The following is a 144,179-nucleotide window of genomic DNA, read 5'->3' as shown; positions in this document are numbered from 1 at the left end:
CTTTGATCGATAAGCCCAATCAAGACAACAATATGTCCTTGAACCAAAACGAATCCTCTCTGATAGATTATCACTCTTGGTGATAAACAAAGCATTGAAAGATATGAGCTAGTTCCATAGGTGGCATCACTCACTCCAAGACAGCTTTTGATTAAAATAAAAATGTATGTAGAAGCAAAGTTGAATGAAGATATACGAAGAGTTTTATTCTATTCGGGACAAATAAACATGAACATGATGCCTCTTCAATAACTTCACAAGGATAGCCAAATTTATGAAACCAGGCAGTAAGATAAAAGGAAAAAAAAATAGCTTTCCTTTAACTGACTCAAGATTTTTACTTTTAGAAGAATAACCACCAAGGGTTGAATTATGTCTAAATAATTAGTTTCTACAGTGTTGCCTTTCTTGATCAACAACAAATATGAACATATGTGTAATTGGTTTAGCTAAGAAAGCTATAAAGGAAACTAAAGTTAAAGAAAGCCTGTTTCTTCTGAACTAATAGCAATCAATCTATACTGAGGCAGCCTTCACAGGCAAAAAGATGAATAGTGATTCAAACAAGTGAATTAAACAAACAAACAAACAAAAAAGTGAGAAGTGGAAGAACAATGGGAAGTAAAGGGAAGGAATCAAGGCTGGACTTTTAACATGGGATTCTAAAGGGTAAAAATTTCTTCTGAGTCATAACTATAGAAAGCTACATTAAAAATGGAATATTTTGCTGCTAGAGAAAATGGAAATACGGAAGCTCCAATTATTGGGTAACACAAGAAAAAATAATTATAATTATTATAAATTTAATCACCTAAATAACTACTACATTGGGTATTCAGTATAACATAAAACTTTGTAAAGACAACTCTCACATGGTATTTTCATAGGCACAATCAATAGAAGAACACCTTTTTTCAGACTTTAGAGTAGTTAAGAGAAATTTGGAATTGACGGAACTTTTACAAATTCACAATTTAATTTCTCAAAGAATACCAGAGTACTTAAAAATGCCAAGTCATTCACATTAAGTTCTCCAAAAGCACATTTAAAAAAAAACAAAACACACACAACAAAACAAAACAAAACAAAAAAACACACTCACATACTGTTTTGGAAAGAGAGAAGCTGCATTTCATTACATTTAGTTAGGAGAGATAAATAAAATTAAAACTGTACATAAACCAAAACTTTTTAGCTACCACACAGAAATTCTAGTGTCAGATTAGATGGTTTGCTAGGCAAAATTGTTGCAATCTGACTTTACTGCAAAGAAGACAAAATAAGATTTATTTTATTTTTTAAATTTCTTTCAAATTTTTCATTGCTAAAAATTATGGAAATGTAGAAGTGTTAAGATGAAAATTAATTTTAAATGTTCCCTCTTGTTTTGTTTGTTTGGGTGTTTGTTTGTTTTTAACATAGTGGCCAGCAGGACAGGAGTAAGGGAGAGTGTGAGTGAGTGAGTAAGGAAGTGAGAGGGGACTGTGTGGACAAGTGTGGTGCATGTATTTGCATGAATAAGGGAGAATTAGATTTCCCAGGAGTCTCAGTGGCTGGCAGACCGGGCTCTCCTGGACAGGGAGTCCCTCCTACTGCAGTGTGCACTTGCAACAGGTGCCTAGTGTTGAGTAAGAGTAGTGAGAGTGGACATCCTTGTTTTATTCTTGATCTTAGAGGAAATCTTACAGATTTTCACTATTGAGTATGGTATTAGCTGAGGTTTTGTCACATGTGGTCTTTATAAAGTTGAGGTACTTTCCTTCCATCCCATTTTATTGAGTGTTTTACTCATAAACAAATCTTATTTTCTATCAAGTGTTTTTTTCTGCATCTATTGATATGATTATATTTACCCTTTATCTTGATGTGGTATATCACAATGATCAAATTGCATATGTTGAGCTATCATGTTATCTCTAAAATGAATCCAAAATGATATCAGTATCTTCTTAATGTATTGTTGTATTTGATTTGTTAGTGTTTTATTTAGGATTTCTGCATTTTATTCCTCAGAGTTATTGGTCTGTAGATTTCTCTCTCTGTCTTTTTCTTCTCTCTCTCTCTCTCTCTCTCTCTCTCTCTCTCTCTCTCTCTCTCTGTGTGTGTGTGTGTGTGTGTGTGTGTGTGTGTGTGTGTGTGTTATTCTTACCAAATTTCAGTATGAGGACAATTGTTGAAAAAGTGCTAAATGCTTAAAGAAAGCATCAAAAATCTATAATTATTAATGTTCATAGGAAATTGTATTCCAGTGCATTTAATCAATTTTAACTGTTTTACTCAAATAATTTTATAATTTCATAATGATTTTTGTTTTGCACAATACAGAATATCATTACTCATTAGTTTTTAAAAAGTTTTTAAGTATTTTAAAATTGACATTTAAACATTGCTTACAATATTTTTCCTTTCATAAAAAGTAGAAATTGTGGGGGGAAATGACAAAAGAACAACAGAAATCATGAAAAGTAGCCTAATATCATCTATCAGAGACAACCACTGCTAAGTGTTAATATATTTGAGAGAGAGAAAGAGAGAGAGAGAGAGAGAGAGAGAGAGAGAGAGAGAGAGAGAGAGAGAGAGAGGGAGAGCAGGAGCAAGAAAGGGGATTTTTAAACTTGGTATTGACTGAAGAAAAAACAATGTATTAGCAGGTAAAAGGTATTGATATTTTGCATACAATATTTGTTGTAACAATTTTCCTAGTCAATCATTTTGCTTCATGATTATGTATTTGTGCTGTAGTCATTTAACTTTTTCTGAATTCACATCAGTTCTTTTTCTTAATAATTTCTCCCATTGCTAAAGTCACTAAAGATTATGGCACCTTCATTGGAGCTGTCCTTTGAAGCAACGATTCTCTAACATTAAGTTTCAGGACCTCTTTATTGTCTTAAGAATAATTGAGAACTCCAGAGATTTTTATTTGTGTCAATTATAGCTTTCAATAGTTTATATGCTAGACATTAAAACCAAGAATTTTTAAAATATGTTTTTATTTATTAATTCAATAAAGTGACCATAAACCCATCTATAATAATAAAAGCGTAATATGGTAATTAGAACCAACAGCTGATGACCTTCCAAACCTCATTCCAAACATCCTTCTGGACAAAGCCATGCTGGTGGGGGCCAAGGAAGAAGCAGTTAAGGATGATCAGGCAGGCAGGCAAGTGAGTAGGGGTAATCAAGCAGGCAGGCAAGCTGTTAGAAACCAGCAGTCCCGGATTGTGATAAGGATGTCTGACTGCCAGTTTAGGCCCAGTCTTGCAGGGATCCCTTCAGGATTGGGCCTAAACTGGCAATCAGACATCCCCCAGGGGACCCAGATTGCAAAAGGGTGCAGAGAGAGTATTATAATAGAACTAGAGGCCTGGTGCACAAAATTAGTGCACTTACGGGGGACATCCCTCAGCCCAGCCTGTACTCTCTCACAGTCTGGAAGCTCTCAGAGGATGTTTGACTGATGGGTTAGGCCCTTTTCCCTGGAAGAGCCGGCCTAAGCCATTAGTTGGGCATGCATGGCACTGCCATAGATGTTGGAGAGGCTCCCGCCACTGCTGCTGACCTTGCCAGCCATGAGCCCGACTTCTGGCTGAGCAGCACTTCCTCTATGGAAGTACACTGACTACTAGGGGGCAGCTCTTGCATTAAGAGCCTGCCCCCTGGTGGTCAATGCATGTCATAGCGACCAGTCATTCTGCCTTTTGGTTGATTTGTATATTAGTCTTTTATTATATAGGACTAGAGGCTCGGTGCACAAAATTTGTGCAAAGGGGTGTGTGTCCCTCAGCCCAGCCTGTACCCTCTCCAATCTGGGACCCCTCAAGGGATGTCCAATTGCCCATTTAGGCCTGATCCTGGTAGGATTGAGATTAAATGGGCAGTCGGACATCCCTCGCACAATCTAGGATTGCTGGCTCCCAATTGCTTGCCTGCCTGCCTTCCTGATTGCCCCTAACCACTCCCCTGCCAGCCTGTTTGCCCTTAAAGCCCTCCCCTGTAGGCCTGGTTCCCCTAACTGCTCTCCCCTGCAAGCCTGGGTCCCCCTCAACTGCTGTTCCCTGCAGGCCTGGTCGCCCTCAACTTCCCTCCTCTGCCAGCCTGGTCACCCCTAAATGCCCTCCCCTACAGACTTGATCACCCACAACTGCCCTCCTTTGCAGGTTTGGTTCTTCCCCTGCTGGCCTGATCACCCACAGCTGCCGTCCCTTGCAGGCCTGGTCCCTCCCAACTGCCCTACCCTGCTGGCCATCTTGTGGCAGCCATCTTGTATCCACATGAAGGCAGCCATCTTTGACCACATGGGGACAGCCATCTTATATGTTGGAGTGATGGTCAATTTGCATATTACTCTTTTATTAGCTAGGAAGAGGGGCTCAGTGCACAAAATTCATGCATGGGGGTGTCTCTCAGCTTGGCCTGCACCCTCTCCAACCTGGGATCCCTCTCACAATTCAGAACCACTGGCTCCTAAGTGCTCCCTATCTGCCTGTCTGATGCCCCTAACTGCTCCCCTGCTGGCCTAATGGCTCTATCTACTCTCCCCTCATGGCCTAAACCACCAACTGCTCATCTGCTCTCCCTTCCTCTCTGCACCTTCAGACTCTGGCACGAGAGTGCTGAGAGCTCACAGTCAAAGCCCCATCCCCATGGTGACACCTCCCTCTGGGATAGGCGGTGTGGGGCCTGTGCATGCCTCTACCAGGGAGGGGGTGGCACCCCTGTCCCACCGCCATGCCTCCACCAGAGACCCACTGCAGCCCATCCTGACGCCCACCGCTGGGTGGGCAGCTAGTCAGGCTTGCACACACCTCCACCTGGGAGGCCACCACCTGTGGCAGCCTCATGTCTGGTGGCACAAATCCTCACCCCCACCCCTGCCCACCAACTCCTGTGTGCATGCACCCTGTTGAACAGTAGTGACTGGGACACTATTAGGGCCAATTAGCATATTACCTCTTTAGATAGATTTTCAAATAATTATGGATTTTTATTTTATTTTATTTTATTTTGATGATTCAACTACACAGATACGCACAAAATACCGGTAGTGGTTTCTTAAAGGTTAGTTGAAATGAGAAATCAGAAGCCATATCAGTAAATTCAGTGCACTTTTGCATCAAAACCCATATTGATCCTTCTGGCACTTATCACAGTCTTTCACTCAGACATGATTTTTTTTTTTAACATTATTCATTCGTTTTTGAAAAACGTGGTTTCCTAAGTTTTACAGATCTTCCAAATGTTGGCACATTGTGTCATAAAATATTTTTAAAATCACATTGATTGCTCTATTGGCCAATTTCATTTAAAAAAACAAACAGATTTTGAGTATCAGATACAAGCTTTTAAACACTAATTTCTACTTACAAGCTCAAATGGTATTATTGGCAACAAATACCAACAGCTGTGTTACTTGAAGTGATTTACTTCATCCATTTTCAATATAGTGCCTGCCAGACACTCCAATCTGAATAACGTAGTTTGTCTATTAGTAATTCCTTTAAGTAACAAATGGTGCGCCTCGGGAATAAAAAAAAAAAAAAAAAAAAAAAGAATAAAAAAAGTGGCTTTTGCAGCTCACAGCTCAATCACACAGTGTTTTTCCTCAAGGTAATCATTTTATTGCAGCATGTAGTATTCTAATTGTGTCCGTTTGTTTTAAAATACCTGTACCTAAGGGTGGAGATTTAATACTATTAATAATTATTACTTTGGCTTCATCAAAGAGATTCTCAAGTGACAATGGCACCTTCTTTTAATTCAGATGGGGGCTCATTCCAGACAGCCACTCTCCGGGCAGATCCCTCTCTATAGGTTGATAGCATCAGCCTTCCAACTGTCTCCTTGCATCCACTCCTTTCTCACAATGGCAGTAGTAATCAGAATGATCCTTTTACAATGGAAATAAAACTTCCAAAGCAGCACCAAAACTGGTTTGGCTCAGTGGGTAGAGCGTTAGCCTGTGGACTGAAGGGTCCCGGGTTCGATTCCAGTCAAAGGCGTGTACCTTGTTGCGGGCACATCCCCAGTAGGCGGTGTGCAAGAGGCAGCTGATCGATGACTCTCTCTCATTGATGTTTCTAACTCTCTATCCCTCTCTCTTCTTCTCTGTAAAAAATCAATAAAATATATATATTTTTTTAAAAAACACACAAAAACTTCCAAAGCATTGACTATATATTAGTTGCATTTCTTATTTGGAAGTAAATCGATGAACACGTCATTACTGACTTCTTATTCAAAATGTATCTTAAATGTGTTTATTTATTTCCTATTATTAATATCTTTTTACAGGATATCTTTGTCAAAAGTAAATAACCAACACTGCTTAATTACTTCGTTACTGAGTTGTGGACTAGATCCCAACCTTTTTTTTTTTTTTTTAATCATAGATTTACTTCCAAATAAGCTTATGCTGCCATTGTATCCTTGGTTAATTTTGTATGTTAAAAAAATTTTATGATATTAACTAGTAGAGTTTTTTTATTTTTTAAATGTGTTTTCTTAGAAAAAAAAAAAGATAGTCTTCTTATATTTCTTTTCAAAGCTGTTCCTGGAAAATTCACTGGTCTAAGAAATCCAAAGGCAAAATAGAAACTTTAAACTGGGAAATGTGGAAAACACTGCCATGTCATCTCTATGGAGGTCACATGTGAATCCCATACATGTTCTGATATGACATGACAGGATGGGCACTTCACTTTTATGCTATTACTCGCCAAAAATTGTATCTTCAGTCTAATCATAAGCAAAACATCGAACAAACCTTGAATGGGTAACATTGTACAGGATAACCAGGCCACTACTTCTCAGGATGGTCCAGATTATGAAAATAAGAAAGACAGAGAAATTGTCATAGACCAACTCAAAATGATGTGGTACCTTGGACTGGGTCAGTGGTTGGCAAACTCATAGTCAACAGAGCGGCTCATGAGCCGCAGTTTGCCAACCACTGGACGAGGTCATCAAACACACATTGAAAAGGAGTGTTAATGGAAAAAGTGATGAAATCCAAATAAATAACCAAATAAATAAGTCTGGAATGTGCTTACTAGTAATGAAGCAGTGTTGGTTATTTACTTTTGGCAAAGATACCATGTAAAAAGATATTGATAATGGGAAAAAACTGAGTGAGGCCTACACTGGAACTCTCACTGCTATATCTAAAACATTTCAATAAATTTAAAATTATTTCAAAATAAGTGCTTTCTTGGGGGGATGGGGGATGAGAGTAAGGTTGATCATTTTATTCTTCTGCTCAAAATTCTCCATTTCGCTACCCCTCTCACTTAAAGGTTAAGCCAAAGTGTTTAACAAACCCTCCATAGTATGGCAACCCACAAACTGTCTATCTTTTTGTACATAATCTCTCCCTAGCTTGCTTTGATTCAGAAATCCAATGCTCTGTGCTGTTTTTCTAACGCATTAAGCTTGTGTCTTAATTAGGACCTTTTCACTTTTTTTTTTTTTTCCATTTGTCAGAAACATCCCTCTCCTGGATAGCAGCATGGTTTATTTCCTGGCTTCCGTCAGGTCTCTGCACAGATTTCACCCTACAACAAATGTCCTCTTTGCCCTTGTGTCCCACTCTGACATTCTTAATTCCATTTATTCTGTCTTAGTTTTTTTTAAACTATATTATTTATTTATTTTTCAGAATAAAAACATTTTATTATTTTTTATAGATTAAAGATAAACTTCTTTTTCTTTTTTTAAATTACTTTATTGATTAAAGTATCACATATTTGTCCTCATTCCCCCAAACCCTTCTCCATGCATGTCCCCACCCCCCTGTTGTCCATGACCACTGGTTAGGCTCATATATATCCACACAAGTCCTTTGCTTGATCTCTCTCCCCTATCCCTACCCTCCCCTAACTTCCCTCTGAGGTCCAACAGTCTGATTCTGCCTTAGTTTTATATACTATAGCGTCAATGACTGATATACTTATCCACTTGTTTATTATTTCCTCCCCCTGGAAGGTAATCTTTTTTATTGATGATTGATTGATTGATTGATTGATTGATTTCTGAGAGGAAGGAGGAGAGAGAGAGATAAAAACATCAATGATGAGAGAGAATCATCAATCAGCTGCCTCCCACATGCCCTTCCCTGGGGATCAGGATCGAGTCCACAACCCAGGCATGCACCCCCAACCAGAATCCAATCAGAGACCCTTCAGTCTGCATGCAGACACTATCCACTGAGCCAAACCAGCCAGGCCCCCTGGAAGATAATCTTTATGAAAGTAGGGACTTGGTTTGTTCACTGCTGTTCCTCAGCATCTAGAACAGAACCTAGCACAGAGTTACTTGTTATTCAAAATAAAGAAACATATTTAAGATACATTTTGAATAACAAGTCAGCAATGACGTGTTCATAGATTTATTCCCAAATAAGAAATGCAAGTAATATATATTTGTTTTGCCAGAAAGCCAGCAACCATTGTTTCCTAGGGAAACCTGCAGCTTATGCTGCCATTGTATCCTTGATTAATTTTGTATGTTAAATTTTTTTATGATATTAACTAGTAGGGTTTTTTATTTTTTAAATGTGTTTTCTTAGCAAAACAAATTAATCTAAAATCTTGTTAGTCTAAAATCTTGGTTGTTTTCAAAGCTGTTCCTGGGAAGTTCATTGGTCTAAGAAATCCAAATATTTGGTTTTAACTTCTACTTAGTACAAGGCTCTAGAAAGGTTGAGGAAAAAATATACTGCTAAATGTCAGTCTGCAACTACATTTCAATAAATATAAACATTAATTTAAATATTGCTGATGTGAAATAGCAAGCTGTATATCTGGTAATCCTGATAGCTTCTCTTAAGAATCAGGTTATAACAAACAAAAGCCTTTCAATGAATCTTCTTCAAGGACATATTATTTTTATCTATCCATTGAACAGGAAATATAATCTAAAAATTTTTCCTAATACAATAATTTAGTTGAAATACATATTTGTTATGTTTATCTAATTTTCCCTATATGAATATGTAGGTCTGCAGTTTTAAATATATATTTCTTATTTTGATTCATATTATCACTAGATAAATGATAATCTAAGTAAGAAGATCACAATATTAGAGAAAAAAAAAGTCCTTCAAGGTCTGATTGCATTGTCCTTTACTAATTGTGTCTAGCAATTTATTCAAATATTGAAAGCTTTTTTTAAAAAAAAAAACTAAGCTTTACAACATTTATAAATAACAATAGAAAATGAAAAGCTATGTTTATTGCATTTTGTATTACCATATTTCTTTTGTTTTTCATGCCTCCAAGCTTTTTTGTTTTCAGTTACAGTTTACATTTAATATTATTCTGCACTAGTTTCAGGTGTAGAATACAGTGACTAGACAATCATATACTTTACAAAGGTTCCCCCTGATTTTTCCAGTAGCCACCTGGGGCCACGCAGATTTACTACAATATTACTGACTACATCTCCTAGGCTTTACTTGACATCCCCATGACTATTTTATAACGACCAGTTTATACTTCTCATTCCCGTCATCTTTTTCGCCCAGTTCCCCAATCCTCCCCTCTGTCTGTTCTCCCTATCTATGAGACTATTTTTGTTTTGTTTGATCTTTTACATTGTTCTTAGATTCACATATAAGTAAAACCATATGGATCTTGTCTTTCTCTGATGTATGTCACTTAGCTTAATATTCTCTAGGCGCATCCAAGCTGTCACAAGTTGTAAGACTGTATTCTTTTCTTTATGGCCTGGTAATAATCTATTGTAAATATATACCACTATTTTCTTTTATTAATCCTCACCCAAGGGTATTTTTAAAATTACTTTTAAGAGAGAGAAGAAGGGAGACAGAGTGTAAAAGAAAAACTTTGATTGGTTGCCTCCCATACGTGACTTGAACAGGGATGGAACACACATTCTAAGTATATTCCCTGAGCAGGAATCCAACCCACAAACTTTTAGTGTGTGGGACAATGTCCCAACCAACTGAGCTACCCAGCCAGAGCAGAACCACCATGTTTTTCTCCACTCATCTACTGATGGGAACCTGGGGGGCTGCTATAGCTTGGCTATGATAAATAATGCTGCAATGATCATAGGGATGCATATATTCTACAAATTAATGTTTGTATTTCTTCAGATGTATACCCATGTGTGGAATGACTGGATCATAGGCAGTTGCATTAAAAAAAATTTTTTTTAGGACCTTCATACTGTTTCCATAGTGGCTACACAAAACTGCATTCCCACCAGCATGATAGCCATACTGACAGATGGGAGGTGGTATCTCACTGTGCTTTTCTCTAATCTTTCTTGTGGAAAGTATTACAGATGTCCCCTTTGTTTGTGTGTTTTGTTTTGCTTTTCCCATTGACCTCCTCCACCACATTGCCACCCCGCCCAGGCCTTCCCCATTCTATTGTCTGTGTCCACGAGTTATGCATGAGTGCCTATCAGTTTCCCGATGTGTCGCTGCCCTCCCACCCCTTCATACACACACACACACACCCACACTCCGCCCCTTCCCTCTGTAATTTGTCAGTCTGTCTCGTGCTTCTACATCTCTGGTTCTATTTTATTTATCAGTTTATTTTGTTCATTAGATTCCACATATAAGTGAGATCATGTGATCCATAGCTTTCTCTGAATGGCTTATTTTGCTCAACATAATACTCTCCGGGTCCATCCATGCTGTTGCAAATGGTAAGAGTTCTTTCTTTTTACACACGCATGGTAGTCCATTGTGTAAATGTACCATGGCTTTTTTATTCACTCATCTACTGATGGGCACTTGGACTGTTTTCAAATCTAAGCTATTGTAAATTGCACTGCTATGAACATAGGGTTGCATATATTCTTTCTGATTGGCGTTTCAGCTTTCTTGGGATATATTCCTAGAATAGGATCACTGGGTCAAATGGGAGTTCCATTTTTAATGTTTTTAGGAAACTCCATATTGTTTTCCACAGTGGCCGCACCAGTCTGCATTCTCTTTTTTCCACATCCTTATCAACACTTGTCTTTTGTTGATTTGCTGATGATAACCATCCTGACAGGTGTGAAGTGATACCTCATTGTTGTTTTAATTTTTTTTTTATGATTAGTGATTTGGAGAATTTTTTCATATGTCTCTTGGCTTTCTGTATGTCCACTTTGGAGAAGTGTCTATTTAGGTCCTGTGCCTATTATTTAATTGGATTGTTTATCTTCTTTTTGTTAAATTGTGTAAGTTCCCTATGCATTTTGGAAATTAACCCCTTGTCAGATATATCATTAGCAAATACATTCTCCCATGCAGTGGGCTCCCTTTTCATTTTGTTGATGGTTTCTTTTGCTGTGCAAGAGCTTTTTATTTTGATGTAGTCCCCTTTCTTTGTTTTCTCCTTATTTCCTTTGCCCTAGGCGATTTATTGGTAAGCATATTGCTACAAAAGATGTCTGAGATTGTGCTGCCTATGGTTTCTTGTAGGATTTTATGGTTTCACTAGAAGCCTAGGGCACAAAATTCATGCATAGGGGTATGAGTGGTGTCCCTCAGCCCAGCCTGCACCCTCTCCAATCTGGGCCCCCTCCAGGGATGTCCTACTGCCCATTTAGGCCCAATCCCACCAGAATGGGCCCCGGGATAAGGCCTAAATGGCCAGTAGGACATACCTCTTATAATCCAGAACTGCTGGCTCCCAACTGCTCACCTGCCTGCCTTCCAGATTGCCCCTAACCGCCGTCTCTACCTGCCAGCCTAATCAAACCCTAACCACTCTGCTGACAGTCTAATTGATTTCTAACTGCTCCCCTGCCAGCCTTTTTGGCCCTAACTGCCATCTCCAGCAGGCCTGGTCACCCCTAACTTCCCTCCCCTGCAGGCCTGGTCACCCCTAACTGCTCTCCACTGCAGGCCTGACTCCCCCCAACTGCCCTTCCCTGCATGCCTGGTCACCCCAAACTTCCCTTCCCTCCTCTGATGGGCTGGTCCCTCCCAACTGCCCTCCCCTGCTGGCCATCTTGTGGTGGCCATCTTATGTCCATATGGGGGCTGCCATCTTTGACCATCTTGAGGCAGTCATCTTGTGACTACATCACAGTGGCCATCTTGTGATGTCATATGGTGCTGCCTACGCTTTTATTATATAGGATATATAAAATCATAATATGCAAATAGACTGAATGGCAGAACAACCCAACAACTGTTCACTATGACATGCACTGACAACCAGGAGGCACACATAGGACATGGCAAACATCAGCTGCAGCAGGATGGTGGAGCAGGTGAGGGGGGTGCAAGACCAAGGCAGGGTGCAGGTCACTGTCATCTGGGTGAGCCTTTGGTGGTTACTGAAAATTCTTTGCTCCTGTGTACTGTGGTTTTGCCTGGTGCCCTCACTTGCTGGTGGTGCTGGACTCACTTGCACCTGCTGCTAGCACCAGAGCCATGGCTTGCACTCTTTGCCAGTACCCAGCACCGGCCCTGACAGATGTAAGCAGCAGCTGCTAGCCCCGGTTGCCCCTCAGAGCTTCTCCACATTTCCCTACTCTTGAGGGGTAGGCAGGGCTAGCAGCTGCCTCTCACACCTGTTGCTGGTGACGGCCCTACTTACACTTTCTGCCAGCTCCAGAGCCACTGCTCACTCCCACTGCCAGTGCTGGAGCTGCCGCTCACACCCGCTGCTGATACCCAACACCAGTCCCAATAGCTTGGCACTCTAAATGAGTGCAAGCAGTAGCTGCTGGCTCTGATCACCCCTGAGGGCTTCTCCACCTCCTCTTGTTCCTGAGGGGTGATTGGAGCAGCAGCTGCCATTGATGGTGCTGGTCCTGCTCATACCCACTGCTGGCATTGGCCCCAATCACTCTGCACCATCAGCAGGTGCAAGCGGGGCCAGTGCCATCAGCACATGGGAACAGTGGTGGCAGGAGTGTGGCTGCTGGCAGACAGGGGACTGAGGGCCATAGAGGAAGGGGTTGGGCAGTGCAAGAAAGATGGGCCAATAGTTGCTCCTGTGCCAACTGCGGCCTCGCAGCCCACAGTTCCTTTCAAGGTGCACAAATTTGTGCACTGGGCCCCTAGTAAATGATAAAAACAGTCTTCAATTAAAAAGCCTTCACTCGATGCTGAGCTTTATTCAAATGTTATTTCTTATTTTTCATTGTTTTATTTGTAATCCACAGGTAGTTATGATTGAGCAAATAATAATAATAATAATAATAATTAATAATGTTTATTTTTATAGAGCCCATACACTTAAAAAAACAAAGCATACTGATTCCCTAACATTCCTGTTTCCACTGATCTCCCTTCCCAGAAAATTGGATCTAGACTCTGGGTAATTATGACTTGGTAGACCTGACAGTACTATTTTATACATGTAATACATGTATCTTTTAAGGTAATCAAATTATTAGGGCATTGAAGAAAGTTCTGAGGTTCAATAAATGCTCTCCTATAGAAGAACTCTATTGATACAATCTAGCTCAAAACTAATTCTTAACTTTATATGTCAATTTATAAACTTGTGAAATAATTACATCATACAATTTTATATGCATTTACACAATTCTCTGTAAATTAAGTTTTTTTAGTGAAATTTTGAATCTTTTGATCACTTTCACCTCTTTTTGCTCAACCTCCTGCCTCAGACCAATCTGTTCTCTGTATTTATGAGTTCAAGTTTGCATACACACACACACACACACACACACACACACACACACACACAGATACACACACAGAGTATATATTCAATATACAAGAATAGCTGGGATAAAACAGTATTTGTCTTTATCTCTCTGGCTTTTATCATTTAGCTTTTCGATCTCAAGTCCTCCCATATTGTCAAAGATAGTAGGATTTCCTTATTTGTAGTGGCGGAATAGCTCTCCTGTGTGTATGTGTGTGTTCATTAATTTATCAATAATCACTTGGGTTGCTTCTATGTCTTGGCTATTATAAAAGTGCTGCAATGACCATTGGGGTGCAGAGACTTTGGTGTTAGTGTTTGTATTCCCATAAGGTAAATATTCAAAAGTGGAATTGCTGGGTCATATGGTGGTTTTATTATTATTTTGAGAAACTTTCATATTGCTTTTCACAGTGGCTACACCTATTTTTATTCCCACCAACAGCGTACAGGACTTTCCTGTTCTCCACTTGTTATTTCCTGGTGTGTGTGTGTGTGTGTGTGTGTGTGTGTGTGTGTGTGTGTGTGTGTGTTATCATTGTCATTCTAACAGGTGTGAGATAATATCTCATTGTTATTATGATTGGCAGTTCCCTGATGATTAGTGATGTTGTCCATCCTTTAAAGTACCTTTTGGACATTTGTATGTCTTCTTTGGAAAAAATATCAATTCAGATCTTCTGCCTATTTTTCAATCAGTTTGTGGTTTTGTATTTGTTTGTTTTGCTCATGCCTTGTATAAATTAGCTTTTATAATGTTGTATTTGCTTCCAGTCAATGTAGCATTTTAAATTTAACATTTTAGGTCTTCCTAAAGTGGCTCTGTGGAATAGACCAGAACATAGAATGGTTATACAATGTGGTATGTGAATCTAGGCCTGTGAGTTCATTTGGTTCCAGCCTTAGATCAAGAGAGCAGGAAGTTCATTTACTGGGATGTAATGCATATTAGATCATCCTCAGTTCTAAAACAAAGGTCTGGGGTATTATTTTCTATCCCCTGTCCAATGTTCCCGCTGTAGTTTGATAACAGAATAAAAAAAGCTTATTTGAACCACTAAGGATTGTAGTTTAAATGATGACCCATGACTTCAGAGCCATGAAGGAGGGAACTCAGATTTGAAGGTAAGCCAGAATCCAACTTTGCTCAGTGAATCAATTTGAAATATCTCCAATCAGGAGCCACTAGATATCGATCTAAGACCTAATTATGAGAAGGTGGCTTTAGGAGGCCAGATGGAACAATTCAACAATTTCTAAACTTTAGAGAGTGAGACCTGAAATTGAGAGAGAAAAACAAATAGACACTCAAGATAGAGATATAGAATAAGAATTAATAACACATGATAAAGACTGCTATTAAGAAAGATAGCCAATAAAATAAAAATTCAGAAAAAGAGTTTCCATCAAAGAAAATAAAAATAATTAAACAAATTGACAATGACTTTAAATGTTTGGTTTGTTGAATACATTACCCTGAGAAAATAGTTAATTATTTGAGAAAAAGGAATTTGTTCTACTTTAACTATAAATGGAGATTGGTTAAATAATGTCCAAACCATGAAATTGTTTAAATGTGTTTGTTAGAAGACAATCCTCCATTACATTGCTCATGTTTCTGCATGTCTTGAAAGAATGTTTGTGTAATGAATATCCTGGGAAGGTGGAGGTACTATCTCCCTCTGGTGCATAGGTCATGTTTCTTTACTCTCCAATATATTAAACAAAAAATATTCCTGAGAGGAAAAACAAACACACGCAACAGGTGTGCTTACTGGCAAATAAAAAATATTTGGGTTCTCTAAGCTTGGGACACTCAACCTTCTGTATATTCAGCCATTGCCTATTCTTTGTGTTACCTGTAAGGACAGGAACACAGGGAGTTTATATAAATGTAATAGTATGGATATTGCTATTGCTATTAGAATTGTTTTGTCTCTAACCTAGGAGTTACATACCACAAAGTCATGGATATTCTATCAGCATATCCATGACTTTGTGGTAGGCCAGCTTTTGACTTGCAAGTAGAATAAAATCTCAATCCCTTCATAGTTATAGACATTGTTAAAAAGTTAAAGTAAGTTTCTATGATATGACATGGGGAGATCTCCAAGACATACTTCTAAGGAAAAATAAGTATATATGAATACACACATATATTTCACACAGATTAAGCCCATATTTGAAAGAAAATTCTGGAAAGGCATACACCAGATAATAAAAATTGAGTATTTATCTGTTGAACTTAGAGGTGGGTGGGACAATGAGTAGGGTACTAAAGAGGAGAGTTCAAGCATGTTCCATTCAGTTTCCTTGGGAGTGAGTGAAAGAAGATACAGAAAAGTGAATTGATCTAATCTCCTTGTCAACTGGAATTACGTGTATAATAATATTGCTAAGAGAAAGAAAACGTAGCCACAGAATTGTCTTGGAAGAATGTTCCTGAGGAAAAGGATTACTACAGTAAATAAATTCATAATGCCTAGAATTATAAGGCATAACTCCTTTGGAGAATGTACCATAAATTATAGAATTCTCTTGAGTATAAATTGATATGTTTTGTAACTTAAATGCTATTGACTAGTCAGGTAATTCTTCAAAACTTTGTTTGGAGGCCTCATATATTATTTGGGGTCAAGATAGCATATCAATGTGGAAGGTTATCCTTAAAATTATGTGTAAAGCTTTGATTGAGATTATCCTTAAAATTATATGTAAAGCTCAATACTGGAAGAGATATCTGATTTGTAGAGTCCATTTTGTTAATCAATACTTTACTTCTTAGTCTACTATTCTCCTCCTGTCTACCTAACCATTGTACTTTGATTATTTTTGCAAAAGTCACCAAAAATCCAATGAATTCTTTCCAGTGTCCTCTCATATAACTTCCTAGTGAAAACTATCACTTGCTTCTTTTCAAAGTTATTCCCTGGATTCAATTCCTTGGAGTTTTTCTACTTTTCTGATAACTCATCATTGCATTACTATTTACTTTATCCTAAATACTTTGCACATATTTTATATTTAATACTCATAACACCCATGTAATCTAAGAGTTGTCTAGTTTATTAACTATTTTACCAAGCAGCAAAATAAGGATTAAAGAATGTGGTAATCTGCTCAAATTCAAAGAGAGCCTAGGTTGAACATAAGTATGGTTTCAATGCTTGGGCACTTCACATTTCTTTTTCCACCTTCTTCTCTCTGACCTTTAAATGTAGTTTTTCTAGTCATTTGGGTTGATTTCTGTGTTCTATGTTCTGTTCCATGGGTCTGGATGTCTGTTCTTGTGCCAGTATGAGGCAGTTTTGAGAACAGTGGCTTTGTAATTCAGCTTGATATCTGGTATTGAGATCCCTCCTACGTTGATCTTCTTTCTTAGGATTGCTGCAGCTATGTGAGGACTTTGTCCACTATGCTCAATTAATATTTGACAAAGAAGACAAGAACATACAATGGAGTCAAGACAGTCTCCTCAATAAATGGTGCTTGGAAAATTGGACAGACCATCCACTTACACCATACACAAAAATAAACTCAAAATGGATAAAGGACTTAAACATAAGATGGTAAAACATAAAAATATTAGAAGAACCCATAGGCAGCAAAATATCAGACATACTAGTATGCCAAAGCAATATCTTCACTGATACAGCTCCTAAGGCAATAGAAACTAAAGAGAAAATAAACAAATGGAACTACCTCAAAATTAAAAGCTTATGTATAGCAAAAGAAACCACACCAAAAAAAAAAAAATAATAAAATAAGAAGAAAGCCCACTCCATGGGAGTACATATTTGACAATGTTATCACCAATAAGGATTTAGTCTCCAACATTTACAGGGAACTCAAACAACTTAACAAAAGGAAGATAAACAACCCAATTAAAAAAAATGGTCAATTGACCTAAATAGATATTTTTTGAAAGAGGACATAAGGAAGGCAAAGAGACATGAAAACATGCTCAAAGTCACTAATCATCTGAGATATGCAAGTCAAAACGATAATTCAGTACCATCTCACTCCTGTCAGAATGGCTATTATCAACAAATGACAAGTGCTGACCAGAATGTGGAGAAAAAGGAACCTTCTTACACTGCTGGTGTGAATGCAGACTGGTGCAGAAACTGTAGAAACCAGTATGAAATTTCCTCAAAAAATCTAGTAATATATCCCAAGAAACTAGAATCACCAATTAGAAAGGATATATGCACTCCTATGTACATAGCAGCAGAATTTACAATAGCTTAGATTTAGAAACAGTCTAAGTGCCCATTAGCAGATAAGTGTATTTAAAAAAAAAAAACAAACCTGTGGTACATCTACACAATGGAAGACTACGCTACTCTAAAAAAGATGCAACAGCATGGGTAGACCTGGAGAGCGTGTGCTAAGCAAAATAAGCCAGTCAAAGAAAGATAAATATCACGATTTCACTCATTTGTGAAATATAATGAAGAGCATAAACTGATTAACAGAAACAGATCCAGAGACAGAGAAGCATTGATTAGACCACCAAACCTGAGAGGGAAGGTAGAGGAGGGTAGAGTTAAGGGGAAGAGATCAACCAAAGGACTTGTATACATGCATATAGGCCTAACCAATGGACACAGATGCCAGGGGGGTGAGGGCATGAGTGGGGGAGTGGGAGAGAGGGACACAATGGAGGGATGACACTTATGCAATACCTTAATCAATAAAGAGAGAGAAAAAATAAATGTATTTTTTTTAAAATGTATTTTTTTTGCACTTCCATTCTTGCTCCATGTTTGTGTTTCTTTAATGTTTCTAGATCAAGAAGCATTTTGAGAGTGTGCTGAAAACTGCACTTATTTCTTAGGTGCATATAGAAATAACACATGTTTCTCACTTTCTATCGATACTCTAAAATCTGGCCATGTGAAGAGGTTTACATATTTACTCTGGTGATGTCACAAGTTAAGTAGCTTTCCCTCAGACCTATTCCAGGTGACTTTTCAGTGAGCACGTCTAATGCCCTGATTTACATCTCTAAGTTCCATCTCTGCTCTCAGCTGTGAGTAGGGTAGATAACTCCAGGCGGGCTCCTACCTATTGCATGCTGACCAAATCCACATCAAGCTACTAGCTTTCTGCACCAGGGTTTTGAGCGAGTGCAGCTTGGAAGTGTAGGGTGTTGACACCTTCAAGGGCAATGTCAGCCAATGGAGTAAGAGTTAATAGATTGCTGGAACCGGTTTGGCTCATTGGACAGAGCGTCGGCCTGTGGACTGAAAGGTCCCGGGTTCAACTCCGGTCTACTGCATGTGCCTTGGTTGCAGGCACATCCCCAGTAGGAGGTGTGCAGGAGGCAGCTGATCGATGATTCTCTCTCATCGATGTTTCTACCTCTCTATCTCTCTCTCTTCCTCTCTGTAAGAAATCAATAAAATATATTTTTTTAAAAAAGAGTTAATAGATTAATGCTCCTGCCCATTCTCCTTCAGGAGCACATTTATGAGAAGTATCCTGTGCCCTTCATCTGCTGGTACTGACATAACTGAGTCCTACTGCCAACAGTAACAATCTCAATAGCACTTTCAAACTTGCTTTTCCTCCTTGCCTACCTGCCTCTCTGTGATCCCTCAGTCCTGCTCTTTGTATCACTCTCTAAATAAATTAAATATAAATTCTTGCTTCAGATTCTACATTCAGGGCAATCCTATTCAAATTAGAATGGTGCTCAAATTTACTTCTGTTAGTACTGACCTCTTTTTTGAAAACCATCCCTCATGTCAATCTGCCTGGATATTTTCATTTCCATGGATATAGGGCCCTCATTCTTAGCACATTCTGTCCATCTAGTGTTCTTTATTTTAGTGACATTATCATAAAGTCGTTCTTCAAAATAAAACCTTTGGTGTAATATTTGACTGTCCTCTTCCTCATTCTCATATCCCATTACTAAGTTCCACCTGTTTGATCATGACTATATCTCCTGAATTGTTCATACCCATAATTTTTAACCCCACTGCCAAAGACTTGTGGTCTTAGCTATTAGACAACCCTTCACATCTCTAAAACAATAGCATTATATCAGGCCTCACTTTCTCCCTACCCTCTCTCATTTCTAATATAAGACTTGTCCAAATGACTTCTCTAAAACATAACTCTAAAATTGCCTTTTCCCCCCCTAAATTATTATGCAGAGAGTAAAATCGAAACTACTTGGCATGGCGCACACACACACACACACACACACACACACACATAAGCCAAAAAACAATTTGGCCACAGTTTATATTCACACGTTCTACCCTGTTTCTACTATGTAAATTGTTTTCCAGATACATTGTATGTTCCTCATAGCTTCATATATTTGTAGATTAAGGTGACCAAACATCCCGCTTTTGGCGGGACAGACCCGAACTGTCCCGCCAAAAGAGGGACGTCTGGTCATCTTATTGTAGATGCTATTCCTTCTGCTTAAATGACCTTTTCTTCTCTTCCTTGTCTTCCAGGGAGACTTGAAATCATCCTTCAGGAACTGGCTTAAGTATTTTCATCACAATTCTTTTTCCTGCTAAGCATCAGTCATTTATAATCCCATATCATTTTCACATTTCTCCAAGTCTTCTCAATGCATTTTCCTAATTTGTTCATATATTTATTTCCCTTTGTCTGCTGCGTGCCCTAGAAATGCAGAAGTCACCTCAAGTTTACTTGGTCACTCCATTTTCTAGAAGAAAGTTGCCACTTAGAAATCTGTTCCAAGCTTCACGAAAAGGTACTGAGAATGTCAAGAGGGAATTTGACCTTGAAGAAAAGCACAGGGCAGAGAATGGTGAACTTAGGAGAGGATACTCATAAAGAGACGATTTGAGAGAAGTGACAAGTGATGAATGAAAATAGAGCTCAATGAAAAGAAAGCCAGAATCATAAGAGGAAAAATGACCTCAGACAGAATTCAAAGAGAAGAAAGAATCAGATGTTGCAGACAGATGTTCAGGCCCAGGGATGTTGCTATAGTTAAAAGAATACACAGCCCACAGGTTAATATTGTAAACATTTTCTAAATACTGTTGCTGTTTATACAAACTTCTGTATTATCGAGATTAATTTGACATTTCAAATTATTCTTTAAAAAGTTATTGTGTATGTAAAGGCAACATGTACACAATAATGTCAAATGATTTAAAGGATAATTTCTCCTTTGAAAATGTTTTGCAACTGGAATTTCCCTTTTGAGAATCTTGATTCCCCAGCTTTGTATCTAGGAAAAACTGTCGAGCATTAGTTTCAGAATAACTCATGTTTGACCTGATATAAGAGGCAGAGATGGAGCTCTCTGAACAGGTGCCAGGCTGCCAAAAAGTCTCTAAAACTTTCACGATTAAAAATCTCCACATGCTTCGCCATACAAGTAACTTCAGAGGAAATAAATTTGATTTATAGTACTAATTCCCTTTTCTAGACCATAGCAGGCAAGTAGGAAATACTTGAAACTTTTTAAAAATTTTAATAAAGAAGATATGTAGGAGAGATAACAGGTCTCTTATGATATTCAAACTTCCTGAATTCATATGAAAAAGGATTTCCCATGGTTCTAATAAAAAGAACCTTTTTCCTATGAGTGCAGTGTTCTTTTTCACTGCCCTTAAGTAATATGTTCGTCTATGTGTCACAATTTGAAGTCCTATGAATCCTTTTTTATATATTTATGCTGCCAATATTTTCTTTTACAGTGTAATTATATTCATCTGTTCTCTATCTAACCATGTCTTCTGTTTATCTGGGCTATTTTGCTATGGGTTTCTCATCTTAGAAGAAGACAACTAGGATTCTCATATCTACATAATAGTCATATTTTGCTTCTTTATTCTGGATGTTCTTCAAGGATATGGAGAGTTAAAACCAACAGGATTTTTCCTTGTTTTTATCAAAATACCATAGAAACTTTATTGTTTGCTGGGATCTTTTTGTATTAGATCTTATCTTTGTGTATGTAGCTTACCTGAATATGATAGACATTTGTGTTTCTAGCTGAATTGGAAGCAACTGGAATATATAAAAGGGAACTTGGAAAATGATATCAACACAGCCTTGAGGTTAAGTAGATACTGCTGATGTGTTGCACATATAAACTTAGAAAGATATTGTATGATTTTTATTATTCTCCCTTGATGAAGTTCAATGTAGGTTATTAATATTTCTCCTGTCAGAACTTTTTAATATAAATACTAGTTTTTTCCTATTGCCTTGTAAGAGTTCCTAGACCATAAACTATCCCTGTGAATCAATTCCACACTTTCTCAAATATGACTTTTCATAAGCCAACTCTTTTGAAAATACAACACTTCATATATTTCTCAGACTACATGTCAAATCAGTATCATGCAAACATAATACTTTCACTACTTTCATGGTGTTGCAAGGAAAAAATTTAATATATCTGTGCTACATCTACATTAATGCAATGGTGCATATTGAAACTGCTTTTATCTGCCACATTTCTCAAATGAAAGCAGCAGCTGAATTTTATGGCAGTTAAACTATGAACCTTGCACACAGTCCTGCCTATGTGAAGGTGGCCCTTTTGGTATTATTATGGCACAAGTCTTTATCCTGCACCTTAGACTTTAAAACTTGCCATGGGTATAGCAAGCCTCTCATGTGGTCATGTGCATTCCATAAAGTCTTTCCAACGTGTGCAGCAAATTTTTGATAGGATTCATAGGTCTTCCAAGAAATTAGAGCACAATTTCCTCTGGCATTTTCAAAGCAGGCTGCAGAGGAGGCTGTGGTCTACCAAAGGCAATGGACATGAACTTGTCAATGGCACGTCTGTGGTCTTGGAACAACCTCCCAATTGTTTGCATCTCCCTCTGTAACCTTGGACTTCACATTCTAGGAAAGTGTAAGTTGTACTAGCTATTTTAGGGTAAACATGACCTCTTTAAGTTACATTTCTGGTAAATATTCAGGGAGGTTTATCATTAAGGAAAAAAAAAAATGGGCTGCAGATAAACAACTTTGCATCCAAGATGTGTGGATGGAAAGGAATTATGTGGCTTAGAAAGAAATTATGTTTTAAATATCCTTATTTTTGTATGTACATTGAGTATGCTAGAATCCTTGCTGTGATGATTATAAACTCCTTGTATCACACACACAGTCAACACCATCTTTTCTTTAGCTGTTCTGATGAACTGAGTGACATTCATATTGGCAAATCCCCCATGGAGTAACCTGAGCTCACATGTGCCTAACCACAACACCAGTAATGACATGATTCTGAGGGGATTTGAAACTGTACCTCAACAAATTTATTTCTGTTTTTCAACATATATTCAAAGCAATATTTTGGCATTGTAATGTGATTTTTGACAGGGCTAAGGTAAATTCATCATGCTAAACTGAAATGTTTCTGGCAGATGTCTGCTCTGTAACAGTCAAATTGTGTATACTGTATTGTATGACAACCACAGTGCTACTTCCAGTTGTAAAACTTATTGCTGTAATACTTTATTAATGTGAACTCGGAATGTAATTATGCAATGTATTATCCTACTGTATTTTTTCATGTGGAAAAACTTTTTGAAGATAACCTGTAAATTCCAAATAATGAGAATTTTTAGTGAATAGAGAAAGAATATAACTTTTTGACCACAAAGCTATGCAGACATTTTGATACCTTTCGAAATCAAATATTTTTAAATTTAAGAAGGCATAAATTTAAAAATTTTTGCTTATTAAATATTAACTTTGCTACCCATGGAAACAGTAATTTGTCCTAGATGGATGCATTTTTAAAAATCCTATAAAATAAAGAGGTAAAATGCCAATTGAACCTCACACCATCACACAAGATGGCCTTCCCCATGTGGTCAAAGATGGCTACCACAAGATGGCCAAGGAATGGTAGTTGTGGGCAATCAGGCCAGCAGTGGAGGACAGTTGTGGGTACCATACCATCCGGGGAGGGCAGTTGGGGGTACCAGCCCTGCAGGAGAGGGCAGTCGGGGGTACCAGCCCTGCAGGAGAGGGCAGTTGGGGGGTACCAGGCTCGCAGGGGAGGGCAGTTGGGGTGATAAAGCCATTAGGAGAGGGCAGTTGGGGGCAATCGGGCCAAAAGGGAGGAGTTAGGCATCCATCAGGCTAGGCTGGCAGGGGAATGGTTAGGGGGTGATCAGGCTGGCAGGCAGGCAAGAGGATGGGAACAAGTGGTCCCAGATTGTGAGGGGGATGTCCAACTGCCCGACATCCCCCAAGGGGTCCCAGATTTGAGAAGGTGCAGGCTGGGCTGAGGGACATTCCCCAGCTCATAAATTTCATGCACCAAGCCTCTAGTTTAGGTGTAATTAACAATATTCTATTATATTAGTTTCAGGTGTATAACATAGTAATTCAACCTTTCTGTGCATCAGAAAATGATAACCATAACGTCTATTTTCTATCTGTCACAAGTTGATACAATATTATTGTCTATATTCCCTGTGCTGTATATTCTATCTCTGTGATTTGTTCATCTTATAATTGGAAGTTTGTGCCTCTGATCCCTTCACATATTTTGCCCATCTTCAAACTCCTTCTTCCCTGGTAACTACCAGTTTTTTCTATTTGTCTATCAGTCTGGTTTGTTTTGTTTGTTCAGGGTTTATAGTCTGATTTTTTACACTCTACACATTAGTGAAATCATATGGTACTTCTCTTGAACTCTCTTCTTTAAATAAGAAATGATCAAAATTTCAACACTGCACATTGAAAAATTTTAAAACAGGTAGGTTTGGGGATATTGTCTGGCTAATTGTATATACCATCTATTGTATATACTTCACTACAATTGTTATATTTTAGGTCAAATAAACTAAAAATGTGTAAAAAAAATGTAATCCAGATGAATGGCAACTTTTTGACTTCATAATATATGAAAAGCTCAGCACATGGCTTCTTTATTCTAGAATATGTTCGTTCACTAAAAATACAATGCCCAAGGAATCAGAATAGACAACATTTTTAAAATCAGGCCAGTTTAAGTTTTCCTATTATGCTTTGAATTTTCATCGCCTTGTCCTCCATACTTTCAACAATTAAGAAATAGTTTCATGAGCAGATAAAAGCTCACAGCTCATATTTTATGATTCAGTTGCCAGATGCAAATCAGAGTTCTGTCTGGGCAGTTGCATTGCACCAGCCTCTACCAGAAGGAACAAAAAGAGCCCGTGTGGCTTCCTTTTGCCCTGGTGGCTCCCCTTCTCCCTTATTATGCGTGCTGTGAACAGATATTTTAAAGACCTCTTTAAATTTTTATTAGTACTTGCAATGTGAATTTAAATATTTATATTTGAACATAAATATTTTTTAAGAAAATAGAATTTCATTCCATAATCCTTTTGGCTTTTAAAATAAAATAAAATAAAATAAAATAAAATAAAATAAAATAATAAAATAAAATAAAATAAAATAAAATAAAATAAAATAATAAAATGGTTAAAGTAGGATTGGGTCATTTTATTAGAACCAAAGAAGCATGATGTGTGATGCACAGAACTTAAGACAAATTAGGCAGCCCTTTGGGACCAGTAAACACCCGCCCAGTCCCTGCCAGACTAACGCTAAACTGGGAACGTGCCCAGCTGAAAATTTGAATCAGGTGGCGCGAAAAGACAAAGGCTGACAAAATACAACTTTGCACTATTTACTCAGTATTTTAATGCTGCTGGAGGCCAACCAAAGGGATTTAGGTCATACATTACCTAAGATTTATGACTGGACTTGACTTGCTTGCTTAGCCAATTAAAGAATAACTCAGTAATCAGCAATTGGTTAGTGATCTATCCATTTTCTTAAAAATGATCAAACCATTGTGAGTATAGTGCACTGGCGATTTCTCTTTTTTAGTTATTATGCTAATTGCTAACTAGTGTATTGTAGTAATACATATCTAATTTTATACATTACGTTTTTCATTATATATATGCATATATGTATATATTCATTCATTTTTATATTCATGAATTAATTCAACAAATATATAAATAAACACCTTTTATATGCCAGATACTCTGGAAATCCTTTGTCTATGTCTCTCCTGTCTTTTCTCAGTTCTTTCCCCCACCCCCTGGCTTACATAGATTAGCATACATCACTAGCATAGCGGAGAGCTAGAAGATTTTGCTCTGCATGTGTCTTACTAGTTTACCCACCTGAACACCATGTACACTGCTACTCCCACTATGTAGGTCCTAAATGGAACTCTGGTGAGGTTTCCTAATGTTGGTAAAACTGTTTACAGGGTCTTTCAGGCTCATTATCTCGCTTAATAAAACCATGGCATTTGTGGCCTGAAACATGAATGTACTTTAAAATTTCCCTAAACTTTACTTTTATTTAACATACATACAGGTTTTTTTTTGTGTGTGTGTGTGCAAACAGTAGGCACATTCAACATGCTCATTCTCCTGGGTCATTTGTCATTCTCCCCCCAGAAACGGGTTAATTTACTTCTCCCTCCTTCATTTGCCCTTATAGTCAGTGCCTTCCTTTAGGTCCTCACAATTTTTTTTAATTTAACTTATCAATTTATATGTTTATTTTCCTCCACTTCTTTTTTGTTGCATTTATTGATGTGACATTGTTCAGTGAATTTATAGAGGTTTCAGTCGTACAATTCTAATACACATCTGCATGTTGGATCGTGTGCTCACCACCCCAGTCATCTCCTTCCATCACCATCTTTTGTATAAATGAATGCACAATCTTTCTACTGCCTGCCCAAGTTTATTCTTAATCCCCACTCGTCTATCATTCACACCACTGCCCCTACCAAGATATAAATCTGATCTCACCACTTCCTTGATGATCATTCTCAGAAGGCTTTGCATTGCTCACACGTTAGAGCTCAGAAGCTGTCAGCACGGCATTTGTGGTGCCGCCTTCTGTTATACTTGGTTCCACTTCTTCCCATTACCCTCTCCTCTCTGTACTTCCCCAGAGTACTGCAACTTCGGAATGTACAAATAAATAGTATTCTTTTCCAAGTCCCAGCTTGAATGTATACTTCTTCTGGGAAACCCTCTTGCCTCAAGTTTACTCTCACTTCTTTGTTCTCATAACAAGTATAACTGTCTCTATTACAACTCTTTAATTCTATCAAATCAGTGTGCATTCTCTCCCCCCCCCCTCTCTCTCTCTCTCTCTCTCTCTTTCTTCTCCTGTAAAATGAGAACTCATCAATGGACACCTTGATATCATTACTCCCAGCATATGGTATGACTCAAAAAGGAAACTAGTAACTGCTCATTGACTAACTGATTGAATATTTGAGGTGTCAATTAAAACAGTGTCAGTTTACTAGCTTAGTGTTCAACTGGATGTCTAAGGTTGATACTGAACTTACTCAAGCCTAGAACTATTTAACTCCAAAGGCATATAGATGTCATAATAAAGTGTTTTATTTCTACCAATTACATTCATAAGGAAGGATTAATATCCAGGCTCAATGTTCTATTAGGGGACTGCTTATGGTGATTATGATGGTTGACTCATTTCAGGTTGTAGAGAGCAAAGAAAACCTCATCATCTCTAGGGATCCCAAAGCTTTGTAAACTCAGTAATAAATTTTATATACTCTCTGTTCTTCCCTCTCCCAGCCCTAGCGTGTTACAGTGTTCAATCTTAGCACAGAAATGTGTGAGCATCAAAACTGTAATTGCTAAGCAAATTTCTGGAATGTCTAGTGTAGTTCTTGTGACACTAGATTTGACTGTGCATGTTATAGAGACAAACATCTAGGAGACCTCCAGGATTTCCACTATTTTAATACATCTTAGAAATACATGGTAAGAAGATTGGATTCAGACAACAAGTACATTTGTGTACACACAAACTCAGTCTTCCTTCCTACCTCGTTGTTAATCAGAGTAATGGCCAGAAACAAAGGGCATAACGGAAGAGCCTTTAATGAAAAGGACTGCTTACAAATGAACAATCAAGCTCAGGCAGCCAAAGGGGATGTGAAGTGGGGAACCAGCCTCAGTGGGAAAGGTCTCTGTGCCTGAAGGGGAAAAGCAGGAGCTGAGGCTGTGGGAGAGGGACCACTGAGCAGGAGCACCTCTTATGCAGGAATGGAGCTGTGAAAAGTCACTGCCTGGAGGGAGTAGGATAGGTCCTAATGTGGTCAGCAAACCTCGGGTCACAAGCCACAGGCAGCTCTTTGGCCCTTGAGTGTGGCTCTTCCACAAAATACCACAGCCTGGGCGAGTCTATTTTGAAGAAGTGGCTTTAGAAGAAGTTTAAGTTTAAAAAATTTGGCTCTCCAAAGAAATTTCAGTCATTGTACTACTGGTATTTGGTTCTGTTGACTAATGAGTTTGCCGACTACATTACTTTTACTTACCCAGTAGAAAGTAATACTTTGACTTTGCTCTATCCTCCCTCCCACCTTCTGATTTCCTGTCAGTACCTGGCATCAGCCAAAGACACCTAGAAAGCAGAATGCACATGAGCCTGGAACAAAGCAGGCAAGACAGAGGGCTGGTCTGTAGGGAGAAGTGGACAAAGATCAGTAAACAGTCTTGACTCCACATCCAGCTTGAAAACAAAACAAAACAACAACAACGACAAACAAACGAGTCATTGATAAGTAAGCATAGGACAGAGAGAAGCTTCGTGTTAATTGGCTTTTGGGTCAATGCTTGCAATAAGATAAGTTGCACAGTCGCTATGATGTAAGTCTCCCTAAGAGCCCACACCAGGATATCCACTCAAGGTAGGACAGATAGGAGGTGAGACTTTAGATCCACATGCCCCCACCTCAGCTTCTAGGTGAGCAGATGTGATTAAATCTATTAATTATATTAACTTATATGTAAGATAACTTAAGAAGTATACTCTTCAAAGGGAAAGATGTGGAATAAAAATCAGGTTTGTTAGGTCTATCAGGAGCTGTATTACTTTAGGAAATGGACTTACACAATCTGCCCCAGTGTTTTCATCTGTAAAATGGAAGCAATATATATATATATATGCTGGGTAAATCACAGGGCTGTGAAGATCAAATAAGAAAATGGATATAGTTTCCTTTTGAAAAGTGAAACAAGCTCTACGAACATCAAGCACTATCACTTTTGGATGCTATCTTACAAAGCTGGTCTCTGAGTGCGTGTTTGCCAATCACCACATCCTCTCCTTGTGGCTATCTTTCCTCTACACATGGAGCACTTCACTTAACTCCAGCTTAAACCTCACACACAAAGAGGAGATAAGCAGTAAGAAAATCCCAATGTGTTACAATCTCGCTGCATATTAAAAAGAAAGAACTAGATTCTACCGAACTCTGTTTGCGTGGTGCATATTCCCCTTTCCATAGGTCCTATTAACTTCAAAGGGAACTCCTTGCATGTAAATGATTATATTTATTGGATGTGCCAACTCCTTTTTATCCTCTGGGCACAATTAGAAATATCATAGAAAATTGAATGTTAGAGACTTGGACCCATATTTGATATTCTACAGGAAATGTCCCATAGTTACAGATGTTGAAAATCCTGCCCAATGGTACGGTTGTGAATTTCTAGTATTTCTTCTTCTATAATCCTTCAAAATATTTTTTTCTTTGCTTTTTGAAGATTTCTTTTTATGTTGAAGGAAAATATCTTTAGGTCCAGGTAAACTAGTGATAAAGCATATATACTCATCATACAACTTGGGATAGTCATAACAATTTAGACTGCATATCTCTCTCTTTTAAGAAATCTTTCCTGCTTCCCTGAGATTATATATTCAGTACTTAGAGCAATCTTGTCCCTACTTTAAGTTAACTCTGAGAAGTGCTTGTAGAGTCTGTTTCTAGGAACTAAATTTCTGGTAGTCCAGTTTAATATCCACTAAGCCACACTGTAATTTCAGTGTTCATTGTACATTCAAGCCATTATCAACATTCTTGGTAGGGTAGCTATAAACTTAGATTTTCTCCAGTTGAAATCACCATAATCCACAGAAACAGATAATAGGTGTATGGAGAATTATACTTTCACACTGATTTGTTGTCTGTTCTCTTTATTTTTAAAAACTTATTTTTCAGTCAGATCGGTGTGGCTCAGCAGTTGAGCATTGACCTATGAACCAAGAGGTCACTGGTTTGATTCCAGTCAGGGCACATGCCCAGGTTGCAGGCTTGATCTTCAATAGGGGAAATGCAGGAGGCAGCTGATGAATGATATTTCTACCTCTCTCTTCCTCTCCCTTTTTCTCTCTCTAAAAATCAATAAAAACATTTTTTTAAATTTATTTTTCAGTTACAGTTGACATATGATATTAATATTAGTTTCATGTATATAGCATAGTGGTTAGACATTTATATATCCTAAAAAGTGATCACCCCAATAAGTCTAGTTACTTGTGCTCTTTAAATTCAGTTGTATCAAGGCTTTTGGTGGAAGTATCTTTAGAAATAATTATGACCATCAGCTTAATTTCATTATCCCATCTTATCAGTGCATATAAAAACCTTGCAAGTGTTATAGACAAGGCTCCTCAACATCTTATCTATCTATCATCTATTTATCTATATATCTATCATCTATCTCTAATACTTCCAAGAGAACAGCTTAGCTCTTTCATTGTTTTTTAAAGGGACAAAAATGAAAAGAGGAAAATGAAAGAAGCCTCTTGAATCAAGTATTTAAAAATATTATGAAAAAAATGTATGCTATTAAATGATGAAAACCTTTACAGGAAAATGTACCTGTGTGTGATGGGTGGTGTGAAAGATAAAAAAAAATTTTTATAATATTTTGATAGTATGACTTACTATCAAAGTAAGATTCATTTCAACTAGCCTCATAGACAAACAAATAAAATTATTTCAAATTAATTTGGATCCACTTTACAATATTTGTGAAAAGTGAGGAAGGAGTCTAATTTTAGTAAATATTTAGAGAGGAAAACAATATAAAGTGTGTGTATGTGTGTGTGTATATATATATATATATGTGTATATATATATATATGAAATTTCTAGTGAAAATGTGTGTAAGTAGGTTTATTTTGAAAGGAAAAGTTTTACTCCCAGTGTCATAACCAATTAAATTCTCCAGGTAATGATCCCATTTGCATAGTGAGCGAAACCCACAAGTGGGAATTTTAATGGGCATACCACTCGAGTACAGTAATTGAGAGTGACACAACTTGAACTAGTTTTGTGCTTACCCCACTGAAAATTCTACTCATATTATTTTTAATGTCAACCTACAAGTCAAATTTCAATATGATGGATTTGTTCTTTTTTTAAGCACTGAGTTTGAATAAAAGAAAAGCTTTAATTCTGTTATGCATTGCATATCTTTGCTTTAACTAATCTGTAGTTCTGATTCTCAGCATTGCTTCACTTTCTTAATTTCATTAATGTCTGAATAATTAGGTTAAAAAGTCCTTAGCAGCCAAATTGTTTTGGGGTGGCAATTGAACGTCCCTTTACCAGAATATGTACTACAGTTAGGTTGGTATATTAGTTTACGGAAGTGTAATTGTGTAAATATGCTCAATTATTCTTTTTGATGATCTAACAAAACCTAATACAACACGTGTTCCTGGGTATTGCCCTCCTCCGCCTCAACAGCAGTCAAACACGGTTCCTGCCGAGCTGATCACAGATGCCTTGTCATCTGAAGTTGTTACTTTTGAAAGGTACTCTCCTTATCTCTCACTCCCTGTTCACATCCTTGAAAGAACTGTGCATTCTGATTGAGGGATCCACATTAAATTATGTAATAAAGGTGATCTCGGGACTCTCAGAGTCAAGACACTCAGCATGCACTGTGCTTTCGAGGTTTTGAGATGACATCTTAAAACTTTTGTTTCACTCTCGTGTGCTTGAGAGCCTACTTATTGGTAGGTGTTTGACACCACTCAACCACATCTGTAATTGGCATAGCAACTGGCAGACAAGGCACTGTACATCTTAACACAGCAACCCACCAGGTTAAGACATGTATCGGTTCAATATAAAACAGCAGGCTGTTTTTAGACATAGTTACTAGTGCACAAGCTTTAATATGGCTTCGCTTCATCCTATAATGAGATCTTTTGGTTCCCTGCTCAACAGGCTTTTATTCCTTCGCAGAAAGCGATGAACCATGTCAAGTGAATCAGCTGCCTTTGTACCCTCTCTTTCTTGGCTTTGCAACGCAATTCCTTTGCTTCCTGTCTCTTTATGCACCAGACAGAACTTAAAGAACCTTTTTCAGTTTCCCAGCTAAACTTAGAATTTGTTTGAATTTGCTTTTCACCATTCTCTTAAAAATTTCACTCTCAACCGAAACTCACACAAAGATCTTCCTGGAGCTGAACACTTGATTACAGAGCTATCCTTTTCCTTTTCCGCATATATCAATACTCGTTAGGAATGGGCCAAAGGATGGTTATCTAAACTTATTTCTTCATGGTCCCCTCACAACTAAATCAAGAGTCCCTTAGTGAGCACCAAGGTAAATAAGGGCTAGAGGGTGTAACAGCCAAACTAACAAGGGGATAGAACTAGTAGCCAGAGTTAGTTGGAAGCTGCTCATGTTGACATCTGACAGCTCGGGCTGCAGCCCCTGGGAATGTCACACTTGTCCCAGTCCAGTCCAGAATGTGCTGGCAGATTTCCACTGGCCTAGAGATCCTGCTCTCCAGGTGGGGCTGTGCTGTGGCTTTCCTTATATTCCTTTCACTTCCTGCCTTCATTAAAATGTGATCATTTACGCTAGGGGTGTCGAACTCAATCAGAGAAGGGGCCAAAATCTAAAATCCAGCCTAAATCGCGGGCCAAATGGTTTACTGAACAGTCATAAACTGTCATTGTGATGGAAACGCAGCGGAGTGCAGTGATGACAGCGTGGTGCGGGCCACATTGCAAGGCCTGGTGGGACGGATTTGGCCCGCGGGCCTTGTGTTTGACACATGTGATTTATGCAATACTGCCATTCCCAGTCCTTTAAAGTAGAGAGAGCAGCCGTTGTGCACTTGGGGATTTGGTAACATGAAGATACATGGTAGATTTAGTCATCGGTGATAGCTTTTGGAGAGAGAAACAAACAAACAAACAAAAAAAAAACCCCTCCATATCAGGGTTGATCAAAATGTTATTCCTCTCCACAACCCCTTCCATTTTAACCAAAACCTCTACAAGTAATCCTAAATAAATGAGTAAATATTAGTAGCGTCACTGTTGAAACTAAGAATTTTCTCATGGGATACGCCCAGCTTCTCCCATGGTGTGAAACCTCCTGAGGGGGACCGGACTCTCCTGAGACGCCTAGAGACAAGCCACTAAACACTTCCTGCTTAACGTGGGCCACGTGAATGGTGAAAAGGACCCTCCTTGTAGAAACTGATGTTTTTATTATTATTATTATTATTATTATGGTATTATGTGTGTATATATCTTACCAATTCCCCCCCACACACTCCCATACATGCCCTCCCTCCCCAGTGTAGTAACTGTTTGATTTAACAATATAAACAGTGTGAGATAAACCTATCAAATATTTCCCGCCTTTGAAAACAAAAACGGTAATGCAAAGGAAGAGAAAAATTGCTATTTTAGTATTTGATAAAATGATATTATGCCTGACAGATTAGGTGTAACAAACCTACAGACCTACAAATCACAAGTAATTGTAAAGGGCATAAAGGCATTGACTAATTTGAAAATTAATATTATTAATAAATAAACTTATTCATCAGGTGGTTGGGTAAATCTAAGCATTTCAACTGAAATTCAAGAGAGTAAGCCACAAATCCTCTGGACTTGAGTCTCACTTGTTATGGCAGTGACTCTGACGTTTACAGAATTAGAATCTAGGGCACTGATAGGTTTGTGTGAATAAAAAATGGGATGTTATTTCCTAAGGTTTCCTTGGTTACTCCTTGGACTGTTTAGAGAAACTTCTTCAAGTAAAGAAAATGAATATAGTTGATATACTGTAAGAACACAAAAATAAAGTATTATATTTCTACATAACAAACCTTCTACATAATTTTAGAGAGGTTAAATACTAACTGTAAAAAAAGAAAAAAGTCCTACTGTTTAAAAATTGTGACAACTGAAAACCCTAAATAATATTTCTGATGACTTACTTTTAGGCAAAACTCATTAAATCTAATACCCAACTTCATAGAACTTTCATGTACATGCAATGTACAAAATTACCATGCCCTAGCTGGTTTGGCTTAGTGGGTAGAGTGTCAGCCTGTGGACTGTATGGTCCTGGGTTCGATTCCAGTCAAGGGAATGTACCTCAGTTGTGGGCTCCTCAGGGTTTATGCAGGAGGCAACCAATTGTTGTGTTTCTCTCACGTCAATATTTCTCTCTCTTCCACTTTCTCTAACAATCAAAGGAAAAATGTCCTTGGGTAAGGATTAAAAAAAACACACACCACCTTAATTTTTATAAGTTGAGAGACAATTCCAAAACAAATATGTAAAAACAAGTTACTTTTTTTAAAAGGTACAAAACTTGCATTTTGACCTATTGTGGAATACTATGTTTTGAAATCAATATGTCAACTGTGATTTTCAGTATAAGCTGAACTGATATTTTTCATAGTTCATTATGGGTGTGATTTACATAAGGAGACTAGAAAACCTTCAAAAAAGGAATGAACGTGATAAAATCCTCAGTTTTTAAAATTACAGTTGAACTTTTTCAAACAGCAATTAATATATCAATTACATACAACAGAACATCTCTACAAAATATTCTAAAGCACAAGAAAGAGGTCCTATTTTTATTTCAAGGTAATGTATTCATGATAATACAGATCAAGTTTAAAAATGAGATTGTTTCCACATTTAAAAAGAAACCGAGTCTATAACTGTAAACTGTATCACTTAGTCACAACGGCCATATAATTCAACAAAAACATGTTACATACAGAAATTCTAAAACACCTTGAAATTATTTTCACAATTGCCTACTTTGATTTGTTCCCCATTTATTTTTTAAAAAGTAATACAAGTGATAGCATTATAATTATTTAACAGGGTAGGAGTTAAGGGAAGACTAGATGATATAGGCATGCCATTGAGACGAGTTCGGCTTTGCTAGGAAGCTGTCTTTTAACACTCTCCAAGTCTGTTCCCGGATGATCAAAGGGGGAAGGGACTGAACAGAGGCAGTTTGGACGCATGCCCAGCAAGGTCTGGGAGGTCTGGGTGCTCAGCTGTCAGTCACACCTGGAAGACAGTCAGTGGCCAGCACAGGCATGACCACAGCAAAAGTGTGAGACCTGAACAGTAACACTCCTAGACAAGGGAGTTTCCTTGTGTGGCCCCCTTGCCTGCTGTCTGTGCCTGGCCCCTGTGCAGAGGGCCCTTTCCCTGCACTCACCCACGTGGTCCACGGCCATGCAGCTCTCCATGGCCTAACGGACTCTAACCAGCCTGATGCTCTGCCGGAACCAGCTGCAACACGGACTTTCTTGGCTCTAATAAGACCCCAGAGGCACCTTTCTCAGGACTGGCAGAAGGGACATAGGGACTTTGGAGCCCAAGGAATGTAACTCCCCGCAAGTAGAGCCTTTTCCCACATCTCTGTCTTCTGTGGGGACTCCTGAAAACGCTCGTTGCAGAGGAACCCCAAGAACTCACTCCTACGAATGACAGGGGAGTCTGGCCCACTAATCTCCCTAGTAACACCAGGTGCTTTATGGAATGACTGCAAAGCACACAACAGAGGAAAAGCGCTAGGGGTACAAATATGAAAAAACCAAAATATTCCATTAGTGTTCTCTGTTACAGAGAAACATTATTTTAAAAGTGCTAATGTTTTTACTGCAAATAGTAGCAGAATATAGTTAAGTATTAGACTAACCACTTGGTTGAGAAATTCTGCAGGATAAAAAGTGAAATATTTTAATAATTTTAGAACATTAGAAGGCTTTAATAGGACAATACACAGATGACACACATCCTAATATGGTATATGCCTAAGGTAACTCTGGGTACATGCAAATATTCAGATTCTGGTTACTATGACGTTCTTATATTTGACGTAACAACTAAAACACAAGGAAGAGAAAGTCAAGGGAGAGACAGATGTTTACTAGAATTCTATTCAAACCAGACTCTTTAAAGTTATGAGTGTATGTGTGTAAACGAGGGAGGTAACTACTTTTTAAGCACTTTAGGTAAAGTTATAAGTAGAATCTAGGTTTCATCTCAAAGAAAAAACCATAGGTAGCATTGCCATGGTTTAGATTTAAAATTTCTCTTAAAAGACTAGGTTTGCTTAAAAGCTTCCTAAAAATATGCACTTGTTTTTACTCTTAATTTGATATTCAACCAGAAAAATTAAAAATAACTATTAATCCAAAGTATATTTTCAAAATTTCTTCAAGAAATGACATTACATCAAACCAAACTACAACTTCAGGAAGATCAAATGCAGGAGACCACGTGATGTGAACACTTCCTCCTCCTTTTATCTGCCCAACACAGTGTCCATCTCAATAGCAATATCCTCAGTCTTGTAATTGACTTATTTCGGTATACAAGGTTTCCTAACCTGCCTTGTTAGTTTAATTTTACATAAAATCGCAATACTGAAATTGGTCAGGTAGTGGATGTTGAGACTCCCACTGCATTGGAAGAGTGGCTGGCTGTTTATAACATACAACACTGCTTAAGAAACAAACCAAAGACAAACCAACCCATGAGCCCCCTTAGAAAACAACACAATTCTCAAGTTAAAAAAAAAAAGGCTTTTGAATAAATTAAAACAAAAATACCGGGAGTTTAATATTAAAAATCTCCTAATTTAAATGCAATTTGTCAAAAAGCATTTCACATTCTTTAGAAAATATGGATTATAAATAAGGCCTTCTGTTTTTACCCAAAACTTTATCATAACTTTTACATTAATGTAAAAAAATGTATATTTTAGTTAAAGTTTATAGTGTTGTGTGTTTTTTTTTAAGTTATAGGTTTTACAACTAAAGAAAATCCATACTTAAGGTTTTTATTCTTTAACTGCTTAAAAATACACAGTGCAGGCTATTCACCTAAACTTTGCCCTAAGTTCAAATAATTCATCCCAGCAGCAGATAATCACTCATTCAAAGAGGCTTCCTCAAATGTCACATTCTCCTTGAACTTTCTGAACATTTCAGCAGATATTAGTTGTTCTTTTCTGTATATTGCGTTCCCATATCCTTTTGAGTTTCTCTCTCTCATAATCCCCATAGTATGCCTTGTGGTTCATTTTTACAGGTCTCTTTCCTCCACTAAACTCTCTTCTCATGGGTAGAAACTGAGTGGCAGCCATCTCTGCATCTCACAGATGACACACAGTAGGCACTCAATGTCTGCTGAGCAAATGCAGAAAGTGGAGAACAGAGCATAAAGATGAACTTGGGGCGCCCAACTACTATATAGATTTGTTTCCCCAAGTTTACTTTAAAGTAAAAATGTCTATTGTTAACCATGAATAGATGCCCCAATAAAATTAGTCTGCTTTGAATATCCATGGAGAAATAACACATTTGGAGCAAAAGCCTTCTGAAAACGAGTAAAAGAAATAGAAATATGTACGAAAAGGAGGAATTATTTAGTTGTTTTTGTTGGTTTTTGGCTTGTTTTGTTTTATTTTTTTGGTCAAAATGTCCCTTAGTCATTGAGTCCTATGAAAGAGTTTAAAAGTAGTTAACATGTCCCATATTAAACCATGTAGATCTGGTGAGAGGGGACAAAAGGCTTTCAGAGGTGACTAACATGAGTCAACAGTGCAAATACCAGGTTGCTTGTTTCATGAAATCCTACCGTGTGCTTTTTTTCCTTCCTTAAAAGGAAACTTTAAAACACTCTCCAGTTTTAGCACGAAGGGAAGAGAAATGTTTACGAAGGAAAACAAATGCCGCAGCACTCCATGCAGATCTCCAAACAGTCCGAGGACTCGCAGCAGGCGTCCATGATGCCGCAGTCCATGTCGCAGGGGCAGCGGCAGTCGTCGCCCGCGTCGTCCCCGCAGCAGCAGCAGCAGGCTTCCGAGGCGCAGGCGCCACAGGAGGCCTGTCCCAGGACGATGTTGCAGAGGGTCAGGAACTCGCAGAACAAGCAGGCCAGGATGCAGTGGACGCAGCAGTCTTCGTTTCCCACGGGGAAGAGGCCGCAGAGTGGGGGGAAAGGAGGGGCACACAATGCGTAAATCCTCAGTAGGCTGAATAGTCACTTGGTCAAAATAAGAAACCCAGAACCCAATGGCAGGCTTTCCTAGAAGTCTTTTGTAGGCCGAAATCTCAAAAATAAACTTAAGTTAAATTCTACATGAAAGATCTTTAGAACTAATACTCCATGTGAGGGGGCGGGGGGGGGGGGGGATTGTAGCTGTCTATACATGCACCAGTGGATGTGGGTGAGATTATTCCTGTCACACACTATGCAACCAACCTTGGTACTAGGCTCCTCTTTCTGTATATCCATCTTCCCTATATCCAACTGCTCTCTGTCACATAGGCCAAAACGATTCCAGGACATTGAAGTCTTATCAGAAAAAAAAAAAAAAAAAAAAAAAAAAAAAAAAAAAAAAAAAAAAAAAAAAAAAAAAATCCTTCAACTGTTCCACTCACCTGCTCCAAAAATTCAGCGAAAAAAGACATATTCAGTATATTACTGAATAACTGAATCAATAGTCAAATTGGAATCTATTGAACTGGGATCAGCATGCTTTACTTGCCAATAAAACTGACTCCATTTCATGGTATCAAATATTTTTAGTTTCACAAGAACTAAAGAAAAACTGAGACTTCTGTTTAGGTGCAACCATTGTTCCTGGAATCCAAGTTCTCCTGCCATTTTTTTTTTTAAATTTCTCTACTGATTAAGGTATGACATATGTGTCCTTATCCCCCAATTAACCCCCCCGATTGCCCTCACCCACCTATTTCTAAGGAAGGATTTGTCCCTTAACAAATGTGGATGAGGACAGTGACACTGCTTTCCCACTCCGGTGTGGCAGCGCACTTTGCATTTCCATTATTTCCTGAGACATCTCTAATAATCCCCCTTTAAAACAATATCTAGCAAACTTCACAAACTGATATAAAAAGGCAAGAAATCAAAGAGATCATAATCTAGAGATTTAGTGCCCCATATTTTAAACTTCTTTCCTTTAAAAGAAGTGATTTTCAAGTTTTTTCATGCCATAGCTTACATAAATTACTAAATTCCTGCTGCACACCAACAAATATATTTTTTTGCTGATCTGATAAAAAAATAAGTATAATTTTGATTCGTTTTTGATTCATTCACATTGGACAGCTATTGTTGTGTTGGTTGTCTTTTTTTTTTTTCTTTTATAATCTAAGGGGGGGGGGGTAATCAGTGCCCCTGCATGTTTTAAAAATTCAACAGTTAAAAATCACTGCTTTAGACTTTTGTCGCAAAAGAGCAGTTGAAGAAATTTTCTATTTCTGGAGGACTTTAACATGCATCACAAAGTTATTTAAGACCAATGTTATAACACCAACTTCTGAAATGCTTGTGAATTTTTACCAGGACTATTTCTGGGGGTGCGTGTTGTTGTTGGTTGGTGTTGTGTTTCGCTTTTTCTGTATTTTACACAATGCAAGCTTGAGGAGGGCACTCTGCTGGCAGTGGCAGCAATGCGGAGCCGCCCCACCCCATCCCAGTCACACCCACTGCGTTTCAGTCTTGGCGTGAACTCTGAGTGCCTCTGAGGAGTGTCAGGAAACTGCGAGATCATCCCATAATATGCTCCCCAACTCCTGGAATATGCCTGATTCCCTATAGTCTCTAACTTCATGGAGTCTCTAACTTTGTAAAAGTGGGGAATGTGCAAACACAAGGCCACGTTCTAAATGCCAGATGGCAGACTAGGGAGGGTCCAAAAAGAATTCAAAAGAGAAACTCCAGAGCTGTTTGCAGAATTTAAGGCTTCAAAGAATGCAGCAATCTTTCCTTTCATTCTTGGGCCCACTCTGCCTTACAATGGTCTGTAGAACAACTGGGAAAAGATCACAGAGCTGTAAGGGTCTGCAGGTTTCTCTCCATCTTCCCTGATGTTTTAGTAGGAGCTGATCATAGAAGGAGAACATGGAAAGCATCCACATTCATAACCTTGGAAAGTACTGGGTTTCTAGAACGTGTCTGTGGTTTATCTCTTTATAAACTTTTATCCTAATATCTCACTTATATATGTCTCTGTACAGTCGAGCTTGTACGGGAATTATATTATTATCATTTGTAAACTATTAAAAATGTCATAAAGAGCTAGCTTTATTATCAGTATTATTATTATGAAAATAGTGTTGAACTGGCAGTAAGCTACACTTCTGATCTTAACTTTCTTTTCCTCTGCTGAATGCTGCATTTCAAGACTGAAAGAGGGAGGCTGCAAAAGCTCACTGACGCTGAAGAACCTGTAAGTGAGTAATTTTAAAACGACACCATAAAATTCCTATGAGGAGCATTTTTGTACAAAAGTATGTGTTTCAGATTTACCCTTGTTGATTAATGTAGCTTTAGTCCACCTATTTTCCAGGTGTATAGCATTCCATTGATTTAATGCACCATGGTTTATTTATCCATCATGCTATTTATGAATATTTGGTCATTTCCAGTGTTTTTGTATTCTAAACATGGCTGTTTTAAACAGTTCTGTGCAAGTCTCTTAGAGCAGGGATGCTAAGTAAGTAGCAGAATAATGGGTAGGTCACAGGATGTGCATATGTTTAATCTTATTAAGTAATTCCAAATTTGTTTCCAAATGACTGCTCCAAAATTTAACCCCACCAATCAAGTATGAAAATGCTCAGGAGTGCATATCCTCACCAATCTTTGACACTGTCATAATTTCACACAGGCCAATTAGTTAAGTGTCCCACTGAGGTTTTACTTACTTACTACTAAGTTTGGACACTTTTTCATGTTTCTGTGCCATTCATGTTTCCTCTCCTTTGAAATGGCTGTTCAGCGTTCATGCTTTCCACTCACTTTTCTATTGATTTGCCTCTTTTTTTTTTCCTTATTGATTTGTAAAGTTTTAAATATTCAAGATATCAGGCCTTTGTCAAATATGATTATCTTTTCTCAGTATGTGGATTTTTCTGTTAGAATGACAAGAGACAGATGAATTAATTTTTAGAGCATGAGAAGTTGAAGTTATCAATAGGAATCTAAATTGTCTTATAATTAGCTGGAGGTATGGGGTTGGATGGCTGAGGAAGTGAAGTGGCAGATGGATAAGTCTGGCAAATCAGCGAGAAGAAGAGGAGACATTCGTAAGATCTGGTAGCCTAAAGAAATAAAAAGTTTTTGTGTCTGATTCTAACCAAGGGAGTCAGGCCAGCCCATATACAGAAAGAAAGAAGACACCAGTAAGGAATCAGGAGGAACAGACTGAGTGTCATTGGTGTGAAATCAAAAGTCTCAGGTGAAGAGTGGTAGAACTGGCATTCCAAACTAAACAACTCATTCATTCATAGGCTATATTCCTTTGAAAATTAAAATACCTTCCAGATTGTAGACAATAATAACAGCTGTCACACAGAAATCAGAAGTCCTAAGCCAAGAATAAGACCTCTCCAAACTCCTACATTTAGCCAACAAGATCTACCAGTTAATTAAGTCTGTTCTTGTCTTTGTATTTTTAGTAAACAAAGAAAAATTTTAAAATGTTCTTAGCTCTAAATAGGTCAAATACACCTTTTCTAGCCTGTCTCCTATAACTCATGATTTCTATAACTAATAGGTATGACTGATGGTTTTACATATATGGGAAGCCTAGCATTAATGAAGAAAAAGTATTTATTGGCTGTTGTCAGAATTAAAATAGGTGTTATCTTGGGACAGTGATGTTTTCATCACTCATTCATTAAAAAAACACAAAACTATTTAAGAAACTTACTTTATACTGAACTCTGTTTTAAGGTCTTTATAGATATTAATTTATTCAATTCTAATAATATTCCTAAGAAGCAGTTATCCCCAGTTTAGCAATACCAAGAAAGATTTATGGGAAATTTAGGAAATTCATCTAAGTCATGGAGGCAATAATTAGCAGCAGCCACTTGGAGGGAGGGATCACTCCTAATACTCACTTAATCTTCCTGGGGGACATCAGTTTTAAATCCAGAACATTCTGTTGATTTGTCTTGCTGATTTGTTTTTGGCCTTGAGTCAAGTCCCTTTCCTTTCTAAAGATGATTCTGAGTTTCAGTTTTAATGAAGAGTTGCTAGTAAATGTTAACCTTCAACAAGTACGTGTAAAGTTGATGAACTGCTGCCAATCACATTGTCAAAACAGACATAAGAAAGAGATGTCACAATCAAAAGAAAGAACTCTAATTAAAATATAAAAATTAAGGCCTATAATTATATGAACAAGAACAATGTTGCAATTACATAGGAACTCTAGTGGCCTAACTAGACTGATAAAATGACAGACGTCTCAAAATAATAAGCTCTTTATGTAAATATTAAAACTTACAAAAAATAGACAGCTTATCTAAACATGCCACCTATATAATTTCCTGGAAAAGCACTTTGGGCTACTCTGAAAAACCAAATCTATTAACAGGCCCCTAAAAAAACCACAAACCAAAATGCATTCTAGAGATTAAAGTGATATGAAACAAGGTGAATTTACAGAGACATCTACCAAAAACTTTTATTTCCTGTACTTTATAAGTAGAAAAACACCTCAATATAACAACAACAACAACAAAATGAATCCCTAATATCAAATCAATAATCTGACTTTTCATTCCTTGCCAGAAACATCTTTCTTTTCACCTGTGTTCTAGAAAGAGTCGTTTATTTGTGACTTGGGGCAATAGAAGTTAAATAAACTAAGAAAAAATAGTTGTTACAGTTTCTACCACCACCATCCTCACCCCCACCCCCAGTAGAATCAAAAATCATAAAAGGCATAAAGATGATGGTTTTGTGTGAAGCAAAGAGAGGATTATAAGAATTATTAAACTAAGCCTTACATAGAGAAACAAACTATAAAACAGATGATTCCTCTGTATCCATGAAGTTCAATGTTTGAAATAATTCTTGGCCCCATTACGAAGCTTTTACTTTTCATGGTTTTATTCAGTCATATTTGCAGTTTTTGCCAAAAGTGTTTAACCTCTGAGAAACCAACTAGATTTCAGGAAAAGGTCCCTGTCCCAAATTGGGCCAACCAGGAACTGCATAACTCAGTGGGTGACTGAGGGGAGAACAAGGCACAAGATGGAAAATTACTGCAAATTTGGAGGGGAGGGGAGGGGAGTTTATACCAGCAGCCAAGAAGCTAAAGGAAAAAAAGCATGAAAGGAAATCTTCAGCACGATGTTTTATTTTTGTTTAAAGTTATGAATCACTGCAGACACAAACCCAAACAAAATCTTTAGGTTTTAGAAAAAGTCATCAGTGTGAAAGCCATGGAGCTGTCTTATCTGGAAATCAGCTGCCAGCTTCCCAATCCCAATGAAGGTCCCCACTGGGACCTAAACAGCATCTCAGGTGACTGCCGGAAATATCTGTGACTAATCCAAGCGGCTTTGTTGTATTTAAAAATGAGAGTGAAGATTCATTTCTTTAAGAGCACGTTAGTTCTATAATGAAACGATCCCAATTATATATGGCCCAAACTACTAGGAAAAAATGAGGAAAGCTGTTTGTTACAGTGAAAGGAACCCCAACCTAGAGCCAACAGAAAACTCTGCAGGGTAAGCTCAGCTCTAGTCTAAACACACCTCTATGTCTTTAGTTTCCTTCTTTCAAAATGTGGTGTGACTTGCTCTTGTATTTCTTTGAACAAAGACGCTACATAATGGAGTACAGGGAAGCCAAAGAGCAGTGAGTTCTGAGAATAACCTACAGCCCCTGATTGAGCAAAAAATAAAAAAATTTTGAAAAAAAATGCAGCTGTGCATGTGTCTTATCTTAACTAATCTCAACTAACATTTCCTAAGGCTTAGAACGCTTGAAAATACACTCTGAATCAGATCCCTGTCACGTAAACTATACATGGAGAAATAGAGGTTCATTCTCCTTTTGAAGAGGCCAACAATATGCCAAAAAACAATACAGATTAGAACATGAAGTCATTAGAAAATGCACAATTAGTAATTTAGGAAATTGCACTGCGAGAAAGCCTGACTCTGGAGCTTCCAAACTACAGACAACCCACGGCTGTTCCCATGCCTTTAGTTGCTAAGGCTCCTGTCTGCCTGGTAAGGGTGCAATGGGACTGACTCATGGTGTGGAGAAGCCCCAATGGGTGAGGCATCCTTCCTCCCAGATATTGCTCCATTGGGACTGTTATTTCTCAACACAAGATAAAAAGCGGGCTAGAAGAAGGTTTTGGTAGTCCTGAACCCCAGCCAGAATGGCTGAGTTCCTGTATGGCCTCTAGGAAAAGCCAGCTATGAGGAAGGGACACAGACATCTCCAGGGAGTTGTGCTTCTGAAGTGCTCGCGGAGGCAGGAGACATTTCCTAAGACAGCGCGGTAGCTCAGCTCCAATAGCTCCCTGTCTCTAGGCCAGAGGACTCGCAGCATCTGGCGCCCGCCCTTGCATGACCTGATGCCTGCATAACTGGAAATGCGCCTCCACACAGAGCCCTCTGGCACACTGCTGTCAGCCAGAAAACCATCACCTGCTGGAGAAAGTGAGTTGGGTCAGGAGGTAAAATAAAGAGGACTATATTTGCACCTCAAAACAAAGATGACCACACTTGGCCCCAGCCGGTTTGGCTCAGTGGATAGAGCATTGGACTGAAGACTGAAGGGCCCAGGGTTTGATTATGGTCAACAGCACGTAGAATAAAAAGATGACCACACTTGTTGAACAACAACAAAAATCTTTACTATTATTTTTCATCTCAACAAACTTAAAATAACCTTAGGGGGAAAACTGCACCATTCTTCAAGACCCCACAAAAAAACTCCGTTGGCTGCCTCTGTGTTGGGCCCTGGGGATGGGTCCAAGCCTGTGAACCCTTAAAGAGACATTCTCAATTCACTGCAGCCTTGAGAATCTCAAGGATCCAAGACCTGATGGTTTTCAAAAGTAGGTGTTTTGGGGGCTCATCTCTTGGGTGCAGATCTTAAAAGTCAAGGTGCCCAATGTGAAGTTTGAACACTTCATTCCTTAGAGAGAAACTCTGGGTTTTGAGTTCCCTCCTGATTGTGGGCCATCACCCCAGGATTTGGATATATGGTAGGATTATGTCTCAGCTTCTCTTACCAGCTATGATGTGTTTGTTTGTTTTTTTCTCACTTGCTTGATGTATAGGATTCAACTGACTAGATTTTTATTTTTCAGAAGAATTTGCCCTACTAGTATATGAATTTGAAGCGGCACAGATGTCTATGGGAGAAGGTGAGTTTAGGTTTTTCCTAAGTCACAATCTTGCACCAGAATTCCTCGTACCGAATGCTTTTGTTACTAGCATTAATCTACTAAAGAGACCCACAGGGTTGGCCAGGTCACCTGTGACACGAGGTCTTCAAGGTAGCCTGGGAGTAAACAAACACACTAGGAGGAAACTGACAGGATTCCCAGGCTGGGGTAAGGCACAACAGTGAGTCCAAAGGGCGGAGGCCAGGCAGTGAGTGTTCTGGGGCCCCATGAAGGAAGAGGCAGCATCCCCAGCAGGAGGAACAGGGCTCTGAAGGCAGGAGAAGCTCCACCTTGACAAGGCTCAGGAGGCCCGCCCTGGCCCTGGCCAAAGAGGCCAGGCATCTAGCGTATACTCTAGGCAAGATGAAGAACAAACCACGTGAAATGTGACAGCAAAATGAGATGCCAAAGCACATGGCAAAGGATGCACAGGAGGTAAATCCTGCTATTTATGGAATTAGTTTATGAATCAATGATTGAATTGTTACTCTTACCACATCCCTCCTTCTCCAGCCATGTTCTCTGTTAACATTATTTGATTTCTTTAAGGCAGCATCATAAGCCTCAGATAAATAGGACAGTGTTACATTGAAATTATAAGGTATAAATACCTCCACCTTACTTTACTGTACGAACAATTTCAGAGCTACAAAAATCTACGAACATGTGTTTGCAAGTACTCTAAAACCGACAAAAGCAGATAAACAGCTTTCTCATGGAATAAACATTTTTCGGCCTAACTGTATTACTTTAAATTGCAGAAAAGAAGATAAAAACTGAGAGATCCAAGATGGCTGCGCCCAGGTAAACACCTAGCCGCAGCCGCACACAACAATTTCAATAAAATACAACTAAAATATAAAATGGACATTACCCAGAACTACAGGAAAGTCGACTGACTGGAAATTCTACAACAAGCAGCAAGGAGAAAAGCAGAAGGAAGTGCGGAGGAGCTGTAAAAGCCTAAGGTATGGAGACACGTGGCGCGCAAGGAGAGGACGGAGCCGGAGAGGAGGGAGGCCGAGGGCCTGGCTGGCGTTCCCTAGCAGGAAGGAGATAAACGCTCCAACTGTGTTGGGCCCAGTTCTGACTGCTCTGAACCCCAGTTCTAGGCCAGACCCTGGGGACCAAGGCTCAAACAGAGGGAGCTGGGCTGTAAGGCGGAACCCAGGGGGAGCGGAGAAAGGAGGTCCCAGAGGCGCACACATTGCGCGCAGAGAAGGGACAATTGGCTGTGCCACGGGATTGCCCTGGCGGGAAGGAGACAGGGGCTCCAGTCTGCTCTGAATGCCACCTCCAACTCCACTTCCAACTGAACTGAACCCCAATACCGGGCTCATTGGGGGAGAGCATAGACTGTTTGGTAGCAGGCGAAAATCAAGGGTACCTTTCTCTCAGAGGCGTTAGCAGCGAGTACTGAAGGACCCTGAAACCCAGGAGCTGCATAGGGTGGGGATGATGTAGGCTCCATCCTGAAACTCCGCCCCATCTGTAGCTGCGAAATGCGACAACGAAATAGATCACAAACGAAAGAAATGGAGGACAAAAAGCGACTAGATATAGAGTTCAAATCTACGCTTATAAGGTTTTTCAAGAATTTCCTAGAAAAGATGGGTAAGACCTATGAGGATATGAAAAGGGATCAACAAGAATTAATAAGGAATCAACAAGAAATGATAAGGGATCAACAAGAAATGATAAGGGATCAACAAGAAATAAAGAATACAGTGTCTGAAATAAAAAATATCATACAGAGTCTTAAAAACAGAATGAAAGATTGCAAGAATCAAGTCAAAGATTTGGAACATAAAGAGCCAGAAGACACTCCTCCACAGAAGCTAGAAGGTAAGAGAATCCAGAAAATTGAAGATAATGTAAGAAACCTCTGGGACAACTTCAAGTGAACCAACATCAGAATTATGGGGGTCCCATAAGATGAGAGAGAGCAAGATATCAAAAACATACTGAAAGAAATAGTGACAGAAAACTTCCCCCACCTGGTGAAAAAATTAGACTTACAAGTCCAGGAAGCGCACAGAACTCCAAACAAAAGGAATCCAAAGAGGACCACACCAAGACAAATCATAATTAAAATTCCAAGAGCAAAAGACAAAGAGAAACTATTAAAAGCAGCAAGAGCAAAGAAGGTAGTTACCTATAAAGGAGCACCTTTTATATACGATTGTCAGCTGATTTCTCAACAGAAACAATGCAGGCCAGACGGGAATGGCAAGAAATATTCAAGGTGATGAATATTAAGGACCTACAGCCAAAGACAATCTATCCAGCAAAGCTATCACTCAGAATCAAAGGTCAGATAAAGAGCTTCACTAATAAAAAAAAAAAAGCTAAAGGAGTTCATCAACACCAAACCAGAATTATATGAATTCCTGAAGGGGGTTCTTTCAAAAGAGAAAGTAAATAAAGATAAAAATTATGAACAACAAATACGTAACTATCAACAAGTGAATCTAAAAACCAAGGAAATAAAAAAAAAAAATCTGATGAACAATATTAACTGGTGAATATAATAGAATCAGAGGTATGGAAGGGGAGTGAACTGACGATTCTTGGGAAAAAGGGGAGAGGGGAATGTGGGAAGAGACTGAACATAAACTGTGCCCCTATGGATGAGGACAATGGGGAGTGGGGAAAGGGCAGAGGGTGGGGTGGGAACCTGGTGGAGGAGAGCAATGGTGGGGGGGGGGGGGAAGGAACATTTGTAATAATATGAACAATAAAAACTTATTAAAAAAAAAAAGAAGAAGAAGATAAAAACCCTCCTACGGAGCTGTTTCCCAACCCTCTGCACTTCATCAGGGCTGATCCCCATTGGGGTTTTCTGAGTCTCAGCTCATCCACTTATGGTGGCAATTCAGACAAACCAATGCTTCCCCCCAAAAAATCCCATAATTGCCTGTGGTATTTGTTGCTGTCTTTATGTTTGGTTTCAGTGAGGCTTCTAACAACAGAAAGACAACATTCTTGGGGGCACAAAAACAAAGATGAATCTTTCATAGCATGCACAAACCTCCTATATAAAAAAAATTTCACCTTGCAAGAATGTTTCAGAACTATTACTACTTTATACCAAAAGCTCCCCTCTATCCTAATTTATTCTATATTAGCTGAGGTTTAAACTAATTATAAAATATTTTCAAAAGTATAATAGTTTAATACTATAATATATAAGTATTAAAATTAGTAAAAACATTTCTCAGTGAAATTAGAATTTCTCTTTCACTTGAATCATTTTTTGGAGTGAGGCAGGTTCATTTGAGAATGAGAATATTTTTGTTTTTGTTAATCCTCACCAGAGGATACCTCCCCCCCCCACTTTTTTTTTTTTTTTTTTTTTTTTTTTTTTTTTTTTTTTAATAGAGAGAGAGTAGAAGGGAGGGGGAGAGACCAAAAGAAAGAAACATCAATATGAGAGACACATCAATTGGTTGCCTCCCACAAGTGCCTGCCAGGAATCATGCCTGCAGCAGAGGTTTGTGCCCTTGACCGAATCAAACTCACAACCCTTCAGTCTGTGGGCCAATGCTCTAACCTTTGAGCAAAACCCACTGAGACAAAATAACTTTTAAAAGCCAAGTAATGAAGTAAACATATGTATTCTGAAAGAAATCAAGTCTAGTACAATGACAATATAATTCAATCTAGAAAAAAAATTATTATTTCAAAAGTCTTTCACCCTAGATAGAGATTTTTAGAGGAATTTCTCTTAAGCTATGTCCTCATACTCTCATACTGTCAAACACACAAACTCAAATAAACCCATCTGAAAACATTATTATTGAAAATGTCATGAGTCAATGCCACTTGGGTTCTCCTAAATTGTAATAAATTGTTCAATGAAATGAGGCAAAATATCTAACTGCAATGAATCAGGATAGAGAGAAAGTATGAAAAAGAGAGAAATGAGAGGAGGGAGAAGTGGGAATTGGGGATGGATAGGGAAGGGGGAGAGAGACAGACAGACGGATAGACATACAGAAGTATACTTGGGAGTAACAAGTAGGCTTGCATGCTAGATCATCAAAGATAAAATCTTCTCCGAAAGCACACAAAATATAGTCCTAGACGTGAAGGGCACCTTTTCGTTCCTTCTCCTTCAGAATCCTTTTTAAAACTCTGTGTTCAAAGTTAATATTTCCCTAATCATCCATTCTTAAACATTTCTGTGCTATTTAGCCAGTTTGAATACATAGCGATGACGGAGGGGACATACAGAAAGGAATTGAAATAATGTTGTAGTAAAACCCTGGAGGCAAAGTAAGAAAATATGAAGGCACTGAAGACAATCATTTAAAAAGTATAAAATATGATATTACCAAAATAGTTTTAGTAAAAGACAAAGGGATGTTAATATAATCCTGTTACGCTTCTTTTGAATTTTCTCTTTCCTACACTGCCCATGGGCTGAACACGTGGCATTTGGAGAGGAAGTACAGTATGGATGACACAACAGTATTGTTTCAGTTCATCAGCTGGTGTCAGCATTTATATTCATCTATCCTCAGAAATGGAACTAACTCTTTCAAAGGTAAAACACTTTAGCTAAAGTGATAAGAATTTAGGTAAAGTAAAATACAAAACATAAAGAAAATGTTCTGATTTATTGTGAGCCTCTGAGATAAAGTTTCAACTGTGACAGGTCACCTCAAATATTTGAAGACAAAAATTATACTCAGTGAACAATACTCTGCTACTATTTCCCCGTGTACCCACTTCATAAACTACAAGACTCATGAGTCATCAGCCAGTTTTTGTCAGAACATTCAAAACATCCTGACTATCCTGTATTTCCTCTCCAAAACTTCCTTCTTTGAGAATTACAGTATTAAGCAATGTCTAATACCATCATTGTAAGTATGAAGTAACTTTTTGAAAACTTTCTAAAATAAAAAGAAACTTTAATATGTTTAACATTATTTCAAATCAATAACTATAACAGGTAGCACTTTATAATCTATCTCTGCCCCTCTGGCCAACTCAAAGACATCCTTCTCCTGCATCATCAATATCTTCCCTCCATGAGCTCATTACCAGCAACACTCAGCCAATAAAACCCTACCCCTAAAAGCATCCCCCTTAGCTCACAGCCCTTTCACCATTCTTCTTCGGGAAAACTTCTTAAACAGAGGAGCCTACACTAGTAATCTTTCACTGTTCTCTTTTCATTCTCTCTGGAACCCACTTCTATCAGGCTTTTGTCCCCATCACAAAAACAAAGTATGAAGATCACCGATGATTTTCATAGGGCAATGCCAGTGGTCACTTCTCATTTATCTTACTGGGCTTCTCATTTGCATCGAACATATGATCATTCCCTCCATCTTGAGACACTTTTTTTTCCCCCTGAGCTGTCCCTCTTTGTTGCTTCCTTCTCTATTGTGGTTTACTCATCCTCATTTTTTTTCCTGGTTCTTCCTTATTTTCTGATCTCTACATATGGGAATAGTTTAAGGCTCAGTTCTTGGAATATTTAACTTTATCTACTTCTGGACAGTTCTTAACTCTGCTTACATATTACAGTGAGTCATGTGGGCAGCTTCTAAAGAAAGCCGATGCCTTGGCACCATGCCATTGCATTCTGGGAACAAAACCCAGAAGTTCTTTTTTTTTAATTTTTAAAAATATATTTCTTTATTGATTTCAGAGAGTAATGGAGAAGGGGAGAGAGAGAGAGAGAGAGAGAGAGAGAGAGAGAGAGAGAGAGAGAGAGAGAGAGAGAGAGAGAGAGAATATGATTGGCTGCCTCCTGCATGCCCTCCCCCCTGCCCCCGCTCCTCCCCCACCCCCGTCCCTCCCTCCCCCCCCCCCCCCCCGCGTCCCTCCTCGCCCCCCCCCCACCAAATCAAGCCTGCAACCCAGGAATGTGCTCTTGGCTGGAATAGGTCTTAGGACCCTTCAGTCTGCAGGCTGACGCTCTATCAACTGAGCCAAGCTGAAGCTGGCCAGGGCTAAAACCCAGAAGTTCTTATTTAAATATGCAGGATGCCAGGGTTGAGAACCCCAGTGCCAGGTGACCCCATCCATTGAACATTATGTGCTCTGATGATGCACAAAACGTGTCCCAGGCTGCAGATTTCTCCTCTAAACCTCAGACTCCTCTATCCAACCACCGATTTCACATCATCCCTTGAGTAGATAATGGGCAACTAAAATCCAACATGTTCCAAACCAAACTCCTGATATTCCTCCCAAACCCTGTTCTTCCCACAGTCTGCCTATCTCTGCTAATGGCAACTCCATACTTTCAGCTGCTCAAGCCAAATAAGTTGGAGTCATCTTTCACCCCTGTGTTTCTCTCACTGCAATCTCATCCTCCCATTGATCTTACTCTGCCTTCAAAGAACATGCATGTGCAACATCTCGCCACTGCCACCTGCTCCAACCCTCTCATCTCCCATCTGCACTCCTGCAGGTGTCATGGAGCAGGGCCTCCCCTTGTGCTCCAGTACAAAAAGCAGTTGATGTTCAACATGGTAAGTCAGATCATGTAGGCTGTCTTCTCAAAATCTGCCTTGGCCTTCCTACTTTGCTCAGATCGAAATCAAAACTTGACTCATTAGCTCCCCTTTTATTTGCTCCCCTTTTCAGTGTTCCGTTCTTAGAGATAGTTAACTTTAGAATAAGATATCAAGGATACCCAACATCTGTGGTTATTTCCAGAAACAACAGAAGAGGAACAGTATTCGGTTGCCATCTTTCTGAAACTCTCTTGTCAGATTCTCAAGGAAACCCATGAACCAAAAATGATAGAATCGCTGCGTAAGACACTATCACAATTAATCAAAAATCCAATTTATTATAGGTGAAGTCTTAACCCTTTCAAGCTTTTCAATGTGGCTTATTCTTCACTTCACAGGCAAACATAAATTTACTTTAAATACATGTTTAAATTAAGCTATTGTTTTCTATTTCTCTAAATTATGCAGTTATTTACGAATTCATCTTTCCTATACTTTTTTTTTCTAACTCTTAAAGTGCTTGTTTATTTGTTTATGTGTTATATCCTTTCTAATACTACACTATGTGCAAAAGCCATTTTTAAATTCAATTAGGGACCCTAATAACCTAAAGCAGGAGAAGCTAACAATTTCCATCGACTTGTGGTCCAAAACAAAGTCAGAAATTTGGAACTCAGAATTATAACTGCTTGCCCTGTCAATGCATTCCATTCAAATGCAATTACTGCTTCTGGAATGAGGTGGGAGTAGGACTTGAGATAGGCTTTTAAATCATTTTAAAGGTTACATTTCCTCAGACAAAGTTATTCCGCAGAAGTTACTCAAAGGCTTCTAAGATTAATCAACCACTCAACCCACACAGAATGGAGTCATCTAGGTTAACCATTCAGTAAAGGCTTCCCTGGTTGCTCAGTTCTCTTGCTTTGATAATAGCTGTGCATTCACATAATTCGGTATATTGAACTCTATATCTAAACTCTAAAGAAATAAAATGCTGGCTTGTCAAGAAAGTATATTATCACCTTCTTAAAAATCTTCAAATGTTCTCTCTTTCCTGAATTCCTTCTTAAACACATTCAAACCTTTTCCATATTAAAACAAAATAATACAAATCAACCTCCCTGACCTATACTTTCAACCTGGACTTTGGCCTTTCTGGAGCTATTTATTGTGTTTCCACACATTCCATAACCCATATTATTCTGGATTCTCCATGAATATAGCTCTTAACTAGGTAGCAGAATGACATCCACACTGCTAAATACAATAGAATTATTACAGTACTCATCCTACTGAAACTGTCAACAATATCTGATGCAGTATCTTGTACAGTCCTTTAAAAAATAAAAATAAAAATATATCTCTATCTCTATCTCTCTCTCTATATATATATATACATATAAATATAAATATATATAAATATATATATTTATTTCTTTATTGGTTTTAGAGAGGAAGGAAGAGAGGGATAGAGATAGAAACATCAATGATGAGAGAGAATCATTGATCCACTGCCTCCTGCACACCTCACACTGGGGATTGAGCCCGAAACCACGACATGTGCCCTTGACAGGAATGGAAACCGGGGCGGTTCTGTCCATAGGCCAACGCTCTATCCACTGAGCCAAACCAACTAGGGCCAGTCCTTCTTAAAATTCTCTTTCCCCGGCATCCATGACATCACTGACCTTTCCAATCTGTTTCTTCTCTCACCTGTTTTCTCTCAGCCTGATAGTCTTCCCTTTGACTCTTTGCCCTTTGACCTCTCCCCTAGACTGTTTTAGCAGTAACATGGCCTCACTCCAACTTACTCTGACATCACCGTGAAGAAAAGTCTACTTAAGCTGATCGCACACACTCCCACCTCACCAGACTGGCTAGCCTCCATTGATCCCTGAGTCATGCCCCTTTAATCCCTCTGCCTTTTCTCTTCCATCTCTGCCTGGGAAAGCGCATTCAGATTACATTTCAACTTGCCCTCTATGAAAACAAATATAAATTAGTATGCTTGCTTCTAACTCCCTTGTTCAAGCTCCAGTGTATATTTTTATTTTCAAATGGTCTTGGATTGTGTATCACACTTGAAATGGAACAGGTCTAAAATGCAACTCATGGTCAGCCTCAAACTATATCCAGCTATTCCCCATAATTCCCTAATTTCTATATTTTCCCAACTATTGGAACTGGAAGATTAATGACAGTCCTGCTTCGGATGCATGTCTGACTGCTGCTCCACTTCTATTCAGAGTTAGCCCTGGGCTCAGACCCTTCACTCAGTCCTGAAACCCTAAAGAAAACCTTCAGAGCCTCCATTACCCATACTTGGCACAGCTCTTTGTATTGAAAACAAACTTTCATTCTACAGAAGCTTGGCTGCCCTACCCACCTCTTACTATTTGACCTAATAAAAACATCATCTCAACCTTTCATCACGGTACAAAGAAGACATTACAATCGTACAGTGTTAACAGGGTCCTACGATTTGTTCCATTCTTTCCATTTAGCCTCTTATTCTGCAGCTGGGTTTCTAAAAAGTCTCCTCACTCGGATGCCCCACACCCCAAAGCTTCCTGGCCAATCTATCTGTGTCTCCATTGTTCTATTTCCTCCCCACCCGTCTCCTGAGTAAATGCTAAGCTAATAGAAATACTTTTGAGTACTGGCCTGAAACAGCTTGTCTATAAAACCAGAAACCAAAGGTGGAGTCCATCATACATAACGGATAGCATCCATCTCTTCTTCAACATGGCCTGCAAAAGTGAGATATGATCAAAGAAGCACTAAGATTTGAGGCAGACTGGGAGGGGTTTCTATATTACAAATGTTAAATTGTATGTATTTCAGAACCTTATAAAATCTTTTCTTTTTGCTCCTTATCAAATGAATAGGTATAACAATAATTTACTATTGGGCATAAATTATAGTTAACCTATTTCCCTAAAGGATGTGCTTTTAAATATTTACTTTCAACCCTAAATTAACACTTACCACTAATAAATACTTTGGATAGAAAATTACTTACTTTTAAGAAGAGAGAAGAGATGATTAAATGCTTCAAATAAATAAATAACCATGATTTGTAATTGCAGGATGATTTATTTATACTTGGACATACTCTACTTTGATCATGCCTGTTCTCCTTACATATACACACACCCTACTCTTTGTACTACTGTTGTTCCATGAAGTGTGTTGGCTGAGCAGAGAAATTTATTAAAATCCTCATTTCCAATACACTGACAAACATTGCATCAGAAAGCAGAATTATAAACATATTCTAATACGGAATAGAAGACACTGTGCCTCAGAAAACACAACAAAATAAAACATCATCCAAGCAAAATAAGCATCTGAGAAATGCAGCAACATATCTTGTCCAAGTCCCAGAAAATTGGTTTCTGGGAGATCAGATTATTACACAATGGTCATATGACAAAGTCCAATTTATCCTTCTACTAAGATACTAATACTTGTACAGTTGTAGGCAAAACTGAGAAATTCATTTATTTGTTTGTTTAAATATATTTTTATTGGAGGGAGAGGGAGAGAACCATCAATTAGCTGGCTGCTTCCTGCATGGCCCCTACCTGGGCTCAAGCCTGCAACCCAGGCATGGGCCTTGACCTGGAATCTAGCCAGCGAGCTCCCAGTGCATGGGATTATACTCAACCAACTGAGTCATAGGGGCCAGGGCAACACTGAGAAGTTTTTATGGGAAAAATGAATAAGATTTTGTAATACTACTAAAACTAAGAATGAATCATTCAATTTAAATTTTACTTTTCTAATTTTTTTAGGATTTGGGAATGCATATTTGAAAAACATACAGGATAATGAGAACACTTAATGGGGTGGTCATCAGGAGTTCTGAGTTCTAATCCTGCCTCATTTGAGTTTCTTTTTCTCCTTCCTGAAGCTCAAATATTAACACTCTCCTCTACCTCCCTCTGAGGATTTCAGCTTTTCTGAGGTTTTAAACATAACGATAAAGAATAACTACAGATGTTCTCCAATTTATATCCCTTTCTTACTTTGGCATTGACTGAACACTCATTATTAACCAGGTACTTGGCTGTGTGCTAGAAATTAAGAGATGAATAAGATGAAATCTTTGCCTTCAATGAGTTTTTAGAGCAGAAAGACCAAAATCATAGGTCAACTTTAGTATTATGCTGTATGTGGCAGGTACTGTAGGGACCCAATAGAGGACAATTAGCCCAAAATTGGGGCATCAGGATATGATGCCTGAGCTGAGGCTACAAAAAATGTGCACAGATCAAGAAGGCAAAGAAAGTTATGAGAACATTCCAGTCTAAAAAGAAGTAAAGGCATTCAGCTGTGTCACTTAACCATGTGTGCAGGGACCTCTACGCCTCGCAGCAAAGGCGCAATTTCAAGTTCAAGGAGTTAGGTCGGAGTGGTAGATGATGCGGAAAGAAAAGGAAGCCATTAGGTCAAAATATATTTTTCCCCCCATTTTATACCAGTGATTCTCAAGGAAGGAGGGGGCGGGATGTATGTGAACGACCTAGTGGGCTTTTCAAACTGTCCTGGGCCATTGTGGCCATCGCTTTGATGGCTGCGCACCCCATCTAGACTGTCTCCCATGGAGTCACGGCCATCCTCCTCCTCACAGAGGGGATGATGCCTGTCCCCATGGTAATGTTGTGAAAAACAGCTACACTGTGAACACAAGGTAAATACACTGAGAAGAAGGGAGAGAGGCGTTTAAAAAGGAGACAGAGAAAGATCACAGAGATTAGAAGCCAAGAGAATAGTTTAAAGAAAGGGAAGGAGAAAGAACCAATAAAATCAAAGGACTGGGCTTAAGTCTCTCCATATGTCCAAAGACTTCCTAAAAGGCTTGTTAGCATCACAAAGTCAACACATCTAAAAACAACTCCTCAGCTTTATCTATGGTAATCATTCTTACATAATTGAACTAAAGAATTTCTGCAGTACGGAGAGAATAGAGAGTAGAATGCTTCCAGGAAATATACAGGATACTAGATGTAAAATGATGGCCTTTGCAGAAGTCATATATATCTAGCTATGTAGCTTCCTAACACAGGGCATCCCAAGCTGCCCGGGGACTGTCTTTTTTACCTCTCCAGCCTCATTTCTCCTAATTTAGCTCCTTAGCAACAACAAATGGTTTATGGTTCTTTGAACAAAATACATTAGGTCATAAGCTCCTTCAGCCTCGAATGTCTCCCTCAAATCCCTAACCTAATCTTATCTTTCAGGTCTCTATGGAGGCACTGCCTTCAGGAAGCCAACATTCCTGACCCTTCCCAGTGTGCTCCTTAATGATGATGATGAAAACAGAAGCTAACATTCCAAATATTTCCTCTGGGCCCAGCTGTGTTCCAACTCTGCTAAATGCAATATCAACTGAACTCCTCGTCACAACAATCCCATGAAGGAGGGACTAATAATATCCCATTTACAGATAAGACACTGACACATAAAGAAGTTAAGAAACCTACCCAAGGACATATACCAGTCAGTAGTAAAACCAATTTTTGCACCAGAGCAAGCTGGGTCCAGAGCCTCTGTGTGATGAGATATTGATATGTATATGATATTCCTGATTCTCTTGTTCAGCATCTGTGTGCAATGAGCTGCTGGGATTGGCTATGCATTTCTTAATAAATATTAAATCTGTCAACATGAAGTGTATGTTACCAAGATTCCTAAAAGCATAAAATCTCTTCTAAAAATATCTTTGTTGAAATTTAATTTTTATAAAACTAGTAGGGACCTGGTGCATGAAATTCGTACACAGAGAGGGGGAGTCCCTCATCCTGCCCTGCACCCTCTCCAATCTGAGATCCCTCTCGCAGTCCAAAACCACTGACTCCAAAGTGCAGACATCTGCTTTGGGAGGTAAGGTGGAGGAAGCTACAAGAGGGCAGCAGGGCTGGAGCAAAGGCAGAAGGTGGCTCTGGCCAGAGTGAAGGCGGAAGGTAGCAGGTCCCAGGTGCTGGAGGGAAGCCAGTGCCAGCATCCAGGGGAAGGAAGGCCTATTCTTGCACAAATCTTCATGCATCAGGCCTCTAGTATACTATAATTATTTCAAAGGTCAAGAATCTTAAAACAGCCAAAATCGGTTTGGCTTAGTGGATAGAGCATCAGCCTGGAGACTGAAAGGTCCCAGGTTCGATTCCAGTCAAGGGCTTGTACCTTGGTTGCAGACATATCCCCAGTAGAGGGTGTGCAGGAGGCAGCTGATCAATGTTTCTCTCTCATCGATGTTTCTAGCCCTCTCTCCCTCTCTCCCTTCCTCTCTGTAAAAAGTCAATAAAATATTGTTTTAAAGGAATCTTAAAACATTTAATCTTAAAACTCTACACCTGGGTGATACAATCAGAAAATTAAGTATTATGAAAATTTTTAATTAAATAGAACAAGTAGAAATCTACTAATTTAAAAACCTTTATTTGTGTATTTTCCCACATGGTACTTTTTTTCTACTGTATATAATGTACTTTTTAAAAGAACATTTTTTTAAATGAACATGTGCACACATTCTCTTTTTCAGTGCTAGTTTCACAGAAGAGTAGGATAAAGTGATTTGGAATAAAAAATGTATCACTAACTCCTGGGAAACTCTTTGAAGCTAATGTAATAGGCATCACTGTAAATTAATAACAACAAAAACTTAGACACAGTCTAGTCTTTCAATATTTTAGAGACTAGTAGGGAAGAAAACAAAACCCAGGCATAGGTGTAAAAATTATTTTAAAATTTTAGTAGGTAGTGCTTCAAGACAAATCTATAGTAATAAGAAGATCCCTATCTCACGCACAGGTGTAATACCAATATCTGATGTGGGTGGTGGAATGGCCAGTAAATGAGCTTTTTTCTGAGGATTTTTATAAGAAAAATATCAGGAGTTAGCAGCATAGGCTGTGGAGCCAGAATTGTCTGGGTTTGCATCTCAATTCTATCATACACTGATTGACTTTGGTGGCTTCACTTAACCACTCTGTGCCTCAGTTTCTTCATTTATAATTTGATAATTACGTATTGTTCACAGAATTACAGTGCTGTTGGGAGGATTAAATGATTTCATGTGAGCAAAGCAGGTAGAAAAATACGTAGAATGAATCTAAGTAACTAACTATCCTAAACCAAGGCAACTTAAAAAGAGAATGTGATGGAGCACATGTCAGTCTATGTGTACTCAAGCCTTAGTATACCTACAGTGAAATACATATTAAAACATGTCACCGGCCCACTATCTTAATCATGGGGCTGATTAAGCAATGGGCACACCATATCTTAGCAGTCTTTTCCAAACTTAATCAGCAAAAAAGTCCTTAGTGTTCTTACTAAAACACTATGAAGTGGTTACATATTTAATTCCATCATTGGAACCACAAAATACCCCTCTACTTGTCAACAGTATTTATGTACAACACAAAATTGTAATCAGGAACACCATTTATTCAGAAAAAGACAAACAGGGTCAAACTGGGCATGGTTAGCTAATTTTGAAGTTCTCAGTGACTATTATCTCACTATTCATTTGGTCATTTTGCTGTAAGAAAAACAGACATAGGTGATGAAGACTAGAGAAAAACGTAAAACAAAAAGAAAAACATAGAACTGAGAAAATGTTAGCTATTAAATCTCCCCACTGTTATTGCATTTTATTGTTGACAGTATTAATGTCTGTGTCCATGGGCTATGCATATATGTTCTTTGTATAATATCTTTGATTAAATAGATAGCACAAGTAGAAATCTACTAATTAAAAACCTTTATTTGTGTATTTTAAGTCTGTTCCATGTACCCACACCTCTGGAGCCCATTCAAGACTTGCTGTCCTGGAATCCAGGTCTTATGTCTGTTCATCAAAACCCTTTCTGGTGGTGCTCTATTCTATTCCACAGGTTTGAGATTTCTTCTCAACCAAAGACGCCAAACATTCTCTACAGCAAGAGACCCGGGTGTAGAGTTCCTGAGGCTGCTTTGCTGAAAGAGCTGAACCACAGAATCTTGGAACTGAAACTTACTTTGAAGATTCCTAGTCCACACCTTTCACACCATTTTCTAGAAAAAGCATCCCCAAGGAAACCCAAGTCCCCTAGGTAACTGGCAGCAGAGCTGAGACTGTTTACTTTGAATGTGCCTTCTACCAGTTTTCTGCTTATTTGTTTAACTACAGTGCACTGCCAAGAAAACAGACTTAACTGTAAAACTGAAAATCAGAAAAAACAACACAATTTCAGGCCACAACCTTAAATAGCAGCAAAGAAAAAAGAAAACATCCAACTCTGAGCAAATATGTATCTGGACAATGGCATTTTCATCTGGATTCAAGCATTCAAAATAAAAGAAACCTACAACTGGCTAAATTCTATAGCTTAACAGAAAAGTCATGGATAGGACACTGTACAATATATTTAGTCATCTTCATTTGTGCTTCATACTTCTCATGACCCCAAGCCCTGCCTGGGACAGAATTTGTGATAATGTCAGGATTACCAGGGACTTCCTCATCCATCTATTTGTACTGAGCCGTAAGTGTGAGTATGTACGTAAGAGGGGGAAACAAAGATGGAAAAAGGAAGAAGGTTTATAGAAGTATATTTCATATATTGATTTTCCTCTTTCTTCATATGCAGCTTATGAAGCTGCATTCTTACATCAGAAATAAATTGACACATGATATTAAAAGTAAGCAAATAATAAAAACTTTTATTAAAATGCCATAACCAATTTCAAGTGGGATTAATATGCAAATATTACTATTCTTTATAATAAGTAAATAGCAAATGGAAAACAAGGGGTTTGGGACATAATAAGCAAATTCAAATGCAAAAAAACAAGTGGGTTTCAATTGCATTCAATTATTTCACCCAATCACCTAAAAATGAAGATCTTCTCAAGAAAATTGCATTGCCTTCCCAACTCCTTGGAGATCCAGTTTAGTTAACAGCCTAACTATGCTTCAGAGATGACCATGTAGCTAACATGTCAAACTAATTTTAAAGTGTCAATCACGTCCCCTTCAATCTAATTAGTTTGGAAAGTAGTGTCACTGACCTGGAACCACGCAGACCCTTTATTATCATATTATTTGATCAACCTAACACTTTACCTCAGTTGAATTTGAGACACCTGTTACCAAAATATAATATCCTTTCTCCCACACATTACTGGTACCTCTCTGTACAATTTTCTATTTACAACTCAATTTATCCCTATAGATAAGCACAGACAATTTCACAGAAACATCTGCAGAATTTCCCTTACTTAAGATTTCCTGGCAATTAAAATAGAAATGTAAAGGGAATAACAAAGAAATAGACATATCGGGTGGAATAGGTGAGATTTTCTGAAGCTCAAGGACTGCTGAAAGTGGGAAAGAGGAAGAATGAAATAACACAGATGTGCTAGGAGAGATCTGGAACCTTCAATGTGGGAGATAACTATTCCTTTTTTAATATAATACAGCAAGCCATTTTTTTTAAATCTGTACGTTATAAACCCAATGTCATCACATGGGTTCATGTTATAATAAAGAAAAGGTTTCTGAGGCTCATAATCTTTAACCTCACTTTAATCTGAGCAAGTGCAGGAAGAGCCCCAGTTGAATGAAGTAATAACCAGGTCCTGAGAGGACCAAGGTCAGACCACAGTGAGCCCAGAACGGGGTGGGTGGCTAGAGGATGCTAGTCATCAAGCAACAGAGATCCCCTGGCTCTCTCCCTGGCAGGAAAATAAAATTACCAAACCATTTCCCAGCTCTGTTTTGCATATTGAAGAACGGATTTGTAAGCAGGTGATCTCTGAACCACAGAATAACATATGAAGCCAGGAACAGAAAAAAGAATCACATATGTTTGTGTGCCACCACAATGTTGTGTTCATATTTGCAACTGTGGTATTAAAAAAACTATAGAATGGTTCCCAACCTTTATTTGGCCATGCCCCACCTAAGAATGTCTAAAATCCTGAGCCCCCCATCCCCCCCACACACACTGTAACATATAATTCTTATTATTCAAAAAGTGAACTCCTATTCATGTGGAGGAAGCCTAAGAGGACATTAACTTGGTCTAAACAAGCTTCCAAAGAACATGCCATCCATGAAAGGGAAAAATAAAAGAACAAAAGGACAGCTGAAGTACAGAGGAAGAAGTTACTAAGAAATTGTTTTTTTAAAAATCACATGAAGTGACATGAAAAAATGGCAAATAAAGTTCCAAAACACATAATAGAGAAATTAAATATATAAATGTCACAATGTGTGTGTGTGTGTGTGTATATATATATATATATTTATATACTGTATTTGAGGCCCCGAAAGCCATAAGAAATGCAAAAAATTCAGTTAACTCATTCTTGAATCGCCCCCCTTAAAAATAAAATTGCCCCCCTGTGGGGCGTGGGCCCACGTTGGGAACCACTGGTCTAGAAGTTACAGTTAAAATAATGACCACCCCTGACAATAAGCAGGATGTCAGCTGCCCAGGCATCCTTTCATAGCCTGTGTTCTCCTTTCGTGATTGAAGCGACATTTTACCAAGATTCCCATTTGTCTTACAGATCAGGGAGATTCTTTTTGAATGTTTGCTTGAAAAAAATAATTTTTAGGGAATATGATTTTACACACGGTCAAGCAAAATATGTATGTATCTCAAACTTACCTTCAGGTGAGGAGCCTGGCTTTTGGGAAAAGACTGCATTTACTTTACTCTTCTTATTGATATCACTATTTACAGACAAGCTGGACTGAATTTTTCTATGCACTTTTTGAGAAACAGGTGCTGAAAGTCTTCGATTATCCACAGACACGTGTTTGGCTCCATGGTGAATTCCATTTCCACTGATCAGACTTCTGTGGCAGTTCTTTGTCTGGTCTATGTCCTCCTCACTGGGTTCTTGTGCTGAAGTTTGAAGCTGAGGCAAGCGCTGAGGTTGGGCTAAGTTAAAAAGCAGGAAAAATTTATCAGGTTAAAAAAGAAATTAATATTTAAAAATAATCCAAATACATTCAGTAACGGACTGCTTTGAATTTTATCCATGATACTAAAAATGAAAGCAAAAAAGAAAGTAAAATACTAATACATATCGATATAATAATGATTGGAAAATATCCTTTCCTTATATTAAAAGGCTAATATGCAAATTGACCAAATACTGGAATGACTGGTCACTATATCACACACTGACCACCCGGGGCAGTAGCTAAATGTAGGAGCTGGCCCCTGTTGGTCAGTGTGCTCCTATAGGGGCAGTGCCACTCAGTCAGAAGCCAGGCTCACAGCTAGTAAGCGCATCCTCTGCAGCAACGCTAAGGATGTCTGACTGATAGCTTAGGCCCACTCCCCACAGGCCTAAACTGTCAGTCAGACATCCTCTGAGGGCTCCTGGACTGCAAGAGGGTGCAGGCCAGACTGAGGGACACCCACCCCAACTGAATGAATTTTGTGCACCAGGCCTCTGGTGTAACATAACTAATAAATACTATGCTTTGTTAAAAAAGAAAGAATTCTTACCATTTGCAACAGCATGGATTGAATTGGAGAGCATTATGCTAAGCAAAATAAGCCAGTCAGAGAAAGGTGAATATCACATGATCTCACTCATTTGTGGAATATAATGAACAACATAAACTTATGAACAAAAATAGATCCAGAGACAGAGAGGCATCGATCAGACCATCAAACCTCAGAGGGAAGATAGGGAAGGGTGGGGGTAAGGAGGAGAGATCAACCAAAGGACTTGTATGCCTGCATATTAACCTAACCAACGGACACAGACAACAGGGGGGTGAGAGCATTACTAAAGGGCTCGGGGGACAACTGGGTGATAAGGACACATAGGTAATACCTTAATCAATAATGAAACAATTATTTCTGATAAAAACATAAAAAATAAAATAAAATAAGTAAAAAAAAATAAATGTAGAGAAAATATATTTACTAAAGAGGAAAATGAGAAAGGGGGTCATCAAAAGTGACTTTATGAAAGGGCATAAAAACAGAAGGGAAAAAGTGTTTTGTTTTTAAGAAAATTGAAGTTAGGAATCTGAAAAAGTAACTTAACACTGATTCAGCAGAAAAAGTGGATTATTTTCTTTGTATCAGGTCTTCTTTCTGGTACGAGAGATATAGAAGTATTATCTCGCTCTCCCTCAGAAACAGTTAACTACTCCATTATCTTTTGAAATAAAAGGAAAAGAACAATAGATTCATGTATGAAAGCTGGACCATATAGAGCACACATGTCAAACACAAGGCCGGTGGGCCAAATCCGGCCCGCCAGGCCTTGCAATGTGGCCCGCACTGCGCTGTCATCACTGCACTCCACTGCGTTCCATCACAATGACGCGCGCGGTGACATAGGAGGCTTGTGATCTCGCCGGCCGCCTCGCAGGCCGCTGTACTTGCTATCTATTACGCATGCGCATAGATAACAAGTCACGCGAGATTCAGGAGGCGTGACCTATAGTCCGGCATCCGATGTGGTTGTGCGGGTGGCAGAGCAGAGGAGAGAGTGAGTGTGCGGGCATAAAAAACACACAGCAGAAGCTGCCAGTTCCTGGCATAAAGTGCAGGCATAAAAATCGCAACAGAATCTGCTATCTGTACCCAGCCAGGCATTTATTGACTGACTTTTTTTTTCTCCACTCCATCTGCCAAATCAAGCTATCCCTGTGCAGTTTTCAACTTTTTCCTTCTAACGCAGATTTCCAATAAACTACATCTTTTACTGCCAAAATTGATCCCAAAATGTCCAGGAAAAGAAAAGTTGACGGTGAAGGCAGACAATTTAATGACAAATGGGAAAATGAATACATGTTTGTGCTTAGAGAGGGCAAACCAGTGTGTATATTGTGTTATGAGACAGTGTCGGTGATGAAAGAGTACAATATACGTCGTCATTTTGACACCAAACATAATGTTAAGTATGGCAAATATACTTTGGAAGAAAAGCATAAAATTGTTAAAGAACTAACAGGCAAACTACAATCACAGCAGCAAATGTTTACAAAGGCTACAGCGAAAAATGATGCTGCAGTGAAAGCAAGCTTTATAGTGGCTGAAGAAATTGCCCGTACTTCAAGGTGTTTTTCAGAGGGTGCCTTTTTGAAGCAATGCATGCTAAAAGTGTGTGAGCAAGTATGCCCAGACCAGATATAGAGTTTTCAAAATGTCAGTTTGTCAAGAAACACCATTGCAGATAGAGTTCAAGAACTCTCAGGTAATCTATCATCACAGCTGGCCAAACAGGCATGCAGTTATCTCGCTTTTTCACTTGCTATCGATGAAAGCACAGACAACACTGATACAGCGCAGCTGTCCATCTTTATACGTGCTACGAAGACCGACCTCTCTGTCACTGAGGAACTTTTGGATGTAGCTGCCATGCATGGGACGACGACTGGTAGAGATATATTTGAGGCTGTGGAGAAATCTATAAATAATTTTAAATTACCCTGGGAAAAGTTGGTGGGGCTAACTACCGATGGCGCACCTTCAATGTGCGGAGAAAAGAAAGGCTTGGTTGGACTAATGAAGGAAAGAATGCAAAAAAGTCACTGCCACACACCCTTGATTACTTATCATTGCATTATCCACCAAGAGGCTATGTGTGGAAAAGTTCTGGGCATGAATGACATAATGACCACAGTCATTAAAACTATTAACTTTATACGGGCACGTGGCCTGAATCATCGCCAGTTCCAGCAGTTTTTACAGGAGGTGGGTGCAGAGCATGGAGACGTGCCATACCACACAGAAGTAAGATGGCTGAGCAAGAGCGCAGTCCTCAAAAGATTTTTTGAGCTCAGAGAACAAACTGCTCTTTTCATGGAAAGTAAAGGAAAGCCCTTGCCTGAACTGTCGGATCCCGCCTGGCTATGTGATTTTGCTATGATGTGTGACATATGCGAGCATCTCGCCCAACTGAATCTGAAGCTGCAGGGACGCAAACAAGTCATCACGAAGATGTCTGACATGATCACAGCATTCCAGCGTAAACTTCAACTATGGAAGTCCCAACTGGAACAGGACAATCTTGCCCACTTTCCCGTTTGTTTGAGTATCTCAACCACTATTTCTGGTACTTTTCCTTGCAGTCGGCTGGCTACCAAAGTTAGCCGTTTACTAAGTGAATTTGAGCGGCGCTTCTCTGACTTTAGAACACAGCACTCAGGCTTTGACATCTTTGCCAATCCTTTTACAGTTGATGTCAACAATGTGCCCCATCACCTTCAGATGGAGATAATCGAGCTTCAGTCTGACAGTGGCCTGAAATCAAGGTTTCAGGATGTTGAAATTGAGGACTTCTACCCTCTACTGCCCCCTGACTCATGCCAGAGCTCCGACTTCATGCTGCCCATATTCTATCCATGTTCGGGAGCACCTATCTTTGTGAACAGATGTTTTCAATAATGAATCTGAACAAAAACAAGCACAGATCACACATTACCGATGACAACCTCCATGCTGTTTTGCGGGTTGCTACAGCCCAAGAAATAAAACCGAACATTGACTCATTGATCCGGGGAAAATGGTGTCAGACATCTAGCCAGAAAACAAAACAATGAGCATTTTAGGTACATTCCAATATTACTGTTTTGCTTGATACCAATATTACTGTTTTGCTTGATAGCATGTGAGTTGGTTAACAGCACTGTTAAGGAAAAGATTGTTCCACTCATTTTAAATTCACATTTCTGGTTAACATTGTCAGTTTATGACTGTTCAGTAAACCATTTGGCCCGCGATTTAGGCTGGATTTTAGATTTTGGCCCCTTCTCTGATTGAGTTCGACACCCCTGAGAGAAATACTGTGGGGTGCAATGTTTGATGCCCACTTTCCAGCAGATCATGTGGCAGCAGTGCAGCAGTGAGGTTTTCCTTAGAGAAGCCCCTCTGAATGTAACCCTGAGCTGGCTAACTCGTGGGAGGATCTCTGTGCTGACAATAGGTTTATTTTTCATTTAAATTAACCAAAATGGATTCTGGGTACTGAAGCCTAGAGCTCTGATCTCCCCAGAAAAAGTTATCTGTTTACACTGGTAAATAATGAAATTATTAAAATCGTCATTTACTAACATTCCTAAGCAATGCTATCAATGAAAGCATTTCTTCAGTTAAAAACAATAGCAATCACAAAAATATTCATTGTCAAAATTTCCTCTTTTATAATTTCCTGGAATTTCAGATTCTAAAACTGCTGTTATAATTAGTCTTTTTAATTTATGATTATAACAGTTAGAAAATATAAATTAAATCTGAATACTAAGAGCTCTTCAACTTAGAAAACATAATGTATGAAAGCCATAACAGTTATACATGGCATTGATCATGTCTAAAAATAAATGATTATCTGTGATCTAGGACTAGCTAAGACTTGGTATATATTTTTGAGTAGGGCTTTAGCACACATTGTTTACTTCTGTCCTTGTTCAATATCAAAATATTCTATTTATGAATGTACAGATTTCAAGAAAAAGACAAACTGATTTTTTTACTTAATAAACATGGTTTCACATCATCTATTAACATGAATACCTGATTTATAAAAAAACTAATATATAAATCCCTCTTACTGTTTTTCAATTGTTTAGTAAAGAACAAAGGAGAATAATCGTCAAAAATTAAATATTTGTGAGTATCACAAATTAATAGTTGTAAAATGTATCAAAATATTTTGTTTTTCTCCTAACTTCTGATGAAAAGAAGAAAAGGTTACTTGTCTACTTAGAAGCTCTATACACCCTTCTTATAACTAAAATGGGCAGTCCAGGCGTCTGCAGAAGGAGAGCTATTTCTTATGGGTGAGTAACCATTTGATCTAGAGATTAATTTGCTGCTCCTGTAACTCCTTGTATCAAGGAGAATGACATCCTAATGACTGCTATTGAGCATCCAGCTAGTTATACATATTTATCTAAAGGGATGCCAGAGAAGACAGTGAAGGAGAGTTCAAACTAATTTGGTGTTCTTTTCAGAGCACTTTCCAGCAATCTTGCCAATAAGTGGAATATACTGGGCCACTGTTTCTCCGAAGAGTAACTCAAGCAATCGAAGAGCTCCGTTAAGTTGAAATGTCATGGGCCAGTGCTGGGGAGACTTCTTATCAATCAAAAATGGACTGTCCATAAACTGCGATAGTCCATAATCTAAGATAAATTCAAACCACTATGTAATAGTTCAATGTTCTCAATAATTAAAAATGAAAGAGAACTATAGCTTGCCACCAAATTCTAAAACTGACAAACTGACAGATCCTGTCTTTTTCTATCAAAACTGACTATATGCAAATGACTGGATATGGCTGGAGTGATATTCAAACACATCCTTAATGATTTACCTACTTTTCAGTTTCCAATATGATACCTATTTCGGTTGGCAGCTAAAGAATAGTACAGTATTTTTTAATTACCCTGTCACCTAATTATTTTTACTATAGTTTGTATTATGATCAAGTAACCAAGTATTATCTCTTTATTTTAATTTTTTCACATTAAAACTTCCTTAGTTTTATGATTTTGTCAGATGCATGCACTATATATATATATATAGATAGATAGATAGATATAGATATAGATATAGATATATAGATATATATCAGATCAAAACTGGATAAGTCCTAGATATTTAGTTATCTCCACAGACATTTATGTTCACTTCCACTGAAAAGTTTCTCATGGATATGATTTGAATCTTACAGTAAAATTCACCTAAAAGTCAGAAACATGATTTTATTCTTGGATAAAGAACAAAAATACCTGATTGGAAAAAAAAAAAAAAAAAAACAAGAAAAAAACACACATAACTACTTGGCTTTAGACAGATTTCTTTTTCTTATTGTGCAAAAGTTGTGTATGGCTTTAAAAAAAAAAAAAAAAGACACAACATGCTAATATGGCAACGACAACACAATGCCTCTTAAAACACCGGTGACGCCTAGGGACCCTAGCTCTCCCTTTAACGATCCACTGCTCTCATTCAGCTGTCTTTCTTTTTTCAAATCTTTACATATGTGACAGCTCTCAAAAGTAGACCGTAGACCATCTGGCATTTTCAGAGGTGTAACTTGTGCAAATTCAGCTCTATTGGGAGTGCGCTGCTATCTTCTGCCTGCGTTATAAAGGGACAATAGGATGTAGAACTTAAGATTTGTTTTGAATTATTCATTTTTAGCCTGTATATTCAAGAAATTTTACAAACTCTGCATTTTGTACTACATAATCGCCTGCGTTCAAGGTACAAAGAAACTTTTTGACACCTTTTTTCTACAGATAGCTGGCATTTTGTTTGATATGTGAACATTCGGGCATCTGTTATATCATTCTAAACAGGCTAGAGGTTTCTACAAAAGATCCCATTTTAAACTTACTCTATATGGGGGAAAGAAAAAAAAAAGGTATTCTTGATATTCAGTAACAAATGCAAAACGCATCAAAATTTAAATACCAGTTATATGAACATTCAGCATCTTCAAACCTTGATAGCATTGGTAACCCGATTATCATATGTATTGTAAAGACTTTTTTTTAAATCATTGCTCATACAATGCAGCATGATTGTAAGTTTAAGATCCATAATGAATAGTTACAAATGTCTTAAGAAACCCTGTGCTTTCTAGGTTCAGATGTTTTCAATCAGGAAGGAAACCAATAGAATTAGATCTACTGATTTTCAATAATAATAATAAATATGGGAGTAATGAGTCAATAGCATGAAATTCTTTTGATAACTTTTTTTTAAATGTGTGATATTGTAGCTTAGTAATAACTATACTTGGAACTGCGCCTACTGGAGAAGCAACAAAAGCAACATTTTTCCCTGGCATATAATCTATTACCATGTGCAAATCATCTGCAGCGGCTGGCCTCTTTACATAAAATTTAATAAAACTACAAAAGAATTATGCCATTTATTTTCAAACGGTCGTTGTACAAAAAAAAAAAATCAAAATTAAAAGCTTAGAGTTTAAAATTGTCAGTAACAATGATCTAAATAGAATATGTGGGAGAGAGGAGTAAAAATGACTTGGTGCAAATTGAAATTATTTTCCCCAAAGATAGTTATAAGCTTTTATGGGGTACCCAGTAACGCTGCTAGTCTGTAATCACTTTGATATTGAGGCAAACACACATATACAAAACACATGCACAACGATAGAGATTTTACTTATATATGCACAATATAAAACAAAACTGTTTTATTATATAATAATAAATTTATTATTAAATATGCATGTATGTACAATATGCACAAATATAATAAAACTATCCTATTGTATTTATGTAAATTCAGGCTGAAATAAATGTGTTAATGGACAACTCTGTCCATCAGCTTGTTGCAAATCTTCCTCAGGGGGCAGACCCCGAGTGGCCCCTGCAGCCTAGCACTTACACGGTCTGGAAGCTCCTGGAATTTTCTCCCTCTGTCTCCTTAGTTCCACTCCAAGGCCCTCCAGAAATTTTGCATTACCTCTTGAACTTCTGAACTCTTTCATCAGATATTGTATCCCATATTTATTTTATTTGCTAATATATATTATATATATATATTAATATATTAAAATAGTTTGGAATTGTGACTTTTGGGGAACATTAACCAATTTGAGAATACCAGTCAAATTCTGTGACTGCATGACTGGGAATCTGCGGGACGGAAGGGATTTTCTTATGATGATATCATACAATATCATACATCTAATAGTATTTCAACAGTAATTCAGTTTTCACTATTGCAGAATAAATCACTGGTGAGAGGGGTTGGAAATACTTTTTCCCAAAACAAGACAATAAAACTTAAGAGCTTGTTTAGAGAATCAATCATTTTTCTGTGTTTGGGGGGAAAAAATAGAAAGTACTGAAGCACGTTTAAGTCAAACCTGGAAAGGGGAGGGATTACTAGCTTTCCCACAAATCCCTTCTCACCATTGTTCTGGGCTTGTGGCTGAACTACTTCCCAGCTTTCCTTGCATTGGGTTCAGTCATGTATCTGTGACAGCTCTCAGTAATGAAAGCAGAGATTATTTCTGCTACTTCTAGTTCTTGGCCTTCCGACTTTCCTATGTTCTGTCTATGCCTTTTTTCTTGCCTTGGCAGCAGCCCAGCTGTGACCACAACTAAGGGCAGTATCTTAACCCAGTGGTCGGCAAACTCATTAGTCAACAGAGCCAAGTATCAACAGGACAACGATTGAAAGTTGAGAGCCGAATTTTTAAAACTTAAACTTCTCTAACACCACTTCTTAAGATAGACTTGCCCTGGCCAAGTGAAGAGTTACACTCAAGGGGCCAAAGAGCCGCATGTGGCTCGCGAGCCACAGTTTGCCGACTACTATCTTAAAAGATGCTGGAAAAAAACAGACAGAAGGCATCTGCCTGTCAGTGGGAAGGAGAGCCTCTCACGGACATAGAATGATCACCTCATACTACTGCATTCATCTCTTTAGCCAGGAGATGAATGCTGGGATTCACAGTGAGAACACATTAACAGCTTTCACCAAGGCCTTCTAACAACCTTGTACGGTCTAGATCACGTGTCAAACACAAGGCCCGCGGGCCAAATCCGTCCCGCCAGGCCTTGCAATGTGGCCCGCACCGCGCTGTCATCACTGCACTCCGCTGCGTTTCCATCACAATGACAGTTTATGACTGTTCAGTAAACCATTTGGCCCGCGATTTAGGCTGGATTTTAGATTTTGGCCCCTTCTCTGATTGAGTTCGACACCCCTAGAGATACATGTACTTAAACTACATCCTCCCAGGTGACCCCAAAAATACCACATTCACTAGAAACACACACACAACATATTAGCAGAATAAAGGCCACCCCCAATCCACAGACTGATAGAAAGCATCCAGCAGCGGCTCAGCTGGGCAATGTAGGAGCCTAAGCATCATGGAGTTTGGAGGAGAGGCACTCGGCCTGCTCTGCTATTTGAAGACAAGTTCCTACCTCCCTCCAAGTTCTCTCCTTACCACAGTGGGAGGAAGCCAGGCAGGTGGCCAACCAGCCCGCTTTGCTTGGGATAACGAGGCGCTGGGCTCAGAACTTTCCGTTTTAAAGCGAGGGCGGTCCCAACCAAAATGCGCGAGTCGGTCACTTCTATCAGCAGCAAATGTGCACAACTGCCTTCCTCACACATACGATGGGACGCGCATAGGCTTTGGAAGGACATTGTGGTCTGAATTCTAGGCCCAGTGGCTCCTGGCTCTTTGAACTTGAGAAACGTACCTTATCTCCCTGGGCATTCGGAGCATCACTGGCAAATAGGGCAAATGATAGGGGACTGGGTTCCTTTAACTTCCCAGTTCCATACCTCTTTTCCCCCCTCTTTCCTACTTTTCTGCCATTTTTTTTTTTTTCTGATTTACTATTTGGCTTTCATTTTTTTATCCTGTGTCATCAGAGGTTTTTTTTTCTTTTCTTTTTTTCTGTACAGCAACCCAAACCTTCTTGTAAATGAACAGGTTTTAAATAAATACACAAACATTATCTTCATTTTTTTTCAGAAAAAAAACATGACTTGATAGGAAATTAAAATCAAAAGTAAAGATTAAGAAATTCAGTCAGACGTTTTAAGATTTGCATGTATTACTGAAAAGTCCCTATACAGTAAACCAATAACAAAAATCTTTATCTTCTCCAATTGCAACTTTATTCTAATGCTTTTTAAATTTATCTTTATTGTTGAAAGTATTACATATGTCCCCTTTTGTTCCCCATCGATCTCCTCTAGCCTGCAGTACCCCCCCAGCCCCGCCCCAGCCTTTACCATGCTATTTTCTGTGTACATGGGTTATGAATACATGCATTTAAGTTCTTTGGTTAATCTCTTCCCACCACCCAACCTCGCCTTTCCTCTTAGATTCATCAGACTGTTACATGTTTCTGTGTCTCTGGATCTATTTTGTTCATCAGTTTATTTTGTTCTTTAGATTCCATATATGAGTGAGATCATGTGATACTTATCTTTCTTTAACTGGCTTATTTCACTTAGCATGATACTCTCCAGGTCCTTCCATGCTGTCTCAAAGGATAAGAGACTCTTCTTTGGTGTAAATGTACCACAGCTTTTTTTATCCACTCATCTACTGATGGGCACTTGGGCTGTTTCCAGATCTTGTCTATTGTAAATTGTGCTGCTGTGAACACAGCAGTGCATACATTCTTTCTGATTGGTGTTTCAGGTTTCTTAGATGTATTCCATGAAGTGGGATCTAATGCTTGTGTGTTTTTTTTATCCTCAAATGAATGACAAGTTTGGCCTTATTTAATGTCAGCTATTGTACATTATAGTTTCTAGTTAATTTATCAGGATTACATGAGCCTATCTGTCATATATTTGAGAATAGAATATTGTCAGTTTACATTAGCAGATTTTATTATGGATTGTGGTCTGAAGTTTTATTTACATATTATATATATTTAGTATATATAATTTATATTTGTTTTATATCATTTGTTCTTTGACTCAACTCAAAGTTGCCCTCTGCTTAGAATTATTTATAACTCTATAATAATTATATCTAAATGAATGTATATAAACTTATATTTTACAGAAAATAAATATCCTAAAGAGTGTTTTTGTATGACAAAAAATATATTAATTCAATAAAAAGAGAGCACAAAGAAATAATCTTCCAGCAACCTGTTGTACATACTGAAAATTTTATAAGTCGATGACTTTACAAGTAATAATATCTTAATGGTCTTTTGAAGAATCACTCCTGATTTTTCTCATAGGTAATAATGGGCATATTCAAAACAAATATCTTTAAGATATAAAAGGCATTTCTTTTGTTTTGAATGAATTAATTAGTGGGCAAGCGGAAATTTGAAAAGTACTTAAACTGCCATCAGTCCATAGGACACAGATCCTAGGTATAATATTAAGACTGGAGCTTCAGGGTAACTGTAGAAAACTACTCACAAGTGAATATATTGGATTTCATGTGGCTATCAGTAAACAACAAACTCCATTCTAACTTGTCAAGGTAAAAGCCAACTGAAAAGAGTAGGCAACTTTTAGTCAAGAAAACTGTTTTTAAATGTAAGCAACAAATCCCTAACCAGCAACAGTCACGTAAGAAAACTGAAGAAGGTACTGCCCTCTGTACTGACACATTTAAAAAACCTTCCTTGCCTGAGAGCAGGCCTTGGTAGCAGAGCAAAGGCTGAATTGCCTTTCTGCGATTCACAGGTATACAGGCATAAACAACAGCTCTAGCCCGTGACATGGAACCTTTACAGTTCATATCATTGTACATGCTAGCTGAGTTTCAGCAGCCACATTTTTTCTTACAGTCTAAATTCAGTGCACTGGTTAGGCAAATGTGAAGTGCTGAAAAATGGAATAGGGAATATTAGGGAGGTGCAAGACCTGTGAAAGCCTTAAGCTCCAGCCTCTCTCAAGTGCCTCACCCGCCCACTGCCCATTGGTGTTCACATAACTCATTCACAAAGGATACAGCCTAGGGAAGGAGCAGCCATCCTTGGGTCAAGCCTTATCACTCACAGAGGTAGATCCAATGACAGGAAGCCATTAAATTGAGACTAAATGAGGCACAGGGAGCTCAGAGCCCTAAAACCAATGTGGTAAGCAATGGACTGCAGTCAAAGATCATTATGTGATGCAACTTTTGGTGGCAGTTACCAGAAATGAAGTCCTCTACCACCATGCCTCCCCAAAACAAACAAACAAAAACAACAAACAAACCAGATATTGCTGCTAATAAAGATGTTAAAGAAATTCTAGTGCTAGAAAAATCCCTAGCTTAGCAAATAAAGGCTTGTGATTGTTCCACCCTAAAGCAATCCCTGAATCCAATCCCTGGACTCCGTATTACCAACAAGAAAAGGACTATGAAGGCCCCTGCAAAAGAGCCTCCTGAAGCCCTTCTCAGAGATGGCCTGGAAGTACATCCATCAAGGGAAGCTTAGCAGGTAATCCTGGGGTAACCCTGGCCAAGTTTAAGGAAGAAACTCAGTAGAGAGATGTTGATGATAGTTCAAGGCTACATCATCTTTTATAGTCCTTACCCAGGGAAAATGGATATTCCTTAGACCAGCACTATACTTGAGAAATTACAGTACAACTACCTACGCTATACTCCCTTCACCATTATCAATCAGATATGTTTAAGCCGTAAGTTACAGGATCATAAAGAGCTACATCCAAAATTGATCAAGATCAAATTTTCCAATCATTTCAGGAGAATATCGCCAAGAGTCTGGAACAATGACTGCCTAACACTAGCTCTAGACGCATCATCTTGATGTGGCTTTCCTTTGTCTCTCATTAGGGAGGGGCAGAGTACACCTGCAGTGTTGGAAAGATAACTGGGTCTCATCAGGTAGGAATATTTTAAAAGTATAATATATGTACAGACCCAAAACATGTCTATGCAAATTCACACACACAGGTCAGTGCTGGTCAACCAAGAACTGGACCATAATAAACACCTATTCTTCATCCATCCAACATCATACCCATTATTCCAGCAGCAGTATACATTTAGTGACAACAACTCTTCACAAAATAAAGCACTTTGAGTTATGTACATTCTGTACAGAGAGCTTAACAACACCGGGGATTTGCTGACTTGCCTTTGTTATAGAGCGAACGCCTTAAGGACACGATTCCGTCTTCTTAGAGTTCCATCAACCTCATCAGGCACACACCTGCTGACAGAGAGCCGTGTGCATGTTCAGCACCCAGTGGACACCCAGTGAAAATTAACTGATGATGATGAATTATACCAGCTTTTAAGCTGTCACTGGATCCCAGTACGTAACAACCTTCCTGAATAAATCAAGCAACAGTTTGGTATTCGATACCATTATAAACTTCATCCTTCGCCTTCATGAGCCTAGGGAATTGCTGTAAAAGCATAATATGTGGATAGTGGCGTCATAGAAAGGATTCAAAAATTCTTTCTGTTATAACAAGGGAATGAGAGATTAAGTTATAGATAGCACAGTATCAATAGGGAAATTCATCAAAAATACCAGTTAAGTGACACTTTTGAAAAACATCAGAAAAAAAGCCAGTACCATGTTATAGATCTAAACGTGTCCCCCCCCACCCCCCCACATCCAAATAAAAGTAAACCCAGCTTACTGTATAAGTAAAACGAGTATCTCCTTGAGGTTAGCGCAGTGGAAAGGCAGAGGAAACCTCAGGAGATATGGAATTAGACAGAGGGAAGTATGAATTGCTACCTTCACACTTAAAAAGTAAATTTATTTCCAGGAGCTTATCCAAGGTAAATCAGAAGAAAAGTAAATTCTGTTCTTATGAATTCCCCAGAGCTTTAGGAGAGCTCACAACCTTCAAAGTTCATTGGTGAGTATTTGTTATTAGAATAGCTTTTCACTCTTCAATAAATTCCTTTAAGATATGGTCTGACACCAAGACACCTTTGTGCTTTAGTCCTAATAGCAATTCTCATTATAGATGAAGTTTTTCTGACATAATTTGAAAATTTATGATTCCAAGCAAAGCTTTCAGAATTGACTCTAAGACAGGGCTGGTCTTAATTATCATGTCCAACCTTGATAGGTGATCCTGACACGTTCCCAGCATAAGGAAGTAATGAATATGCTGCTTATCTGATATGATAACAATATCCAGGAAAACGGTGCAATAAAGTTTTCCAAACCTACAGAGATATATTCTCATATATAAATATTAAATTCCTTTATTATAAATTGCAGCTTAAAGATAATGGAAAGCTTTCAATATGGAAGTGAGTAAGTCACAATTACACTATTTGCTCATTATTCTCATCTTGTCTTTTTCCTGAGATGAAATCTCTCCCTCCTGCCTCATTACAGGGCTGCTTTAAAATCTGAGGAATGTGAGTTTTAGATTGCTTCATCAATGTATCAAGGCCATTTGAACCTCTGTGGGAATAAAATGTTACCCAAACTTCAACACCAGGAAGTGGCTAAACACTAAGGAACAAAATCATTAACCATATTTAAATATTAATACGAGTGAGACTATTTATACAAACATTTCTTCTTCTAATTTCACATTAAAACCCACTAAAACTGTCAAGGTAAGTTTGGCTGCAAACTAAAGTTATTATAAAATACTAGCGGCCTGGTGCATGAGTTTGTGCAAGGGTGGGGTCCAACTGGCCCACCAGATGGGGCCAGGTGGTGAGGGGAGAGGCCACGGGCAGTTGGCTCCACTCTCAATCTGGATGGGCAGAATCTGGGGTGGGGCCTGCTGGGGGAGGGGCTGCAGGCAATTGGCTGGCCAGCCCCACCCCTGATCAGGGTTTTGGGGGCTGATTGGGAGGGAGATGGGCCAGGAGGAGGGACCGACAAAGGCCCGGATCAGGCTGGTTGGCTGCCACAGTGTGTGGCATAGCCACCAGTTGTTCGAGTAGCTGGGCTTTTATAAGATAGACTTATGGAGTATATGCTATAGTGCTGGCCACTATTCCTGGCATAAATGATATTACAGTGAACAAAACTTACAAACACCTTGCCCTCACAGAGCTTACAGGTATTTATTATCCCACATAATAAGAAATCCAAAGACAGGCCATCTCCAGTATGACTAATTTTGCAGGTTCAATGTCTTCACTGACATCTTTGGCAAGTCAACTCTCCCATCTAATTACCCTCTCATAGTTATAAGACTCTCTGATGCTACTCCAGATGTCACATCTAGAGATGATTACAGCCTTGATAAAGGAAGGTATTCTTTCTAACCATGTCTTTAAGAATACAAAAATTCCTTTTCTATAAAGCTTCTAGGAGACATCCCAGTGGTCAGCTCTGGGTCACATGCTGACTTCAAAGCTTCGTCTTCTCTGCCCCCAAAACAAAAATTGTTTCAAGATCTGCCCTCTCCACAGGACTACATGCTCCTCTGAGGCAAGAAGCATGTCATCCACTCATTTGACATCCACTCAATGAACATTGAAGTGTTATAACCAAGTGCCCGGCACTTTTGAGTATCTGCTCCAGCACCTAGAACAGTGGTCACTTACAATAACCAATAAAGGAACAATAAGAGGAAAAATACTATTCAACAGCTCACAATTTCAATCATTTAAATACATCTTAATAAGGACATATCACTTATCTAGGAAAGTAAATAAGGGAAACACACACAATATTCTTTATCCACCCTCTCTGTAATGACTTCTGTTTAACCTAGGTGATTCTAGAACCTCTAGCCAAGTTTCTTCATCCTCCAAACCCCAGAAGCTATGCCACACACATTGTGCAATTAAACAACCAGTTATTATTTGGAATTCAACTGAATTGGAAAAAGGATAATGTCATATTTATTCATCACACAGATCTCATGTTTATTTCATCAACATTTAGAAGAGTATTACTCTCTCTACAATGGTAGACAAAAAGTTTTAAATAACTGGAACTATTAAAAAACCAGCAACCCAAACTCTAAGAGATCTTAGCACTTGAAGAAAAAGAGTGGATACAAACGCTCATTATATATGAAATATGTTGGTATGTGTTACTCATTCTTTTATCAAATATTTATTGAACATCTATGTATTAGACATAGTGTTAAGACTAGTTAAAAAGAAACGTATTAGATATGTAACTAAACAAATGGTAAACAGGGTATACAATTTGAAATAATGGTAATGCTATAAAAGTATTACTATCACAAAGAATAGAAAGGCCAACTCTGTTGGTCTGGATAGCTAGGAATGGCATTTCAACAGAGACCTGAGGGGAAGAGGCCTTCAAAGAGAATGAGTAAGAGGTTTCAGGCCAGGCTAACAACACCAGCCATGCCTTGAAGCAGACCAGGTCAGCATGTTTATTGAAACTGTTGTAAAGACAGTGTGGCTACAGAATACTTCCATGGCCATACATTTACTGACCAATTAAAATGATAAATATTAACAAATATATTGGAGAAGAATGAAATGTGCTTCTGTAAATGACTCTTCCAGATATTCTTCCAGATATAGTGCTTCTTTACTATGTAACTATTACTATAATCAAGTATTTACTTACAAGACCACTCTCAGTATAACTGACCAGAAATCAGCTTAAATAAATACAGTCAATCAAGACACTCCCAATAAGAGTTTCTAGGAAGTTACATAAAAGGGCCACCAATTGCATATAAATGTAAACTATAATCACAATTTGGAATGTTAAGAAACATGCGTAGAAATCTTATCCTTTGATTACTTTCAAAAAGAGAAAACACATCTATTTCTCTGCAATGTACAAATTTATTGATATTGAAATAGGGTAAAAATTGTTCTGAAGCTCCAGAAAATAGCATGAATTATTCGACGTTCTTCAATAGTAAAATGAATGGTTGTGAGGGAATCTTGCTATTCTTCTTATGAATTCACTCCGATTTTAGAAATGACACTATCACTCTGTTTCATATTTATCTTCACATTTTTTTTAATTCCAATTTCCTAAAACAGACGCCTTTCTTCATTTAAAACATAATTCTCTACCAGTAGCCCTCAACTTTGTTCCAACCCCACAGGGTTTATTTGAATAACACACACCCGTTAGTGATAGCTTGTGTGGTTTCAAAATCTATACTCCCTCTCCAGGGATTACCTTATCTCTTGCCTTGTGCACTGCCCTGGAGAACCCTAATTCTAATACTGGAACTACCGATGGATAGAAAGCTGACCAAGAGCAATTTTTATCATAAAGGCAAACTCTTATGGGAGAACAAAATGAGCAATTGGATGGTGAATTGAATAAGCCTGTCTACCTGGGGCTTTAAAAATTCCTATTAATTGCTAGTAACTATTTTCTATTAATCTAGCCTTTCAAATGCCACACAGACCGCATTGTGGGTCACAAACTGCAGGTGACAACTACCTGTTCTCATTGATAATCAAAGACCATTTTCAAAAAGATAGCCCCACTTCTGCCACTAACTCTACATGGGCATCTTTGGACAAACTGTATGCCTGTGGCTGCTTCCATTTGTCAACTAAAAAACACAGAGTTTAAACACACTGGTAACAGTTATTCTCATCACTGTGCATCATAATGTCCACCTACAAACCATTCAGGTTTTCATGTTTGACCTTCTACCAACCTCATGAGGTGGCGAGGGCAGGAGTACCTCCATCTATATTCTGAAGATGCAGAAGTTGAAGCTCTAAGAAAAAAGTGGCCCAATACCCCATGGCAAATAGTTTGAGGCAGGATTAGACTATAAATTATAGCATTTTACATCTCACTATACACACACAGCCTTTTTCTAAACACTGCCGTTGTGTGCTGCCCTTTTACTATGTCTGACCAGGAGCTGACTAACAAGTAAAACAAGCTTCTGGACATTATTTCATTTTCAGTTTTGTTCCATATGCTTTGCTATTATTATTTAGAACATGGTGGTTAAGCTAACTGACTAGGCGCATGTGTTACCTTCTTGTACTAAAAAACAAAACAAAAACAAAACAAAACAAAAAGGCCCCTTCTATGTTTATACCTGTCATCTGTGACACCTCCAGCTCTTCCGGTCTTCATACTGACAGGAGGTGAGATTTTAAGTATTTTTAAAATTTTAGGGCGTACTAGGATGAATTGCATCAGGCCTGACTGAGGGGAAACACTTTCAATTGAAGCAGCCCTTATGAAGACTTACAAAAATTAAGTTACCTGAATAACAATAATTTTCCAAGGGGCTGAGTTTTAACATTTTGCCCCAAAAATACCATAGGGATTCATTGTCGCTAAGACACATATAATAATAAGCCTCTCTTAGAAACAGACTATCCGCAAATATTCCCGCAAATATTCCCGAATTTGTATTACTGTGAACAGCTGTGAAAACAGCACTGTGCCAGCAAATAAAAGGGACAAGAGTAAAACCATCCCAAAACATTCAAGATCGTACGTGCTCCCCAAGAATTGCTATTCTAGGACCATAAACTACCCATCTTTTCAATTCATTGCAATTCAGTGTTTCATGCACTAAAATGTGTCATCATTGCTGACATAGAATAGATGCTAGAATCGCATCTACTCAGCCTGCCAGAGCTGAGGGTTCTGACTCTGTGAGTTTTGTTAGCCCATTTTGTTTTTTAAGGGATACTGGGCTTTTGTGAGTTTTTAGTAAAAAACAAACAAAATTAAATGGGGAAATGAGCACTCCCACACGTTTGTGCTCTTTGCACATTAAATAGGCACTATTCGAACTGTTCCATTTATATATTTTTACTTGAACACTGTAGATGTCATCAGAAAAACAAACTAAATTAAAGACTTCTCACCAGGGAGTGTTATACCAAATGCCTGGTTTAATTTAGGCTTAAGGGGGACAAGGAACTGATCATGTACCCAATGCTTATCCAAATAAACAAACCTGAAAAAGATGCTCAGCCAGGAGGGCTGGCACCCTTGGCTAAGTAATGGGCAGTTTCTCAGGAAGAGAACTTCTGAACATATTTAACATAACAATGACAGACTGCGCCAATTTCAGAGTGCAAAAAATGAGAAGGTACAGTATTTTGTTTATGTGGCTCAAAACCCCAGGAGTAGGTGGCAAGCTGCTTGCATAACATGTTACACGACATATATTGTGTATATTATAGACTATTTCCACAATAGAACTGGAAGCTTTGATGGAACTCCCTCAAGGTGAAACTGATTAGATATTCTACAGTGCAAGAACAATTCAGTTTAGAATATTTATTCCTGATAGCAAAGTAATTCCTTCTAGAGAGGCAGTTTTTTCCATTTTACTTAATAAAATGAATTTATTCCAAACTCTGTTCCTCCCTTCCTCCCTCATAATATATTTATTCCACAACTCTAAGTCTACTTACTCTGTAAGTGCTGATGTTTCTGGAGAAGATCCGTTATTCAGTGTTTTGTAAAAGAATAATTCTTAATAATTAAATGGCCCAAATCCTTTTAAATGCTTCAATATCATGATACTGATTATTATTACACAAGAAATTTATTATTGTTGTTTTATTGGGTGCAAACAATGGCGCCCACAATTATATAGAACTTAATGTTTTCCCAGCAGGCCTATAAATATGTGTTATTCTTCTTCTTTTAGTAGCTACTCCTAAGTGAGCAAACTATAAACTTTTATACAGTAAGAATGGTTTGAAATTGCCTCTAATAAATCTTCTCAGTGTTATGCTATACTTCTATACCATTGAAAGAAATCGCTGATATTGCACAAAGTTTTGAAATACACTGTTCTCCAAAGTATATGCTTCATCAGCAATTTATTTTAACATCCACATCTCCCTCTCAAAGGGAATTCAAACTAATTATGTATTGTCCCAAATGCCTAGATACCACTGATACCATATGAATTCATATATTATTCAAAAAGCCGATCTTTTTTTTTTACTTATTAATATGACTCTTAGGTAAACTGTATCTCTATTACAAGGGACTTTGCTTTACTCCAAGAACAAACTCTAGCTATAATAGTTAAGGAAATATTCTTTCCAATATATCCGCAAACACTTTATTAGAAAGCTACTTATCCCAGAAATTTTTAACTGAAAGAGACAGCTTACTCCAATTCTAGACAGAATGTCAAAAGGAGATGAAAGAAGCAGACATTTGTAATTCTTCAAGCAAAAGGACTTTTATTCTTAAAAAATAGACTCATGTATAACATATTAGTAAACCTTGATTTGGGTTTAATATATCAATGTTCCTAATATAATAATTCCTATAGCTATATCAAGTTTCATTGTGCCACGAATCTCGTGCCATTTAACGAGGCTCCAAGTGCAAATTATAACAGTTATTTTCCCAATATTATGAAACACATTACACTTATACCTTCATACCACAAAAAGAACAGCGAATGCTAAGACTCTGCGTCTTGGAATGAGACCAAGTTTTCATGGAGGCAATGAGTTAATAGTTCTGAAAACTAAAAAGCCCTTTTCTAAGATATCAAGTACATATTAAATATCTTTAGAGCAGGAATTGCCTTGAATTATTCACAACAAAGATGAAATCCTAAAGGAGTACGATATATAATGCAATTTTCCCAATTTTTGTTCTGATCCAACACAAAGGCAGGATTCAGTCACATCATTAATAGTGATAAGAGTGGCAATAATTTGAACAAGGGAAATATACAATAGAATTTGGGGCTTTAAATTAGGTAATACTTTGGGAAAACTGCCAACTCCCCTGGGGTTTTAATGCAACCTCTAGGACACCACAGCCACAAAGTCTCTACTCTTTGCTTGATTTGAGACTCTCTGCTGGGTGACCAGGATATCAGCCTTCCAGCAGCAGAATGGCGACTTGACTTTCTGAGCTCAGTGTCATCTACAGATAATGCCTCTCCATCTGCCTCATAAAGCTGCTGAAAGGCCCAGTTAGATCACCAATTTGAAAATTTTCATTAACTCTAAAAAGCTCTAATTAATAATATTGCCAACATTACTGATAAAAAGCACCCTTTGGTATACATGGACTGGAGACTGAAGAAACAAGCTCCATAAGAGAAACAAAGACAGTCAATCCTCGTTTGAAGGCCATTGACTACAGCTTAAACAATTCACAGCTGTCAGTCTCCTACAGAGAAGCTAAACGTTGTCAAAAGGTACAGACTTTCATTTATTCAACAATTAACATATAAGCGTTAGGAACAAACTCTGTGCACGGCCCTGGGTAGGCTACGCACTGTGCGGGCCACGGAGCAGAATGAGATGCCAATCCTGCCTCTGAGGGACCTCCTGTTCGGTGACAGGAAGAGGCTCATCACTATGCGCGCTGCAATTTGGAAATTAACGAGTCCTTTAGGAGAGAGGAAGATAAGCACTGAGAGTCCAGACGAGGGGAAATCACAGAAGGCCTACCCACATGTCAGGAGGAGTGAGGAGACAGCAACTTGAGTGAAGCTCAGGAGAAGGAAAATGCCGGACTTGTAGTGGGAAGAGCCAAAGATGCATTTTGGCCATGGCAAAAATTGATATGGAAAGTAGTGGAGAAAAAAAAAAAAAAAAAAGAAAGAAAGAAAAAAAGCACAATTTATTATATTCCCACAACCAATCAACCAAAATAGTCTACTGGAAGTGCACTGTGGTCCTGGGATGATGCTAATTGCTGGGGATGCAGCTTAAAGCCGACAGACATTAGTCATGGAATAGCAAAAATACATGTAAGATTGTGACAAAGGCTGGGAAAGAAAGGGTTCCATGGGGAATAAAGAGACTCATTTTAGATTGAGAGGTCTGGGAAGGCCTCTTTTTGGAAGTGACAATTAAGTCTGGAGGGAGAGTTGGTATGCAAAAGCCCGGAAACTGAGAGAACGCTGGGCACTGGAGGCACAAGAAGCAGCCAGCGCAGCTGGAGAAACAGAGAGAGGGAGGAGAGGGGCAAAGAGGGGTGAAGAGTCAAGCAACAAACACAGCCTGTTAAATGCTACAGAAAGAGTGAGGACTAAGGAAGGTCAATTGGGAAAACTGATGCATTGAGTTCAAAGACTATTTTCAGGGCAGAGATGAAGATGGGCTAATGTTATCAGCCAAGTGCCCCAGAACGGGTGTTAATATACCCAGGTACCGAGGAGCTGTTGGTAATATAACTTTAAATGTCTCACAATGAAGGAATTAGAATATAATCTGAGTCTTTATAGAACAATGTCGTAACAGCAAAAGGCAACAATAGACCAAAAAGGGAAATTAACTAGAAATAAAAGTACAGGTGAATGGTAGGGATGACTTGGTTACGATTAGAGATCACACATTTATAGTAGAGCTAATCCTCAGTTATATAACACTAGAGGCCTGGTGCACAAAATTTGTGCAATGGGGGCGGGGGGTTCCTTGGCCTGGCCTGCACCCTCTCGCAGGGGGTGGAGAGATGAGGTGGGGAGGGGAGCAGGCCTAAGCTGTCAGTCAGACATCCTTAGCACTGCTGCTGAGGCAGGAGAGGCTCCCACCACCACCGCTGCACTCACCAGCCGTGAGCCTGCATTCTGGCTGAGCAGCGCTCCGCCTGTGGGAGCACACTGACCACCAGGGGGCAGCTCCTGCATTGAGCATCTGCCTCCTGGTGGTGTGTGTCTAGCAACCGATGGTTCCGCAGTTTGGTCGATTTGCATATTAGCAATTTATTATATAGGATTTTTTCTCTGTGTTCCACAGCCCTTGGAACCTCAAACTGATGGTGGCCTTCATTTCAGCATAAGCTTGGAAATATGGCATAAGGTCACAGAATTTGGAAGATGATGAAAGATCATTTGAGGTTCTCTTAGACGGTCATGAAAAAAACAACAAGGCTGATGAAGTGAAGAAGGAGAAAAATTAATAAGGGTTTGGAAAGAATAGAAGATTAGGCATAATTATGAAAGCACAGCAAAATATTTTAATGGAGCTCAACTGGGTGATAACAAGGCCCAAGGAGTGTCCATATTTATAAGACGGCTAAAGTGAAGTGTAAGGTCTTTAGAATTAAAAAAGGCAATAATCAATGTGATTTCAAATAAATTTTTTATAATATACATTAAACACTGGGAAGTCTTGACTTAGGGGACAATTAAAATACTACTTAGGGATCAAATAATTTATGCTAGAAGGTGGAGGAGGCATGAATAAAGAGTTAAAACAATATCACAATCAACACCACTTCACACTAAACACAGTTGGCTCATTTAAGGTTCTGCCATCTGATTTCCAGTTTCCATGGGAATTAATGTACTACCAGCATTCCTTTGCATAAACTTTTTAGATACTAGATTGGCAACTAGCTCCAATTTAACGTTGAAATAGTCATATGATCTTATAGCTTGAAAATGTATATCCCGCCTTGAATTAGTCCAAGCAAATTTGGACTTTATGGCAAATATCAGTATTGTTTAAACCTCTATAAAATATTTTTATTAAATATATATTTCATTGGAAAATAATATTTGAAATAATTCCTTTTGTTTAAAAATTAAAAGGCAAGTTTATAAATATTTTAAATAAAAAATACTGACTGGCTTTTCTTGTTTCTTTCCAAATGTAAAGGCAGACCAAAAAATCAACCATCTTAAACTAGCAAAAGTAAAAAAAAAGAAGAAAAAAAAAATACTGAAAACTTAAATCTGTAGGAATATGGATTTAATTTTACACTTCTAATAGTAAATATTCATATTCAGATTTATGAGATTTTTGAAAATTTACTGAATATGAGAGAAGTGCAATAAGAAGGACTGAACTCAAAGAAATGGAAGGAAAATTATAATTACACATGATCACACTGTTCCATGGGTGTGTTATTGTCACGGCTGCTGCCTACATTATTAATCACCTTTGTGATTATGACAGCACCTTCGTAGGCTGAAAGAATATGGAGAATATAACCTGCAAAGCTAGGCCTTTACATAGATGATACATTAATATATTTTTCATAAAGACAGGAATGATGGGCAGCATCCATGGATGAGATATGTAGTCTTTTAACAATGACATTGGCATGAATCAATTATATGTTACAATTTGAGATGGAGGGAATCTTTTTTTTCCCCCCTTAAATTTCCCAGTCCAAGTTCTAAAGAACCATGGAAAATGTATTTAATTAAATAATGTTCCACAGCAGCACCAATTCCTCCACCCACTGTCTTCTCTGGTTCACTTGATGTAATTTAACCCTCTCCTATCAGCACTGAGGGTTTTAAAAGAGATTTCTCTGACTTCTGTGTGTCTTGCTGTAGATCCCAGGGATCTGGGAAGAATCCAGCTTCCAGTGGAGCATGGATTTATCACCGAGTCCTGAAGGACTCCTTGAGAGAAACCCTGGACCAGTAGTAGTATTAACTCCCAGCTGCGCTGTAGCAAAGGGATAATGGAGCTTCTGGGCGGGGTGCAGAAGGACTTCCACCAATGTTCCTCATTCTGATGCACCCTCTTACCCTCTTCCCCTGTCCCCCTGAGCCTATGAAGCTAGCACAGTCTTACCCCTTCTGTGGTTGCATAAAAGTAGAGACCCCTACCTTCAAGAACTTGCCACATCGCCAATGCTCCATATAGCTACACGAACTACTCATGCTTCTGACTACAAGTCAACTGATTTGCCCAGCCCAGAAAGAACTCCGTCATTCCTGAACTCCGGGAACTTACTGAAAACAATTATAAAATGTGTGCAAGGTATTCTGAATCCTTCACTCCCTCGCTGTCTCCATGGGCACAAGCCCTGTGCTTGTGCTCAGAAAGGCTTGTGCTCCATTCAATGTTCTGCTTTTGTCATCTTAAATTTTATAATTTTTAACAGGGGCCCTGCATCCTCATGGTGCACTGTTCTCCACCTCCAAAATTATGCAGAACCTGAAGGAAATGAAATCTCCTGGATTGTCTGTGACCTGAAACATTCCCCACAAGTGACTGGGTTCAGAGGAGGCTTTGAGAAGTTGGGCCTCATTCTAGTAATTTTTGCTATCTAGGAGAATTTTCTTTTTAAAATATTATTGCTTTTAATATAATAAAACAATTCATCCAGTGGGCAAAAAATAAACAACAACACAGAAGAAAATATACAGAATAATAATTGAATGTCTTCTTCACCAATAAGTTCCCAATTTTATATAACTCCCTTGAGGTAACTATTGTGAAGAGACATACATCATCCATTAAGAAAAGCACAAAGACACACACACACACCATAGATAAAGCCCCAGATTTACCCATTTTGGTCATGTTGATTAGGCAAAAGATGTAGATTTTTATTTCCACACCTGCTAAATACGGTAATTTTTATGAAGCCTCCAAAACTTCTTCCAAATCTAGCACTCTGGATGGAAGAAAGTTAGTTCAGTCACCCAACTTCATGTCCATACTTGGCTTATTCCTCACCTGGGCTTGTTCCGCCTCAGAAATCTTAAATTCATATTTCTAATTACCACGCTCCATTTTCTCTTATCCCATTCCCTTACTGTAGCTATATCCTTTTTGTCTCTTAAAGTACAGAAATCTTTAGGGACCGTCACCTCCTCTGGTTTTCTTCTTACTTGTTATACCCTTCTGTGTTTACTTCCTTTCCTACCCATCTGACATCTACCACCTCTTGCTGCAAACTCCCTTTGAACAATGTCCTTAAATACTTGGCCCCACTGTCCTTTTATCACAACTACCACTTGTCCAAACAAAATCTTGGCCTCCTATTCAGCAACTGCTATTCCCATAACCCCTATGTCTTACTGAATTGTACCCCTACTTCTTGCAATCCTACCTGCCATTACCTCAGTCCAAGACTTTTTCCTTTCTCAACTGGATTAATAAAAGTCTCCCAGCTGGGCAGTCCTGCTTTCAGTTCTTCCCATTCTTGTTTTCTAACAATTGCACGAGGAATCACCCCAAAGATAGCCAAACTGCAATATTAGTTTGATTAAGTTGCTAATCCCTTCAACATTTTCCATCTTCCTTTAACCCTTTCTTTTCCCCTCATCTCTCTCCATACCTCATCTAACATTTTACATCCCAGCTTACACAAAACTTCTCCAATTCTTCTCAAGCTGGCCAATTTAACCCTTATCTCTAAACTATAGGTGTGCTGTCCTTTTCACTAATGCACTCTGCCCCCGCCACACGCTATGCTTGGATTGGCTAACTCCTTTAGGTATCATCATAGACATCACTTCCTCCAGAAAGCCCTCTCTGACCCCTCCTTCATTCAAGGATATGTGCTTCTCAAATGTGAACATACAGTAGCCTACACTCCCCATCACAGCACTCATTGCCACTTCAAGGTGAACTGTCTGTCTCTTCCACAGACTGAATGCACAGACCGCACCTTAATGTTCATCACTGTGTCCCCATCATAACACTGTGTAAGCACCCTGTAAGTACTCCCTCTTAAGGCAACTGATTTCTTATTCACTTTTCAATGTTATATTTCGACTGCTAATCCTGAAAGTACAATATAACAACATATTCCCCAAAAAATAATTTATGTGCAAATTCACAGGCTGTTGAGATCCAGGAAGTTTGAGGTTTGAGAACTAAAATTATCTAGACCACAGCGTTTATGGTCTTGATCACCGAATGTAACTTATTTCTTCTGTGGTTAGCAGATTCAGAGTGATCTCAAAACTAATTCCCAAGCCTCAGCTGTTCCCTGAGGCTCGAAGAACTCCCAAATGGGAAAGGTATGAATCTGGTTCCTCACAGAGCTTTCATCCACTTGTACTTCAATACCATCTCTTCCCCACCCCCACAACCCCCCCCAAAAAAAAGAAAGATCGAACAATTTTAGGAGTATCAGGAAGATTCTGAAAATCTTTGTCAAAGTGTAGAAAAATACAGATTGGAAATTGAATGAGCCATGGTTCATGATAAAGTGAATGGTAAAGTAATACATTAGAATAGTAACATTAAAAGTAATAATAAGAACAACAGTAACAGCATACATTGTACTTTATAGTATATAAAGCATTTTAAAACCAAATTAGAAAGTCAGAGAAAGATATGAAAAGGAAGAAGGGAGAGAAGTAAGGCGAGTGGGATGATAGGATTGTAGATGGTAAGCAGGGAACGGTGAGATGCGGAAGAAGAGATAAAACTAAAGTACTCTCAAACATTTTTCTTACACATAGGAAAGAAAAACAAAGATTAAGGGTGCAACAAAGGGCCTCGATAAAGTGTCATTCCTTTCCACTTCTGCAGACAATGAATGTATCCAGCGCACTGCTAACAGTTCCCTGAGAACTCTTCAGAATAGCCTGACCAGTGAATAGCAGTCAAACTAAGGGCTCGATTGCTTTCATTTCATTAGGTCATCTATAAATACTGAAATGACATAAATAAACCATATGTGGCTGGGGAGTACGAAGAGGGGTAGAAGAATAAGAAAAAAAAATTCAGTGATTTAGAATCTTTGTCATAGGACCTTGAAGTCTGAAATAATGGAAGCAACATGTAAAACACATCTCTTTCCTCCCCTCATTAATTCAATACTCTTCAGTCATCATTTATTAAGCATAAATCATGTAATATCCGCTGGGCTATTTGTTGTGGACATAATTATCTGTCAAAGGTTTCAGATAAGGCCTGGTCTATGTACCTAGCATGTCTAGATATATAACCCAATGGAATGATGAAGGAATTTATAAATATTTATCTGTATACCCACTCACACACACACACACACACACATCAGAACCTTAAAACTGATATCTGAGTCCAAGGACAATAATAACAAAAATGGATAAATTCATAAGTATTTGTTCACTTAGCTCTGTAATAATAAAGTGCACATATGAATTTTCTTGTATAATCTTCAAAAATCACAATTTGGCATAAAGTAAGATGGTATCCTTCATCTTAAAATGAGGAAATAGAGTTCAAAGACATTAGACAACTTGTCCAATACATATAGTGATAAAGACATCTAGGTTCTGAGTCCTGGCAACTAGTTTCCATTGGTCCCCAGGATCCTGAATTTAAGATGTTAAAAGAAAAAAGATGGTCAAAAAGATTGTCAATAGTTCTGTCCAGCTTCTTGGGTAGAACTCAGATTGGCATGAAAAATGCACTCTGAGAAAGAAGTATGTCAGAAAACTTGAGCTCCATTCTAGAACATAGCCTAATGGTTGTCTTTGACCAATAAGATAAATACAGGAAGCTATCAAAAATGGTTTATGGTTAACCCTGAGTTGGATTTAGGAATAATTGATGGTTAAAGATTGCTCTTACAAGGCCGGTGTGCTCAATGGTTAAACCAGGAGGTCAGGGTTTAATTCCCAGGTTGTGTGTTCAATTAGGGTATGCAGGAGGCAGCCAATCAATGATTCTCTCATTATTGATATTCCTATCTTTCTTTCTCTCTCCTTTCCTCTCTGAAATCAATAAAAATATATGTATTTTAAAGAATCCTTTTTAACAGCAACCATCAAATAATTTAGTCAAAATACTGAAAAACTATTTTTTTTTTTCCTGAGAGACAAAAGAAGAAGGGAAATACATGGAGGTGAAAGTAACATGATGTATTCCCAAGATGGGCTCCTAAAATGAATGAGCATGAAGTATTAGAGAAAGCATCTTAGATAACCTTGGAAATGCACACAAAAACTTCGTATCCCAGTCTTCCTGGTGTTACTTATCTTGTTTAAGGTCTCTTTAACATAAATTTAATTCTAAAAAAAACTGAGTAATACTTAATCTAATGTTCATTCAAACATGAGAGCCACTGAAAAACTTAATCCCAACCTCTTGGTGTTCTTTCCTTACTTTCAAAGTAAGAAATGCCCTAAGGGTAGGGATTGCACGCTTGAGGATTTGCCTTTCTTTCAATATTTTACACAGAGGAGGTACTCCCCAAAGTGATGAAACAGTCTTCACTAAGGAGTGATCAGTGGCAAGCTGGCAAAGGCGAGGAAAAGAAATAATAGTGTTTCTAACAACGGAGCCTGTTGATGTTGAGAGGATGCCCAGAGAAAGGTTTCAAGCAGCAGGATGAGGGAAAAAGCATGATGCATAGAAAGGAGGCAAGTGTGACTTAGAGAAAAAGAGCTTGCATTCTACTACCAATTAAGTGCTTACTATTATAAGAGCTAAAAACTCCTCCAAATGAATAAATGGGTTAAACAGAATGGGGATTACCATTTAAATAGAACATTCTAACTTTGCTTCAGATCTTGGGAATTCTACAAAATCACAAAGGAGAAAATTAGGTGAGCAAAATAGTTTAATTTGAATTTATTCCAGAAGAGAAGCTGAAGAAAATTTCTGCAGTTAAGAAATGACATTTTGAATTAGGAGACATTTATATAAAAGCAATGTCCAAGGATAAACTTAAATAGTAAGAAATTTCAAAAAGACCTAGAAAAATCTGAGCTAGACACCTGAGGCACTTTAGAAAGAGGAACAAAGAAAATGCAAGCTCTCTTTATATATAGGAAATAATTAGAAAAGTAGAAGTTGACCTATATTAAAGGAAAATATTACACACGCTTATGAGTAAAGCCTAGGAAGACACACACACACACACACACACACACACACACACACACTCTTTCCTACCTTAGAAGTCCCCCTAAAATCTTAGATCATAATGCTACTTTTGTTCCTTTACTAGTCTAATTAAAAAACAAATTGTTGCCTATTGCCTGTTATCAGTTTATTCATATTGTGAGTTAAATAAAAAAATTAATATTAATTGAGGGTGCCATTTTTTCTGCAACATTTATTTAACTAAGTCAGAGGCACAGTGATTATTAAAACAAGGCATAGTTCCAAATTATGTACGGTGTTATATATGCTAACATGACAAAAAAAGCCAGTCTTAACTAGTGTTCCCATTGAAAGATGCCCTTATAAACCCCAAAATGCAATCCCCATTCCAGAAGTTAAATTAGACAGGAAAATATTTTTTCTCAGAATATGAATGCTTCGTATACTGCAAAAAGAATGAAAATTCACAATGAAAAATAAATCTTTCTAATTATACTTTCCAATTATAAAGTCTTCCAAAACTTCAATTTAGCTGCTATTTTTTTTACTGATCTAATTTAGGTGTTTTGTGTGTTTGCTTTTTCAACAAACTTGAGTGGTTAGGATTACCTTTTTAATTTAAATTTCATAAGAAAGAGAATCACAATGCACATTCCCTGCCCAGATTGTATGCGTGGCCTATTTATTCGAAATGTTTGATTCCACATGGATTTCCTCTCTTTTATTTATAGCTTCCAGAAAGAATTCTAATAAATTAGCAACTCAAGAGCAACCAATTAGGGCTCCGGGCCCTGAGAGCACAGTACCCCAGGCCTGCCACCTGCGATGTTTTCTAGAAGGACCAGGGAAGGCACACAGGCCTGAACTTCTGTGTGGAGCAGGAACCACATGTGAGCCACAAGTGGGTGGCCCAGCTGAGGTCAGGATTAAAGTTCACAGAATAATTTGGAAATTATTCTCAGCTTGGATCTCCTTTATGAGGCCTGAGAATACACCCTTTAATTAGAATACAATTTCCAAAGCAGCCACTCCCTTGACTTTCCAGAGCTGGGGGTTGGTTATTCTCAGAAAAGTAAAAACAGCCTCATCTCACTGACAGCTAACAGTCCCCTATAAATTATGCCTTAAATGCCCAACAAAGCGGGCAGCGGGCATCCGGGACGAGGAGATGTTAGCTGTCAGCCCTCACGAACCACGCTCCGGAATAGGTGGAGGAAGAGAAGTCACATCAAACAGGGCCCCTCTCCTTCCCTTCTTGCCCAGGCAGCTGAGCTGTCCCTGGAAGCTCGGAAAAAGTGTGGGCTGTGCATCTGACAGTGTTCCCGCACCCCAGCTGGCCTCGTTTTCCTGCGATCCCTCCAGCCAGCCAACCTCCCACTGCCTGCCGCGGGAACACTGCAATCAGTTCCATGACAGCCGGCCGCCTGCCTCTTCCATGGGGCTGGGGCTCCAGGCAGGACTCCTGACCCGGGAGCCAGTCTGATCCTGACTCACCGCAGATGTTGCCCTCCCCCCCACGCAGCTCCCAGCCAGAGCCCTCTTTCCAGGGCCTATTGTCATTACGAAAGATTTAGCGGGCCCGCAGACTGTGCCAGATGTTGAACCAAGAGGAAAACACACATCTCCCTAACTGCAGGGTGAAGAGAGACAAACACTAAATTACACGGTGAGGGCCAAACACTAAACACTGGGAGAGGCTAAAGAAGGAAAGTCGGCAGCTTTGTAAGGCTGCATGTCAAGGAGCGGGAGCAGCTGAAGCTATCACAATATCAGACTTTCAAATGCTCGCCATACTGGAGTCTGGCTTAAAGATGACATCAATGTTCCGTTTGGGCCAATCCAGATAGGCAGATGCCAAATCCTTCCTGTAGACCCAATAAAATCGCCTTTGTCAGGAAAATAACAAAAAGATCGTTTTTTAAATTTGTGAGCAGAATTCAGAGTCCAATGGTCACCCACAAATAAATTTAGAAAGTATTGCCAGCTTATGTTTCAGGAAGGAGCGGCGTTGCTGCCATTGGCCATTAGCCTTTGAATATCCTGTCAGTTTTCCCAGCAGCCCTCTTAGATGGGGTAATACATCTCTCTCTCTCTTTCTTTCTCTCTCTTTCTTTCTCTCTCTCTCTCTCTCTCTCTCTCTCTCTCTCTCTGTCTGCACTCCTTCAATGTATATTAATAGGAAACTACACAACTGTCCCCAAATACTCCAGTGTCCAGGCTTCGTCATTTCAATTAAAAAATTGTTTTTAATCTTTTTCATGAAATTTACAATGTCTTATCACTGTACACTTAATCAATATTGGCAGTAGAGTACTTCTTTTAAATCCATTCCATTTGTGGTATGAATTTCTGTTACGATAAGTTTTATCATATAGCACAAAATTTTTTAACACATTAAATCTGACTCTCCAAAACCTTATGCAATAGTGGTTGTATTTAGGTTTTTGTCTTAAGAGTTCTTATTCACTTTTTTTTTTTTTTATGTGGGTCTTGGGAAGGGAGAGTAGGGAATTAAATCAATTAAATGAAACACACACACTTAAAATTCTGTGACTATGAAATAAAATGAGAAAACAATCATGCTCCCCAAGGTGGAGATAAAATTGTTTCTGAGACCTCTTCTAGCTCTCACTAACTCTCTGGTTGTTAGAAAATCCCAGATAAAATATGACTTTGTCCATATCTTAAAAAAAGATGTTTCATAACAGCAGAGTCAACATTTAAATGGTAGACAATCCATATATATGTTTTGGGAATAAACGCTTACTTGAAATAATGGTTATTTGATTCTTTGGATAAAGCTGTATAAATTTGGCTCATCCCTAATTTTTTGTTGTTGTTGTTTTTAATCTTCACCGGAGGATATTTTTTCTACTGATTTTTGGAAAGAATGGAAGGGAGGGGGAGAAACACACACAGAGAGAGAAAGAGAAACATTGATGTGAGAGTAAGACATATCAACTGGTTACTCCCGCATGCGCCTCAGTCTGCAGCCAACACTCTCTCCATGAGCAAAACCAGCTAGGGCAGGGCACTCCTTATTAATTTCTGAGCCTGATTTCCTTTCCATTCCATTCTCTAAGACAAAAATTTAAAAAAGAAAAAAAGAAATGTCCTAAAGTTAAATTAAAACACATTCACTTTTAGAGTTTTTGTTTGAAATCTTTATATTTCCTTCAATAGTGTTTCTAATATTACTTTATGTTTTCTATTAAGCTGTTTTTTTCCTGTTTCTGCTTTCTTCAGTTAAGGACAGGTAATGGGCATTCTAGAGAGGAAAAGAAATATTCAAAGATTCAAATTCAATGTAATATGCAACACAAGAAAGGGTCTATATAATGATGGTGTTTGAGGTGAAGAATTAAATTAAAAATAATGCTTAATTTCCAGGAAAGAATTCTTTTCCTCCGTCCATGCTGGGAATAGAATAAGACATGGCAATGTGGTTGCAATGAAGGAGAATTCCAAAATATATATTCCTATGCTCTTCCAGGTTAGGCATAGCAGATTTTCATACTTATTCACTAACTACAAGAACGATTCATTATCTGGTCAATTCACCTTGAACCCACCAGTGACCAGAACCTGAGCCCCAGAGGAGAACCCGACAGAAATAAGCATTCTAAATAGCACGCAAAAGATAACGCTATTTCCAGACGATCCCAGAATAAAATGAAAATATGCCAAAGCTTTTGTATACATTCTACACAGCAATCTCTGGGAGAGGAAGAGAATGTTTTTTAAAGGAAAAAAAAAAAAAAAAAAAAAAAGTAGGAGTGATAAACATTTTAATTATTAAAAAAAAAAAAAAAAAAAGTCTGGAATCCTTTGACTTACAAGAACAGGGACTAAAATGGCATCACCAAAGTATTCTTATTGTCCTTTAGCTGTCTTTATCTTTTTGGCATAGGCACTTAGAATTGTCTGACTTTCACTTAGTCACAACTCAAATAGGAATTAAGTACTCTCTAACTCTCTCTAAGAACTGAGTCCAAATTTACAGCTCAATAAATTCTAAAGAAAGGATAAAAACTGAGAGAGTATTATTTATATCTTAATTCATTCATAGGCCTATTATTGTAAAATTCTAGTGAAAACACTTTCAGATAAATTCTGAAAATTCTGATTTATAGATTTCCAGCAAAATAATATGGGACAATTAACTCAGAGCATATCATCACAGTTAGATCCCCAAACCACTGCAATGTGCTCTAACAGTACTTACTTCTGATGAGTTCGTCCTCTGAACAATTTCCCCACATGAACTGGTCTTGCATCTCTCCGTGTGTGAAGCAGTTATTCGTGGCATGAGTTATATCTCTCTCCGTATTTTCTTTTTCACATTTACCTGAATAAATAAAAAAACATATATTTATCATCATTAAATGTTGCACATCTTTCTCTACTTTTTTTTATTTTATAGATTTTTTTTCTAAATGCTTCTGAGTCTGCCAAAATGTAAGAAAATGGGAGCAGTAATTCTACTGCCTGTTGCATACATATTGACTCAATAACATTTTTATTGAGCATCTACTACATGCCTAGCATTAAAGAAACAGAGATGTCTACAGAAAAAATAATCCCGTCAAGATTACTGTAAGCAAATCATCAGAACATGGTAAGTGATCTGCCAGGTCAGAGAAACAAGAAAAGGTTATATCAAGGATGAAAAGGAGTAAGTCCATAGCGTGGGAGCAGTAGGAAAAGCACCAAAGGAGAGGAGAGTCCAATGAGGGGTAGAGATAGCAGCTGAAGAAGTGAGGAGGCACAGAGTGTCTTCATAGAAATCTGGGAAGGAGTCAAGGCCTGAGAGAGGAACGGTGTTTCGGATGAGGAATCTATATATGGATTTATGGGTTCTCAGGGGGGAACGCCAGTAAGTAAAGAAAAGGAGTAGCTCATTGGAAACACAACAATGGTCTTTAAAAGACTTGGAGGAATTCTAAAAGTAAAGATGGGAGAAAAACCAATCCAGGTGAAAAAGAGTGTGGGCAAACTCCAATAGCAGACTTGGGCCAAGGTCCCAACTCTGGACTAAAGTAGTCTAAGAGGGACATCAGGAGATCAGTTCATAAAGGTTTGAACAGAGACATAGAATGGATCTTTTTAGGTGAGAAATCTACTAGCAGATCGAATTTAAAAGCAAGAAAGAGGAGCAAAAGTAGCCACTGAAAAGTTATGGATGGCCTAATCAGAGTCATACTTCAGGAAGATTAGTACATGTGTATACACTAGTGTTCTCAATCCTGACTGCATCCTAACTTGCTCGGGCCGCTTTTTATTTTATTTTATTTTATTTATTTTTTTTAATATATTTTATTGATTTTGTACAGAGAGGAAGGGAGAGAGATAGAGAGCTAGAAACATCGATGAGAGAGAGAGTCGTCGACCAGCTGCCTCTTGCACACCCCCTACTGGGGATATGCCCGCAACCAAGGTACATGCCCTTGACCGGAATCGAACCCGGGACCTTTCAGTCCCCAAGCCGACGCTCTATCCCTTGAGCCAAACCGGTCTCGGCATCGGGCCGCTTTTTAAAAAACAGATTCCCAGGCTCCATCACCAAAGATTCCGTCTCAGTTTAGGGAGGGGTGCTTGGGCTATTCCACTGCACTTACATCCTTGAAAATCACTTATAGGAGTCCCTGGGAGAACAGAGTAAGGAGAAGAAAAGAGACTCGGCAGAGCCAGTAGAAGTTGATGAGAGAATAACCAAATGGATAACAAGATGGGAAAGGGGGGAGGGTGTGAGAAACTAACCAGAGGCTTCACAGATCATTGGGAGAGGGGACTGGGGTGGATTTGCAAGTAAACCTGGAGACCAGGAAAATAATGTATGAATTTAAAAAAATTATATATATATATATATATATATATATATATATATATATATATATATATATATATATATTTGATGTTTAGGCAGTGCGTTGGTCAATGGGGATACAATGAATTAGGATATGCAACCCAGGCCTTCGTGGAGATTACAGTCCAGTGGATGAGTTTAGTGTAAGATAGTTGAACTTGCAAATCACAAATGAAGTTACAGCTAGAAAGAGTCGTTTTCCTAAATTTGATTGCTAAGTCCAACCACATGACTAGGCTCCCCAAAAGAGTGGGACATGTGAAAAGAAGTGTCTCAGTGGGGTCTGCCCGATTAGAAAGGATCAAAGAACAAAGAGAAGCTAGAAGCTTCTGGAAGCAAGGAAAGAGATTCAAACAGAAGTTATTAGTCAACTGTATTAACATCCCCATTAAAAGCGGAAAAAATCCTGCACACACACCATGGGGATTTCACAACAACCGAAACACTCCGATACAAAACACATTTCAGGACGCGGAAACGGAGGAACACCGACTTAGGACTAAATCCAGAGGCTAAGAACTAAGAAAATAAAACAAGGTCTTCAAGGCTTAGTATTTTTAGTAAGCAAAACCACTTTCAGATGGCAGTAAAATATAAATTAGAAGCATGCTAAACCAATATGTTCTAGATTTATGTAACATTTACTCAGCATTATCATGGAGAAAATGTAATCTTCCTGAGATCTGCTATTTTCAATTAAAATCTTTACTTTTTTAAACAACTCCAGATATCTTGGCACTGCAGCAGTCAATTCAGGACCTTTCTGAGATGATCCACAGAAAAGGCTTTTCTATAAACTCACTTGTACACGTGAAATCTCTCATCAGCAGAGGCCAGCGTTCGGTAATCTGCTATCACTGCTATGGAGCTGACTGCCGCCAGGTGTCGTGCTAGTAGGCTTATTCAATTAGTAACTTTAATTGAAGCTGAATGAAATTAATTATATAATTTTGAGTTGTTCAAATATAATTCCATTAAAATTAACTCATGAAACCGGGGCATTATGAAGCATTGCCGCCTAAAAGGCATGAATAGGTATGAGGAAAGCCTCTAGACACACTTGACTTAAATTTGAATCCTGTCCAATATTCGAGTGCGAAACAGAGAACCTCTCAATTCTCCACTGAGTGAATGAAATTGTCACACAGATTTAGCAGTGACCCTCTCCTAAGCGGGAAATCAAGTTCTTCATGCTCTAAATATGTGTTAAGAGATAGTTTATCACATGTGTTATTGGTTTTATTTTTCAGTTTCCTTATTTGTGAAACTCTAGAATTAGGTGATCCCAGAATCCTTCTCAAATTAAAAATTAAAAATAAAAAAATCTAATTACATAAATGGTATGTAATTACTACTAAGTCACAATCATCAGTCTATCCAACTTTGCCTCCTTTAGAAATGAAATGTCTTGCCTCAAAATGTCAGGCGTTCGCTCTAATCCTCAGCACCCAGCCCAAAGCAAGGCTCAGAAAGGATTCTGTGTATGAAATTTAAATTCTCCACTCTACAAACGAAACTTCGGTGAGCACTTGACTATTCTATGACTTTCTAATGCGTGTACATTATTTTATGAACACCTTTTAATATTTAAGAAATACCCATATGGCAGCCTCATAAATGGTGCTCAGTGACATCCGACAATGAAGAAATGTCAGGAGCAAGAAGGAGCTCTAATAGATAAACACTTGTCAGGTGGCACCATGATGTCCAGCCACAAAAACAGCCTCACTACAACTTCCAGTGGGTTAGGCCAGCCACCACGCATCACCATGAAGGAAGAGCAGTTTCTGATGCCAAATGTCTGTGATCCTGCATGTTTGCTGTGAGGCATCTGTATGACAAGCAGAAGCCATGCCATCAGGTTGAATTAGTCCCCTTTCGGATTTGTGGACGTTTAGAGTTGCCATTCAATTACCCCAGGGGCTTGAAAGACAAATCCTACGGGCAAGTGATTTCAAAGATGCAAGAAATCAGTCTATACGTACCTTTCTACAAGATTTCTATGTATCCCTCCAACACTTCCTACACTTCACAATTTTCTCTTAAAAGGAAGACTTCAACATCTCAATTAGGCTATTCTAAGTCAATGGTTCTCTTTGCTTTTTTTTTTTTTTTTTTTCCTTTCTTGTAGCACTCTTTAAACATAAAAATCGCACTGAAGTCTCAATTTGGGTGGTGTGGGGGTACAGTAATGTCATTATCATATATGGCCAGATTAAATGTAGGTTACTTGTTCTAAGTAAGTTCTTCTGCATTAAACAAGTAGAGAAAACTTGGAAGAGCCTATCAAATATTGATATTGATATATATATATACCTAGCTTCTTGTCACAGAATTCCAAGTAATCAGAATATACAATTTTATCTAGTCACTAATTAATAGAGACATAAATCAGTTGTACTAAGAGATGAATATATAACACTAGAGGCCCGGTGCACAAAAATCCGTGCACTGGAGGGGGTCCCTCAGCCAGGCCTGCCCCCTCTCACAGTCTGGGAGCCCTAAGGGGATGTCCTACTGATGGCTAAGGCCCAATCCCCATGAGAAGCGGGCCTATGCCACAGTCTGGCCTTCCTCTGCGGGAGGCGCTGCTGCCTCTGGCCTCGCTCTTTGTCAGCCATGACTGCCGGCCCTCCTCTGCCCTCGCAGACGCTGCGGCTTTGTCCGGAAGGACATCCGGAAGACATCTGGTCTAATTAGCATATTACCTTTTTATGAGTATAGGTGTTTTAGATATACTAAAATGAAAAGCGGAGACCCTTTTAAAATAGGACTAGACCTAAGTGTACTCTTATATCACTGGCATTTGCTTCTGAAAGGCTGGCTCCCAGGCATTCTAGTTTGCCTACTCTAAACACAGAAGTGCAGAAGAATCTTTGGATAAAGAGAAGAGTTGTGTCCCAGCGACAAATCCTCTAGCTGGGAAAACCAAACATACCTATAAAACAATCAAGCAACTACAAAACAAAGGATAACGAAAACTGACCTGGGTCAGAATTCTGGCTCAAAGACTGGCCAGCTGTGTGACTGGGGCTGGGCTTCATTCCCTTAAAGGGGAACTGAGGGCATTGAGCTGGATGCTCACAGAGGCCTTTCTTCGCTCTAAAATCCTGAAAATCTGACTCGGCACAAGATCTAAACAATAGGGCCAAACTCCATATCTACACTAAAGGGCGTGTAGAATGGAGTAGAGGGAATCACTGAAAAGCCTCTGTAAGGCATTGAATTCGAGTTAAAAGTGACAAGCATGAATTAAGCAAAAGAATCAAAGAAAAAGAGTTCTAAATGATGAATTTAAATTCAATATATCCTATTCAGAAATGACTGTCTTACGGGATCAATACTCTTTATTTTTTTGCTATTTTTCTTAAGAAGGGCAAGAATGGTAAGAAGCAATCTCTTTCCAATCTCGCTTATTCTTGCCGAAGGAGCATGAGAAAGATTCAGGTAAGTAGAATTTCCATTTAGTTGAAAAATCTATAATGTATTACCTAGTTGGCAAATGTCTCAAAAAATACCCAAATTTAAAACTTTGAGAATTTCACTTATCTCAGACAGCTGGGGAATAAAATAACGGAAAGGGGATTAAACAAGAGAAAAATCTAACAGCATTAAAAATAAGTAAATTGGATAGTAATATGTATAAAATATTATATGCATCATAGAATAGCCACTCAGCTGCTATGCAATTGTTAAATAAATACAAATAAAAAAATAAAATACTTCCTTTGGTTGAAAGAATACATTAATGAATTTTTGCAATTACAGTATTCACAATTTTTAAAGGACTTTTACATATAATATTTATTTGATCTTCAGAACTATGAATGATATAAGAAAGAAAATGTGAGCTTAATTTTACTGATGAGAATACAAAAGTGGGTCTCAGAGATAGATATTCAGTTGGAAACGGGATGTTAACGTCCAGAATTGGAAAGGATCTTTCAAGTTCAGCTAATTGAATATCGTCCCTAGTATAGAAAGTCCCACTGCAATGCTCAGCCCTTCCCTAAAACTATAAGGAAAGGAAACGCATTCTGTGCTTCAGTCAGTTGGTTCATTAGGAATTTATTCCTCATTTGGAACATGCATCTGTTGTCAGGTAATTTGCAACTAGCTGCAGTTCTGCCCACAATAGGTAGAAACAGTAAACTAAACTTTTCTGTAAGACAACCAATCCAATATATTACCCCAATAGCTAAATGTTTTTAAATTGACAGTGAAGATGAAATTAGCTTGTCCAAGTTACTAGTGAACTTTCAAATATAGTATAAAATTCTGTATAGTCCAAGGTTTTCAAAAAAATAGGACAATATTGTCATTTAAAAGTCCAATTATCTGAATCCTTCCTGATAATAACAAGAGTCTCGTTAGCTTCTCTTGGACAGAAATACTTTCTCTAAGTCGTACTTTGCACTGGAGAAGTGGTTAAGAGCACAGGATCTGGAATTATGGTGTGGCCCACTAGAGATACGGATCCTGGGAGAGTTAATCTTTGTCAGATTCTTCATCTGAACGATGGAAATAACAAGAAGTACCTACATCCTAATGTGGATGTGGAGATAAACGGAACCGTGCCTGGGAAGCAGAGTGTCTGGTATGTAACAAATGCTTGGTTCACACTTGCTATGACTAAGTGTTATTGCAATAAGCACCTTTTTAAATCCTACTATAAATGTATCAGGGAGAGGCAGTTGAGGGCAGTGTCTATTCCATAATCCCTAAGTAAAAAACCATGGAAGAAATCTGTTTCCAAACTGAATACAAGGAAAACTGCTTCCTCCCGGAAGCTGCATATTATTTTTTTTCCTTATGGACAATGAATACCATATTAAAACACTTCATTCTGATTCAAATTTTATTACAAAATTGAATAAGTGGTTTTGACCCTACAGTCTTAAGTTTGTACATTTTGATTGTCCCTCAGTTTCAGTCTCCTAGGCTACCAATTTCATTTTCCTGTTTTTAATTTTTTTTTTTTTCTAGTAAATGTAGTCTTATAAGCCACCTCAAATATTTTACTAAATTAGGCAAAGGAATGTGTAAATGCAAAAACTAGTCATCAAATACATTTTCTATTGTTATCCTTACTTTATATGCTTACTTCATGAAAGACTAATATAAATGACAGCACTTAGCAGATATCCTTATAAAATCTTATAAAACCTCGTAAAGTATAATCAGTTTAAAATACCTTTATTTCTTATAGAAAGGACTATACACAGCTTTCTTTGTGCTTACATTTTGGGCCTTTTGCATGTTAGATCTCACCTACTTCGATTAAATATTTGATGGTAACTTAGCACAGACTAATTTGTTATCTATATAGCATGTATATTCTTGTTATGCAATATATATTCATATCTCTTTCATCTGTATACAAAGTTGTTTGAAGCAATTTCATTTTTACTCTTCCATTCAAATACCATCCTTATTTCAGATGATCTATGTGTATTCTGGTTTATGAAATCTCAAGCAATCTGAGAACACAATATCTGGGAAACGTTTTTTAAAAACGCTGGGCCTGTATTTCCCAGAGGCTCAGAACCACGTGGACACCTACAAATGCTTCCCAAATGTAACCTTTAAAAAACCAAAGATAAGACAGCATTCAGGAAGACCTGAGGCTCTGGAATTTTACTTCTTCACTGATCAAAAAATAAATAAGAAGTTCCTCAAGCCAAATGACCTTTAAGAAAACCCACCTGCTTTGTCTAATGTTCTAAAAAAGATTAAAATCTCATTGTCCAAAAAACATGTTGAGTTAAAACAGTTTTAACAGCTGAACAAGCATATGCATAAAGTTTCATAATTTTATAAATATAAAAAGGTTATTCTCTCACAGACATACGATAAATGGTTTTTAATTAATTAAATGCTTATATTTCAAAATATTGGTAATAACCATTAATGGTTATTACCAATATTTTGAAATATAAGACAGCAGAATCTAAAATGCATTCCTTCAAAGCGCTTTTAAAAGCTGAGAGAGCCCTGGCCAGTGTGGATCAATTGGCGGGAGTAATCCAGGTTCAACCCATCCCATGTCGAGTACGTACTGAAGGCAACCAATCAATGATTCTTTTTCACATCCATGTCTCACTCTTCCTCCCTCCCTCTAAAATCAATAAAAACATATCTAGGTGAGAATTTTAAAAAATAAATGAATAAGTAAAAGATTATGGTGTGTTTAGATCCAAAAGAATTAAAAAAAAATTGGATTCAACCAGTTTACAGCTTGGGAGTAGGTAAAGAGGAGTGGGTCATATATGCAGCAAAGTGAAAAACAATTACAAAATTACATGCATAGGCAATTGAATATAAATATAATAGGTACAAAATGCAGTATTTGTTCAAGTAATATCTCAATGAGCTCTAAATAAATGGGAAGGGGAATTAGGCACTTTCCACTTCAAAAAAGCAGTGGGAAGGCTGAAGGACAGCAGGCTGATATGGGGACCTAGACACATTCTGTCAGTCACCTTAATCCCCTGTACCTTTTACAATACATTTTAATCTAACGTTCCTTCTCTGAAAAGTATTTTTTCAAGGTGACTGACCCTGAGGTATATTAAACCCCCGCCTTCTCAGTGACAGGTTCAGTGTTGCTCTGTCTCCCAAGTATACTCATGCTAAAACCAAACACAGACTCATGGCATATGGAGTTTGAGGGACTCATAAAGTTCTCTGATAACACAAATTCAGATAAAAACATTCAACATCCAACATCCCCAAGAATAAGCCAAGGAGAGTAGTGACAAGTACTTCCAGGAAAAGGAAACCAGCCTCAGCAGGCAGTTGATTCCAGTTTGGGAATACTTAATTTTTTAAAGACTTTCTTCGCAATCATCAAAAATCTACTTCTTCGTAGTTTTCACTGATTCACCATATTTTGCTCTTTGCAATTCAAAGTAAAGTCTAATCTCCCCTCAGTGTGACAGTCTCCCATTAGAAAAGATCTCCTGTTTTTGTCTTGATCTTCTCTTTGTTAAATATCCTCAATTAGATCAATGGTTTCTCAGAGCCTTCGCATTCTATTCCCTCTTAGGGCATGACAGTCTTATCACTCTTGTCTGGAGAGTCTCCTTAATGTCTGCTGAAACCCAGCTGCCATCTCTATGGCAGGTCCCTTACTTGGCAGTCAATGAGCTCTGTTACCAAAAGAAACTGAGAACTCGGCCATCTTCCCCTTTTTAAAATGACAATACACATTCTTCTTTGACAAAATATAAGTGGGGCAATTTTTAAAACTTTTGTTACCTCTCAGTTATGCCAAGTGATTTTACCAAGAACACTTCCTTTCCCTCAGGTTGATGAGAATGAAGGACAAAGGAAATCAAAAGTGAACCAAAGGGGGTTCATCTATAAAGGCATTTCAAAGGTGCCATTGGAATCTTATCACACATAAGGTAACAATTAGAGAATTAGAAGCATATTGAAGTGTATTTCTTAGCCTTTAGAACTATGAACATGAATTAGAAGTCAGAGGATGTGCCTTTACCGGTGGTTTTTCTGAGGTTCAAATTTGGAAGCCCCTCATTCACTCACTAACTCAGCATCTTGCCTTCTTCCGAGCCATCCCTTTGGGACACTGTCTTCTCTGGTTTCGTAATCTGGTTCCGTTACCTCCAAGAGAACAACTTGTAGACCTGTGACCCCAGCCCTGATTCCTGTCCTGACCTAAGATTGAACATTTTAACTCTACATGAATGTATCTTTAGCATATCAAAATAAACATTTCCTAAATTTTATCTCCACTACTCTTAAGTCTCTGCCCGTTTCTCCAGCTGCAGTCCATACCTTGGTTTATCTTGGCCAATGGTAGTCACAGAATCATTCTAAGTCAGTTTTCCCCTTACTTGCCCTGCCCTAACATAATCAAGTGCGACATCCTGCCAGTTACAACTTCGTGATTTTTCTCAAATCTGGACTTCCTTCTCCATACCCACTAACAGGGTTTCAAGCCTGTTCTCCTCCAACCCCAAACACTCTCCTGACACAGAGTACGAGTACATTACCCTTTAGCTCAAGCATTTTGCATTTGTTGAAAAACTGACATAATTTATTTGACATTCCACTAGTACATATGTTAATGTGGCAACTCCTATGCCTTTTTCATACTCTATAATTTCATCTTACAGTTCAGTATGAGATAAATAATACAAACCCTCAGAAAACCCTACTAAAATCTAGCAAGTTTCTTGGGTGCTGGAAGAAATAAGAACAGCGAAGGTCTGTGTTCATGGAGATCCAAAAGGTCAAGGGCTGACATCCCCCCACATGAAAAAACAAAAAGGGCTACTTCTTGGAATAGAAAAAGTGATTAGAGGAAGCTGGTTCCCTGGCACTCAGCCACCTACCTACAGAGGGCCTGTCACCTGCTCACCCAAAAGCTGCCTGCCTTCATCTCAGTGCTCAGCTCTGCATGATCCCAACCAAAAACACTCACACACTGTGTGCGCTCAGCTGGGAACTCTAGAAGCCCAACCCAGACAAAAACCAAGTTCTTTTTTTGCCATCCTGAGCTTCTCTCAGCTCTAAGTGTATGCGCTGCCATGTGTACCAGTCAGCAGGCAACTGGCCATAAGCTAATCTCTCCTACGGTCCTTGTGGTAACAGTGAACTGATACTTAGAGAAGGGACTGCAATTTAACTTGGTACATCCTCTCTCTCATCTAGTTTATAAGTTCCTTGTGGGCAAAACTATGTATTCAACACCTTTAATCTTCAAAAGGTTTTGTATGTTGTAGGCACACACAAAAATAGTTGTTGACAGGGTTTCTCCTTCAAACAAATGTGTTGATAATAAATTGTATGGGCTAGCATGAAACATTATCTCAGACTTCATTTCTGAAACTACTAAAAACCCAGACACAAAAAGAGCACATGCATATGAATCATCTTACTGCAGAACACGTGGGTGTGAATCTGAAAACAGAAGTATACTGCAAGTAGAAACCACAAAGGAAATTAGTGTTAAAATTAACTCTTCATAGTTTCTACTTAGTGAGCCCTAAGTTATTAGAATTATAATATAGAAAATGTGACTCAATTTCAAAACTTAAGACTGAAAAGTTTACCTCAGGGAATGTACGCTGTTAAAAAAATATGTATGGAAAGTTTAAGTAACTTCAGTAAAGTGTTAATGCAAAGGGTTCAGAGAGGGAGCAGAGATAGGGAGCAAAAAGAAGAGGGAGAGGGAGAGGCAGAGGGAGAGGCAGAGGGAGAGGGAGAGGGAGAGGGAGAGGAGGAAGGAGAGGAGGAGGGAGAGGGAGAGGGAGAGAGAGAAGCATCCAAAACACTGGTACATAAGCATCAACTGATCAAGACACAGGACAAGGTGCAGCATCTTTAATTTTGTTAAACAAGTCGCCCAAGTTAAACTGTTGGCATTTACCCTCCACTCAGTGCTGTATCAGCGCTTCTTTCATACAACTGAACATAGACTTTTGGAAATAAAAATATAAAAATCACATCTCATGCCTTTATGAAGTAGAACAATTACAGTCAACTCAAAAAGACAACTTGATTGTTTTTTTTCCCTCTTTTTCTGTTATTGTTGTAGTAATTTTCCATTTGCAAATGGCATAATTTTAGATTGTGTCAATTTATGTTTCCATAATCTTCTCTAATCCTTTATTATTATAAAAATACAATGCCACTGCTCACAGGCTCCAGTGCGGGTCAGGGCACATACCCAGGAGGAGGGTGCGAACCTTAGTCAGGGTACGTGCTGGAGGCAATCAGTTATGTTTCTTGTTCACATAGATTATTTCTCTCTCTCCCCCGCTTTCTTCTCTCTAAAATCAATACAATGTGTTTTTTTTTTAATTAGAAACCTACTCAAACAATTGTACACTGTTATTAAACCTTTCCATGAAACCACTTCAACAAATCCAGGAAATAAGGTTGAAAGGAACAGGCAAGTCCCTTACATACCCCCAAATTCCCCAGCTTCCCCAGGAGCCCTGTGAAGGTCACCCAGTTAATATATATTAAGTCCTTGAATGTGAACTAACCAGACAAGGCCAGCGAGGCATGATTCTTGCTGGCCAGAAGCCTTACCCCCCAGCACTTGTGGTTTCTTTGGCTTCCCAAGCAGCCTGAAACACAAGATCAGGTAAGCACATGCGCATTCTTCCCACACATGAATGACCTTCCTTCCATGTCCATATGACTGCGACCTCCAGTCCTGCATAAACTTCAAAACTCCATTCTATTTTCCTCCATTCCTAAGCTCCTGGGTGCTTCTTGCCGAGAGGCAAGCCACTGTACTGATCGTATCCACTAAAAGGCCATGCCACTCACTCTTAGCTAAGCCCTCGGTGTTACTGAGCAGCCTTCCATTTGCCCCAGACTGAATCCCTCCTGAATTCTTCATTCTTCTAGATCTTTACACATCTCAAGCTTCTTGACTCATCCTAACGCCCTTAAATATTCTTTTTCATATCAAATTTTCTCTAGATTATCACTCAGACTTTTCTCTCATCCCCATTTCAAAGGGGAACGTTGCCAGCTTTCCTAGGAATGATCTGTCTCTTCATCTCATTCCTTCCCAGAATTCTACTCTCACTGAAAAACATCTCCCGCGCCACCGCTCAACTCCGTGCACTTTCCCTGGCTTTCTTTCTATGAATGTGTGATGAGCATGCTCAAAGATCATGCGTCCAAAAAAAAAAGCCCACTATACACTTTGTTTCTTCTTTAAAACACCACAAGTCTCTCGTCCTCAATGACCATTAAACATCCAATGCTTCGCTGAAACCGGTTTGGCTCAGTGGATAGAGCTTTGGGCTGAGGACTGAAAGGTCCCAGGTTCGATTTCGGTCAAGGGCATGTACATTGGTTGCGGGCACATCCCCCGTAAGGGGTGTGCAGGAGGCAGCTGTTCGATGATTCTCTCTCATCGATGTTTCTAGCTATCTATCCCTCTCCCTTCCTCTATGTGAAAAATCAATAAAATAAAAAATTAAATTAAATTAAAAAAAAAACATCCAATGCTTCTGTGGCCAATCCTAATAGACTCTTCTTTTGTATTCTTTGCCTTCTCCTCCCTAAGGTACAGTCATCCCCCCAAATATGGACCTCAGTCCTCTCACTCTTGTGAGAATCCTCCAGCTACCTGCTGATGAACTCTTTTGATCTTGACCCTCACCACTCTCCTAGTTACAAATTCGCCCTTTTCAATGGCCTACTCTTATCATGCCTAGGTTAAGTTCTGTGGAACCAAAATGATCAAAAGAAGACTCAACAGCTACTCCTACATTTCCACTCAAGCTGAAAAGTAAACCTACAGATTACCTTAAACGTCTGCCTTTACACCATCTCCCATATTAAATAATTTGCCTAACCATATCAATTCAGTTCAATATTATTTGGATACTGTAATCAGTTTTAGGAAATTCAAAGATAGATAAGTAAAAATCAATGCCTTCTTGGGTTCTCACAGCTAGGCAGAGCTCCTACTTTTGCTATTGTTCTTAAATCTGGTTTCTCAATTCCAGTCGCACTGGGAGAACTGTTCAGGGTATTGTAACATCCCCCTGAATAATCACTGCCTTCACTCTTTCGTCTCCCTCCAAAATCATCCTTTGAATTGCTACCAGATTATTTTCTTAAAAGCCCCACCTTGGTTCTATCCTTTGCATTTTCAAGAACTTTTAAGGGCCTATCCGACCACTACGCAGGGAAAGAATATACAAACTCCTCAGCAGGGAAATCAGGACTATCCTCAAAATGACTTTAACCTATCTTTACAACTTTGCCCCATTCTCTGTTCCTTCACACAATCCATACAGCTGCTTAGTGAAGTATTTAGCATTCTGTAATAATTCCCTCCAAGACTTGCTTTCAATTACTCCTCTCCACAGAGCTGAGTCCTATGACCATGTTTTTTGGTCAAACTCAAATAAAATAGTTCCTTGAAGTTTTTCCAAATGCCCCAACTAGAGATGCTTTCTCTCCCATGTTCTGCCATCACATTTTCTTTGTGTCTCTATTACAGCACCCATCAGCCCATTTGTATTATATGTACGTGTGAATATATGTGTTTCTCTCATCATCCTGCAAGTCCCAGATTCCATTCGTCAATCTATTTCTCTGGGGGCTTGTCATATATCAGGGTTCATTCATTCTCTCTCTCTCTACCTTTTCCCTCTCTCTCTAGAAAGACAAGAGATGATGATAGATAGATGACAGATAGATTGATAGAAAGATAGATAGATAGATAGATAGATAGATAGATGATAGATAGATAGATAGATAGGTCCTGAACATTTATAGAGCATCTCAGTAGGGTAGAAATCAACAATGTAAAGTGAAACAACAAGGATATGTTAGAGATGCAAATCAATATTAAAATTAAACCTCTATACCAGTGCCCTGAGTTACAAATACACATATACTTTTCCTATTCCCATCCTTCACCCTGACCCCAAAACTGTTCCTTTTCATTGTCTTTTGCTGCCCTGACTCACACTTGTTCTGGATAGCAATCAAGCCCTCCATTTACCCGATCATTTATTCAACAAATATGTATTAGGACCTGTTTTTTTTTTTTTGGTTTTTTTTTAATATATTTTATTGATTTTTTTACAGAAAGGAAGAGAGGGATAAGAGAGTTAGAAGCATTGATGAGAGAGAATCATCAATCAGCTGCCTCCTGCACACCCCCTACAGGGGATGTGCCCGCAACCAATGTACATGCCCTTGGCCAGAATCGAACCTGGGACCTTTCAGTCCACAGGCTGACGCTCTATCCACTGAGCCAAACCGGTTTCGGCAGAATCTGTTTTAAGGTTAGTAGTACTACCTACCTAACTCAAGATTTTCCCCCATCATTTCCTTCCTTAACAAGCAGCCACCAGATCAGCTCCTATCATGCCATCCTCTAGATTCTAGAACGTTTTTCCATGGTTCTCAGCTGTTTAAACTTTTCAAAGGCTTTCTTAAATTTAAAGCATCTTCTTTAATCACTTCCTTCCTCCCTCCCACCTTCCCCTCTTAGTTTTTTTTCCCCCCAGCTACATCCTCTTCTTACCCCTGTGATCCTTTTTCTTAGCAAAAGGAAATATACTTAGCTGATAAGCCTTACAATTCTGTAACTATACTTACAAAAAATAAAATGCACATTAGTTCCTTTAGACATAAAAAGGAATTGGGAGTATAAGTGCTAAGGTGCTTGAAAATGCCCCTAAATTATCTTCCAAATCTAGACAAGTTTCTATAGTTTTCTAACTAAGCCTGTCCTTGCTCAAGCTCCTATATTCAAACGTGTTCCAAAACAGTCTCTATTCAACTTAGCTTTATGTTTGGTTATTCATATTTGGTTGCCAGCATAATGTTCTCTACTGGGATCATCAAAGAGAAGTATACGGTGGCAGGACAAGAATATCTACTAAGTGGTAGAAGAAAATAGTAACAAATTTATTTACCTACTTATTTTTATCTCATCCTTTTTAATTTTTATTTAAGTATTTTTTGCTAATGTTCAAAATATATTAGCATTCAGTACATATAATTTTGAAAATAAACTTTTTAAGGTTGAATTCTCAGAACTATTTTTTAATTAGAATATGTGATGAACATTCTGGAACACAAATAAAAAATATACGTACGTGGAGTGATATAATTTAAAGTCTGGAAGTTGAAATGAGAACTTTTTAAAAGTTTCTTGATATTTTTCTACTATAAGAATACTTTTTAAAATCTATCAATTCCTATAGATAAAAGCCTCTAAAACAATGACTATCAACTAGAAATAAAGAGCACCTGCAACTTGTAAAAACATGCAGATTCTTGAGTATTCCACCAGGAAATTCAGAGCCACCAATGCCAGGGGCCTTGAGGTCAGGATGGTACCTCAACAATCCTTGCATTGTGGGCCAGCTCATTCTTTGTTGCGAGGGGCTGTCCTGTCTGTGCATTGTGAGATGTTCAGCATTAACCCTGTCCTCTCCCCACCAGGTGCCAGGATCACCCACCCCGTTCATTCAGGGTTCTGACCGCAAAATCTGTCTCCAGTCTTTTAACAATTGTCTCCTAGATGGCATAATCTTTCCCAACTGAGAACCACAGATAGAAGTTGTCCAAACATGACACACTTTGAGAAACACCGCCCCTAATCAAAAGGATAAAATAATATGACAAAAAGTAGAAGAATAGAGACATTATAAGCATACATTGGATCCAGTGAAGTAAACAGGCCCCTCATAAAGGATATCTGATTAGCCACTATAAATTCCTGACAAGTCAGCTATGCTTCCAAGTCAAATCTCTTCTCATGTAATTTCAACTTGAAGATTTTCTCCCTAGCTTCTATTTTAAATTATTTTTAATTAACTTCACTGGCATTTTGCATCCTGCTATGAAAAGTCCGCCTAATAATCTCAGAGGACTCTCCCAGGAGAGAAGAGTGCATTAAATCACACATTATCACATTAAAGTATGTCCCAGCACTCCAGCCCAACAGGCTTAAGTCCTGACAGATGCAATGAGGTGGGGGTGGGGCGGGCCGGGATGGGAACAGGCTCAAGTGATTCACAGTTTCCAAACCCCATTATCTTTAATTCATCCGTCTACTGGGAAAACTTGTATTGATTCTCTGCTTCAACCACATTTATCACCGTGACATACAATACACTTTACAATTTGTGCTTCCACCCTGGTTTCTAGTGACTGGGTGTGAGACCTTGGGCAAGTCACTTACATTCTCCAGGCATCTTTTCCAAAAAAAAGGAGCCAGTTAAACTACATTATTTCTAAAGATCCTTCTAGTGCCAAGTTGCAAATTTATGAATGAAGCACTTAATTAAAAGGCTCTTTTCAACTATATGGATCCTAGTAACTATAGCACCAGTAAAACAACTACTTATATGTTCAGAGTTGATAGCAAAACTAATTTAAAATGCTTAATCCAAAACAATAAAAATGTCAATTGGATGAATCATGTGTATAAGATTCATTCTCTCTTAAAACAAAAATAAATTGGGCCCAAATTGTCCTTCACCTATCAAAATACTTACACAGGTATTTTGCATAAGATGGCAAATCAAATTAGTTTTTCAGAAGTTAGTCACAAATAGGGAAGTAGTCTGAAAGTGTACCTTTACTTTTTATTCTCTGTAACAGAGATCACCAATCAGCTGCTTAGAGGCCACTTCCAGCCTGTAGGTGTGGTTGTTTTGCTTGGCTTAGACAATAATTGTATTTAATTAGTTGGCAACTCTTAAAAGGGGAGATATGTTACACAAGAATCCATATTTCTGGTATCTTGTGGAACACTGAAAATTATTTTTTTAATTTATCTTTATTGTTGAAAGTATCACAGATGTCCTCCCCCCCCCCATTGAGTCCTTCTAGCCCTCACCACCCCCTGTCCCAAGTGTCCATGTCCATGAGTTATGCATATATGCAAATTAGTTATCTGGTTGATCTCTTCCCACCCATCTTCCCTCTGAGATTCTACAGTCTGTTCCATGCTTCTGTTTCTGGATCTATTTTGTTCATCAGTTTATTCTGTGCTTTAGATTCCACAGAGGATGAGATCATGTGACACCTGTCTTCCTCTGACTGGCTTATCGTGGGGAAATATTAACCAAATGACAAAGATGAGCGGGAGCTCTCCAGGGGCCCACAGTCCCCACGGCTCCCTAACTCTGGTCCCCATCCTGGTTCCTTCTTACAGACTGGAGTGTAAGAGCTTATGTCCTTGTTCTGTAACCATTTCCAAAATTCACAAAAAATATTTTTAATCTTTTCAAAGCAATAGAATTTTGCTCGCAGAATCACGACAAAAGGGTAGACATTTTAAAGAGACAGAGCTATGCTCGCAATAAGGAAAACCTTCCCAAAGATGCTATTGCTGAAGAAATTACAGATGTCCCCTGTTTTTCCATGTAGAATGCACTACTCTCTAGGTTTCTAACTAACTACCTAAAAGAATGGAGAAAGGAATTCTAGACTTGAGGGGGAGTTCAGACTGGAGAATCCCCTAAAATTAGCTTCAACTTTACTGTTCTCTCTATCTTTGGTCAGTAGTATAGAGTTCATATGCATAGGTCATAATATCATATGTACTCATACCTATATTTAACTTTGCAAAAGACATTGTGTTTTATAAAACATTCAATTTTTCTCACTAATTTTAATATGTTATTTTAAAATTAATTTCAATTAACTAAGCAGCCTTGTCTTACCAGAGAATTATTAAGCTATTTTTCAGAAAAGATAAAAAGTTGAAGGACATAAGGAAAAGAATTTGAGGAAGAGTTGAGTTGCCTGCTAGTAAGCCTTCTTCACCACTGTGCTTCCCAGTTAAATCAACCTGGCCAGCCAGCGAAGCCTGTGTATCTAACAGACTTTTTATCTAACCACTCTCTTCAACATTTTTTTCCCTTTCAATACACCTTCTTAAATCTGCCTGAGACCCAGTATTTTAACAAGATCCTGATCATTTTATTTTTTTTAAATCAACTTTACCTTCACTTACAATTGCATTGATACCTATTTAAAAGGAGGCTGTGATTCGAAGTAAAACTACTTTAAAAAGCAATTTTGTTGCTCAAGGTAAGCCAATTTTCAGGTAAAATCTAACCCAAGAGTTTCCACACTGATACTGTGTGTGTTGCATGAAGCCAAGATCAGTCTTCAGCCTATTCTGCATGCCGGCTTCTTCGAGTCAGATCATGTGACACCTTACAGCAGGATGTCTGAACAGTTAGACACAGTATCACTGTAAGGTCTTTTAGGTGATTTTAAAATGCCTGCCACTCAAGTTGGACATAGTAAACATCAAAAAAGTCCCAAATCAATCGTTTTCCTAGTGTTTGATGCTGATTTTTGACATCAGGAAGCCTTAGTTAACAATGGTGATTAACAGCTGAACTGTGGACATAAAAAGCCCATCAATGAGTTTGACTGCAGGGGACCTGCCTGAGGGCAGGAGAAAGATGGTGTTGGCAAAGCAATGTGTCAAACGGGGGCTGCTTCTGGAAAACTGGCTTTTCATTCTAGTGCTCTCATTTTCTCATACTTTATCTGTTTAGAAAAAAACCAAACACACAGGACTTCCTGTTTAGAATCACAAAAAAAAAATAATAACAATGATAAACATAATTCAATTTAACAGCCTGAATGTCAGCACATTTTGACTCAGCCATGGATGTTTTCTGCTTTTACCTATTGCAGGTTCAGCATTCACTCACTTCTTTTCCAATATTTGCTGCCTTTCAAATAATAGGCCAAAGACCCCACTCCATTCCTGTTGGTGAGGAGGGAGGTATCACATATACTTAAAATCAAGAGTATAAAGTAGGTTTTTGAGCTCTGGAAAGTCATGGAGTTCGTGTCAATATCAAAAGCCTTTAAACAAAAACCAGCCTAAGATGAAAACATCTCAAGAGAAGTAAGCAAGGCCTGCTCTTTCATGGTCGCCTAAGAAAACCTGTTGCTGCCTTCGAGAACAGCAAGACAACCTGGCTTGTTCACCAGCTCCTTGTGGAGGCTTCTCAGAAGCAAGAGCATTTGCTCAGACAGACTGTACATACAGTGTTTATGCTTCGTAAGAACACAGAGGGCCTGTCATTCCTGGAAAGTGTTTCTTTAAAGGACTATTTATTTTAAAGCAAAGTTATTGCAAATGTATGCATGAGCCATTCCAAAGCAGAATCGTGGGTTATACCCCCCAGGTGCAGAGCAGCCCCCCAGAAACAGCAAGATGAGGGAGGAGGACGCATGCTGGGGCAGGGACGCGGGCAGGCCCAGAGCTGCTGCAGACGGGAACCCTGCAGATTCCCAGCCCAGCGGAGAGCTGCTCCAGAGCTCGCACCTTCGAGGCCCCTCCATCCGCGCAGAAGCTCCAGAAAACAGCCATCAGGCTGTCCCATCCCGCCCGCCGCAGCCGCAGGAAGGGGGAGTAGAGGGGCCGGGATCCCGCCTTCTCAGCCTCTCACCCCGCGCGGGGCCGGGGCAGGGACCCGGGGGGACTCGCTCTGCGCCCCGAACACCATGCAGAAGTTCACCACCCCAGCACCCCGTCCACACGTCCACACACCCATGCACACCCCGATCCACACATGGGTGACCGCCCCGGGGAAAGCAGCCGCGGCGAGGAAGCTTGCAGCTCGCAGAGCGTGCACTCACCCTGGGCCGGGGCGCCAGCTTCGGCCCCCGGACGGGGCCCCGGACCCAGGGCTTCGCCGGCGTCGGACATGGGCCGCTCCCCGACGGCCCTAGCTGGCCGCCCCGCCGGCGCCGCGCGCGGGGCCCCGGCTGCAGCTGGAGAGAGAGGAGCGGCTGGAGCTGAGCACACCCCCGGCACGTCCCCTCCCGGCCCTCCACCCCCTCCCGGGCCACCCCCCCCAAACCCCACCCCGGGAAGTCCTGGTTTGAAACCACGGAGAGGCGCCGATCGCCGCCCGCGGACGGCAGCGGAGTCTCGGGAAGTTGCTGGGGAGCCGGGGGAGGGAGGGTGGTCCCCCGGGGAAAGGGGGTGGGTTGGGGAGAAGCTCCAGGGAAAGGACTGAGCCCTCTCCTCCGGGCCCCGGAGACCACCACCTACCTCGGCATCCTCCCACCCACGCCGCGGTCCAAGCCCGTTTCTCCTCCTCTTCCGCCCGGAAAAGTTAGCGCGGCCCCGGCCGATGCGCCCCGCGCCCCGCGCCCCGGGCCCGGGCCGGACGGAGGGGCCGCCCCGCCGCCCGCGCGCCCCCGCCCCGCCGGGCTGCGCCCCCGCAGCGCCCGCTCCCCTCCCGCAGCCGCGGACCGGCCTCCCGCCCGCCCGCCGCCCGCACTTCCTCGTCGGGCGCTCCTGTCATCACATCCGGAGGGACAGGGCGGCCAGGACGCTTGGCCCGCGGCCCCGGCCCGGCCGCTCCGCGCTCCCTGCGCCCCGCTCCGCCTGGGACCGAGGGCAGAGCGGGGGACAGAGCAGGGGACCCCCCGCTGGTTAGGGCCAGGGCGTCATCCAGGGTCCCGGGCTGCCCTAGAGTGGTTCCCCCACCCTTTACCCCCCACACCCCACACAACCATCCGATCCCCAGTCTCCCAAGGACTCTCCCCAGCACAGCCCAGAACAGCTGGAATTTGGGGGGAATGAAACTTCGGTGGAATAAAGTGTGGTTGTGTCACCTTGACCCCTAGCTGTACAATCCGAGTTACAGAGTTTCGGTGTGTAATCTCTGGATCTGTAACTCTGACATTCCCTCTATTCTGTTTTCCAGTTCTTTGTTTATTTGGGTCAAACTGGTTTCTGGATCCGGTATAACCGGTTGCAGTTAGTTGCATGGATGCACTGGAGGCATCCAGGCGGCCAGGCGGAGGATGCCCTGCCCAGGCCAGCCGGACCCAGGCCAGCAGGGCCCATGGCAGGTCCAGTGCCTGCACTGCGCACTCCTGTGCGGCCTTGGGGAGCAAACAGCAGATCAGCGCTCCGCTCAGAAAGGAAACTTTCTTGATTGTAGCTTGATCTGCTGAGACCAGAAAAGAATAAAGTAATTTGCAGATATAAAGTGTTTAAATAATACATTGAGATAACTTCTGCTCTTTATAGAATTGTGTAAAATGTGCAATTCATTTACATAAAGCTAGACCTAAGTCATTTTTTGAATTTCTAGGACAAGAGAGGAATCACTAATATTACCAAAAGTGAAGAAAATGTGCATTGGATGCATCTTTCTAGGTGTTTATTAAGTAGCCCAGCGATATCATTCCTTAAGAAAAGAAAAAAAAGAAAGAAATTGTAATTAATTCTAATTGAATGAGAAGAACCCTCTTTTTTAACTTTGAATGAGTCAGTGCAGCCAAACTTACTTTCAGTTAAGTCTGAAAGACCCTGCCTTTGAAGGTTCTGAGGACAGTAGCTCAGAGGATACTCCTATAAGACTTAGGCATTTTGCCTAATGACCTGTGACAAACAAATGCCTCCTCGTTATCTGTTATTTGGAGATTTCAGAAGCAGTGTGTGTAAAAGTGCCTCCACTCTTCTGAAAACTTGTCTAGGAGCCTGGACTATTTGGAACCTGCTTGATGGGAGCAGAACAATTCCCAGGGTAAGTAAGCACTGCCTTAGATGGCTGGAGAATAAACATGGAGGAAGCAGCACTGTCTGCAGCAGCCTCGCCTGCAGCAGGCAGAGTGGGCTGGAAAGCAGGGTCCCAGGTGTGTGTGTTTATCCCCTCACTAGGATGTAGGATGGAAACAATTATCTTCTTCCTTTTCAAGTTCTTCTGGCTGAGCTAATAACATTAACACGGGACAGGTTGAAACACATTTATTACATATGACATATGGGGATTCCATACAATTATGGGGCCCAAGAACTTGTTGGACAATAGAGGACCATCTGCCCTTTTAGATGTAAGGAGAAGTTTGGGACCTCAAAGGGCAGGAAGGCGATTCATATGAAGATGGGAAAGCAGCAAGTGTTTGCTGAATGACTGTTTGCTGGACCATCTTTAACTCTTTGGACACAGCGGCAACGTCAATCAAAAGGGCCTTGCTCGGTTCCTCCCGATCACACGGAGTTCATGTTAAGCTGCAGTTCACTACGATGATCGTGCCCTTCCAAGAGTAGGCCCTCTACCTGAATTATTTTAGGCACTTAGGGGGAAGATGGAAAGTTCTTTCTGAGTCTTTTGTTTAGTAAAACAACCAACTTAAAATTATCAACATAAATATTTTGGGGTGGCAACTCTGCTTCCCCCAGTGTTGGATATCAATAAGGTACAGCGCTCCTTAAGAAAATCATAGTTAGTAATAACTAATTGTTTATTCAAATTCACACAGCAATTAAGGTGACACATGGTAGGTGATTCAATAAATACCGTGTTTCCCCGAAAATAAGACATCCTCCAAAAATAAGACCTACTTACAGGTTTCCTTCTGAGTGAAATATAAGGCATCCCCCCGAAAATAAGGCCCCTCCTCGGCTCTATCTCAGAATGCTATTGCTAAACATGAGAGATTTGGTCCACTGATTCTGAAAGAAATGGAGTCACAAGAAATTCACTAGGAAGTTCAGGAATTGGATTGTTATGATGATGTTCCAGAAGATGAATACATGATTGTCATTGAATAAATGAGTAAATTCTTGATACTGTAGGATTCACAGTTTGTGTGGTTTGTGTTGACAATTACTGTACTACAGTACCGTATACAGGTAATAAATTTCCTTTATTTCCATTTAACAATAAATGTGTACCGTATTTTTCTTCATGGAAAAATAAGACATCCCCTGAAAATAAGACCTACCGCATCTTTGGGAGCAAAAATTAATATAAGACAGTCTTATTTTCGGGGAAACAGGTTACTCTTTGAATTAAGTGTAAACATCTTAACCTTTAATGGGGAAGAAATAAATTCAAATAAAAGCATTAAGAACAAATGAGGATTGTGTGATAGAATTACCAAGTAGTCAAATGTCGTATCTTGCTCTGTGGTGCAAATTTGGTTAGGTTAACCAACTTCTCTATGCCTTGGTTGCCTAATTATTAAGTGAAAACGATAAAAGCCACTCTTCATCTGATCCCATTAGAACTAAATAAAATTATTATCTTATGTCATCCGGAAGAATATCAGATTTGAGGGAAGGTAATGAAAGATATTGTTATTATTTTACAGCAGAAGTGTTTTGATGGGTAATGTAGAACATGGCATAATGACTATTTCACAAGGACCACATCAAAATACCAGGTAACCATGTACTTTGCACAGATTATCCCCATGAATTATTCCATTGGCCCTATCAGTAACTTGCCAGGATTGTACCTCTAGAATTTAGAGCTCAAGTCTGTCTGCCTGCAAGTCTATCCTACTTCATTAGGTAAACTCAGATCTCCTCTCTGGGAGGACCGAAAAGTCCATATGCTTGGTATCTGATACACCAGGAATTAAGTATGGACGCCTATGCTTAAATTTCTCGTTTACTCCATCCCTTGCTGTATTTGTTTAGTCTTTCTGACTAATCACTTAGCTTGGCTCCCAGTGAGCACCACAATGCCCTCATCCTCCCATTCTTTCATTGGACAAACATGTATGAAAGTTGAGGGCCCTGTCAGGGGTGCTAGGGATGTAGCAGAAAAGACGATAATGTGTCCATTGCCTTCATGCACCTCACAGTCTAGAAGGAAATATGTGTGCAACCACTTACAGCAGTCACTGCACGGGGTGCCAAGGGAAGCAGTGGGGCCCTATGATAACACCTTGCAGAGAGATGTAGTCCCATCTAGGAACCAGGGAAACATCTCCGCTGACACCAGACTGGCAAAGCGGAGAGAAGATGCTTCAGGCAGAGGAGCAGTGTGGGTAGAAGCCCAGAGTTTGGAGGGTAACCTAGCATCTTCAACGAACTGAAAGAAGGTGATAACCAGAAGAGGATAATCAAACGCCAGGGGGAGAGTGGTGGGGGCTGAGGTTGAAGAGAAGAGCGTAGCAGAGAGGAGTATTATCTTGTTTGAACAAGGAGGATATATTGTCCAAATTTCTATTTATAAAAGCCACTCTGGTATAATGTGTAAAATAATTTGGAGGCACAAGATCAGAGCTCAGGTGTACAGTTAGGAGGCAAGAGGTGATACTGGCAAAGGGAACAGAGACAAGTAGACTGAGTAGAGGATGAGGGAGCTAGAGGACCAAGCATGACGTCCAGGTTTCTGCATCTAGTGAATGGTGGTAATGCCACCGACAGAGATGGAAGCATTTGGGAGAATCAGGTTTTGGAGAAAGCTGCTGAGTTAATGAGGTAGATGGTGTAGGGTCTGCATGACACCTCAGACACTATACCATCTCATAGGCTCCTAGACCAGTGTTGGCCTATGAGCACAGGGATGGCACTTTACTAGCTAGAAGGCTATGGGTGTAGTGTAAGAGCCCAAGGGGAGTGTGCAGGGTGAGAGCAGAAGACCTAACACACACCCTATCCCTGAATCTCAAACCCAGTGTGTCCTTAATGGCCCTTCTCCCTTTCTCCAAACTCTCCCCAACGTCGTAATGCTGTTATCTTCCCATCTTTCAGAATTGCTGTTATTTAGTTACTATATTGCCAGTGTCCTACCCATCATCCCAAATGCCTCTGAGTATCACATGATGGTCTCTATTAAGCCAGATTTTGCCAGGGCTCATACTATAGCAATCTAGATGGGTAAAAACCTGGCATGGGGACCAGTCTTCCACAGAAGGCACTATCCCTGACTCAAAGCCTCCTGCCATGAAAGTTCCAATGTGCCTTACAGCCATTCCTGCTTAACGATGCACACACTAATGACGATACAGTGATATGAACCCTTTGTCAAAGAGGACTGACTTGAATGAACTAATTAGAGTGTTTATAAAGTATCCTTAACCTTCATCATTCACTCAGTTAATGTTCATCAAATATTTATTGTATGCCTCTATGTGCTAGGCCACATGGTTCTAGAGTGAAAAACAAATAATGTGATGTCTTAAAAGGAAGCTAAGTTAATTTTCACTTGGGCAGAGATTTATCTGCCTAAGGAAAGTCAAGGTTACTATCATTCCATAGTTATCTGAACCAGAGATCTACAAGTGAGGTGTGTAATTGTGCATGGTCCCAGGAGGTACACAAAACAGTTATCTGAAATGTGAGGAGAAAATATTAGAATGAGCATTTATATTTGATTTCTTACTTGTATCTTTTATGTTCAATCATGTTTTATGGTGTATATAACATATTAGTTCAAGAGTACTTGTGTATAATTTGTAAATAAACATTTATTAGGGGTTTTGCTCAAAAATATTTTATTGTTTGCTCTGTGAAAAAAAAATAAGTTTAAGTGCTTTAAATCACTTAAGGTTAATTGTTAAAGAAAACACTACCCCATTTATGCAGGAACATGACTTTAAGAAATTCCCAAACCCAAAAACATAGAAAAAAGAAAATAACCTTAGGCCTCTAAATACCTAAAACAACCTTAATGGTCTTCATAAAGTACCAACATGATGGCCACCGATTTTCTCCAATACTATTTGGCAGGAGGGGGATGGAGAAGGGGGACAGATACTTCTAAACAAACTTTATTTTCTATTATTTCAGCTCACAGAAGATTTAGGGCTCAGGGGCTTTGAGAAAAAGAGGTTAGCTAAGGGAGCTATTAGGTCAGAAGAAATGACAGCAGAAGGAATGACAGTTGACAGACATGGAAGATACAGGGAAATAAACACGTCACAAGAATGCCTTTGTGAATTCCGCTCAGGGAAACAGTGCTGCGGCTGTTCCTAATGAGGGCCTGAGTCATTAAGGAAAGAGTCAGTTGCCTTCGCGCTGCATTCAGTTTCGGGAAGCAGGTCAGTGTTTTTACATTTTAGGAAAAATTCCACCAAAAAAATAAAAATAAAAAAATGTCCACATCAAAAAAAATATTGCTACTTGAAAGAATAATTTTTACAGAATTACATTTTTATAGCTGCAAGGAAAATGAGCAGTTGCGGTTCTAGGGCAATATGCTTAACTGCATTTTCACCTCCTAGTGCTGTTTGAAGAGAAGAGGTCAAATGGACAGGTTTCTAAAATCGCATTTTTCGATAGAGCACTTCCTTTGTTTTCTACCTCAGGTAGCTGTCCTTCCCCTAAACTTTTAACCGGAGGAAACTGGTTCTTCCACTTTTCAAACATTTGAAAACTGTCCATCTTGCCCAAATGCCCCATATGCATAGGAAGAAATATAAAGACATAGAGTTTATTCATTAGGTTAGACAACCATATATTGAGTGTTTATGCAACACCATATGCTGAGCACCTGCATTTCCACTCTAGAGGATATGCTGGGAGCTCCTGCAGAGGTGCAGAGGAGAGCAGCATGGGAGATGGGAGAGGGACAGTCACACAAATAATGGCTGTACTACAGGGGGACAGAGGAAGCAGCACCTAATGTTCAGGTGTAGGTGGGGTGAGTCCCCGTTATTTCCAGGGGGAAGGTTGACGCCCAGCTGACTACTGCTGATGAGTAAAAAGTTTGTCTGTCAAAGAGCTTAGGGAACTCCAGACAGAAGAGGTGATGGCTGCGGAGGCAGAGTGTGAAAGCCCCGGAGTAGTTAAATGACTTGGCGAAAGGCCTGTTGTGCGTTCATTACTGAGCCAGCACGCAGAGCCCACGCTTCTTTATAACCGGTTTTCTTGCTCCAGTCATCTGGATAAGGCATGTAAAGGATCCCTTTGTTTTTAAGTGGTGGTGAAGCGAGGGCACGCCCGATCTTATACTCAGGGGTTTCAAAGATCTTCTGGTGTAAACGCGTACTCAAAGAACTGGACACAAACTCTCCTGTTGCTGAATTAGCTTTCCTTGTCCTTCTCCTCCAAGCTCTCAGTTGGCTGACTCTGCTGGCCTGGGGCACTGGCCTTCAGGGCATTTCCTTGCTGTCACTGTCCTTTGCTGCTTGTGTTTTGAATGAAGGGAGGGAGATGTTAAGGCATCCAGTGGCACATGTCAGAAAAGAACGTTATGAGCGAAGACAGAAATGAAAACGGGCATATCACATGCAATAGACAATATGAAGGCATTTTCTGGGCACCTAGAAAGTGAGCCTAGGTATACCAGGTATTGTGATCCATTACAGGGTGTCAGGTACTCCGCCACACACTGGGATAAAGTGGAGAGCAAAGCAGATGTGTCTTGGGCTTCATAAAGTTTTAGAGTCTTGAGGCAGGTAGACATTAGTCAAGTAATTGCACATAAATATGTAACTCTAAGTGGTGGTTAATGAAGAAAAATGACGGAGTATTGTGAGAGAGTGTAAGAGCGACATGGAAATGAAGTCCCTGTTCTAAAAGAACTTAACGGCAGATAAATAAAAGTATCAAGTAAGGCCCAGCCCGCGTGGCTCAGGGGTTGAGCATCTACTTATGAACCAGGATATCGTGGTTCAGGGCACAGGCCCGGGTTGTGGGCTTGATCCCCAGTGTGGGACGTGAAGGAGACAGCCTATCAATGATTCTCTCTCATCATTGATGTTGCTATCTCTCTCCCTCTCCCTTGCTCTCTGAAATCAATTAAATATATATATATATTTAAATATCAAGTAAAATTAAGTTTAAAATATAATGTGACTCATACTATTAAGTAGGACGCAAAAGGCAGCACGAAACCCAATCTGGAGAGAGAGGTATCTGAAAAATCAAATGCATCTGAGGAAAACCCTGGATGAGGACTTCACCATAGGAGCAGGGAAAAGAAGGAGGAAGGGCATGTGCAAAGGCACTGGGGAAGGTGAATCGGGCACATTCAGAGAATTCCAAACCTTAAATATTTCTTTCAACTCGTAAGCCTACATCAAGCCTACACATAAGCCTAGCACCACACTTCCCCACTGCTGAAGCTACTCATTCATCTCAGAATTATATTAGAGGAGTTTATGACTAAGTTATTTACCCCCTAACAATGAGCCTTTTCACTCAGTTTCCCCCAGGGGATCAAATAAAAAATTATTTGAAGTATTCTCAAGATGCTATTGGCTATATACATGCGATGGCAGAGAGAGAGAGAGAGAGAGAGAGAGAGAGAGAGAGAGAGAGAGAGAGAGAGAGAGAGAAAGAGAGAGAGAATATATGCTTAGAAGGCTCACTTGTATTTACACCATAATCTGCAACACCACCAACAGGAGGAAAATGTTGCACATAGTGCTGTGTCATCACTTGGTGTCATCTGTCACTTTTTAATCCACGGCCTTTATTTTTAGACTCTGAAGAGCAGAAAAATCTCTTCTGAGACTTTCTATAACCAAGAAGGTGGCATTTGGAAAACCTTCTAATATGTAAAAGATAAAATTTTTAAATAAAGGAGGGAATGCTCCTTATAAAGGTATGATTATAAAATTATGCTATAATAAAAGGCTAATATGCAAATTGACTGAATGGCAGAATGACCGGTCACTATGATGCTCACTGACCACCATGGGGCAGATGCTCAATACAGGAGCTGTCCCATGGTGGTCAGTGCCCCAGAAGCCAGACTCACAGCTGGCCAGCACAGAGGTGATGGTGAGAGCCTCCCCCCGTCCCTGGCAGTCAGACATCCCCTGAGGACTCCCAGACTGTGAACTGCGAGGGCACAGGCCGGGCTGAGCTCCTCCCCCATTGCATGAATTTCACGCACCGGGCCTCTAGTTTCAAAATAAAAGAAAATGAGTTATATAAAGCAATCACTCGTGACTAAGAGAGTAAGAAAAATAAGGTTGAAACAAAGTATGACCAAATGAAACTCCAGTGTTTACAGCTACTGGGATAGCGCATTGGGTCTGTGCTGAGACCTGGAGTGCCTTTTCTTATTAATAGATGCTAGCTGACAGACACTGCAGCTGGTGTCGTTCTTTTGTATGGAGGTTTCAAATTCTTTTATCAAAAGTTTTCTCTTTTTCTCTTGCCCCATTGTCTACAGTAAGGTGACTGGTGTGAAGGCAGTAAAACAATCAGCAATTTGAAGTATTTCTCTAGTGGCCTTTGAACTAAGGTTACAGATACAGGGAAGAAAAAAAACACACACACACACATTTTAAGCAAGATGAAATGAAAGAAATCCATTTTTTGGTCTCTGACAAGCTTTTAACATACTACTTTTGGTTTGTTAAATTTCTTGCTTATAAGGCTCTTGCTTCTAAGATTATGTATAATACAGAAGCTTAACTCAAAAATCCTTTATAATAAAGAGGCAATATGCAAATTGACCATCACACCCCCTCACACAACTTGCCACCCTCATGTGGTCACAAATGGCTGCCACCATGTGGTCACAAGTTGGCCACCACAAGATGGCCATCAGGAGAGAGCAGTTGGAGGCAACCAGGCATGCAGGAGAGGGCAGTTGGGAGCGATCAGGCCAGCAGGAGAGCAGTTAGGCGTTGATCAGGCTGGCAGGGGAGTGGTTAGGGGGTGATCAAGCTGGCAGGCAGGAGCAGTTAGAGGCAATCAGGCAAGCAGGTAGGCAAATGGTTGGGAGCCAGCAGTCCCAGATTGTGAGAGGGATGTCTGACTGGAGGTTTAGGTCAGACATCCACCAAGGGGTCCCAGATTGGAGAGGGTGCAGGCTGGGCTAGGGATATATTAATAAACATTTTTACCTGTCTATGTACATGTAGTTTAATGTATTCAGTAGAAGCCCAAAGGTAATTTCAAAATATTGAGTAAAAGAGACACAATTTATTCTTATATTAGAAATATTTTCAAACTCATTTTGTTTCCCCATTTTAAGTGCACAATAGAAATAGTGTACATAATAAATTTTTACAAATCAATATTTTAGAAAAACAATTTTTAAGTTAAATAATGACTTTTGGTGATTTTGGATGAGTTCTGTCACTGAAAAATCAAGCCAATAAGTGATCAATTATCTATATAATCAAATTATATCTATTACATTACAAAAACTAGAATAATATACCATATACAGATTTATATTTCTGGAAAATGATTCAATTGGCTAAGAAAATTGAATTAAAATAATTATTTAAACCATATTTATTTTAGTACTTAACTTTATAAGCTGTAATGCAAATTTAATAATTTATAACTTTGAAAGGTTGCTTTATTCCTCTGCCAATTAATGTTTAATTATGTACTTATAATTATATATTCTTAAGGTACTGTATATATAAAGGTTGTAATATTTTCTCTTTCTCTTGTAAATTTCTTTATATTATTAAATAAAATAGCTCAGGCATACTGAAGGCTAGAAAATTTAACTTTCTACAAAATAGTACTTTACACTTAGTATGTCTTATGTTAGGCACATTAGTAAGTATCGTGGAACATAGCATTTTAATATGACATTCCTGTATAGAACCTTTTTTGAGTGTGGGCTGGACCTAATGATTTTAAAAGCTCCCTTGGTAGAACTGATAAGCAGCTGAGGTTGAGAAACATGCAAACAGATAGACATATAAGATTCAGATACAAATAAGTTCAAAGGTCAGTGACTCAGATCCATTACTCATTACTTCAACATGTCATGGACTGAGGATTCTTCCAACTTGTTGCTCTACCATAACTTACTTTGCCCAGATCATCTCATGTCCAAAGTGAATGTGCCAGCTCGGGCCATCGTGTCCACCTTTCAGCCAGCCAGAAGATAGAAAAGAAAGGAGAGTATGCCTTCTCTCAATAAGAAAACATCTCAGAAGTTGCACCTATCACACTCCCTTTCATTCAAATTGTAAGAATCAAAATGCACTAGATAACTTTTAGATAACAGAGGCAGGGAAATGTAATTTTAATTTTGAACAGTATTTCTCAGTTAAAAGTCACAAATTATATCACTACTATTGGCTCGGCACATGAAATTCATGTGCAGGTACAGTCCCTGGGCCTGGCCTGCGATCAGGGCCATCTTCCTCAGCTGCCCACAGCCAGCCCCCCACCTTCACCCCCAGTTCCCCATTTGCCATCAGGTGATTGCTGCCTGGCAGCTATGGGAAGGGACTGAGAGGTCTGACTGTTCGCACCCGCTCGCTAGCCAGGGGAAGGGAACAAGAGGTGGTCAGAGTGCCTCACAGTGACTGGTCCAGCAGTTGTTCTGGTCATTCGGCTGGTAGGGTCAACTTGCATATTACCCTTTTATTATATAGGATAGAGGCCTATGCACAAGTGGGGGGCAGGCTGTCCTACCCTGAAGGGGGCCCCCAATTTGGATGGGTTTCCCCACTGGGGGCAGGGCTGGCCTTGGCAAGGGGCCGTGGGCAGTTTGCAGGCAGACTACACCCCCAATCGGAGTTGGGGGGTGCCTGCTGGAGGGTAGGGCTAGCCTGGGTGAGAGGCTATGAGTGGTTTGCAGTCCGGCCATGCCCCCGATGGGTGGAAGGTCCACACTGGGGGGCAGAACCAGCCTGTGCAAGGGGCCACAGGCAGTTTGCAGGCTGTCCACACCCCCAGCTTTGCCAGGAATGATGTCTATAATGACATCCAGAAGATGCCTGGTCTATCAGGTCTAATTAGCATATTACCTTTTTATTAATATAGATAAGAAAGGTAAAAATGAATATAAAAAAATAACATAGCTATTTCCTCATGAAGTTAAAATTTGATTATAGTAGGTTTGGCTATAATAAAGAAATTGGCAAATGAGATTGCCAGTAAAGTTTCTGGATTTGTGTAGAGAAAACTAATTTTTCCTGCTGATTTTCTCACTACTATAATTTCAAGATAGTATTTTTTTAAATATCACAACATTAACTATAAAAGGAAACTGTTGGCCTCCCAAATAGCAACTTCACTTTCAAGACTGTACCTAAGCAAAAATGATTTTTTTCTCAAATTTAAATGTATTTGCTTTGTTTTCTTGCTTCTTATCCATAGGCCAAAATCGTAAATATGAGAGGTACTTTTCTTAGACTGTCTCTTCAGTGTTAAATTTAATGTTAACTCTGTAATGGAAAATGCAGGCTTGGCTGTCTGCCTGCAAGGAAAGCCAAACTTGTGAGACAGATGCTGATGCAAAAGGAAAGAGGTTTATTCAGGTGCTGTGACACAGGACTCCCATCTCAAACTCCAACTCTTCTTCCTGCTCAAGCCCAGGGGTAGGAGAAAAGAGCTTTCTTTTTTTTTCTATCCAATTATCTTGCTAGATTTTAGCTGTTGGGAATATCCATTCATTTGTCTACCCTTTAATGTACTCAGTATACAACCTATCTTGGTGACATCTTAACCAGTTGGAGAAACTCTTTGTCTACAGCAGTGGTTGGCAAACTACAACTCGCGAGCTACATGCAGCTCGCAAGCCACGGTTTGCCATTTTGTTGACTAATGAATTTGCCGACCACTGGGATAGGGGCTTAATCACAAGGAACAACAACAGTCTGTAATTATTGGAATTGAGAGTCTAGGTCAGTGGTTGGTAAACTCGTTAGTCAACAGAACTGCAGTTTGCCAACCACTGGTCTATTGTATCAGGGTCAGAGGGAGAAGGGTCTGGAGATGCTGCAGCTCTCAATCTAATTAGGTGTCTGACATGTTTCCCCCCATCAATCTGGGGGAGCAGATTGGAGTCTGAGAGGTGCCTTGCATCCCAGTGTAACTATGTCCTCTGAGTAGCCCCCCTTCCCTGCTCCACCCACCACTCCAAAGTGGTGAGCCCAGCTGAGCACACTCAACTGTCTAAGGTAACTACTATAATAGATTCTGTAAAATGCATCTCCTTGACTTTCTGGAGACAGGTTTGCAAGATACTAGACTAGAGAACTAGTTTTAGCAACTCTTTAATCTGGTTAACAGAAGCAGAAGACCAAGCTAAGAGTATTTAAAATGATTCATTTTCTAAGATAATGGCAGGCAATGTGAGAGGACTGGATGCTACCAGAATCCAATTTTAGTAAATAACTAATCAGATGTAAGAATAATCTAGGTGTAAAACTATACAGGGGCAAGTCCACTGATACTGTTATCAGTCAAGTCCACAACACATGTGTAGTTTGGGCCACACAAATACTTTTATTTTTCATAGACAAATGGCATTTAAACATTTCAACATAAATTTATTTCCTTCAACAACATTTTTAGATTATTTTTAAGTAATTTTTTTTAAGTACAAAGAGGAGTGATGGAAAAATCTAGCAGAAAGCATGTGAACCATGTGAGTGATGTAACTTCAGCTGTACTGGGACAAATTGCCTAATAATATCACTGTTGTGATATCATTGTTCAAAAAAAACAAGTAAGTCATAATTTAAATGTAATCATGAAAAACATCAGTTTTATTCAAAGTCCAGCTAAATATAGCACTAATATTCTGTAATCTCTAATAGTTTATCTTTCTTTAGCATTCTAAGGAGCTCATTGCTTCTAATTACTCTTCCCTTTCAGAAATTCTTTTGTTATTCTGGGTGATTAATGCCATTCTGTTTAGCTCTGTAATGTCTTAATCCTAGTCCACACAGGCCTGATAGAGCATCCAGATGGGACCTAACAACTACACATTCTTCTTCATGGCACTTCAGAACCCCACCTCATTCCACATCAGAACTTGGAAATCCACACCTTCCCAAGTTGCTATATAACAAAGGATACATTTTAGGTAGTAATTAATTGTGGGAATTGTTCAATGCATATCAGAATGGAGAAAATAGAAGGCTTTGGGATATAAGGATGAAGTGTCCTAGAGAGACATGGGAAAAGAAGGGAGCAAAGTTGTTGAAATGAAACTTGCTAAGCTGTAACACCAGAGGTATAAAGGTAGATTAAGCCCTCAATTTTGCAAACTTATATTTAATGTGTGTTGCACCAGCACAGCCAAGGGTTCGGTGATCCTGAGGAAGGGCAGTGAAGGATTAAAGAAGACAGACAAGAGAATACAGTTGGGGCTTGGTAGATCTCCTGTGCCTGGATGAGGCCACAGAAAGACCCAGCCTGCAAGCTGAAGCTTTATTTTATACTGAGATCAAAACAAGGAAGATGGTCAACATGTTTACAATGTTCTTGCAAGTTTCACCTTGTTTTGGCAGCACTTGCTGCACCTCCCACAGCCAATTAGCTACCTAGGAAGGCACTAGGGAGGGTTATAAGGTCAAGCTTAATTATGCAAAGAGGGCTCTGCCCTCCAAGCTGGCACTTGTGTGTGGCCCTGCCCCAGGTCAGTCAGAAGTTTAACCCTATAGCCGCTCCCTACATAATGGACTTTGGATTTAATGGACAACATTTCTGGTCCATATGTCACCTGTGAACATTAACACCCTGTTAATTTTAAAATGCTTTTAACCAAGATGTACTTATAATTAAATTAACAGCTTATTAAATCACTGTTATTTTTAACAAATCTTAGTGAATAAGCCATATGTTGGGGGGAAAAACACTGTGTTGATATCACTGACATACATAAATATTGCATATCTACCACTGTTTTCTACATATTTAAATCCAAGTGTCACTGCTTGTAAACAGTGTTTGGCGAAAGATTAGCATGTGATTACGCCGCATCGCCCAAGGTGATTGGTTCTGTTGTCACATGCAGTGACTTTTTGCAGCAGTTTTAATGTGCACAGGCCAATGTTCTGATGTTTACTAAGCCACGCCCCAGTCTTGTGCACTTGTTTACAGTGGAACCTTGGTAGGCTGTTCGAGAAGTTATTTGTTCAAAAACCAAATCATTTTTTCCCCATTAGAAATAATGTAGAGATGCAAATCAAAACAACAATGCGGTATCATCTCACACCTGTCAGAATAGCCAACATCAACAAATCAACAAACGACAAGTGTTGGCGAGGTTGAGGAGAAAAAGGAACCCTCGTGCACTGCTGGTGGGAATGCAGACTGGTGCAACCACTGTGGAAGACAGTATGGAGTTTCCTCAAAAAACTGAAAATGGAACTCCCATTTGACCCAGTAATCCCACTCCTAGGAATATATCCCAAGAAACTAGAAACACCAATCAGAAAGCACCCCTATGTTCATAGCAGCACAATCTACAATAGGCTAGAATTTGGAAACAGCCTAGGTGCCCATCAGCAGAGGACTGGATAAAAAAACTATGGTACATTTACACAATGGAATACTATGCTGCCATAAAAAAGAAGGAATTCTCATCATTTGCAGCAACCTGGATAGAATTAGAGAACATCATGCTGAGTGAAATAAGCCAGTCAATGAAAGAGAAACACCACATGACCTCACTCATTTATGGATATTAAAGAACATTATAAATTGATGATCCAAAAGACAGATATAAAGACAGTAAAGCAACAAGCAGACTGTCAAATTACAGCGGGGAGAGTAGGGAGATCTGGGGGAGATAAGAGATCAACTGAAGGACTTGTATACATGCATATAAGTACAACCAATGGACACAAAACTCTGGGGAGGGAGGGTGTGTATGGGGGGGGGGGCAATGTTAAAATATGTACACAGATAATAATTTAATAAAAATATTTTAAAAAATCAAGAACAGAGTTACTACATGACCCAACAATCCCTCTTCTTGAGTATCTACCCGAAAAACTTGACATTTATTTGCAAAGATATATGCACCCCTATGTTCATTGCGGCATTATTCACAGTAACCAAGAAATGGAGACAACCAAAGTGTCCTTCAATAGGAGGCTGTATAAGGAAGATGTGGTAGTACTCAGCCATAAAAAAGAAAAAATACTGACATTGGTGACAACATGGATGGACCTTGAGAATATTATACTAAGCAAAATAAGTCAGTCACAAAAAGCTAAGAACCATATGATTTCACTCATATGTGGGATATAAAACTGAAACTCATAGACACAGATAACAGTATGGTGGTTACCAGAGGGAAGGGGTGAGGGTAGTAAAAGGTAAAGGGGGCCAAATATATGGTGACAGAAGATGCTTTGACTTTGGGTGTTGGGCACACAATATAGATCATGTACCATAGAAATGTATACTTGAAACCTATATGATCTTATTAACCAATGCCACCCCAAGAAATTTAATTTTAAAAATGGTTAAAAAAATAAATAAATAATGTAAATTGAATTAATTTGTTCCAGACCCCTAAACAATTCCCTTTGTTAACCTTCCTTATACACAGTGCATGTCTAATGTATTGTTTAATCTATAAACAAGCACAACACTTCTTAAGTTTATGGAGCCACCCCCTACTGGCCTTAAAGGAACCACTTTCAGCACTCAAGCCAGGGTGTCTTCCAGGAAGTCATTAGGCCAGCATCTTCCCTTTTTCACATGTCATTGCCTCTGAAATGCTGTCACCAGCTAACTGCTTTTTTGTCTGTGTGGGTTTTTTTTTTTATTGTCAATCCTCACCTGATGACATTTTTTTCCCATTGCTTTTCAGAGAGAGTGGAAGATAGGGAAGTGGAGGGAGAGGGAGAAAGAAAGTTTGATGTAAGAGAGACACATCAACTGGCTGTCTCCCGCATGCTACCCACTGGGGTGTAGAGCTAACCAGCAACCCAGGCCCGTGCTCTTGACTGGGAATCAAACCTGTGACCCTCTAGTGCACTGGCCAACACGCTAACCACAGAGCCACACTGGCCAGAGCTAACTCCTTTTTGTTTATCCAGATCAACAGTAGTTTGTCTACCTCTTCAGTTACCTGCGATCATTGTTTGTTTCACACCATTAGCAACAATAGCACTCTTGATGGCCTCTTTATGTTTTGAAATTGTGGTAATCCCCCATTTCATAAGCAGCAAAAGCAAAACATCATAAAAAATTTCACAGCAAAATTTCCTGAGATGTTAACAACATAAAGTTTAGCAGTGAACTGACTCTTACAGGTACATTCTCTCCTTTGTTTGTGGCCTGAAAGATGCTATTTGTCATGCTTATGTGTCAACGTGAAAGTTTCGTTGGGTTGAGAACCAAAGTTTGTTCAATGGGGGAGAGATTTTTTAGGTGAACAGCTTGGTCAAGAATGGAATTGTTTAAGATGGGAGACGTTTGAGAACCAAGGTTTGACTATACTCTTGGTTACTGGTGAAGGCATGCATTTACTAGACTTATTCAGTATAAATTTAAAATTACAGTAACACATATAGAAAACTTTTTTTGTGAAATTAAACTTTTTACACATACTTAATTTTTATTATACAAATGTGTCTACCTAAGTAAATTTTTTTACATAAGGTGAACTAATTCTCCTCCCTCACTGGTTTTCTTCCTCGGGTGAGATTATGAGAGGAAAGAACATGTTTATCTGCAGGATAAGCCTTTAAAGTTTTCAGCACAGTCCCTGCAGATGCTACTCCTGCACCACAGGCACAGCAGCATGAAATACAGAAAAGCTCACCCTTCCCTGTCCTTTGTCTCAGGAGAGTTTTCAAGACCAGTGAGCTCCTACAATGAGACCAATTTTGAGCTTCTTCTTCTCTTTTTTCGGGGGCCTTCTCCACAGATGCCCCCAAATGCTTCAACAGTTCAGATAATTTGGAGTGCGCTCTCCTTCTCAGACAAATGTACTGCCAGCAGACATTGTCACATTCCCATGGACCAAAGTCTGGACCCAACTCTCATAAATATAGTAGGAAGTCTTCATACTAACCCCTCACCTCACCTGACAATCACTTAGGGCACTTACTTAAACCAACATTGGTGCTTGACAGGATCTGCCGGGAAGAACACAGGTGAGAATAGTTTTTGACACTCTGCAGGAGATCCTATTTAGAAACCTTGGCTGAGAACCACTTTTATAAACTTTGCTTCTCAAGCTTTAATTGCACAAAAAAACATTTGGACGGATGTTAACTAGACTTATTATGACGATCTTTTTGACAATATATACAGATATCAAATCATTATAATGTAAACCTAAAATTAAAATAATGTTATATTTCAATTTCATAAAAAAAAATCACTAGGAAATAAACAATAAAATAAAATAGAAAATTCAAAGGGAAAATTAGACTTTCCTGGAGCTCTTAACCATAGCCTGGAATATGACCTGGAGTAGTTGAAAAAATATGACTATTCTTGGAAGGAAACACCAATGAAAATAGCACTTAAAAGAGGTCCTGGATTATACTTTGTTTTATTTTGCTCAAGGTCTAGGCTACATTTGAAGAAGAGAAAACAATTCTCATTCTTTTTTTAATCTCAAAAATATATGTGGTTGATATAAGAAAATTACTCTTAAGTTGTTATTAGATGTTCTAGGCAGTAGTGTTGTTAGAGAAATAGAGGTATTCCTTTCCCCACTGAGTGTTGTGGGTGGTACAGTATATTGAGAAAAATAAATTTCTGAGACTTGCATGGGAGGACTTTGGGTTTCTGAAGTCCCATTTCTCTTAAGCTAGTTCTAGAAGAAGTGTAGCTGGGGATTCAGTAAGGCTAAATTCAGAGCCAGTGTTTCCATTTCATGTTACAGCTGGGTCCAAGACAGTATCACGTTAGTTGGAGTCCATCATTCAACTGTGTGTATGTGTGGGATCCTCAAGGCTGTGGGCCAATTGAGAAGATGCAGGGGGAGCAGGAGTGTGAGAACCTTGAGAGCCAGAAGTCAACCAAGAGTGAAAACTCCTTTGTTTAAGGGATTAAATATCTCAAATTTCATGCCCTTGCATTGGCCACACCTATATGGTCAATGGCCTGTTCCCAGGTGTGACTGACATGCAAGTACCTTCCCTGTCACAGCAACTTTACTGGGCATGTGCCTATCTCCCACCCATTGGACCCCTGGGGTGTAAAGTTATAGCTTCCTGGTAAATCTCCCCACATGACATGTTCATAATATCTGGTCTTTTCTTTGCTCCTTTCCTGTTATTAATTACCAGGTTAATTACAATGTTATTAGTAGTAGCTGATGATATAAAATCCCATTTACAATCACTAACTCTTCTCCCATCATGACACAAATAGAATATGATTTTGAAAAATCAAGAATTTTTCCATTTTTAATATAAATTAATGTTTGAATACATACTGCACCCAAAGTTTCAGTTGAAAGACGTGGAAGTGTATGATCATGTCCAGAGGCAACCAATTGTACCAACTTGCAATGTGCCATTGAAACACACCACAGAGGCGTTGAAACATGCATGTTTTTTTTCATCTAGATGTTTTAATTGCATGCAGGCCCCATAGTCGACTATTAACACTGATGATTTAAAAAAGGCCTCACAGAGGGAGAAACCAAGATGGTGGCATAGATAAACACCTATACAGTTGCCTCGCACAACAGTTTCAAAACTGCAACTGGAAGACAGAGCGGACATCGTCAAGAACCATTGGAAAGCTGGCTGAGTGGAAATTCTACAACTAGAAGGAAAAATAAACGGACACTGAGACCCAGAGGAGCTGTGAATGACAGAGGTGTGGAGACCTGCACGTTGCAAGTGGGAAAGGATGGGCGGCTGAATACATGGCTGGCTTACTCTCGGTCCTTGGAGAGGGCCGGTAGAAAGCCCACAGCTAGCTTTCTCATTCGGGAGGAAAACAAACCTCCTTACTGCACCGAAATCCAGTTTTGGGTAGGCTTTTGAATACCCAAACTCATTTGGGGAGAAACTGGACTGTCTGGCAGTGGGAGAAATTCGAGGGCAGCTTTCTCTCAGAGATGTGTGCAGCCATTGCCTCGGGACACTGAGACACAGGGGCCTTGTAGGGCAGGGCTGAGAGGAAACCAAAGCTGTTTGCTCAGCCCTGAGACTCCACCCCACCCAATCTGAGCATAGAAGCTCTCCCAGTGAAGACAGTTGATCCTCACAGCCAGTTGGCCTGGAGGTCAACTCCCTCAGTGATACTAAAAACAATCTAGGCTTAACTACAAAAAGACTGCACATACAGTCCACAAAGGGGCACACCAAGAGTGTCCACCTCAGGTAACTGGGAAGGCTGAGCCACTGGGCCCTATAGCACACCTAACACACAAAGCCACTCCATCAACTCAGGGAAGCAGCCAAAATGCGGAGACAAAGAGGCAGGTCACAAATGAAGAAAATGGAGGAAAGTAAATGACTGGATATAGAGTTCAAAACCACAATTATAAGGTTTTTCAGGAATTTCCTAGAGAAAGCTGATAAATTTAATGAGACCCTCAAGAATATGAAACAGGATCAACTAGAAATTAAGCATACACTGACTGAAATAAAAAAATATTATACAGAGACCTAAAAGCAGACTAGAGGATTGTAAGAACTAAGTCAAAGATTTGGAATACAAAGAAGCAAAAAACACTCAACCAGAAAAGCAAAAAGAATCCAAAAAGTTGAAGACAGTGTAATAAGCCTCTGGGACAACTTCAGGCATACCAACATCAGAATTATGGGATCCCTGAAGAAGAGAGAGAGCAAGATACTGAAAACCTATTTGAAAAAATAGTGACCAAAAACTTCCCCCACCCGATGAAAGAAATAGACTTACAAGTTCAGAAACACACAGAACCCCAAACAAAAGAAATCCAAAGAGGACCACACCAAGACACATCATAATTAAAATGCCAAGAGCAAAAGACAAAGAGAATATTAAAAGCAGCAAGAGAAAAATAGTTAGTTACCTACAAGGGAGCACCCATATGATTGTCAGCTGATTTCTCAACAGAAATTATGCAGGCCAGACGAGAATGGCAAGAAATATTAAAAGTGATGAATAGCAAGAAACTACCACCAAGATTACTCTACCCAGCAAAGTTATCATTCAGAATTGAAGGTCAGATAAAGAGCTTCACAGATAAGAAAAAGCTAAAGGTGTTCATCACAACCAAACCAGAATTATATGAAATGCTGACAGGTATTCTTTAAGAGGAAGAAGAAAAAAGTAAAGATAAAAATTATGAACAACAAATACGTATCTATCAACAAGTGAATCTAAAAACCAAGGGAATAAAAAATCTGATGAACAGTATTAACTGGTGAATATAATAGAATCAGGGGTATAGAAAGGGAGTGGACTGACAATTCTTGGGGGAAAGGGGGAGTCGGGGGGTACAGAAAGAAACTGGAAAAAATCGTACACCTATGGATGAGTTGGGGGGAGGTAAGGGCAGAGGGTGTGATAAGAACCTGGTGGAGGGGAGGTATGGGGGGAAAAATAGGACAATTGTAATAATCTGACCAATAAAGATTTATTAAATTAAAAAAAAAATAAAAAAGGCCTCACTCTTCAGTGTGAAGATCAAATTTTGACTTTTTAATCTCCTTTTATTTTGGCCTTATTTTATTTTATTTTGTATTATCTTATGACAGAAAAATGAAACAAAAGGAAAGGAAGTTTACACACATTTTATTTTAAATTCAGTTTATATGAGCATCAAACATGTCTGTTTTACTTAATTCCTCAGGTTGCTACTTCCTTGTTTCCTGAAATGTAATATCCATTGTAATCCTTGTTTGCAGACACCTTGAAATATTTATTGAATAATACAATACAGATTCTAAAACATAATCTTCTTTTATGAATATCTGCAGAATTCCACCCAGCTCTGTGGAAGATTTAAGAAAAACTGCAGGGTAAGATCAGACATTGTTTATATCTCACCTTTAGAAAGATATAACTTTACTCTTGGCTGACCTTTATAAAAAAGCAATGCTTATGTAACCAAGTAAGCTAAAAGCTAAACAGGAAAAGTCACAGATCCTGGGATAAACTATAAACTTACATTATTTGTTAAACTGAGATTTTTTTCATGTTGGTCAAAGAAGTACAAAAGTTTCCCAAATGGGAAAATATGTGACCAATATTTTATCTTTGCTATCTAAATGTATACATAAATGTTTTAGCATATAAAATAAGTTATCCAGGAGTCTACTATAAAATGCATTGCAGTATTTTGCAATGTTAAGCAGTATTAGTTTTTGACAAAATGAAATTTTTGAATGGCCTACGTTCTACATTCATTCAAATATTGATTATAGCTAATGCTCATCCTATATTATTTCTACCTAAAACATACATTCTGAGGTTATTTTTAAACAAATTTGCCTTTGAAAAACTTTAAGTACAGCCTTATCAAGGGGTGGAAGAATAACTTCTTAAAATCTTTTTTTAGCTGTATTATCTGCAGCATATAATCAAGTTAATAATGGTTACATTTTATGTTTAATAAGAAAAGTAAAACAATTTTGCCAAGGAGAAAAAAAATAGAAGTAGCACAACTTAGATATATTTTAAGATTTTGAAAGATTCTGGTTTTAGTAACATATAAATAACATTAGTAAATTATAACTCCTTTTTCATGTCCCTATAATCAGAGTATCTTTAAACTTTTGACAGAATTGGGTAGGCATCTAGTATTTCATATTTCATATGCTGTAGAATCTTTATTAAGTCTGTAAGTACTTTTTAAAGTCATTTAAACAATGAAGGTATGACATAAATTGCTATTGAAGAAATATGAAAAGAAAACTAAAGGGTGAGAGGTACAATTTCATTGAAATGTATGAAATGACTAACATGTTAGATGCTATGCTTTTGCAGATGAGTAGGACACAGATTACTTACAGTCTAGTGGGTGAGATGCAGGTAAGAGATAATTAAAATACAGTGGGCCATGTAGTATAACATGGGATTATATCCAATTATCTAGCAGAGGCTCCTCAATGAGTCTGATAGAGGATGGTCATTGGAGAAAAAATCTTGTCTATGAAGAAACAACAATGAACTAAAGGGAATATAACCCATCATAAAACTGAAAGTAACTTGATATGACTAGAATAATGGACATCAGAGGGGAAGGGTGAGGTTGAAGAAAGAAGCTGATGGAAGAGCCCTATAGCCATGTAAAGAGCTTAAAGTTATTTCTAAAAGAGCAAAAATAAATAAACCAACAACCACATCAAAAGGTTTTGAATAGGAGACTGACATATTAATAATTATGTCAGCTCTTATTGGTGATCCTTCTGGTTGCATTTGGAGAATGAATGGAAGGAATGCAAGAACAAAATCTAGAAGAGTCAGTATTGGGAGTTGCATTTCCAGATAAAGAGAACCAATAGGATATAAAGATTTACCGTATTTTTCGGACCATAAGGAGCTCCGGACAATAAGACGCACCAGTTTTTAGAGAAGGGAAATGAGGAAAAAAAGATTCTGAAACAAATAGTGTCCTAAAATATTTTATGTGCATTAAAACCCAACATCACAGTCATAAACACATGTAATCAACCCTGTAAAGTAAACAGCAGCATTTAGAACCATTTTAGAGCCGGGCAAGAACAGAGACCACACAGAGCCGGGCAAGTAAAAAAACTTTTTTTTTTTAAAGTATATGTGTAGGCTATATTTGGACCATAAGATGCAGGGACTTTTTCCCCCCACTTCTGGGGGAAAAAAAGTGCGTCTTATGGTCCGAAAAATACAGTCTGTACTAGAAGATGTATTGTAGGAACTGGTTCTCAGGGCTCTGCAGCTGAGAGGATGCACAATCACCTGCCAGCAAGCTGAGGATAGAAAAGCTGAGTCTGAAGCCCAGTGAACTTTAGAGAGACAGGATTGAGGAAATGTGTCAGTGATGTAAGTCCCAGAGTCTGAAGTTCTGAGAACCTGGAGCTCCACTATTTGAGGACAGGAAAAAATGGACATCCCAGCTCAGGAAGAGAGAGATAGACTAAATCAATTGCATTTCTTTGCTAGGGCTGCCATAAGAAAGTACCACAAAGTTGAACAATAGAAATTACATTTTTCACAATTCTGAGAGACAGAAGTCTTAGACGAAGATGTTGGCAGGGCCCTGGCCAGATTACTTACTTAGAGCATTGTCTCGACAGGCCAATGTTGCAGGTTCCATTCCCTATCAGGGCACATGCAAAAACAGCCAATGATGCATACATAAGTGGAACAATAAAAATTGATCTCTCTCTTATCCTTCCTTCCTTCCTTCCTTCCTTCCTTCCTTCCTTCCTTCCTTCCTTCCTTCCTTCCTTCCTTCCTTCCTTCTTTCCTTCCTTCCTTCCTTCCTTCATCTCTCTCTCTCTCTCTCTCTCTCTCTCTCTCTCTCAGTCTCTCTCTCTCAGTCTCTCAGTCTCTCTCCCCCACCTCTTTAGATTGCCCAGCCTCTTTAAATTCTTTAAATGACATTCCCTCTATGCCTGTCAGTATCATAATCTCCTATTCATGTAAGGACACCAGTCATATGGGATTAGGGCTTACCGTAATGACGTCATTTCAACTTAATCGCCTCTTTAAAGACTTTATTCCCTGATAAAGTCAGAGATTGAGATACTGGGGGTTAGGACTTCAACATGTGAATTTGGAGAGGGAGTACAGAATGTAAATATAGAAAGAATAACACCATAAGTTAAGTCTAAATATTTTAAACAAACATTGATAGGTATTATAAATATAACATAGTAAACATATATCAATAATAATTTATATTTATTTATGACCTTCAATGACTAAGAATATCAATATGCTTATATGTCACAGTTGTTGTAGAAGCCAGAGCTGCAAGGAGATCGGTTCTGTATCCCTTTCATCGACACCAAACTATCCTTAATGTGTTTATTGCTAGGAGCTGAGCATCAAAAGGGAAAGAATGTACAGACCCTCAGACTTAATATCTAATTGCAGTATCAGTGTGGATGTCTAAGAGAGAAAGGGGATAAATAACAACACAAGTTTGCATGTTCTAAATTCCAAATAAGAGATCATGTGTCTTTCTGATTCTGAAATCATAGCAGCCAGCTCTGTGATGGATGATTTCTAAGATTCCAAAGAAAACTAACATTATTTAAATATGCAGATAATTAGTGGAGCTGAATTTCAGAAGATGGAACAGGAGTGACGCACCTTTTGAAGGTCTCTGATTTCAAATTGTTTGATCTTCCTTTGATTCTCAATGAAGGAGAAATAGAATGTTAAAAGAAATGTCCCTGGTTACTTAACAGTTCCATTATTTGGAGTCCATTCAACTGAGGATTTGCTATTAAAAGGAAATTATAATTAGATTAAGGGATTTTTAAAATATTTGATTGATGCAAATTCAGTAAAAACATTTTCACAACCCAGAAGAAAGCAGGGATGAGTTATTTTGACTCCCTAATCAGCTTTAATGCCTTTTTACTGGCATAGAGATTTGGCCTAATTCAATTCCGTATTTCACTATCAAAAGTGGGAGAAGGAAAACAACTTTTATTATGTTCTATATGTACAGAAGTTTATGATAAAAAAGATTAAAAAATATAAAAATATCTTGAAATGGTCAAAATATCAGAGTATTTGATTTTGTGAGGAGAGGGACTTAGAATTGAAGCTAATTAGATTTCTTGTTAGCATTTCAGTATAGTGAATGTAGATAATGTGTTAGTCTTAAGCAGATAGAGAGTGTCCCAAAATAAAAGAGTTTAGGGAGACAATATAGTGTAATGGTTAAATGCTCAAGTTCTGGGATCAAACTACCTAGATGGGGACTCCCTGACTTACTATTGCATGTCCTTGAAAAATTTTCTTTTTTATCCCTAATGACTTTGTTTTAAAAGCTGTAAATGGGGATAACAGTGTTATCTGCCTCATACAATAACCATGGGGATTTAGTAGAGAATACATGAGGAAAATGCTTGGCACAAAGTTAACAATAGGTGCTAGGCATTATTTGGTAGCCAATAACTTACAATATATTTAGCAGTTACTAAGCAAAGATTTTCCACCTCACCAGCACATTAGAATCATCTGAGTATTTATTTTAAAATTCTAATATCTGGCCTTATTCCTAAAATTTTTTATTAAACTGGTACATGTGAGCTCTAGACATCTGTGAATTTTAAATGTTCTCATGTAATTGTAACATGCAAACAGAATTACAAAGCTTTGATCCAAACAACCCACCCAGTGCAACATCAGAATGCTGTCAGTATCTGAGGCAGTCAGAGAGTAGCCTTCCTCAAACTGTATTCTGCATGATGCTGGTCCATCAAGAAGCTCCCTTAAACAAAATAAATAAAAAATAACCTGCCATAGCTGGTTTGGCTCAGTGGATAGAGCGTCAGCCTGTGGACCAAAGGGTCCTGGGTTTGATTCTAGTTAAAGGCATGTACCTTGGTTGCAGGCTCCTCGCTGGCCTGGGCTCTGGTTAAGGCTCATGCAGGGGGCAACCAACCAATGTGTTCCTCTCACATTGATATTTCTCTCTGTCTTTCCCTCTCTCTTCCACTCTCTCTTTAGGAAAGGGAGATTAACAAATACATAGATAGATAGATAGATAGATAGATAGATAGATAGATGATAGATATAGATAGATAGATAGATAGATTGATAGATAGATAGATGATAGATAGATAGATAGATAGATAGATAGATAGATGATAGATAGATAGATAGATGATAGATAGATAGATAGATAGATAGATAGATAGATAGATAAAAACTAACTTAACAGGGAAAAATACAGAGTGAACTAAGTTTGATGATGTACATATCTCTTGCATTTTCATTTTAAAAATTAGCATATTAAAATATTTGGGCAGTCCTGCTTTAAGTAAATTTCTTTATTACTGTTGAACTCAGATTTCCTCCAAATTTTTGTAATAAGGAATGAGTGGTGAAAGAATTCCTTGAGGAATATATAGCATTCTGCTCTGTAATGCAGAAGTGTCACCAACTATTGCTCCTATTGCCTACAATATTAATAAAAAATTATGTAATTAATATAATATATATTTATTAACATTTGTCAGATCTATACACCCTGTTCTAGAATATAAAGCTACAAGACACAGTGTTTGGCTATTAGAATCACTGATGATTCTTTTTTAAATGCAGTTACCCTGACATCACACCAGACCTACTCCATACTTCGTTTGAGTGTACCTACTAAGATAATTCACTAGGATTCTGATAATGATCTGGGTTTGAAAATTACTGATACATTACCTGACCCTTCATATTAAACCATGTAGTTTTAACCTATTTTTTAAAATATCCATTGAAGAAACATAGCTAGAAAGAGAAACGACTGCCCAATCTTAGAAACAGGAAGGATATAAAAGATAGGTGAGAAAGGAATAGAACAGCACAGAGGAAATGCAGTATATCTGAGCAATGTCCATGTGTGCTGCATATGTGCATGCCCCTGCATGAGAATAAACTGTGTGTGTGTATGTGTGCATGCAAATGTGTGTTTGCATAAAAGGCGAGAGAGATGAGTTTGACATTGGCTAGAGAGGGCAAAGAGGTAAACTTTGAATCTGTCATTGGCTGAGGAGGAAGAGACCCTATCTTAATTAAAGAGTGGTAAATCTTTCCTGTCCTTTGGCTGAAGATATTGAGAGCAATGGAGGATGAGTGATTAAAAACGTGGAAACTGAATAAGACTTTCAACTTATTCTCATGGGAAAGAAGTTAGAAATCATTTTGCTTTTTGAGAATATGAAATATTGAGATAATAGATTTAGAACATTTATACATTTTTTTTGTATCTCAGGTATTACCATTTCCTAGTAGAAGCAGGTGATGGGGTAAAAGATAAGTACAGCTGAAATCGGTTTGGCTCAGTGGTTAGAGCATCAGCCTGGAGACTGAAAAGTCCCAGGTTCGATTCGGGTCAAGGGGTTGTACCTTGGTTGCAGGCATATCTCCAGTAGAGGGTGTGCAAGGAGGCAGCTGATCAATGTTTCTCTCTCATCGATGTTCTAGCTCTCAATCCCTCTCCCTTCCTCTCTGTGAAAAGTCAATAATATGTATATATTATTGATAAGTAAAAAAGATAAGTACAAAGGAAAGAACTTTTGAGGATGTTATTGTGCATTTTTATTTAATTTTATTTATGTATTCATACATAATGTTTATTTAGAAAGTCATAGAGGTAGAAGAAATGAGTGATAGAAGCAAGTTACAGAGAAGGGTAAGGGCTCTTGAGGGATGGGGAGAGGGAGGAGGAGAGGAAAAGGGTCTGGATGCTGCTGGGAGGAAGAGCACCTACTGTGCTTCCTTAAATACAACTCTTTTAAAGGCGGGATCTCATGGATGGACCTGCAGAGTAAGTGAAATAGGTCAGTCAGAGAAAGACAAGTACCATATTATTTCACTTATGTGTGGAGATATAAAATTCATGGATGCAGAGAACAGACTGACAGCTGTCAGAGAAGAGGGGGATTGGGGTTGAGTGAAATGGGTGAAGGGATTAAGAAAATTTAAAAATAAAAGACTCATGGACACAGACAACAGTATAGTGATTGCCAGAGGGAAAGGGGCCTGGGGGAGGTAGAAGAGGGTAAAAGGGGAGTAAATTGTGATGGAAGGAGATTAACTGGGGTGGTAAGCACACGCTTAGAAAAAAAAATAGTAGAAAGGTGGTTGCCAGGGCTGGGGGCTGGGTGTAAGTGGGAAAGGTTGGTCAAAGGTCACAAACTTTCAGTTACAAGATGAACAAGTTCTGGGGAACTAATGTACAACATACTGATTTTAGTTAACAATATCTATTATGTTCTCAAAAGTAGCAAAGAGAGTAGATGTTCTCACAGCACAAAGAAATAATTATAATTATGTGAGGCTATATATATATATATTGACTAACCTTATTGTGATAATCATTTCACAATATGTTTGTGTATCAAGTTATCATGTTGTACA

At 38.9% G+C, this 144,179-nt stretch overlaps 1 protein-coding gene across 3 annotated transcripts; it reads right to left on the bottom strand.

Moving 5' to 3' along the window:
• Positions 1-34,364: 34,364 nt before the first annotated feature.
• On the bottom strand, positions 34,365-115,951 carry MDFIC (MyoD family inhibitor domain containing). 3 transcript variants are annotated; one of them, XM_036424841.2, is made up of 5 exons: positions 115,821-115,951; positions 115,403-115,537; positions 95,621-95,743; positions 62,160-62,435; positions 34,365-37,742 (listed from the first exon to the last, which is right to left on the bottom strand). In XM_036424841.2, the coding sequence occupies exons 2-5, from the start codon at positions 115,470-115,472 to the stop codon at positions 37,495-37,497; spliced, it is 717 nt and encodes a 238-aa protein (XP_036280734.1). In that variant the 5' UTR covers positions 115,473-115,537; positions 115,821-115,951; the 3' UTR covers positions 34,365-37,494. The 3 variants fall into 3 exon arrangements, with proteins under 3 accessions (XP_036280734.1, XP_045432079.1, XP_036280738.1); XM_045576123.1 differs by having other exon boundaries at positions 115,418-115,537; XM_036424845.2 differs by lacking the exon at positions 115,403-115,537 and having other exon boundaries at positions 115,821-115,940.
• Positions 115,952-144,179: the final 28,228 nt, after the last annotated feature.

This window comes from Pipistrellus kuhlii, unplaced genomic scaffold (assembly GCF_014108245.1).
Source record: "Pipistrellus kuhlii isolate mPipKuh1 unplaced genomic scaffold, mPipKuh1.p scaffold_m20_p_10, whole genome shotgun sequence".
NCBI classification, from domain to species: domain Eukaryota; kingdom Metazoa; phylum Chordata; class Mammalia; order Chiroptera; family Vespertilionidae; genus Pipistrellus; species Pipistrellus kuhlii.
The sequence above is the reverse complement of the archived record's forward strand: the minus strand, read 5'-3'. Positions and strand labels throughout refer to the sequence as shown.

Coding starts and splice junctions, on each gene's coding strand:
- MDFIC (XM_036424841.2), bottom strand. CDS start 115,472: ATGTCCGACGCCGGCGAAGCCCTGGGTCCGGGGCCCCGTCCGGGGGCC. Junction 95,744..115,402: donor AGCTGGCGCCCCGGCCCAGG/GTGAGTGCACGC, acceptor TTATTTATTCAG/GTAAATGTGAAAAAGAAAAT. Junction 62,436..95,620: donor AGAGGACGAACTCATCAGAA/GTAAGTACTGTT, acceptor TTTTTAACTTAG/CCCAACCTCAGCGCTTGCCT.